This window comes from Harmonia axyridis, chromosome 1, assembly GCF_914767665.1.
Source record: "Harmonia axyridis chromosome 1, icHarAxyr1.1, whole genome shotgun sequence".
Lineage (NCBI taxonomy): Eukaryota > Metazoa > Arthropoda > Insecta > Coleoptera > Coccinellidae > Harmonia > Harmonia axyridis.
The window spans coordinates 18,256,334-18,400,512 of record NC_059501.1 but is presented as its reverse complement, the minus strand read 5'-3'; the positions used below and the strand labels follow the sequence as shown (position 1 = coordinate 18,400,512).

Here is a 144,179-nt window from a genome sequence, read left to right as displayed (position 1 = left end):
ATAACTGAAGCCCCTGTTTCGATAACACTTCCTACGAGTTTTTTTACAAATGGTTCTGTAAGTCTGCTCGCTTATACTACACATACAAGATGTTTTCAGTTCAACTCGTTCGTTGTATGAAATACGATAAAATCATAAATTTCAAAATACAGGTTGGATTAACTAATAATAATCGATAGTTGAATTGAATGCTCTTTGGAGGAACAAAAACTTTTTGCTCCAAATGTGCAGATGGACTAGCAAAAAGATATCCTCAATACTGTGATTTGTTCGGATTAATCAGCCAATGCTTCTAACAGAAATGTATATCAGTGGTGTTAACTCTTGTAACGGGTGTTTTTTTTCGAGGTATATAACTTTAACTTGGCATTACTGTTCGAGATGGCGCCCGATTTAACAGCTGTAAGTGATTTATTCTCAGTTTGGTTTGGCAATTCATCATGAATAGATTCACGCTTGAACAACGCTTGCAAAAAGTGCAATTTCATTCCGAAAATAATGGTTCTGTACGGAATACGTAATGCGCACTACGTCAATTTTATTTTGTTTAGCGATGAAGCGCACTTCTGGTTGAATGGCTACGTTAACAAACAGAACTGCCGCATTTGGAGTGAATCTAATCCTCAAGTGTATGTCGGAACACCTTTACATCCAGAAAAACTGACTGTTTGGTGCGCTTTATGAGCTGGTGGAATCATTGGCCCGTACTTCTTCGAAAACGATGATGGCCAGAACGTTACAGTCAATGGTGATCGGTATAGAGCCATGATTACTAACTTTTTCATTTCTGAATTGAACAACCATGATGTCCAGGAGCTGTGGTTTCAACAAGACGGCGTAACATGTCATACAGCTCGTGTCACAATCGATTTGTTGAAAGACACGTTTGGTGACCGCCTAATTTCACGTTTTGGGCCTGTGAATTGGCCTCCAAGATCTTGTGATTTAACACCGCTAGACTACTTTCTGTGGGGCTATGTAAAGTCGTTGGTCTATGCGGATAAGCCACAAACCCTTGACCATTTGGAAGACAACATTCGCCGTGTTATTGCCGATATACGGCCACAAATGTTGGAAAATGTCATCGAAAATTGGACGTCCATATTGTATTACATCCGAGCCAGCCGTGGCGGTCATATGCCAGAAATCATATTTAAAATGTAATGCAACAAGATTATCTTGCGGATGAATAAAAAACATGTCAATCGAATAACCCATCGTTGTTTTATTGCAATTTAAAGTTCTATAGCTCTAAAAAGAAAACAACCTTTTTTTTCTGACCTACAAAAATTGACAAAGGACCATTTCTTGAGGGAAACTATCTTACAAGAAAGTAGAACATATGGTTCTCTTCAGCATTGTCAAGTTAGAATTCTAACTTCGAACAGAAATGTATATTAGAGGTGTTTGATCTTGTACTTTCTATCCTATCAACATTGACAAAGGACCATTTATAGAGGGACACTTTCTCACAAGAAAGTATAACATATGGTACTCTTCAGAACTGTCAAGTTAGAATTGAATAATTATTTTGACAATTACTGATTTCAGTCATATACGTAACCTTCAATATCATCCAACAAGAAGGTTGAAAAGCATCAAGTTTTCCATCCACATTTCAACATGAAGATAATAATAATCCTTACATATCTATTTATATACACATATTTCATTCTATCTGATAGATATTTATGTGGATATATATTTGTACTTGTTGGGTGTGCATATATTTTGATTTTTCATACAATTGTAATATGATTTTATTTCAAGTTATGTCATGTTTTGGGTGGTTGAGATATTTTTGAGGGTTTGGTATGAGCTTAGTTAGGATGAGTTTTTTTTCTGTTTTTTTTTGTCAATGAATCAGAGGGTTAGATTGAACAGTACGCTCAATGCAGTGTGCGGGATCTCGCCCTTTCAATTATTTCTATAGTTGTAAGAGTTTTGTTATTATTTTTCATGAAATTGATTGAATAAAGACCTTTATTATTATTATTATTATATAGAATTCACCTTGAAATCGATACTTCCACCGAAAAAGTTATTAAAGTGTAAAGTATGGTAGCTTTCTTAAAAAAAAAAAAATTCACAAAATGTACCACTAAATGATACCTTACTCATCATCTCCTTAAACATCCAGATGTAGTTAATTATGTCAAAGCAAAAGTTGAGAATTCGACCCATAAAACACAATCTCATAATATTATATGAAGGTATTTAAAGATGGAATTGGAAGGATGCAAAATGAATTTATTGTCACAAATAAATAGTATTCTTTATAACAATCATAAATCCCTGTATATCTGACAGAAGTTTGGCATAATGGGGCTGAAAATTCTCTAGCAAATGGCAGGTACCGTTTTGTTGGATGAAATTGTCGATGGAATTATCTGTGCCATCGATTTCTTGCTCGAACTCCACTCCGCATCGTTCGGGCAATAGCAATCTCGTGCGGGAAGGTACAACTTTCCACTCTAAATAGAAGAATAACTAACTGTGATGTGAAAGAATGTAAATGGTCTCCACCAATGTGAAACAGATTCGAAATTGATTATTGAATATCTGTGTATAAATTTGAATTAACAAAAGAGCACAGCAAATTATCAATGTATCAGTTATTTTCTACTAGTCTAGCTCGACAATACGAGGCTTAATAGTTTGTTAATATTTGAATTAGTTTATATCAGATGCGAATATAGAAACGAAGAATAATGTTGAATAAGTTTTCGAGATCCAATATCCAATAATTACCTTCATCTATTTGATGTCAGCGTTAGTCATCAAAAGAGTTTCTCCGTCTAAAATACCGAATTGAAAAATTGTCAAAACGTAATTTTCAACTCGAACTATGCGCCCGTTATAATATAGAACGACTTCGAGCAGATTCTTTCTGAAGTTTTCGCCCACGGAACATTATGGAGTTATGAAGAGTGTTCAAGTTCTTGAAAGCGACAGTCGAAGTAATATTTCAAATATCGAGCAGAAGCGGAGTTTGGTTTAAGGGTGCAGCTGTTACTCCCCACTGAAAGGAGGCGTTTTTTTATTGTGATCCAAGTTTTTATTGAACCCTGGGAATATTGCGTTATTGAAAAGGCGAGTTGATTCGGATTTTTCGGGTAGGGTCTGGAGCCTCGATAGAAATTCTATTTTGCGATTGCGAAGAAACAACACACATTTCCGCTTAGTGTTCTCTACCGGGTTACGACAAACTTGCCGAAGTTGTATCAGATGCGGAAAGTTTGTTCTAGTGAAAGGAATACAGATCATGGGAAATAAAACTTTTTTTGTTTTGAACCAGCCACTAGGTGAACTGTAGGAGGTTTTATTCACTTTTGTATTTCGCCGAGTAGACATGATTTTTGTTTTTAAGGTATCTGGTAAACGAATATACTCGGTGGTTTAAGGAGGATAGGTACATAAATTCACGAATCTTTTTACTTCTTTCCAGCTTTCTCTAGCTGAAGTAACAAAACCAATAACAAATAAACATAGAAAAGGTGATTTCTTGGCTCGTCCCACATATTCAAATCTAGTCATGAAGGATCTTGGAAATAAGTTCAAGAGATAAACCTTTTCAAGAGGCTTGAATTACCCTGTATATCTGGCTCGGAAGACCAGAAAGCATGTTCAATACAGGATGTTTCAGTATAAAACCTTTAAGTCTACTATGGGTTTAGAGGTCACCTACATGATTTCTCTTATCACTGAGGTAAAATGAGGTTGTATGAGTTCTGAACATGTTATCATTACGCTAGAACTTCTGAACCTTTTTGTATAAGTATTTTTACTAAGTTGGCGTATGGATACACTCGAGTCGGTCAAATTATAGAATTGAAAGTAGTATTCTTCTAGGCTCGATTTATCGATAGCCGAGGGTTAGGATTCGATAACCTGGCCAAACGTCTTCTTCTGGTTGACTTCATGCAAAGTTGAAAAAAATTATACAATCTTTTATTATGTATGTAGGATCCAGTTATTGTTCCCTGTAAATAATTGAGATGTTCAACAGGATGCTTGGAGACCTATTAGTTTCTTCAAGTCTCGAGGGCATGACAGTTTCAATGAATTTACAGGAACGAATTGCTTTTGTATATAACTTAGAAAGGAAGTTTTAATTCTTCGAGATGTCGAAGACATGTCGGGTCGATTAATCGATTGTAAATCTTAGGATATTTACTAGGGTTAGGAAAGATCGAAAACGAGACGGTTTTACCAGATGTGTCACATCTGTGTATCAGGTTCTAGTCCTTCGAGAATATTCGATTTTCAGGAATCTGCGAAGAGTTTTGTGGGCGGTACGGCAAAACTCTTATTGGACTAGGGAGTGGTACTTCCCCTGATAACGGAGTGGTTCTAAGGGTGTGGTCAAGCCGGAAGAAGGGAAGTCAATATTCAGGGGAGGTCGGGGTAAAATGCGGTTAGTAGACAGAATAATTCCAGCCGGTGGAGAGTTGAAGTTTGGTCTGAGTCGAAGTAAGTTCAAGTCAAGTAAATCTAAGAAGAGTTAAGAGCAAGTTCGCTCGGTCAACTTAAGACGTACGACGTAAAGACGGTTCGCGGACTAGATTAAGACGAGTCGCGAACGAGTTAAAGACGATACGACCGAAACTACAATTATAGACGAAGACTTGTTTGTCAAAGACGTTTCGAGTAATTAACACTCTAATTGAAGACGAAATTCAGTACCCTAGTGAAAAACTTTTAATTAAGACGTAATTAAGATCTTCCCAATACTGAGTTTGTACTGCATAAGTGTGGCTTTGTAAATAGATGTAAATAATTCGAAAGAGTTTAATTATTACAAATCTGACAAAGTCACGAAGAACAAGACGAAAGGCAGGTAATTGAGTCATACCTCTAGACGATCGATTAGCCAAGCCTACATGTATAAATCTATTTATAACCAAAACATGGACTGGAACAATGACAGTGCAATTGGTAGCTACAAAAATATTTCATTATCATATTGCTACTAGCTAACACTGAAATCTAAACTTGACCAGAAGAGATTTATATGGAGAAAAAGCAGTAAAAAGCTAATGTAGGGTAGTGAGAAGGTGAGGCACAGGCAAAATACCGCCTTCTTCTAAACATATTTGGTATTTCATAGGTGGAGTTTTGGTCATAGTTTTGGACATAGAATATACCATCGAAAATTTTCAACCTAATTTCGTGAAACCCTGTATATATACCCATTCAGAGTTCTGAACTCTTCAATGGCGAAATAATGAATAAGTTGGTCAGATCAAGTTTCTACTGTGCCGTTTCGATTTTTATCAATTTTAGAACTCATATCGAATAATGCTCGATCAGCACCATCAGTTCTAACGTTAACAGCAACCTATTTTATTTGTTTACTACTTCTAATATTTTCAGAAAAGCAACACCCAAACCCATAGCTCTATGACCAGAATAGGATCATCACAGAGCTAATAAAATTGCAATTACCACGCTAATATCTCCATATAGGGCAAGAAGTCTAATGGGACCTGCAAAGCGTCCACTGATCCCAAGCAAGGTAAAGACTAGCCAACTAGGGCAAATCGCTTTAAAATTGCTCCCAGCAGCAGTTGTACGGAGTTTTCGAATACTAATGGAATAACAATTGCGGATATCCACCCTGAATACCCAGGACGTGATCTGCCCTCCTCTGAATAGGAGGAAACCATAAGGGTTTCGATTTATTGGGCTATTTCGATAGATTTCACTATACCTCTTTCAATCTTGTTTTTTATATTCAAAGCTTATAGATTTGAATGAAGAAATAAAATTAATGTGTAGATATTTCAGATAATTCCCATGGTTTTTATTAATTGAGTAACGAAAAAATTATTAATGTCATACAGAAAACTTGAAGGACCTACCTGTACTCTTCTTAAAGCACTGACCTGAAGTCAGGGGATTTTGAGAGAGATCATTATGTGCCAATTTAACCTTGTAAACTCGTCGTGCAGTTGTTTGGTCTCCGAGTTCCTATACCAAGATGCAAGGCAATGCACAATTTTTTTGATGCTAAGACGTATGAAAGAGTGAATGAAGCTGCCGAAATTAATATTTTTTTGGGATGTTTTTTATTCAGATGGAATGCAACCATATTGTATAATGATGAAGTTCAAAAATAACTCCTTCAGAATCGTAGTATAGAGCGTTTACATTTTTCGAGATGATCAGGCAATTTTGCTTAGAGATGCATTCAAGTCATTTTTTCTGTATCTTTAGGTTTGCCTTGAAATCAAACTTCTTCAATCAATTTGAAGTTTGAATATCATATGGCGCAAAGTCTGAACCTGCACTCTGTTACTCCGAAAATTTGTTATAGTTCATATTTAGGAGGAATACTTGTCTTCTTTCGTTTTTTTAAACCTGTGTTATGCGTTTTGTCTGAACTCTAAATGTCTGAACCTGAACTTTTTTCATGAAGCTCATGCAGCTTGGAATACGTACCAGAACAAATTGAGTCTGATTTTGATCCCTCCTCCAAAAACTATGAAGAAAAAATCTGTAGACGAAGCAAAATTAATATACAGATTATCTGATGTTGCGGCAGGTGATTCCAGAACAATAAAAATTGGAAAGTGCAAATTATAAAAAAAAAACACGGTATAAAATGCCAATTACTTCCTCAACGACATTTGATGAAGAGCCACAAAAAATTGTTTGAAGTAGAATTTGCGCAGGAAGCAACACCTTCTGGATCAAGTATAGTATTTGTGGTAGTAACAAAATAAAACGTTGGATCCAAGATTGTCAAAATAGTTTTTGGTCGGCATCTCCTTTTTTTTTTTGTTTAATAATAATAATAATTTGTTGTACCTACTTACTATATTCTGCATAAATATTTCATTCCCATTCAAGGTATATGCAATAAATAAATTATTTTTTGAACTCTTTGAACTAGTTTGACAAACCTGTAACCATTGTCCAGTTTGATTTGATTTGAATCTTTCGTCAGAAAGATTGACTTGAGTTTGATTCAATTTCAAGTCAAACTCAAGTCAATCGCAAACATTCAAGTCAAACTCGAATTCAGAAATATTGAAGGAAAGCGATAGTGTATTAGTGTAGTACTGTAATAATTATAGAGAATTCAAAAAATGTTTAATGAGTTATATTTATGAAGAATTTAATTGAGTTAGTGGATTACATTTGTATTGTTTTTAATAGCCGAGTGCTAAATAAAGTTGATTATTATTATTATAGTGTATTAATTTTCCATTGCAATAGTGACGATTCCCTAAAACGTGTAAAAAATATAAATTTCGAAGTTGTCCTAAAAACATTGAAATATATGAAACGTTTTAAAGAAGTTGTATGGAGTAAACAATCACACAAAATTTGTACAGAATTGTACAGCTGAAATTATGGATAACAAAAATTTAGGCGCATTTTCATTCATCACCCTGTATATCCAAAACTAACAGTCTTAGGATACACAACAATCTATTTTTCTGAAAAGTCTGGATGACCTGCTGACCAGAATTACATCAATAAACTATGGCCAACCATTCATGTTACACCCTGTATAACCGGCGTATCCCATTACTGAAATAAAAGTCTGTAAAAACACGGTCTGACACAAGCAAAACCTCCGACTCGGAATATATGCGAACACCAAACTCCGTAAATATTTTTCCATATCGTGAAGTGACTCCACAGTTCACTCTATTGATTGCCCAAAGGAAATCTCCCATAAATTCGATGGCGAATAGAGGTTCAGCCCACTCCGAAATATATAATTCAGTTTTAGCCATAAGTTGCGCGAATACTTTCTGTTAACTACACAACAGTATAGTATTTGTGGTAGTAACAAAATAAAACGTTCGATCCAAGATTGTCAAAATGGTTTTTGGTCGGCAGCTCCTTCATTCTTAAAGTTGAAAAGATGAGGTTTGTTCTATTGTATTTGTTATTCTTATTAGCAATAAGGGGCTCTAGTGAGTCTAGTGTCAATGTCCGTGTTCACAGAATTCAGTTTATTTGTAAGAAGTACCTACTGAAGTGAGAACTTTACTTTTCACGGAGAATTTTGAAATCACAAGTTGGAGTTGATTGAAAAAAGTTTGAAATAATGTATTTTCTTTTCATTTTGAATTAATTTGTTGTACCTACTTACTATATTCTGCATAAATATTTCATTCCAATTCAAGGTATATGCAATAAATAAATTATTTTTTGAACTCTTTCAAACTAGTTTGACAAACCTGTAACCATTGTCCAGTTTGATTTGATTTGAATCTTTTGTCAGAAAGATTGACTTGAGTTTGATTCAATTTCAAGTCAAACTCAAGTCAATCGCAAACATTCAAGTCAAACTCGAATTCAGAAATATTGAAGGAAAGCGATAGTGTATTAGTGTAGTGTATTATTTTTCCATTGCAATAGTGACGATTCCCTAAAACGTGTAAAAATATAAATTTCGAAGTTGTCCTAAAAACATTGAAACATATGAAACGTTTTAAAGAGTTGTATGGAGTAAACAATCACACAAAATTTGTAAAGAATTGGACAGCTGAAATTATGGATAACAAAAATTTAGGCGCATTTTCATTCATCACCCTGTATATCCAAAACTAACAGTCTTAGGATACACAACAATCTTTTTTTCTGAAAAGTCTGGATGACCTGCTGACCAGAATTACATCAATAAACTATGGCCAACCATTCATGTTACACCCTGTATAACCAACGTATCCCATTACTGAAATAAAAGTCTGTAAAAACACGGCCTGACACAAAACCTCCGACTCGGAATATATGCGAACACCAAACTCCGTAAATATTTTTCCATATCGTGAAGTCACTCCACAGTTCACTCTATTGATTGCCCAAAGAAAATCTCCCATAAATTCGATGGCGAATAGAGGTTCAGCCCACTCCGAAATATATAATTCAGTTTTAGCCATAAGTTGCGCGAATACTTTCTGTTAACTACACAACATCGGCCATATATGGTCGCATAAATCACCGCAACTGAGCCAGTCGGTGACAAGAGCAGATTTCTGGGATACGAACTACCCAACTACATGTGATGCGATAAAATCCCACTGAAGGAGAAGGAATAATATAGAGACCTACAGTTTTTGTTGCTCGTCGGAATCCAGATTCCAGGGATTGAAATTTATAAAGAGCTTGCTGGGCGGGTCCCCGGAGAACTATTGGGAGGTTCGATTTCGTCTCCAGCGTCCTATGCCATTCCTATTTTTCGATGTTCCATTTGTGATTTAAAGGCGCATGAGGAAGTCAATTTCAATAAGATAATTTGATCAGTGGTGTGATGTTTGGAGCTCAACGGTGAAGGGGAACTGCTGCTCGAACAAAACTAATTGAACAGTTTCAGAGATGTAGAATTTTTTTTGCATAGATAGAATTTCACATTTCGAAATGCAAAGTAGGGATTTTAATTTTAGCCATCACCTTCATATGTTAAATATGGACAAATGTTTCAAGGTCACATACACGAGAAAGTCAACTCCTCTATCGTATGGCTATCATATTGCTGAGAGATTTCTCAGCAATAAAGATGAAATATGTGACCTCAGAGTTTTATTTGACCCCTCATTCAGCTTTATCCCGCATAAAGATCAGCTTTAGGCTTTGTTTTTAGATGCAGCAGTGAGTTCGGGGATTGGTCGTTATTGAGGAATCTCTATGTCGCGCTGGTTGTCAGTAAGTTGGAGTATGCTCACTTGGTGTGGTTCCCTATTTATGACTGTCATCTGTCGCGATTGGAGCGTGTTCATAGGAGATTTTTTAAATACGTGTTTCAAGAGAACAGGGCGGTATCCTGAGCATGGTACAGACCTTTCTGATGTTATGGAAGAGTTGAGGCTATCCTCGTTACTTGATAGACATGAAGAACAATGTCCAGGTTTGCCCGTGGATTGTTAGCCAACAGGATAGATTCACCATATCTTCTGTCCAAGATGTGTTTCAATGTACCGAGACTAGCAGCGAGGTCGACACCAGTTTTCTATCTGCCTACGGCTCGGACTAATATTTATGAACGATCTCCAGTTAACCGCATTTGTAAAAGTGCTGATAAACTAAGAATTAATGTTTTTGGTTGAGTTTCGGTGTGTGAATTTTCAGGTGTGTAATGCATCATGTTGATGTGTTGAATTATTTTTATGTATTCTGCAGTGTATTGTATATTATTTTTACCCTGTAATTGGAATATTCCTGTTGGGTGATAAAGATATGTTATTATTATTATTATTATAACAGAAACACTTCTACCCCCCATTCGGACTGACATTTTGTAACATCGAATACTTCCTGCTTTCGCTAAACTGTCAATTTCGCACTGAGGGAGTTAGTTCCCCGATGATTTGTAAGGATGCAATAAAGATGTCTGAAACACTGGTGAGGTCACTTACTCTTGAAAACCCTTAAGATTGAAGTGGAGACTTTTGTGGGGACCTGCATTCTTGGATTTTGATGGTATTATTCCCTTTTCACTAGATTTCCGCATCGTTTCTTATGGTGGCTATAAGTAATCTTTCTGTCAATGTTAAATCATCAATAAACAACTTTTGAAAAAACAAGAAAAAATGTTTCATTAATGCCATTGATTGGTTAATTTTTTGTGTTGCGCCACCTTAGAGTAGAAAAGTGACAAGGGGCCCATACAGAGCCGAAACACCAGAATTATTTTAAACAAAATCTTATCTGTGACCACACCATTATAATTAGATATCTTAGAAGTAATGCATTCAAAACGTTGTCACAGTAATGTGATCTAAAAAAAAAGTTAATAATCTAACGGTACTGCATTACCTGGCTTGTTATGGAGCAGTTATAACTATGTAAGTAGTTTTATCGGGAACCTATCGTCCAAAAATAATCGTTATTCTCTCGTCTAACGGTTTGGCGATAAGAATTGGCTAATACTCTTGCAACTCCTTTCAGCTTTTCAGATATAGTATATCCAAAGTCACTTGAACTAGTCCATGAAAACGCTTGGCCAGATTTCCTTTCGAAGTGGAAATACCAGGGTATATTTGAAAGTATTGTTAGGCAATCAATTCACAGGTCCCAAAGGAATTTCTGGAAACTTCGACAACCCTTGTATAATCGAAATATTCTAACTTCCTCCAAGTGACTTCGGATATGCTATACCTGTATAATATGTAATATCGTCGAATTTTGCCACATGAAAGTACGCTTCATACACCCGGAAAGGCCATATGTGCACGAGAAGGAGTCAATGGACAGTATTTTGAGGGTTTAACGTAAATTAAGAAACTAAATCTTTACCATGTCTTGTGTTGAAGATATACTTTCGTAGATCTTTGTATTCGTCTAGGACGACTTCCTATTGCCAGTTGGGATGAAAACTGGCTTTCAATTGGGGAAAACCTTACAATTTAGGTATAAGAACATGTTATATTGCCTGAAAAGAAATTTCATTTTCTTTCAATACATCTTATAATATGCAGGTCATTCGATTCGAAAAAACACGCTTTTTATCATCTTACTATGTCTCGTTGTATGTGATCTCGAACAACACTGTATGATTAGGGACCTGCATTATTACACGGTAAAGATACTTGGGGTATTGGTAATAAATAACTAAAATTTTAGCTTTCTAGGATTCCAAGTATCGAAGTTCATTTGGAGTAATGTTTCACATAAAAAAGAAGTGAATCAATCAATTGTTGGTGACAGGGACAAGATAGTCAATACATTAATAATCAAGAGGCTACGGCAAACCAAAAAAATAATCATATACAGGCTGTGTACAGCACCGAAAATATTTAAGATCGATAGAGCAGTGGGTCCTACCCAAGAAAGCAAATTATTAAAATGGTACATCTCGTTCTCTATAAAAGTCTAGGGTACCATCGACTTTGGCCCACCCTGTATAGTATTTTTGCGATTTGTCTTCAAACTATTTAAGTGTTTCATGACCACTGATGAATTAATCAGTATGTAAATCAGTGTTTTCTGCCATATACACCTTACCCCTCCGTAGCGGATCATGGTGTCGTATAACGATTGGGTTTATGTCCCGATCTGCCGAGAGTTGCGGAGCGTGCGGCGCCATCTCTGGAGCTAGTAAAGATTAACCACAGTTTGAGTCTAATAATTTCTCACCAACAAAGAAAAAGAACTGTATCATTCAAAAAAATTTTCTTTCGTTTCAGTCGAAACTAGTCATCAATCAGTAGACGATGACAGGAAATCTGGACCACATTTTCGAAATATTGAAAAATATTAGTGCTAAATTATTGCATTAGCCACAAAATGATCATTTCAATTGAATTCGGTTCAGTTATTGATTCCCTGAATACGTTTCTCAAGCATATAAGTTTCATATTTGAATGGAGCTCTTTCATCTGGGTAACTCAGCAAAATATCAAGTATGCTGATAAATAGTCGATTTACTTGTCAACTTATTTCCCCATTCAAACTCACAATAATGTTTAATACTTCATGAAATATATATTTGGGTTTGGTTGTGAGAAATATACAGCATAATACTCAAGCATATACATACAAATTTTCCACATCTAAATAGATATCACTCAGTTCATATTGTGCGCTTTTTTCACAATCTGACCTTATGTGGTTTGTTTTATACTTTATGGTTGACTACCCATTTCAGGATAGATAGAGCTTGATTCCATGCCTACTGGCGCCATTGTGTTGAAGTCATCACTTCCGTTCGGTGATTTTGGATCCTCTAAGATGGACGTTTCTTGTGTTGGAGAAGTTTGACTTTCTTCTTCGTTCTCTCTCGTTCCCTCTTCGATTCTTTCAAGATTTTCTATTGGATTCACTACTGAGTATGTTGTAGTCTCCTGGGATTCTATTCTGACAGGCACTGAATTTTCGATATTTGTCTTCAAATCTTTCGAATCATCTGAATGTTTTTCAATACTAATCTCAGCGGATGATTCAATACTGGAGGAATCGTTTTTCAGGTTCGGATCTTCAGAGGAATTTAGTGGAGGTTTGATCTTTTCAATTTCAGATAACTGAATTGAATGCCTGAAAATCGAATACTGAATATTAATCGGAGATATTTTTCGAATCATAATAATGGAAAAGTTTTGAAGAATTAGGAAAACGAAAACCTGAAAAGTACAGCGTTCAATCAGAGTTCCGAAACCTAGTGCAATTATTCCCACAGGGTAAATCAGCTATAATAAAGAATTGAAAAAAAAAGACTTAAATATTTGGCATGAATACATTGACAGCTTTTTTGCATAGGTACGTTATTCTACTTCTTTCTTGGAAGTTATGATCAAATAAGAAAGTGATATTATAACACACAGCAGAAACGTTTTGCTGTGTGTTTGGTTGAATTGGTCGGAAATTATCCACTATAAGCAGCTACCCTACAGCACAACTGTCAACAATTGGACTGTTTGAAGAAATCAATAGCCTAGAAGTTTCAGCATTGGCCAATAGGAGAGGAATTTTGTTCCATCAGGAAAACGCCAGGCCACACACATCAAAAATAACTCGCCAGGAGCTCCGAGAGTTTGGTTGGAAGGTTCTTATACATCCATCTCATAGTCCGGTCCTGGCACCAAGTGATAACCATCTGTTTCTGTCTTAATTTTTGCCTATATGGATGAGGTCTTTTATGGAAGAGACATAATGAAATTACTTTCAAAATGGCAACTACTTATTGAACAAAACGGAGCATATTTGACCTGAATCGGATCATTTCAACTATGGTAATCAAAGCCTAGTTTTTATGCAAAAATTATGGATTTTACTGCGCCAATTGAATATATCTACCAAGTTTTATGAAAGCCGGATGAGATTATTAGAAGTTAAGGCTATTTCAGTGATGTGCAGACACACTACACCAAAGTTCAGAATGGTCTAAATGCATTATATTTGCGGACATTTCAATAATGAAAAGCAAAAAAGTTTTTTAACCTGAAAAATGATCCCCTTCGATGGGATAGGAATCAAAATATAATCAACAATAACCAGTACTCACTTCAGCAGTTTCTGCTTGAGATCATTCAAAAGCAATTCATTCCCATCACTAGATAATTTTAATGTTCTACTCGTTTCTTCACATTCATATCTCTTCACTTTCTCATCCATGAACTGATTACCTAATTCAGTCAATTGCTTTCTGAAATCTCCCAACCTGGAGTTCGCAATTTTCAGCATTTCTTTGTACAGCTTATTCATTTTTATCTCATTCTCGACGACAACAAGAAGTTCCTTATTCGCAGTTCTTAGATTTGAATTCTCATTATTTTGAAGTGCGTAATTTTTTTTAATGATGTCGATACTTTCCTGAAAATAATGATGAAATGAACTTTCTTAAGATTGGATAGAAATTACAAAATGGTAATTTGAAGTACTTTTTCATAATATTCATACGTGGATGATTTGATGAAAATATTTCTTACCTCATAATGAGTTCCAAGCTGCACCAATTTGTTTTGCAGGTTTTCTATTGATATGTCTCTTATGACTTGCTCAATATCGCTTCGGTTACAAATATCCTCATTCTCAAGACTCCAAAGATTTTGTTGCTTCAAGGTATTGAAGTTGGAAATAATGAGTGCTTCTACAGAACATGACAATTTACCTGAAGTTTTCAAAGTCCTTAAAATAGTAAGGATAAGATATAGAGTTTCCACACATATCTTCTGACTTGTTTTGATTTGTTCATTCAATTTTTCTTTGAGTTCCTTCAGACTCTTATTTTCCTCTTTCAACCGATTTATTTCACCTGAAAAACAAGAAAAAGTACTTCGGTCACCTACTTACGAAGAAATTAGCAATTCAATTCCTTTTTCATACTCGATTACCTTTCAATTCAGATTGCTTCTCATTGGACTCCAGAAGTTTGTGTTTCTCCTCTCGGAGTTGATTCATTAAAACGTCCAATTTCTTGGACAATGATTCTCTTTCATTATGAAGTACGTTGTCTGAATCTCTCATTTCTTTTTCGAATTGTCTTCTCAAAGACTCTATCCTTCGCTCTATCGGATGTTTCTTCTGATATTTCTCTAAATTATCGAAGTTTTCATGTTCACTACTTTGTATCGGTTTTTCAACTTGGAATTTATTTACTGGTTCAGATTCACCTGGTTTTATATTCAGATGGATTTGTTCTCCATCTCCTTCTTGATGACTGGAAGATGTCTGTACATTCTGTTTGGTTCCATCTTGAAATCTTTGTGGAAATGCATTGGATTTTTTGTGTCCCATCTTCTCATCTTTGAAACTCTCTATTTCGGTTTTATGTATTTGTGTATCTAATTTTTCTGAAACTGGTGTCAGTGCTGATATTAATTTTGTCAGATTGGTTCCTTCTTCCTTCAACTTTGATAAGAATTCATTTAATTTTATAGCTTTTATTTCTTTCAGTTCATTCTTTGCTGTATTAAACTGAGTTTGAAGCATTGAAGTATTTTTTTCTAGAACAAGCATTTTATTATAATCATTCTGGGTTTTCAATAATTGAGTCTCTTTATTTTTCATTTCATTCTCCATCACATTCAATTTCGTTATCAATTTTAACTTATCGTCACGCAAGTTTGAAATCGTCACATCCATTTTTTGGTCTTTTATTGCCTTTAATTCCGCCAGAGTATTTTTAAGTTCTGCTTCCAGTGCATTTTCCTCATGATGTGGTTTATTCCCATTCATCACAGAATCTTTTGTGACTTGAGATTCTTTCAGTTGTTTCGTAAGATTGTTATTAGTTGTCTGCAATTCTTGATTTTTCGCTTTACATTGTGCGAGTTCATCTCTGCAATCTTTAATTTCTTTTGTTTGTATGTTTGTCTGCGGAAGATTGATATTCAATAATTGCTTATTCAAATTTTGAATCTGAGATTTAATCAAAGCGTTTTCCACTTCTAACTCATTGAGCTTTTCTTTTTCTATTTCTATTTGTTTTAAGAGTCTATCATTTTCTTTTTTGAGTGTGTCGGTATCCTCATTTGTATCCTGCGATATATTAGTTTTGACCAATGATTCATATAATTGGGATTTTAAGGATTGTATTTGGGATTGTAGGGCTGCTTTTTCTGTCTGTTTTATTTGTTGGTCTTCAAATGTTGCTGTTTTCATACTCTTAGTTAGTAATTTGGCTTCTAATAGTTCTTTATGAATCGAAGCAAGTTTACTTTCCATTTCAACCTTTTCCTGATGATGCTTCTCAACATTATTTTTGAGCACCTCATCCAGTTTTAAGGATTTTGCTTTAGCATCTGTTAGTTCTTTCTGAACTAATGACAGTTGCGTCTGAAGTTCTGTGTATTTTTTCTTCATGGTATCTAATGCTGATTTGGGTACATCTTCGGAGTCTGATTCTGTATTTGGATAAATGCTCTTATAATTGTTGAATTCTTCTAAAAGACTTGAATACTTCTGTTCAAGATTATTCTTTTCAGTCTTACAAATTTTTTGTTCTTTCTCATGTTTCTCTAATCCTTTTAGTTTTTCGGTTAATGTTGCGATTTCAGCATTTTTCTCATTCAGAACTTTTTCTAAAGTATCGTTGTTGTCTTTCTCTGATTTCAAGGCGATTTCATTGGCATTTATAGACTTTTTGAGTTGGTTGTTCACTTCATGTTCATCTTTGTATTGTTTTTCTGAAACTCTCAAAATATTTCTGATTTCTTGGATTTCTTCAGTTGAAGCCTTTTTTAAAGTTGCTTTCTGATTCCTAAGTTGTTGAATTTCCAATTGAAGACTTGCGATTGTCTGGTCACACAGCTTTATCGCAGTATTGGCTCTCTCATCTGAAAATTGTGGTGAATATACATATAGATAGTCATACAAAGTATATCTAACAGGGCAAGGTATAAAAAATGTTTCGAGTAAAAATTAGTCTGTTTAGTTTTATTGTGTTTTGATTTTCATTCTTTCATTTTGTTAAGACGTATAATAACTACTAATACCGATTCAGTGTTATTGCTTGGCTTTGCAGCAGAGTTGTTTTGGAGTTACAAGTCGGTGAATATTTTATTTTTTCATAAAATATATTTTCCTTTCATAAGCCATTCTATCCCTATATAATTGATGTTTTGAGATGAGAGTGGAACGAAAGGGGAGAGAACTGACGTGAAGTGGAAATCAAAATTTCAAACGGTCATATTCAAGGAAGCTTTTACCGCATGATTTTTTTTTTGCAATTGAAAAAATTGAATTGCAAAGATCTTGATCTCTGGTTGGACATTAAAATACTCAAAAAATCTTCAACTTTACTTTGGACGATGAGTGTAAGTATGTGCAAAAATCATACTCTTCACGATTCTTTTCTGAAATGATGCTTTTTGTATCCTCACCAGTGAAATACGTTGGTGTTAACTTAATACCCACTGGAACTTCTGCATCAATGCTTACTTCAATAGTGATGCTATCATTCTTGATAAATCCATTCGCTGGATTGAGTACAGTGTCCCATAATATGAAGTTGTCATGGCCCCAACTGGTAGAAGCTTCACTATCAAAAACGAAAAATTTCGTTGTTCTTACGGTTTTCGGCCTGGTACCATCAAGTTTGTACAGCCTAACAGAAGCCCGGCATGACCAGGGGTTTGTTGTAATTGCAGCAGCGCAGCCAACATAGATGGATAAATATTTCTTCTTATCGCGAAAACCTGGTTCTATGAAGATTTTCCAAGGCAAATTTTGGATCCAGCAAGCTGGTGATTGGGTGATTTTCTGCGGAATATTTCTTTTGTAATGAAGTTTTAAATCATTTAAACTAATGGATAGATCAAATGTTTCAAACAAAGTCTGAGATCAATGGACTTTTTGATATGCGAAACTGATTCAATACATTCACAGTACATACAAGAACTTAAGGTTAAGGTGATTTTTCTCAGTAATGGAATCGTTCGAATAAAAATATTGTGAAATTATCAACTTACGTTTTGAAATCTACAGAATTCGAATACCTATTAATTAAGAGGCACTGACGATGAGTCAGGTATTTTTAGGTGCTCGTTTCACAAGTTGAATACCGTAAATATAAAAATGTGATTCAGATTTTCATATTTTTCATATAATACCCATATAATACTCAAGAATATTGAAGAAAAATTGAAAATATTTCCGTTTCAACATATCTGAGCTACATAGTACTTATAGATTATGCTAATAAATTGAATAACATTTCCAGAAAAATGCAGAATTGTTAGTTGCTATAAGTATATCTCCTAATTTACTTATCTCCTTGAAAATAATAAGTTGTTCTATAAATTGTTTTGTTGCCTTGTTTTCACCTAATATATCAACTTCGTTGACCAGAAAGGTCTAATATTCATAAAATATTCAGAAATATACGGATTAATCGATATTTTCCCAAATTATAAAAATGAAATAATTAATTGAAAAATTTGAAAACTCTTTAATTTACATTCACAGTTTATCTAGTTCTGACAAATTAACATAGGGCAAGGACAAATTGTCTCTAAGTTTCGAAGAAGGCTGACGTTTGGTGGAAATCTTCAGAGGGGGAGCATTTTTATTTTAAAAGATCGAATCATTAGTTTCGGAAATGATCGTTATATCCCAATGTAATTTTTTTATGAATTCTCACACGCAAAACCGTTTAAAAAATTGTTTGATGACATTTTAGGTATATGTGAAGAAAAATAAAATTTATTATGCATCAAATTAGGTATATGTGATGAAAAATGAAAAAACTTCTCACTCACACGAATTTGACTGAATTTGGTGAATGTGTGATTGAAGGTCGCTGATATCACATGAAAATTTGGATCCATTTTTTAAACTTACTGAACAACACTTCTTTTCACAACTGCATAATTCAAAGAGACAGAAACGGGAATAACAAAAATTTATCTTTTCGATATTTTTCCAATGTTATCTTGGAGTTTTTCATGTTTTAATCATTGAAGTGATTGTATATCGAATTATTATCATTGGCGTTTTTTGTTTAGACAACAAAGGTAGTGCGGAATATAGGTATTTTCAATATATTGTGGCGGAAGTTAATATGATAACTTCCAGTTAACAAGAATGAAATATGATTAAGTTACATTTTTTTTTGCCCATCATACATAACGATAAACATGTTGAATGGTCTAGAGGAAAGAATTGGCTACATTTCGAAAAACTATAATAAGGATGTTTCCTACGATTCCTCTCAGATTCAGATTTTCTCACGTTCTAACCACATCATGCTCAAAATTACCTCACATTTGAAAATCTGAACAATGAAGTGTATTAATTCAGATTTACAATTTTCATTCAGCATAGGTAGAAGTTCTGCTGAAGTTGCACGTCGAAACCAGTTGACTCTGGCAGAAAGCAATTTCTACGCGTTTCCACACAACATTCATACACACTTTGAGTTTCAGCTCTAATCAAGGATAAGTATACGCGGTGCCATACATATATACATTAGATTCAGGGGATTAGACGGTAGCCCGCATTCACAATACCAATTCAAACGTAGTGGTTAGCGGGCTTTAGGAAATCGTCTTGGCTGTGAATTTTCTTGGTGGGTAGAAATTCCGGTTATGAGCATCCCGCTGTTTCTTTCTTGATTGAAATTTGTTCACGTTGTGACAGGAGTCGGAGCTATAATTAAATTATACCTACGCATATTACTTGAAGTTTTGTTTACATTCGGTTCCTCGATGCCAGATTGCTTGTTATTGTTTTGGTTTCACGACGGTATAACATATGCCATTATATGCTAAGTTATACATTCAAGCAACTGAGAGGGAACTTTAGCTTATGCCTTATGCTTTAATTTGAACAGCAGCTTCACGAATATTTGTATAAAAATTTCGAAAAGAAACCTCTAGTCGGAAATTGCCTATAAACAAATCGTTACTGTTAAGTGCAAAAAATGACTCTTTCAGTTTTTGAGTGAAAAACATTCCTTTTTTTCCTCTATTTTAAATTCATACCGCCATATCGAATAGATAAATGAAATTCTGTGGAATTACGTTGGGTCGGTATATATTTACTCAGAAAAAGCAGGACAATTTACAGAATACAGACCAATGGAACAATATGCCAGTCGTTTCAAAACTTTCAAGAGGAAAACATGACCATCATTCGAGTAAAACAAAATTAAATCACAATCGTTCATTATATTATTATCCCAGGTATGACTGATTGGCATATAGATAATCCGGTTTGCTCTTATTATTATTATATTATTTGAACTGGGGTCGTTGTGGCTCGGTAAGCCTTCTGGGAACTGCGACCATGTAGATCTTTTGTTCTCTACCCTACTCATTCAGGGAAACCCAAGGAGGTCGTCAATGGCGTTGATAAAACTGACCTCCACCTTAGGGGCCTTGGCCGTTACCTCTCGGTATCTAGGACCGGCTTCCCCATATTAATGGTTCTTAGGCCAGCCAGCTCTGGACACTTGCATACCATGTGTTCAGCTGTTTCTGCTTTTGATCCACAAAGTCTGCAAATCTCATCTGCTGACTGTCCCGGTGCAATTATATCTGTCCTGACAGTGCCCTGTCCGCAGACGCACCATCACCAGAAGCTCGGCTCGTGACAGCTTCAAGAACTTACTGGCGTAGGTAGGTGAAATCATCACGAATTTATCGGCCTGAGTAAGTCCAGGAGTGTTTGTCCAGTGGGTTATCCTGTTATTTCACTCCCATTGCTGAACCGCTGTCCAGCAGGTGTTAACTTTAAGCACTTTTTGCGAGTTCATCGGTTTTTTCGTCTCCTTCAACACCACAGTGCTCTGGTATTGATAGTAGAGTCACTTTATTGCCTCTTGCCAGTTGCCTTATGGTGTTACGGCACTCCTAGGTCAACACAGATCCCTGGCAGTACGATTCTCAGCGTGGTTTGGCTGTCCGTGGTGATGTATACATGTTTTTCTACTTAATTGTTTTGCTCTTGATATCAACGTATTCATACCAGCCTCAAATAGAAAAAACCGACATAAGGATTATCTGAAAAAAAAAAGGAGTCGATCCTTGCAGGAATCAGCTACTTTCAATAAATATTTTCAACTCAAACAATCTCACTTTTTCCACATCGGAAAAATGAAATACGATGGAATATTAAAATCATATTTTAAAATGGACAAGGTTAATGAAAATTTCTTTTATTTTTATTCAACTTATTGTTATGTTATTCATTTGAAAGCAATGAATTATGTTTTCATCGAAAACATTATCTTTTTTTTCTACCTTGAACAGGTGTCTAAAGAAGATACCAATTTCATACAAATGCAAATATTAAAGTGATTTTAAAGTCATACTGGCATAAATGCATTTTCTTCTGATTCAAGCTATTTTCAATTCATTTACCTACAACCTAAAACCACTACTTCAGTGAGCAGCAGTCGTCTAAATGATATTCAAGTATAAGGTGACATTGAGGTGATCCAAACGGATGTTAAAAGGGAATTATCACATGCGAAAACTTCAAAGTACTCTGGTGAGAAAAATGCATTTTGCAGATATGTCAATTTGATTTTACAGCGACGAAATATAGGTAAACTGGCATTTAATATCCGTACATACCGTGAAAAATGTAAGTGTCTTGGTCTTTGCGTACGATAGTTTTGATGTTTACTATCGAATCAGCCATTGTTCAAATCCCATCGTGTGAGCATTTCCAGCTCAATATTCAAAAATTACAGATATCGTGATAAAATCAAAGAGCTCGAAAATTCACTAGAAAGAAAAAAAAACAAAAAAATTCCGAATAAAACCCAATACTATCAAAGTTTCAAGATCCCCTTTAGTAAACGTACAATGAAATATAAAATATCGGCTGAGATGTAGAGTTCCCACCTCGGCAAAAAATTCAATATGGTGAAAAGTTCGGAAGGAAAGTTCGTCGACTGCGTATGTCTTTGGAAAAATAACGGACATCGCGTTGAATACATCAGACCCAGGAAAATTAGTTTATAGACGTTTAGGTGCCCTAACAAGTGTGCATTAGACGTAGGGTTCTTTCCGTGGTTTCTAGAATGGGGTTAGTTAAGACCTTCTAGTCCTATCCCTGCTGGAACTCATTACCGAAAGCCGGAATTTGATTGTGGAGATGCGAAAGTTACAGTGGACGAAGGCATGTGGTGAAGAGGGGTATATCAGTCATGAAAAATTTAGTCCCCTAACAAAACCATAGAACATTTCGAATTAATCCTAAAATAAATTGAACTCTATTTCCACTTTTGAAGAAAAACTTTGACCTTAGTGAAATCAGGAAAATTTTTAGTATGAATCAGTATTGAAAATTGTGCCGTTTATGAGATATACAGGGTGGCCATTTGAAAACGAAACAGACGAGATTACAGACGAAATAAAGTTTTTCGATAGAAATGCTCGGACAGGTCGATTTCTGTTTCGAGGGGGACAACTTAAGATGTAGGTTACGGACGCATAGCGCTTCAACCCTTGCTGCTACATCCCCCACCCCCAATTTTTGAATAGGGAAGATGGGGTGAGTGATACCTCAATTTAAAGGTATTTTTATACTGATTTAAGCACAGTAATTGTTTTTTCATTTTATGCATTAGTTCTCGAAATATTCATGCGTTAGTTAGTTAGGAAGGAAGCCACAGTCATGGTTGTTTTGAAGCTCAAAATGTCGATTACTACAAGTGCCATGAAAACACCACTTCATTTTCCAATACTTAGTTAAGAATATTTCGAGAACTAATGCATAAAATGAAAAAACAATTACTGTGCTGAAATCAGTATGAAAATACCTTTCAAATGAGGTATCACTCACCCCATCTTCCCTATTCAAAATTTGGGGGTAAGGGTTGTAGTAGCAAGGGTTGAAGCGCTATGCGTCCGTAACCTACATCTTAAGTTGTCCCCCTCGAAACAGAAATCGACCTGTCCGAGCATTTCTATCGAAAAACTTTATTTCGTCTGTAATCTCGTCTGTTTCGTTTTCAAATGGCCACCCTGTATGATGTTTCATTCATTTCATCTAAAACTTTCAACCAGTTCAAGTTTTGCACGATTTAAAAAAGTTTCTTGAGAATTTCAAGTACCTATTTTTGCTAGGGAAATGAAAAATATTCAATTCTAGTTTATGATCAGTAGCTAAGGCCCGGATACAGAAAATTATATTTTAGAGGTTAAATAATATTGACATTAATTTATAGGAAAATACGATTATATATAATATATTGGAAATAGTGCTACACCTATTTAGCTGTGAAATATAAGTACCTACTATTCACAAATGATTGTGAATACGAACATATTGATCCCTTAATAATGAATTGATCCATTACATTATAGATTAAATGAATAAATCTTGAATAAACAGATCTTGAAGATAGTCCTGAATACTTAATTTCGCAAAAAAAAAACAGATTATGATCAGTCTGTCAAGCGCAGGGTCACTATGAAATTCAGGAAGTGCAGATATAGTTTTCTCAGGTTGAGATAGTTTTTTCTGTTAGCATTCAATATTTATTTTCCAATTTTGAAGTTAAATAAATAATATAAATATTGATATTAAACTAGCATTTTCACACTAATCTTCATAAAATGAATTTGGATCAATATAGGATCGAATCCTTCAAATATTAAATTGTTTATTTATTTTGATTATTAACTCATCACAATTCTTTTGGTGATCTTTTTTCAGGGTTTGAATTCATTTTTGAGGCTGCCGACGCAACATATCAATGTTTCAAGCAGAAGTTTGGTGTACACTTTTGCTTCCGCCGTTTTTGGAACAGATGTCATACATTGGGCTTAGGTATTTGTAAACATTACACCATCGCTTCGAAGTAATTCTCGATTAAACATGTCAGCTCACGAGCCAAATTCTCGTCATTCGCGGAAGGTTTCCATTTTCTGCTTTAATATGAGGAAAACTGCGGCTGAGGCTCATCGAATGCTCTGATATACTTATGATGAGGCTGCTATCAGTGAAAGAACGTGCTGAGAGTGGTTAAAATGCTTCAAGAACAGTGATTTTGACGTCGAAAACCAGCATGGCGGTGGAAGAGAGAGGGTTTGCGAAGATGCAGAGTTGGAGGCATTACTTGATCAAGACTAGTGTGAAACACAACAAGAATTGGCAGGATCGTTGGGAGTGACCCAAGAAGCTATTTCAAAACTCCTGGAAGTCATGGGAATGATTCAGAAACAAGGAAATTGGGTGCCGTACGAGTTGAATCCGAGAGATGGTGAACGGCGTTTGTTTGCTTGTGAACAGCTATTTACTTGCAAGGCAAATACGAAAGGGATTTCTGCATCCTATTGGGACCGGAGACGAAAAGTGAATTCATTACGATGATCCCAAGCGCAGAAAATCATGGGGATATCCCGGACATACTTCCTCTTCGACAGCCAAGCCGAATATTCACGGTTCTAAGGTCATGCCCAGTATTTGATGGCACCAGCTTGGCGTAGTGTATTTTGAGTTGTTTGACCCGACTCGACTGAAAAAATCAAAGGCGATCGTTATGGAAGGTAAATAATGCGTTTGAGCCTAGCATTGAAAGACAAACGGCCGCAATACAACGAGAGACATGATAAAGTGATTTTACAGCATGACAATGCTCGAACCCATGTTCAAGACATACTTGGAAACGTTGAATTAGGAAGTCCTACTCCACCCGCCGTATTCTCCAAACGTTCCTCTCTCGGACTATCACTTGTTTCGATCGATGGCACACGGTCTGGCTGACCAAGGCTTATGAAGAAGAAAAAAATGGGATTGATTCGTGGATCGCTTCAAAAGATGACCAGTTCATTCAACGCGGGTTTCGTACGCTACCCGAAAGATGGGAGAAAGTGGCGGCCAGCGGAAAGTTGTACGCCTATGTACATTATATGATGGGAACCAAAAAGACAATCAATGAATTTTTTCGAATTCCTTACTTATACACCATAAATCAGTTAATGCTGAAAGCTCCCTAAATGTGACACCGCAAAGTTATCTTCGCTCTAACAATCTCTTATATTTCCTAAATCCTAAATCAACATTCACGTACAGTTGCCCGAGTCGACTGTTGACGATATTCAGGTCTTGTTCTCGTCCCGAGAAAATTATTTCGGAATTGTTACATGATATTGAAAAAACTCAGCGTTCTGTCTCTCCGAATTCGCTATTCCCCATTTTGATTCCCTGACTGAGGGGTTGATACCGGAGAGGGTCTGTATTTGAACGTGAGTTGGGATGTTTGAATGAAAAAATATGTGCTCTCATAAACTTTGGGACTTGGGAATTGTCCTTGGTACGTGAGGTAACATTTTGAGACGATCTTTCAGAGGTGAGAGAATTGGCACAGAATGTTCAAGTTTTGTGATTGTTGGTTTGAATTCTCACTTTTAACGGGAGAGGTGAATAAATGAGAACATATAAAGTTGGCTCTTAAAAATCCGGTGTGATATTGGAGCTTATGAATATTCAAAAGTGCAATCAATTTTGAAAGCATTACTTCTCTCAACTCTTCTTTATGTTTGTGTTAATAACATGGATAGCTTAAGGGTTCAAAATCCAATAAAAATAATAAGACAGTCCCAATGAGAACTGTGATCCCTTTCTGGTCAAGAAACCGATACTATTTGAAACATTTCTTGTAATCTATGAGTCGAACCTTACCGCTTGAGGACATTTGGAAAATTACCATCAAATACTCTTCAACCGCTAATAATAATAAAATATCCAAATTTGAAAACTATAAACAATAACATAATAGCGATCACTCCCAAATACATCTAATGCCATATTCGAAAGCAATAGGTGACTTTGAAAAACTAGAGATTTGGATTGAATGAATTTCAAGTATTGATTCGAAAAAAAGATGAATTAGGTATACCAATTTCGCCAAATTTGTGTGCATATAAAACAATTTCAAACATAGTTGGAAATATCATGTTAATCAAACGATAGGAAATTCAAAAAGAATATCAAAAAATAGAACCTATTATTTTAGTTACATCAGATCCGAAAATATTATCGAAACAAATTTCTGGTATCACAAAACCGTCTGAGTTGAGATTTCAGAAAAAAATCCCGAAAAAAAATTACCCGATATTTTCGATACAATATATCCGACTATTTGGATGTTTACGTTAAATAATTTCTTAAAATATTCATTCAAATATTTAATGAATTATGTTCTTGCTTGATGGTTATTCATTATATTTTATCTAATGTTCATGCCAAATTTCGAGAGAACAGTATCATCAGGTCTTTTCATCTACACATTTTTAAAATTCAAATTGAGACTTAACTAATTCGGGAATAATCAAATTCAAATTGGGACAACATTAATTTATGTGAATTCATTGTATGAAATTTTCATTCACTTTTTTCAGACAAAAGTAAATAGCGAGAGACTGCATAACATAAGCTTGATTCGAAAATATGCCCTATTTAAAAAAATGGAGAATCATTATTTCACTTCTTGTATAAGTGAAAAATATTCAATAATGTAATTTTCAAAATATTCTGGATCTCTCACTTTGATATAGAGTATTTCTTTCTTTCCTTTTGAAATACATACTAAGATGTGTTTTGGGAATTTCATAGAAGAAATTTTTAAGTAATAAATGTCGTCCCATTTGAAATTGATTATTACTAAATTGAATTTGTTAGTTTCCAATTTGATTTGTTTAAGTCTCAAATGAGACACAAACACCGTTATTGAACAAAATCAAATTGGGAATTAACAAATTCAATTTGGGAATAATCAATTTCAAATGCAACGACCTATATTTCTATAATTGAGTTGCTTTTTTCTATGAAATTCACACAACAACAACACACATCTTAGTATGTATTTCAAAAGGAAAGGAACTTCAAATTTGAATTTGAGAAGGTATAATGATAATAATAATAATAAAGTTTATTTCATAAATAAACACTTTACATCACGAATGAACATGAGGTATGACCTAGCTGTATATGATACTAACTTAATTGAGATTTCTGAAATAAATGTTCCATAAGATAATTCAAAACATTCATAAGCACAATGTGAAAAGTTATTTCACATCCGATGTTTATAACTAATTGTATTATACTGTCCCAATCAGGTAATTATTAAAGTCGTCATCGTTGTATAATCTGTCATAAATTGGTGAGTGCATTTCTTTATTCGATTTCAAAAATTCTGGCCAGTTAGTTGAATAAACCGACAACAATGATATAAAATGAGTCATATTTCATATGTCGAAGTTGTAATAACCTCACTCTAATCCACCGAATCCTTCAACGAATATTTAGTCATTGATGTTGTCCTCATCAGAAAGAAAAATTTACTCAAAATCAACTGAGAACTCACTCCGAAAAACGATTGTAAAGATTATGTGGAATAGAGTGCGATTGCCACAGCTTCCATTGAATGCTATGTCCGCTTGATCCCATTTTTATTTTTGTGGTCTTACTCTCCAAAAGCGCAACCGGTGCTGTGCTTTCCTCTAATTTCTGAAATCACTTTTTAAATCATATCCGACTTATAAGGAAACCAATCATTAACGAAAACATACTTCAGCTAACTGTCAAGAGCTCTAGCAATAAAATCACAGGAACGAACATAGACCCAAAATAAACGAACTTTATTTCGTCGGAAATCAAAACATGTAAACATAAATTCGATTAATCCACAGCTGCGGCCACGCTCCTCATTGTTTGTATTTTCGGGACGATATAGGAAGGACTTGTCTGACTGTTTACATTGTTTGGATACAAGATATGGTTCTTCATCATTCATCGAGAATATCCAAGATCGGTTCCACCTGATGTGGAAATATCGCATCTGATTCTATTTTCAAGGGTGTCTTAACGCCATTCTCCTCGAATGGACTTCAACAAACATGTCGCCGAAGGAAGAATTGGTGTCGACAGACTATCTGCACAGCTGTCTGGTAATCGATACTAAACTTGTTGAAATGAATAGGTTTGTTTGACATTCCGATGCATTTTCGTCGTCTTGGAAGACAGAACTAATTACTTGTTTAAGGAGGTAGGCATAAAGTGAAATGACGATGAATACAAGTGATTTTTAGTTAATCTCATTCTGTCATATACTTATATTTTCAATTATACTGACATGTTGTGTTCAGTGAGTATATTATATTCTGAAAAGAAAATTCAACAGAAATGAGAACTTAGTTCCAGTGAATAATTTATGAAATTTTTTCGAGAAAAAAAATTTCCTTAGGCAAATCAAATATTTGTAATGTTCCTACGTTTTAGTTCGAGTGAAACCAAACCATCAATTTATAATTTATTTTTAAGTGATTCAAGTCTAGAATACGATATACTCCTGAAGGTTTCTAGAAAATATGATAATTTATGTCCCTTTTGTAATTTCCATAAATAACAAGATGTAAAGAATACGTAGTGTCGACACTTTTACAATTTTTGTCGAAAAGCGGAGTCATCTAAGTGATTATTTTACTCTGTAAATGGAAGTGACGCTAGAATCGAGTTTTCCATTCTAAAAAAAAATCTAAAAGTGTTAAATCAGAAGATATCGGGGGCCAATTATACTCACCTCTTGGGGAAATAACTGAGTCAGGAAACTTTTCTTGAAAAATTGCAATAATTTCGTAGCTTATATGGCACGTGTCGCCGTCTTGTTCAACATAAACGTTAAGTCTTAGGTCTTTATGCAATAAAGAAAATAGTACGGTGTACTGTCGTTTGTGGAAAACCTGATATCCAATTTCAGGGAGCAATCGACAAACCTGGGTTTTTGTCAGTACTACGCGCTACATTAGCAATATTCTCAGTTGTTTTTGAGCGACGCACACGGTTTCGATTCTTAACATCACTAACTTGTCCAAAAAGCCCAAATTTTTTCATCAGTTTCACTATTGCTGGCCGTGAAAGTGATTCACGACGACCCAAAAGTGTTTTAGTTTTGTCAACAGTTTTGCTAACACTTATTCAATTAAGGTAAACTAGCGTAAAATTATCATTTAGCAACTCGAAACTACGAGCAGAATCTCAATTTTATCACATGATCGGAGCCTTAGAAAATTGAAGAATAATATCGGAAGAGAAATATCCAATATTTCAGTAACAACAAATCCGACCAGGATGAGATATCGCGTGTATATAAAGAATAATAATTTCAATCTTCGTGCAAAATATGGACGCCAGAATTATAGAAAATTCGTGTCGAACACCCTAATATTTCAGTTTCAGACATCATGAGAATTTCAAACTCGAAATTTGGAAAAAACCGTAAAAATTGAATTTCTACACAAAAACCGTATTTTCTCCTGAAATATCCGTCATAGCGCCCTCAAACAAAAACATAAATGAAGGCATCGATATCGAAAATTATAATGAACATAAAATATAGGTTTAAAAAATTCACGATAATGGGAAAGCAAATAGTTGATTTTCTGAAGATGCCAAATTCCATGAATATTCTGGACATAGCTCCCGCAGATCGTCTGCAACCTTACAAATTCAACACCTTCGTTTGATTTCAAAAACTGTTACTATTAATATAAATGAAAAAATATAGATATATTACGTATTTCCTATTCATGAGTGAAAGTATGGAATGAAATCGATGTCAAGTGAAACTTTTGACGTTTATGGTGAGCTTGCAATTTTTAGTACGAACTCAGAAAATGTCAACGTTTGATAATTATTTTGTTGTCGATAATGCAGATTTATTTGAATTTACCGAGGAAGTCGTACCAAAGTATAGTATTCTATTCGAACATAATTAATATAATTCACTTGGATTCACCCTTGTGAATAATAGTAATCATTATGTGCTCATCGAATAATATACTATTTTTCTATCGAACCGCAACCATGTTACATCCAGTCATGCATCTTGGGACGGTTTTCTTCAATGCCCTTCCAAACCGGGAACTGCAATCTTCGTCACGCTATGTGAAAAGCAACTCCTGCATTCGACCATCCCGACCCTCAAATATCCTACCCGAATAATATGGAAAATGTGTCCTCATCCCTCTGATATCCCTACCACTAATTGAAGCCAGTCAAGAGGTGTATAAACACCAAATCCTACTCCACATAATCCGCTGTCAACTACATCTTGATATCCCCAAACCATTCCCCTCCAACTCCCGTAACCCCTGGGCGTGACGGCTTATCCCGCATATTCGGCAATAAGGCCCACTTTATACGCGCCGTCCTGGACACGTGCTACAGACCGGCCTTCGCATGCCAGGACTCTCGAGAGGCATACCGCCTGTTCGTTGTGTTCGCCCACGTGCTGCCTCATGTTTTGCGGCGCACATAAATGAAAATAATACGGGGCAGGTTTGCGGAAGGGGTGGGGGAAATTTGGTAGGAGGCAATTTGGATTTGATACAAGGTGACGATAATTCTTCACTGATTGTTATCAGAATTTTTGTCCAGAAGCCGTGCCAAAAACCGTTGTACATAGATTACATACCACGTTGATCAATAAGTCCTGGGACTCCCCACAGATGGCACCGCCAGTGCTATACCACTCGTTAGTACCAAGCTCCAAAAGATGTGTGTGAAAATTTCGGAACAGAAAGTAAGTCTGGATCGAGGTATCGGAGGTTTTGGATTGTTTTTCGAAAAATAGATTAGAACGAGTTTCGTGCATTAACAAAACAATGTTTTTGATAGGAAAAACAACTGTGTAAGCAAAGCAATTGCTTGATATTTCAGACATTGCTCCTTCGACAACAACTTTTTAAAAACCACCTACTTCGGTAGGTATTGTAAAAATTATCAAAAAAGTCCACGAATTGGTTTTGAGCGAGAGTAAATGGAGTTGAAGACATCAGAAGGTAGTGAATTCACTATTTTGCGAGAACATTGGTCCATGGGAAAATTTCAATCGAAGAGGGTGCAGAAATTAATTCTTAACCGCCGTAGTGTGCTCTCTGATAACGCAGCAAATTTTTGATGCGCTCCAGCTAATCCTCATATCAATATGTTATCATCGTATATTCCTCACCTTCAAATGGTCTCATCTTCCGTCATTGTGTTAGAAACGTTTTGCAGGAAAATAATTGCGGACTGTGAGACCAAACTACGGTGTTTGTGTACTCATATTGTGTTTTCTCTACATTTGGAGAGCAATTTTTGGACTCCGGAGTTTATAGTTTGTCCGTTTTAAACTCTCATTATAAGTGAAATACCTTCCACATCCAAAAAAAAATTCATTTGGTGATCCAGACTCTGAAAGTATCTTACTCCAATGAGTAGAAGAAACAAGTTATGATATTTTTGGAGAGATGTTGGAGAAAATGTCGATGTGTAAAAAGAAAAACAAGCTAAACTTGCCCATCCAGAACCAAGGGTAAACATAAAAGTTATTGACCATCCAGCTTTTTCTCTAGATTTTGCCCCTTGTGACTATGGAATCTAGCAGACCTCAAAAGAGGTCTCCAGGCAAAGAAATTTGACGAAGAAATATTCTGGTTACTGGGAACTGTTCAGCATTTCTTCTGAAACGCAAATGAACATTCCATGAATATCACAATACTGCTTTGATCACCCGTGATAAGCTTTCGTATTAGTATTTGATCAAGTCAGTGATCACACGCATTTTATTGGCTGATCCAAAATGTGGTCCCAAGTGAACAAGACGTCGTTTAACAGAGAGTCCTTCGAGAAACTCGAGAGAAAATTGGTTTGTGGGCTCAAAGTGTAAACAACTCAATCTCAAGAAGGGTATTTAAATAGTAAAACCTGAACCTGCCAAAACATAACGAAGTGTCTTCAAAGAATTATTTCCTCTCAGTCAACAAAGGTCCAAAGAAAAACCGGTATTTAAAAAACCATGAACAGAAAGAAGCCCTCAACTCGATCACGCTTCCACAAGTAACGTCAATCGACGCTCTTTAGGGAAGCTATAACCAAGTAGCAGTTGAATCCTCTCCATCACCTCAATAAAAATAACGGTTCATTCAAAATTCCAAATCGACACATCGAAACTGTTATGTTATTAGGAAAACAGCGATGAATGTTGGGCATGACGATTACATCCTCCATTTCCACAGCTCAAATAGCAATATTTAGTGCAAACGGCAAAGTGGAGTTGACTAAAACAACCCAATCACCTCCAGAACCAGTGAACTGTTTGCAGAACACACGATAATCCGTATGTACGACGGCCTAACATCGATAGCGATGTTGTGTGCGTGGCGAACAGAAACAAGATATCACGGGGGAGTCAGAGTTGGCTTTGAGAGGCGACACGTCCCTGTTTTATGACGCTATGTATATGACGGGGGCTAAGAGCGTTCCTATATTACAGACTCGATATGAGTAGGATATACGATTATAATCTCAGCCATCGACGAATATTAATCAGTTATGTTCGATATAGATTCTGTGTGGTGCTCACGTTGGCCCGATCGATATTTTGGTACGTGCCGTGATATCGATGAAAATGTGATTAGGCGTTTTTAAATACAGTTTGTATTCAAATGAGTCTACTTGATCAAGGCAGTCTAATATAATTATTAAAATTGTGCCAAAACCTTCACTATTTGATAATCTCTTTGATATATACTTTTTTGTCAAGAAATACAATTCCAACTGATAAAATACCAAAACCACCCAGAAGAAAAATTAATTATCCAAAACTGTACAATATGAGTAAACGGTTAATAAATTGAATGAGCATAATTATATTAACATAGAGACAAATGTATGTTTCGAAATTATTGTATTTTGAAACAATTTTTCCCTATCAGTGTTTTGTATATAATAATAATAATGATGTTTATTTCGGTAGATAAACAAAATACATCACTGAGGTAGAAAACATTATTACCTGTATGTGATATGAAATACAATATAAATTCTCAAATTAGTTCCATGCAGAAATTATTGGGTGAAAAAAATTAAAAAATTTCATTCATTAACAAAATCAAAAAAATAACCACTTATATTGTCTAGGAAGGCAGAGTTTCAAAGAAAAGATAAATGATAACTAAAGGACACAAAACTCAGAACAAAAAACAGAAACAGGGCGAAAGTTTTTGCACTTATTAAATTTGTTTGATATATTATTCTATATTCACTCTCGACATCCACATTATGAGGTAAGAATGCGTGTCATAAATGTCATTTTGGGGTGTAGTTTGTCTCAATTCAATTCGAAGTCATTCTTAATCGTGTTATATAGTGTCTTAATCGGTTCTGAAGTTTCTGTCACAGTTGAGGGTAGGTATTTGCCATAATTCATGTCCTGATAGTTTTTCAATTATTATTTATTGTATTATTGATTATTTCCCTAGTATATTTTACTGAAATTAAAAACTTTTTACTTGTATATTCATTTCTCCAATTTACATTTGAGGACACTGTTGGCTATTTGGTGAGATGTGATAAGATTTACAGACATTGCAATCTCAACAGGTAGTCATAGATTTTCTCTCGTACTCTTCTGTGAAATGAATATACAATGTTTCATATATTTTGTCAGTTGAAATAGTATTTCCAGACAATATAAATATATCAAAAAAATATACAGATAGTGAAGATTTTGGCTCAACGATGTCATAATTTCGATATTTAGATTTCATATTTATTCTTGTTTTTCTTTTTCAATTCGTCATAAGAACCTCGGTTTTCTTGATTGAACCTCGAAATTAAAGCATGTTCAAATTTTAAGATAGGTTTCTATGTTTAACTATTTGTTTCTTCGAAGAGAAAAAAAATCTTACCAAATAAAAAGTTTATGAAACAGTTAATCCTTACCAATTTTATGTCAAATAGATAGATAGATAGATAGAAGGGTGATTTATTCGTCATTCACTCAATACAAGAGTCTTGACACGTCATAACATTATAGTTAATATATCGGAGCTCTTGATGATTCGTTTCTCATTGTGGTTTTGTGGGCTTCAAGGGTTCTTTGTAGTTTGGCGAGTTGTTTCCGAGCAAAGTACGAGGTACGTTGGTTGACTCGTCAGTTAAGCCATCCAGAGATCTCTGCCTAAAACACACCCTCTCACACCATCGTGGAGAAGTGACTCTGTTGCAATACGAATAATACGATGACCTTTAAATCTGACGTGAACAGCCATAGCACCATATGCGAGCAGACAGAGTCTACAGTAATAAGACCCAAGTGTGCTTAATTGGATATAGGTCAGGGGTTCTTGAATATAAAATTAGATGTCGGATACTCTAGTAGTCATCACCTGAAGGATTCATGTGGAAGACTACTCTGATAATAATTCTTCATGCTATATCATAATACCAATTATCTGAGCATGAAAAAAAAATTCATTAATAATACTATAGTTGCAATAACCGCCTCATCAACTGAGAATATCCTCGCATATTAGAAATCGCATAAGATTCTCGGTACATTCCTAACCACTGTAAGATACTACATTCGATATTATACTTTTGTTGTTATTTCATTATTTTACAATTTACAACCCTCTTACTTTTGTCATTCAATAATATTGCCCCGTGAAAAGAAAACTATTGAACAATAACTCTTTCATTGAGATTAATATAGCATTGATTCTGATGCCACCATACTTCCCTAACAACTACTTGTTAACACAGATCCTACATATTGTCCTATGTTCTATCCGATCCGAACGTACCCTCGTTAGTTCACACATCCACCAATCCCCATCAATTAAGAGTGCACATATTGTTACAGCATCAGATCTCCTAGGAACGAGCTGGATGCAAGCAGAATCCTTTCGGAGATACCTGGTTCCCTCGTTAACGTTATCCTCTGTCCGGCAACTATCTCAAACTCCTAGCAAATATGATTAACAGTAGCAAGAGTGAACACCTCCAAGAGGAATCTGGGACTATTCAATTATTCTGCCGTAACTTCCTCGACAGAAATGGAGCCGAAGTTTGAGCTTCTATCGGAACACCCTTTTGTGCGTACATCAACAGCATCGTCGTTAACTCTCGCGTATTATAGAGCGCGAAACGCCTGGAATATCATGAATGTGCCTCCGATCTCGATAGGTTGTTAGTGAAAAAGTTCGTGTACAGTCTTGCAGTCATTCACGGGAGTTGGAGGGTGCTTCACAGCTCGTTCGTCTGCACAACGTCCTTCAACTGTTGAATGGCGCTCCACCGAATTTGATGAATTGGATGGCTGGGGGGGTCTTCGTATTTATCTGGATTAATTCTGACCTCGATATTTCCTGTGATGTGTCTCCGGTTGGGTGTTCTGTAATGCTACGGTGATCGATAGGTAATTAGTGGGTTTTTCAATAGACAGTTTTCTTCTTCGTTCTCTTGCATTGTATTGAGGATTATGGTGGATGAAATCGTTCAGATATACACACATTGGGAAAGTCTAGGAATCTTTGTACTAACTCATACAAGCCACAAAAGAAATTTTGTAATGCTCGAAATGTACTTTTAACGTTTCATCGATGAAAGAAATTGACAAACACGATAAACGGATTCAACACAACCGAGTCAAATAAACAGACTTACAGTGTTCTTCAATAATGGTTTCATTGGAAATACACACATATAAGAAGAAAAAAATCCAAATTTATCGATTATTTATTTTTGATAAATTATAGTTATTCCTCAATTGAATTCAAATTCAATGGTTCACGTATTACCACCTCTTCCTTCAATCAACTGCCCAATAAGCCTAGGGTTCCCAGGAATCAAGGCATTAATGAAATTTTCAGTCATATCGTTCCATTCTTCCTGAAGGGCTTAACTCAATTCCTGAAAATTTCAAAGTGGATTGTGGCAATTGGATATTTCTCTCCCTAAGTTAACCCATACTTGCTCAATTGGATTCATGTCTGGTGAGTTTGCTGGTCAATTCATTCTCTGGATGTTGTTCTCTTGAAGAATATTTTGAACACTTCGTGTTCGGTGTGGTGGAGCGTTATAATCCTGATACATTAAATTATCTCTAAATTCGTTAGGCAGAGGAACAATGATTGGGTTAAGGATGTTTTCTACGTAGATGGCACCAGTCATTGTTCGTCCAATGATAATAAGAGTGGTACGAAGACCAAACATTATACCCCTCAGCTCATTATTGATCCGCCTTGAAAAGGCACAACTTCCTCTGGCGAAATTGAGTCGCTCCAGTCTGCCTGTACCTCTCGAAACCCTTTCTCGTTGACTATCACCTTGTAAACCGAATCGTGACTCGTCTGAAAAAAGTACGTTGCGCCATTGTGATGAAAACAAGTCTGGTGGTGTTCTGCCCATTGCCGACGGGTAGCTCTATGTCCAGGTGATAGCCAAGGTACTCTTGAATTTTTTTTTGCCATTGAATTTGAGGAATGGAACTCTCTCCCCATGTTACTGGTTGAGCCTACCCGTATATAGGTCCTCAATTAATGACATCGAAGGGCTGTTACATATACTGTTCGATTCGTTCGAGTAAAATTTGCGATATAATAGGCTTCCTTGCAGATTTTACTCAGGGTCGACCTGGCATCGGTCTCCGGGCAATGCTGCCAGTTTCCAGGAAAAGGGCCACTATACGCCTGACTGAATATTCAAACGTTGCGCAATCTGGTGGTTCAACAAAGCTTTTTGATTTAGGGTTACTGTTCTTAACCGGTCAAGAAAGACCGGCTGAGAAATCGGATGTCCTAGCATTTTAAACGGAATGTTCTTAATAATTCAACTCTCGTTATCTGCTGAAAACTGATCAACTTCGAATACAACGGAACAAGAAACATTTCTGCAGCTTCATTGTTTTCATTTACGTGAAAGGAAAGTGAAGATTCCATACTCAAAAAATTGTCATGTTACATTCAACAAGTTGAGAGTTGATAGGGGGGGGGGGCAAGATTTTTGACGAGATGAATCGAGCAGTAGGCCTTCTTCAAGCTGGCCTGCGACAAGTCAAAGTAGCTGAGAGTGTTTCCTAAAGTGTCATAAGTCGTTATGGAAGCATTTCACGGAAAGTAGAAGTCCAGCTGAACGTGTGGACGGTCTTCAACGGCATGTCAGGACAGATTTTTATTGCTAAGTGTTAGAAGGCACCCTACAATTACAGCACTTGAGAAAAAATCTTTTCCACGAAGCCAATCTCCATAGTCGACGACCAATTAAATGTAGAAGGAGTAGACTGAGTCGTAAATAATCAATAATAATAATCAAAATTGGGATGTAGATGAATCCAGTTTTTGATTTCCTTCAGATTCTCGACAGAGGTGACTGTGAAGGCGAACGTTTAAAAAATGTTCAGTATTATTAAATGAATGTTCGTAACGAGTGTAGAATTATTATCTTCGACAATCGGACCTTGAGAAGATATTGCTACAAAAACGGAAGAAATACACTGTTTGCGTACTACTTTTTTTTATGAAATAACTATTCACCATCGTAGAAAAATTATGGAGTGCAACATGTGAGAAAACTACATTTCTTACTTGTGTGGTGTCAGTAGATACTATCCAAGGGTGAGCGTTCCAACCTCAGGAGTCAACCAGATTACATCAGATTACAAACTATTCAGGAATAGAATAAAGAATTTATTAATAATGTTAGAGTCATATAGTCTGGCAGAATATTTCGAAGGGGCGGTATAAGGGCCTGTAAATATATGACGTCATTTCACTTAAATTTTTCTTTGTATAAATAACATTGTATTTGTTTATTTGAAATAAAGAAGCATTATCTATCTATCTATCTATCATAGAGTTTCTACTCATGAGAAATTCAGAGATTCATCTCTGGTTATCATGCCTCTGAAAATTCTCAACAGAATCTTCACATTCCTGTCTATCCATTGTTGAATGATTCATTAAACTACTTCTTGCTGTACTATATGAGGGTATTGATATTCACAAAGCTATCGATTAACTCAACTTGACCTAGTCACTCATTTCTCTCTGCTCCCTATGTCCTGAATTCAATAGAACCTGTTATTGGCATTTGTCAATTCAGCGTAGTTCAATGAAGGTTCGTTTGAAAGGATTTTTTTGTTTTTTTTTTCATAAATAACTTTGAGTGTAATTTTCATAGTGGAGTTTTCGAAATGATTCAAGAAATATCAGAACCTCATGAAAATGACTTTGTTCAAGTTTTGGAAAGTGAGAAACTCAAAATTCGACTGCATGACAAAATGGTACAAGAATTAAAGCACTCCAGTTCTTTGCACGAGCGCTCAAAATCGAATAGAACCTCCTAATAAGCTTCCCATGAAATCAAAATCCCGCTTCAAAGAACCCAGCATCCTCCCACTCCTCACATAATTCCCTATCATAACCAAAAACCGTAATTCAATGGCAACACCGCCGAGCTCGTGGCTCTGGCACACTGCTCACTCTTTCAAATTTGCTGGAAATCCATTAGAATTCCAATTATTGAACTTCGGGAGGAGTTCTCCATTCGGATTAATACTTTCGGGAGGCGGCGGAAGGAGACGGCGGCTTCCTCTTTTCACGACAAGAGAGGCGGAAACACCACAATTATTTTGGCCGGGCGATAAAACGGTTTCCGAAGGAGAGGAAGAGGTGAAGGAACTGTGGCGGATTGATATTTAGAGCCTGGATCTGCGGGAGCTGGAGGTGAGGGAAAAATTCAATTAAAACGGTAATTTTGACTGTAAGGAATTCATTGCGGAGTCTAGACACACATTTTAGATCGACAGTGTGGTTGGTTTGTGGATCATTTCTGTTCTGGATGAACAAGTAACTGATCTTGATGGTCTATTAGATGTTTTGTTGAAAAGTTACTGGTTTAAATTTCGTTTATTCGTTAATTTGTTTACTGTTTCGGTCATTTTTTCCGTAAGAGGAAACATAGGGACATTCAATTTTACAGAATTAATTGAAAAAACACCTTGCTAAGTAATATTTTAACAAGTAGCATTAGTGATGGTATCACCAAAAATCCGAGTCGATTTCTGCACAGGGCAGCCGCCAGGACCGGCAAACCGGACATTTTGCCGGGGCGCCAAATTTTAGGAGTGCAGTTAGTTAATGAAACAAGACATATTTTCTAACACAAAAATGTTTCCTCACTGAAAATACCTCTCTTTCTAGTAAAATAATAAAATTACCAACGGCGAATTTTTTTTCAAATCGAATAGAAGCTCTCAACTATTACCTATAGTTATGAATATACAAATAGGTACTAAAATGCTCCTTTAAGACCTACGTCGTCTTTTTACTTCAAATTTATAGAGCGTCGTACTTTTAAGTATGCAGGACGTTTTTTGATGAAATCGATAAAACGTTCTTTGATAAATTTCATGAGGTGATTTTAAGTTGAAAATACGATTTCTTGTGAAATTGAAATGATGCCTGAGGAGAATTCAAAGAAAATTCAGATAAATTAGGCAAAGCAGGGCAACGAAATTTTATTTTGCCGTGGCGCCAAAATGTCTGGTGGCTGCCCTGTTTCTGCACCTGCCCGAATGCTTCTTTCTTGAAAAATATAACTTTGCATTGTGTTCTCCCGATTTTTTCCACAGAAACAAATGAATGCTCAAATGATATTTGACAAGATTATATAACTCCTGTTTTGATGAACCAAAAAAATACTGAAATTTCCCATAGTTACGGAGTATGGATAAAAGGATATAGGTACCCTTGACAACGTGGTGTAATCTATTTGGTGTTTCGCCTCCTGTCATATTGGGATCATTCCATAGTAACATTCTTGGACGTTCGCTCAGTCAGTCAAGCTCAGATAAATGTCATTGAATTATCAAAATGCAGTTCTTTGGTTATAGTTATTGAAAGTATTCGTTATATAATCGTAACGAATACCAACTCGAGCATAGACAATATATTTCGATTATACGACCTTTTCACTCGACGTAGTTCGTGAAACACCACACGAGCTGCGCTCTCGTGATGTTTAGCGATCTACGTCTCGTGAATCGGTGTATAATCGAATATTGTGTATGCTCTTGTGATATTATAACTGATTATTTCATGGGACCATAATTACTTGTTCTCAAAGGTATTGTAATTTGTGGTGACAAGAGTGCTTCAAATTTTATCTATAATTTTTTCTATTCCACGAAAACTTGTTTATTTGGCAAAAATATGAATTCGGTTTGTTTGAATGTTTAGCCTGAAATAAATAAGTTGAGTGATGACAATGAAAAATTATCTGATAAAGTTTGAAGAACGAGTTGTATTCGGAATGTTTTTTTTTTCAACAATTTAAATATTCTCTTGGGTGATGACACTGAATCAGTTTGTGTTCATTTTTCGATGAATCTCAAAGCATTTCAAGATGCCAACAATGACAAATTAAACAAGGTATTATCGATTCATTATCGAAACAAACCGATTGATAAAATCACGAGTTCGTTAGGACGAGTGATTTTATCTGTATTCGGTTCGTTTGAATGTTTTTGCCAAAAAACAAGTTTGAGTGAAGAAAATAAAATATTATCTGATAAAATTTGAAGAACAAGTTGTATTTGAGAAGATTATTTTTTCAACGAATTGAATGTTCAATATTTTATTGAGTGATGGCACTGAATCGGTTTGTGTTCATTTCTCAATAAAGCACTTTAAGCTGTCAATAATGACGAATTTAAAGTGACATTTTAACGTATCAATGTAAAAAAAGTATTATCGATGAAGAGGTAGTATTATCAGTATAGTCCCGAATGTTTGGCTGGAATAATGCATTGCTATTAGTTGAAAACACCTAAATATCAGATTTTGACATGTAAAAAAAAATAATCAGTAAAATCCCGATTGATTGGCTAGAAATATGCATTGCTATTAGTTGAAACCACCAAAATGTCAGATTTTGACATGTGAATAAAAAAAACACCTGAAGCACATGTGCAAATAGTCAAATACCCGGATATTTTCACGCAGCATTTGATATTAAAAAATATTGATTCGTTGTTAAATGATTTGTATCATATGCGTCAATATGATTGGTTGAAATTTTACGAGGGAAAAAGTCATTAATATTAACCACCTGACATCCAATGCCAATTTTAATAGATAGTTGTTCATTTCCGTATTGAAATAGCTATTTATGCCATCGTTAACGAAATGCCTAAACTATTAGGTAATAGCAGCTTTATTAAATAACGATATGAGTGTAGAAGAGTTGAAGGATGATTGATAAACTCCACAGAAATATTTCGTGTTTTTGTTATGATGTAGATTTTTATCGAAATAATTACGAAAGTCATCCTTGATTCAATTTTAGGGAAAATATGACATACTTGAACTCAGACTTTCAAAACATATGAATCTTTATATCCAAATTATGCGAAAGAATTCAAAAATAGATGAACCCTACTGATTATTCTCGACATAGGGAAGCCGTGAATTTTGGATCGAAAAAGATTGTCATGGTTCATAGAGGTTAATGAGTAAAATAGACATTTAATTTTTATGGTTTGAAATGTGAAATTTAACAACAGGAAATTGAACTGAAATGAAGATAATCCCTTCGTCCACCGAACGCTCTTGATTTAGCTTCGAAATCTGTATTTGTGTTTTAATTTTTGTCTGTCTTTCTGTCCGAAACGACTTTATTTATTATTTATATGTTTTTTTCAATTTTGAAAACCTTGAAGTTTTTAGTAAATTTTTATTGTCAACCCCTTTCTTTTTATCACGGAAATATTGAATAATTATTTCGATATTGATCTTGAATTTTCTCTGATGCTGGTGCATAGATCAACATTAAAAACCGCAAGAAATCGTCATTTCAAAAATACAACATTTCCTCTCTAATGAATTAATAATTGTTGAAATTGAGTTGAATTCCGATCGATCATATTCACGAAAACCCTAGATGGATTGCGCCCATTATTGATGCATTCGAAATTAAAACATTCCCTGAAAATTTCAAGTTACCGTATGAGAGTTATCGTGTTCACGGACGGCCGTATAGCTTTTCGAAGGATTCGTCATCAGTTAGTGTATCCTTATGGTTTGAGACCATTCTTGGCTCAAAATTTGAAAATTACAGACATTATTATTATTATTAAAAAATATATAGTCTAAAACTGTAGAGAAAAAGGAAAAAATTGAAATAAGTGAAATGAGTTAAGTTTGTTAATTATCACCAGGAATTTACACAAGGCTACAAAAATCATATAATCAACAAGCAAAAACTTAATGTACACACTTCAATTTGTTGTCCGGGTGTTAAATCTATTCTTGAACTATTGACAGATACTGCTTCTACAATTTCGATGGGCAGGCTGTTCCAACGGTTTAACACCCGATTACAAAGGAAATTCTCACGGCACCTCGTTCTAAATACTTCTCTATTTAGCTTGTATCCATGTCCACGAAGTTGATTCCAATTCAACTCGTACAGGTGGGACATATCGACGCCGAAAAAGCCGTGCAATGCTCGATATGTAACTATCAGGTCTTCCCTCAAACAACGATTAGCAAAGCATCATTTGTAGCCGTTCATGATAACAAAGGCCATTCACTTCAAAGGGAATGCATGTGACACGACGCTGTAAGTTCTCTAGTAATGCAGCATCACCCGCCTACCACAAAAGCCAAACCGAAGTGGCAAATTCAAGTATTGGTCGAACATAACACTCATATATTAGGGAGATAGCAGTCCCATTATTGCCACAAAAACGTTCTGGACAACATATATAAGACGTTTGACTTTTTTTGTGATGTGCATTACATGTTCAGTTCACAAAAGATCACTTGAAATCACCACACCCAGGTTCACATGAGATGAACATCTAACAATTTCAACGCCGTTAATGTAATACGTCAAACCTGGATAGTTTTTACCCAACTGTAGAATTCGACACTTCGAGTTCAGAGGAATCAACCATTTGTCGCACCAAACGATCCTGTCTAAGTCTTTCTGTAGGGTTTTATAGTTGTTGAGAGGACAATGGAAAAATTTAATAGCAGCGGCAAATGCTAGCCGCACTGTCCGATTCGAATTCACTCACATACACCAACAATACCATCGGTCCAGAAACTGAGCCCTGAGGAATGCCACTGAGCACGTATCTTGGTTTCGATATGGCAGCACCAAACTTCACCACGAACGATCTATCAGTTAAGAGGCTTTCAATCCACTACAACAGCAATCCTCGAATTCTAAAGTGCACTAGCTTGTACAAAAGTCTATCGAAGGCCCTCGCGAAATCCATAATATATCGTGATATCGACAGCATACCATAGGTGTATGATACTGAGAACATTTTTGATATCGGTAGACTAAGAGAATCGAAACATTCTCTGAGTAACCTGGCAGAAGAACCATCCGGACCAGATGACGATGAAATATTCAGAGACCGTAGCTTCCTTTCAACCATTAAGAAATTGATGTCAAAAGAAGCCAGAGAAAAATGGCTTCAAAGAGAAGGAGTTAAAGGTAGAGGTGTACCGGGCTTGGTTTTGAATGCCATCGAAAAGGTATTAGTCAGAATTTCAGCTGAACACTTAAGGTCGATTCATGTTGACATGATCTACACCTAATTGGTATGTACATAAAGGATCAAAAAAGAAATAATTATTATTATTATCATATTATCCGACACATATCTATTGTTTCAGACACCAAGCGAATCGATTTTCGTAACTGAGAGTGCGTTCATATACTCATTCAAGGAGCGTTTCAGTGTGATTCAGGCATTGGATAAATTGAGGTGCGAAAAAATGTTGAAGCTTTCACGTAAAAAACTATGTGCTATTGCATTATTACTGTATGAAGATGAAACAAGAGAAAAGTCAGTGAGAAGATTCATTGTACACCCAATATTCAAAAACAGAATCATCTTGTTTCAATTTGTCGGCAATTGCCATCCAAATTTTTTCCTTTTCATTAGTATCATGATACAAACTTTGATTTAGAATTCAGATTATATAGAATTTCATGCTCACGCACTAAATATATAAATTTTTATCCATTACCAACGAAAATTACCTGTTCCAGTAATAAGTGCAACTGTCTGCTAATTCACAGTATCCGTTCAGACACGTTCCGACACGTTCATACAGACTCCGCCCATACGACATCAGACAAAATATTCTCTCGAGGAATACAGAACGGAACGGATAGCAAATGACACGATCGGTGACGGACAATGTGATTTACTTCATATGAAACGCATCAAATGATATTTGTCGTAAACGATTCGCTTGGTGTCTGAAGTGATACGTCTCGGATAATATGAATCGATCTTTATGGTCATCTGCAACTACTCCATCCTTGTACTTAAGAAGAGGCAGAGAATATACGCTATTGAAAAAGCGTCGTGGAACGTCGTTGTAACGGAATGATAGAGGATTATTTACAGGAAACAAGCGCTGAAAATTAACGTAGTATCAAGTATCTCCAGAATATCTTAAAATGAACGAATGGCCTGGATTTGCTTGAGATCAAAGTTAATTCACCAGAGAAAAGATGAAAAATAATATTTTCTTTGTGAGATGAAAATGAGCATATCTGGCTACAATTAGCAATCACAATTGCTCGTTCATGAAAGAAGCTTTTACCTGATCATACGTTTCCAATAAGTCATATTTTTCCTGGGAAGATGCTCAGATTTATCCTTTGAATATTTTGAGTATTTTCATTTTCAAGTTCTGTTTCAAAAAAATCAACTCAAAGCGTTTTAACTTTTGATTATTAGTATCCTCAGTTTCTTTAACATTATCGTCATCAAAACGGCAAAATAGTTCATATAAAAAACTGTGGTTCTAAAACAGCACCTTGTGGTACCCCATGAATAACAATTTCAAACACTGTTTCATAACACTCCTTAATTTCTGCTTTTATTGGCAGAAATACTCCACTTAAGCGTTAAGACGCACTCGAGCTATCAGGGCTATCTGGTGTCGGGAAAAAAAGCGAAACGATATCGAAATTAAGGGATGATATCCATCCGACAACATCCCCGTCACATCAAGTTATCGCATAATCCTTTCTATTAATTAGGTACCATCAATCCATATCAGTGTAAAAACGCAACACCTACACTTGATCTCGCAACGTTCCACAGTTGCGCAATGTTGTAATTGATAGTTGTAATTTATTTCAACTTCAATCGATCATAATCACGGAGCCCCTAGATGGTTTTCGCCCATTACTGCTATCTTCGATATTACTTAAATACTTCCCTGGAAGAAAATTTCAAGTATACAGGTGTTTCAGTTCAGGAGTTATCGGGTTCACGGACGGCCGTACTGCTTTGAGTTTGCTGACGCATTCGTCATCAGTGAGTGTATCCTTATTTTTTGAGACCATTCTTGGCTCAAAATTTAATGGAATGGTAGAGCGTTGTTTACAGGGAATGAGCGATCAAGAAGTAACATGGTATCAAGTTCTCAAAATGAACAGACGGTCTGGAGCTGCTTGAGAGAGAGCAAAGTTAATTCACCGGAGAAAACTTGAAAAAAGAAATTTTATTTCCTTCGTGAAATGAAAAATACCATATGCGGCTAATAATCTCAACTCGCAATTGCTCGTTTATAAGAGAAACTATAACCTTATCATACTTTTCCAATAACTCATAATTTCTCTGGAAAGACGATCAGTGTTATTCTTTGAATACTTGGTATATTGTGATTTTCTAGTCATGTTTCTGAAAAATCAACTCAAAGCTGAGATTACTAGAATCCTCAGTTTTTTTTTCAAAATAATCGTCATCAAAAAGCCGATGAACACAATTGAAAATTCCATTGATATAGTTCGTATAAGAAAAATAATCCGGGTTCTTAAACAGCACCTTGTGGTACCCCATGAATGAAAATTTTAGCACACTGTTTCATAAAGCTCTAAATTATGGGCTGAAGCGAAATACTCCACTTACGCGTTAAGACGCACTCGAGCTATCAGGGCTATCTGGTGTCGGGAAAAAAAGCGATACGATATCGAAATTAAGGGATGATATCCACTCGACAACATCCCCGTCACATCAAGTTATCGCATAATCCTTCCTATTAATTACCATCAATCCATATCAGTGTAAAAACGCAACACCTACACTTGATCTCGCAACGTTCCACGGTTGCGCAATGTCCGTGTCCAAGATCTCTTCCGAAATTATCCAGTATTCTTCCCAAGACACCCCTAAAGTTCGCAGCGCCGTTCCGAGCGCGACGCAGAGTGCGCCCCGACGCCGTGACGTTGACGAATATGTTGCGAGTTTATCTGTTTCCCTGAACTCATCCGCGCGATAAGGCTCTATGTCGGACCGCGTTCAGTTGATGTTTATTTCTATGCGTGATCATTGAAACTGTTATGTTAGTTTATGGAAGTGATGTGATACTGTTACCATGATCTGGATTCGATGGGCAGCGCGACTCTGTGTCTTTTTCTTCTTTTTGATGAAAGGTACTTGATGGTTTTTATTTTGCTTGTTTTTGGGTTTTGGTGGAAGTGTTGGAAGATTTCATTGAAGTGAATTGAGGAGGGGAAATGTTAAATATATGAAAAGTTTTGAACTATTCTCTCGGAAGGGAAACTCGATAATTTCGTTAGAAAAGAACTACTTTTGTTGTACGAAATATATGACATCAACAAATAAATGTGATGTTGATAAGATCGACGATAGGCCAAAGGAGAGCGAATAGGATAAGGTTAAATGTTTCAGACATGAAAATCTCGAATCAGCGAAAAAGAGAATATCTCTCTCCTCGGATTACTGAATGATCTCAGGAGGTTCTGCCCTCCCATTCCTTCATGTACCCCTTGAAGACCACACAGTCGTATATTGGCTTATATGAGTTGTGATTTATGATGATGCTCTGATGACAGTTCTCTGCAGCAGTTCTAATTATACCTACTCTGCTCATGAAGTTTTGTACTAACGCTTAAGTGGTTATTTTTCTCAAATAGTTCCAATTTCAAATTTGTATGATCTGTTGTTACGGAAATATTAGGCATTTATTTTTCGATATTCTGTTTGAATGTTTCATGGTTTCCGTGTGGCGACCAACACGAAAGTTGGCATAAAGTTTGAAATGGTTTTTATATATCAACAAGCAAAATTTTCACATGGTCGGATCTGTTGTCAAAGAAGTTTCAGTTTTTTTTCGATACGCAACTTGAATTTTTTTATTATTTTGACGAGAAATTTAAACAACTCTTGAAATTTTGATTTTATCTATAGGTCTCATAACAAATGTTATGTCTCATAACAAATCAAACTTATTTAGTGGTTTTAGCTTCTCTCGCAGCTTTGCGTTCAGCAGCATGTTTCAACTGTTGTTTGGTTCTTAAATTATGTTTTTTGGAGAACTTCTCATTTTTCAAGAATTTGGCATCCATCCCTAACGTTGACTCATGTCTATATTGTTTAGGTTTCTTGATACCATTTCTATGAGCCTTTTTGTTTTGATTGTGATTGGTATGATTTCTAGACTTTGCCATTTTTTGTTGGTCTTGATTTTCGAAGATGAAAAACTAACTTCAACGCTGATTATTTCCAAAGAAAATAGGTAAACTCGAACTATAAATTCGATCGGATTAATTTCATTTCAAATATTGAGTGTTTTCTCCAATTCTCCTTTCATTTCCCCTGTTTATGGTAACGCGACATACATAAAATTTTCTAAATCTTAGGACCGCTATCTCCATCGTATTCGTAATTTTTATAAACCTAACAGCGGCAAACGAAATTTGAACCTAACCTAAAAATTCATAAATTCAAGGTTATTCTGGTCGACAGAGTTAGTGTTTACGAACGGTCGACCGGACATACAGAATCAACTTTCACCATTGTTTGCTCATGAAAATCTTCTATTTGAGACCAGCCCTTTTGATTCGAAAAACATCTTCGGGAAACGTACGCTAAAAATCATCAACTTCACTACATTTTCAAAATATCGAACTGGATACATCTTCAACTGAAAATATTGGTTTCAAAGCAATAAAATCACAAAAAGTTGTTATTTTACTCGAGAAATATCAAACATTCTTAAGGACTTCGTTTTTATTCGTTGATGTATTCCTTTCATATTTTGAAGTTTAGAATTTTTATTCACAGTTAAAAAAAGATGATAAAGGAGAATAATATCAACAAGTTGGAGCTATTCTCCTGATTTATTTACTCCCGAAAAAAGAGCATATATTCCGCGTTACTCTCTATGAATCGGCACTCAAAAGAGAAGGGCAGTTCTGCCATGGATATTTCGATAAATCAGAGGATATCATATTGAATGAAATACCATTTTCATATCATCGAGATATTTATAACTGGTGTTTTCATTCCGTTTTATGTTGATACCATTCAGATCGATATCATCATTTTGAGTAACAGAAAAGTTGTTGGAATGTTTCATTACCCATGGCGACACAAATGGAAATTGCGTAAATATTTCCCCCACTTATCCGCATTTCAAATGGATGTCCAGTTTCCGTTGTAATCGAATTATATTGATAGAAATTGTCTCGTTAAATATAAAATTCATTTTTGTATTAATTGTTTTCTTAGAAGCAAAATATAATTGAAGAGTGAAAACTTAAATTTCGATAACAGTATGTTGTCTCCAATTATTTTCAAAATTAATTCAGGTTTAAAAGTTTAATCACTAAAAATTACAGCAGTTCATAAAACCAGCTTTCACTCAATCAGATTTGTAGTATTTCGATTGAAAGCATTCAGCGTATCGTGTCAATTCTTTTTCTTATCTCCAGATTCGTGAAATAAGACTCTTTCACGAAATAATAGGCACGCAGGACAAGAGTGCAGAAGGACTAATTATCATTTTCTGATATCAGAACCTAATTTATAATGTCACCAATTATCTATAGTTATCGACCATGAACTGTAGCGAAGCTTCACAGTGACATAATAGATTCACTCAAATACAGAAGTAGGTACTGAGAACTTCATTATTCACTCAAACATCTGTGGAGGGTAGATCTACAACCCTTATTTTATATTCCATCGGTAGTTGTGAAAGGCTTCGAATGTTATGACGAAATGATATGAATTGAAAAAAGGTTTTATTGCCTCTTGAAATTTTATCGTAGAACTCATAGAAAGTCTATAATAAAAATGAAATAAGTCATATCCCATATGGCGATATTGTGAAACTGTAATAGATATAGGTGCTACGCCTTCATCATCATTATATGTTATATTTAGCGATTTCTACTGCCGAGAAAAAATTGAGCTTCTATATTTGAAAAAAACCTGAAAATTTCAATTTTTTCATAGTTATCTTATTTTGGAAAAATCGAATGAATTCAACATCAAGTCATCATTTGTAAAGCAACATTACTCTTTAATGTTGGACATACCTCCATAGGAATTTTTCATCTTATTTTGAGAAATGAAAACTTTGTATAGTCATGTAGACGATATAAATAATTTTTTTTGCTTCATTTCGCTTAGTCTATAGTCCTATATTTTTTCAAAAAATAAGCGTAATTTTGAGTAATATTCCATTGAATGTGTTGAGTTGTGTGTTCTTTGATTTACTCTTTTTTGATAACACTCCTTATATTTGGTATTCAAATTATAGTGTGAATATATGAAAAAATAAATTTGAAAATGATGAAGAACCTACGAGGTTCGCGATTTTTTTTCTTGGTTGCCATAAAACAATTGTATTATTTGGATGTAGGTAGGTAGGTACTCGATTTCCTAAAGATTTCCGTCGAAAGAACAACATTTTTAAATCAAGCAATACAATTTTTTTTATAATTTTTCGAATCATCGAATAAAATTAAGTGTAATTTCATTGAAACACTTTGATCAAAATGAAGACAGAGTCAATCTGAGCAAATCACTATATTAATTCAAAATAATTTCAAATGCAAAAAGATTGAACAAATAATAAATGTTATGTGAACTACCATTTATATGCAGTATATTCTCAAAAGGTTAAGAATTTCGATGAGGAAGAAGAATTGCTGTCATCTCTCGCAAAATCACATCATGAAACCTAGTGCCGAATCAAATTGAATTGTATCGAAAACACGCTACCTACTCTACAATATAGTCCTGATAATGAAAAATAGTCTGTGTACCTGTCAGAGAATAAATTCCATATATTTCTTATAATAAACGTCAAGGGCATATCCCTCATTTCTTCCGGGAACACTGAGGCAATATGCACGGAAAATGTTTCGAGTGCAGAAGTCGTGACTTCAATTCGCTATTCTCGATATAGAACATGATTGTAGTTCTGTGTAATATACTAGACAAAGTTATTTAAAAAAGTTAATTTCATTCTCTTTGATTGACAATGATTCCAATTCTTCTTGTTGTTATCTTTGTCTTATCATTCTGTGTTCATAGATTTGTTTCAAATCTTCAGTTTGAAACACGAGGCTTTGAAATTCTAGGTGATATGGAAAACTTTCTTATTTCATTATCCATATTCTGGGCAATAGATATTATGATATCAAAAAAACTGAATAAAAATTGTTGAGAAATAAGAATTTATTGCAGAGAATTTATTTCATTCCAAATAGAAAGCTCGATAGAAAGTATCTCATATTAAAATGATTCAAAACAAATATCAGACGAAGTTGCCGTTCTATTTTCAGAAAAATGAATTTTACCATTTTCTTTCCGGCGTCGATTTTCAATTAAAAATATTTTTTTTCTTGCTACATTAATAACATGTTCATGAATATATCTTTCGCTACTTCTGAATTCTGAATCACATTGAATTTTTTCATTGGGCTCGTTCTTAATTATCCAATCTGTAAATTTGAGATTCAATTAAGGAAATTCAGCATAAGGTGAAGGAGTGTACTTCGCAGCCTACCCAATCTTCCATTTTCTGAGTAAAATGAAGTCCTTAATGATTTCGATTTCAACCAATCGGCAAACAAATGGAATCGCAACCGGAGGTTCTCACTCAGTTCCGGCTGTGGAGGAAATTTATTCAGTATGCACAGATGAAATATCAGAAGGTTTGAGATCAGTCTTGTCCTGTCCACAAAATTTTTCTTTAGGCCTTGCCGTACCAACAAAAATTGCTCATGCTGTTAATGACTTAATTTATTCTTTAAGGCATCTATGATCGACGTCTGCCATACCTACTTATTACCAATTATTTCATATTCGTACTTACTGGATTTAGGATATTATTGAGATTACGCTAATGCAATTCTGCACATGGGGTGTGAATTTGTGTCGTTTCATAGTGTAGAAATGAATCAGTAAACTGAATCAATAAAATCCACGAGCAGATGAGGTGTATAAATCATTCCGATACTTTTATAAGCTTTAATTTAATTGGCAATGTTTGTTTGTATCTATGTATGTATGTTCGGGTCAAATCTTCAAACTGAAATAATGGTTCAACGTCTGTGAATTAATATAAGAAAATAACATCACGGCTTGCGGACAATATTTCCATTCTGGAAAAAGTATCTCTTCGAACGGGACTCGAACCCGCAACCTCCGAATCACTGAACCGACGCTCTCACCAATCGAGCCACCGAGGAAGCGGTGGAGATTGCAGTGGCGAATCCGCTTCCAGAATAGGAAAAAAAAATGTCTGCAAGCCATGATGTCATTTTTTTATCTTGCAATTGAGTTTTGATGCAATTATTATGTATTTAGCGAAAACACTTCATAAAAAAACTATTACTGAATTTATTTGCGCGACCACGATAAATCTTGGGTGTCACATTTCGTCTTTGAAATATTTGTTGGATATTTGTAGACAGTTGAAATAAAAAGGGAAATGCGGCTCAATCCTAGAAAACTGGACATTCGTTAATTTCAAGACACTCGTTATATTTTGTAAGTTTCAGCAGATTCTTCAGTACAAGGGGATCCTGATATTTCCAGTAGGGGAGGGTTGATACATTTCCTATAAAATTATTAATAAAAAATTTGTGTTTAACATTTACCACTCCATTTATGTCAGAGTGAAATTTAAGGACTTCGCTTGTTCATTTAGCAATATTCAATTACTGAAAATAGAAATTTCAACCTTGATTATGAGTTCTTGAAATTGTTGGTGCACAGTGTCTCAAACCTCCCTATACATGAGAGGCTTGATACACTAAAAGGGAGGTTTGAAACAATAAGAAATAAGGTACAAGCAATAATAAGAAATTAATATTCCATTATCATAACACTTCCTAATTCCTACATAATTCGCAAGTAAATATTTTCATTTTACTACCTACTGACACTCGCACAGGCTGAATAGCACTCTATTCTCTGATTAAGATGACGATCCAGCTTGCATCTACTGCAATTCATCATTTCTGGAGTTTTTCAGAAGATGAATTTTTTTAATTTTCGCCCTCAGGATCCAAGTCATGAAATACACTTTTTTTTTGCATTTCTGTTTAAAACAACTTCTAGGAGTTGATACAGAAACATCCTTTGATGAAGTTCAAAGATTCAATTTAACGATGGAAGGGGATTCAAAAAAGACTCAACAAATCTACACTCTACTTCAATCAGTAAGAACTAAACGAAACACTTGAATCCAAATTGGAAGAATAGAACCTTCTTTAGCCAGTTAGTAATGAAACATTTCCAACAGGAGAATAAAACTATGGAAGATTGAAATCACTATTGAGGACGATGGAACATTCGCATGATGGCCAACTACTGTTGGAGCCTTAAGCGAATCTGCCTTACTAAACTCCATAACAAGTGACCTATGTATGTGAATTTGAAAATGAATACTTAAACGCATGAGTTTTTTCTTCAAAATGCCAATAGTGATAGTTGTGAATAGAAATGTTGAATCATATATCAAAATATAGATCTGATAGATAACATCTGAGGCTATTTCGTATTCTGCAGCCAAAAAATGATAAGGAACAGTTGAAAACTGGCGGAAATCACAATGTTGTTTCTTCAAAAACTTCAAACTGACATTGTCACATACGTATATTTGTATAAACAGCAAAAATATCAGTGAAATATATATGCCAACAAAACTGAAATTCTCGAAAATCAATTTTCCCAAAACTCCGGAAAAACATTTCAGATGGAAAGCAGTATTCGACAAATTTTCCTCTCAGTATTTTTCAACCCCCACACGCCTTTTCCTTCCGAATTAATATCCCGATAATGTCTCAATGCCAGAGCTCCATTTTTCCCCGTTTTCCCTTCTCGTCTTCCCGAAAATAAGTCCTGGATGTCGGATACCTTATTCCTCCCCCCTTCATCCTTACGAATCCCTTCCGGGAATTTATGACAAGCTGGAAGAAACTTCCCAACTCGGAACCAGCGGGTCAGATCTCGTTCCCGAATTCATAATCAGTTTGGACGATTTGTCATCTACAGATTTATGAGCTTGCCCGATTTGTCAATGTGCCCTCAGCACCGCTCAGTGTTTGACACTTACAAGTTCGATGGGGTGGAGGGAGTCTTGGGATCGGTTAAATTATCGGGAAACATTTAATTAGAATATCAATATTGAAAATTTAATTGAATTTGTCGATGTCTTTTCAATCTTGAAAAATTTGAGAAGAGGTAAGGATGTGGCCCAACTGCCCAAAGGGGGAGTCTGTTGGGGAAGGAATTGGGTATTTCTCGGAAATATAGATTCAGTGTAGATATCCAATTCTCCTCATCCTTTATCTACGACACTGTATTATTTTGGCTGGAGACCCTTACCTTATTCGAACATTATCTCGACTTCAATATATTGAATCAATGAATGTAATAATGCTAGAGTTATAAGTAAAAAACTATTTTTTTTTCAAACTCAAAAACCTTGTATCTCGAAAACGAAGCTTGTCAGGATATATGTTGGTAAGATTTTTTTTTCAAAAAAAAAGTTGTATCTGACGCTTAAGTTATTGAACTAAAATCTGGACCATCTCGTATAAAAACTTTGTGGAATAGGATTTATTGGAAGGTTGATTAAAATAATGGAGAATTGAATGGCTTGAAGAACTTGCTTCATCCCGACCAATCTGTGGTATTAAAACACTCGGAGTATATAATCAGGAATTCTTTCCAAATATTTATTAAATTCTGGAAATATTAGCAACTCTACCTGTTAGAACATGTACTTCGGAAATATGTTTTTCCTCTCTTAAACGCCTCTAAACATATTTGAGAAACTTTACAGTTCAGGAGAGACTGAATGGATTGGCACTCATGTAGATTCACGGAGAAATGAATATTGAAAATAGGAACGTCTTCAAAAAAATTTAGAAGCCTGAAAATCATTGTGTTTGGATCGAACTATGTATTATTTATATAAATTTTTATATTTTTATGATTCCATTGAATTTTTCACTTGTTTACAATGAATATACCGCAAGCAGTGTCAAATATTATCCCATGAATAAATCTGCAAAAAGGTTGTTCATACCAATTTATTCAATACTTATGATAGGTCTGTTATTTATATTGAATTATTACTGACTTGACAAAGTCAGTCATGTGATCTTTCCTTTTTGAATTGTTCTAATATAAATAAATTGGTATTATTATCATATTACACTTTAGTTTTGAGATATTGTGCGTAATTCAAAAAGAACCAAATTAACCACTATAATTCTTTGGCTAGTCTTTCTAGAGTCAAGTTACTAGGTGCGCCCTCACCCAAGGGTTTGGTGTTTCGTCCCGAGATCGCTGGTGGACTCATCGGTTAGGGAATCCAGCGATCTCTGCCTAAGACACAACCTCCCACTCAATCATGGAGAGGCGACTCTGTCGCAACGCTTAATCCCTATAAATATGCCGGGGTCAAAGTATTTGTGGCGCCAAAACCCATAGCGCCATCTGTAAACAGACAGAGTCACTACAGTTTATTGTTTTCCCTTTAATCACAGAAAAGTTATTCCTATAGTTATATCGCCGTTCCGGTGAAACAATGACGTAACTGAAGTTTAATGAATTTTTCAGGAGAGAGGAAAAACTGATTTGAAATTATTAGATGTAGGTTTTGAAGAAGTGAATTCATTTCATTTGCAACGATTTTATGAGAACTAAGAGTTGATCATGGATACATTCAATTGATGTAAATTTGAATTGAGCATTGTAATAACTTAATGTTGATTTTGTAATTATGTCATTGTTTCACCAAAAATGTTGAATCAAAATGCAGCGTTTTTGTCAATATTTTTAATGGGTGAGAATCAATAGTAGGTACATTTAAATGATATGAGTTATAAAACAGAATCATAAAAATACTTATAAAACTCGGGAATTATTCTGTTGTCAACTAAACTCTTCAGATCTCTTTTTTTATTTTCTGTTATTGTAATTTTTTGTGTGTAAGCAGGTTTTGTTTTAATTTCTTTGATAGGCCGTAATTCGGAAACACGTCTCTTCTTTGGTCTGAATATTATTCTATCCCATTCCTTTTGGTTGAAACTTACTTTGTAACGAATAACGTCGCTTCCTTTCTGAAATTCAAGTTGTCTTACGTCACTTATTTTAAATTCTTTCCCATCGACGTTTTTCGATAAATTCGGAGCGATTTCTCCATATAAATCTTTTAAATCAAAGAAATTATTGAAATTCATTTCCTTCACAACAAGAGGATTGCCTCTTTTTTTTGAATTTCTTATTAGTGAAATATATTGGTCGGGCACGTAAATTGGCCCTGAGTTTTTAGCCCTTTTCAAATTTTTCTCCACAATACTATGTACAGCATCACCCTCGTTCTGAGTGTGCCCGCGAACAAGATATTTATGCGTAATTGTATTAATATTATACGCGTCCACTGCATATAAATAAGCTGCGATCATATATCTGAAATCAGATAGAAAAGTATATTTAATTTAAGGATAATAGGGTATTTCATGAAATACCTATTCTTTTGCTGGCCTCCACAGTTGTCAGAATAAAACACTATGTCGACACCAGGGTTCGATTTTGCAAGTTCTTCAAGATATAACATTATGCAGGTACCAATTTCGTTAACTCCCCTGTGGCCTAAACCTTCATGCCAAAAATAGCAGAGAGATTTATCCCTTCCAATTTCGGTTACCTGTAATATCAATTTGATTGAAAAACTTCAAATCAACAACCTACAACATTACCAAAAATGTTTTTTTTACTTACAGTAAAATTGTAGCAATTCAATCGACTTTTATAAAAAAATGCTGATGATTGCCCAGTTGGGACAGGTAATACAGCCTGCAGATCGTATACGGCTAACACAACTTCATTATTTTTGGCTCTTTCCTTGTCCTTGTCCTTTTCTTCTCTACTTAATTTTTTTTCTTGTAGATGTTCATTATATTTATTCTCCAAGGCTTCTTTATCATCACCAACTGAATTCTTGAAGGACTCGCAAAAATCACACTGATCCTTTTTAGGTATAAAGAATCCTATATTGTATTCAGTATTAAATATTCTCGCATACATATCATAGCTGGCAGTTGTTTCTCGGGTAGAAGATCTTTCACTTACATAGTGCCTATGTAATTCAGCAATCGAAAGACCACCGTCAATGAATTCTCTTGTAGTATCCTTTCGGACATAGTGACTCTCAACCCTTGGAATGGCATTAATATGGTCTCGTACCGACTTCACTATTTCTTCATCCGCCTTTTTATGTTTGCCGTGCTTTCCTCGCTTATCTTCAGCTACAATTCCAGTACCTGATAATTTCGACTCAATGACTGTTCGGAGTTTTCTCTCAGTTATTCCAAGGGTACGGATTAAAAATAATTTGCATACGCGAATTTTCCCTCCATTAACGACAAGATAAAATGCACTGTTTGGTTTACGGGGCACTCCAGAGGTGACTCGCCTATATTTAAGTTGAAGTTGTTCAATACACGAACCCAAGAAATCTCGTTGTCTCTGTAATGAACCCATTCCCCAATACTCCCTGAAAATCTGAGCTCTTGCATTCTCGGAAAATTTCTTTGAACATGCTAAAACGCATTTATCTGGACAAGGTGGTGCCATCTCCTTTGCCGGCATCAGTTTTCCTGTTCTGGACTTATAGCTCTTTCCACTATTCTTTAAGCTTTTGGCTTTTACGCTTGCCCAATTTTCGGTTCTGCGTAACCTCTTTTTACCTTTTTTACGTTGTGGGGAATTTTCTTTGCATTCTATAGCCTCTGAAATTTTGGGCAACTCTTGGACAATTGTTTCAGTTTCTGCGTCTATAGAGTTTAACGAACTGCCTAACGAATCGTTGTCACTTGCAGGCTCGTAATTGTCACTCGAACCTGCAGAAAAATCGCTTCTTGAACTTGTCTCCTCACGGTACAAATTTTCTTTAGTTCTAGTTATTCTAAGTTTGATTGAGCCTTCATTTTCTATGACATAGTTATTAGAAATATCAAGTAACGTATTTTCTTCAGGATTTGAAGTGGAGCATCCAGGCAGTGCAGAAATAACTCTTGAATTAGCTTCATTTTGATCTCCAAAAAGAGCGAGATTAACTATCTTTTCGGCTCTTGAATTCATATTAAGTACCTGGTTCAAGACTTGTATCTTCTTAAAGTTTCTGTAAAAAAGTCAAACATAAAGTAACAGTGGAATTTTTAATTATTCGAACAAAAGGAACGCTGTAGCCTTATTTTTATTACAAAAATCTTTTTGACATAAGATCAATCAACGACATTATTTCGAAGGAATAACGTCAAAAAATACATTTATGACATACCAAAACATATGAATTTGGATCAATATTGCCACAAAGAACAGTTGTGACATAAAAACTAAAAAAAAATAAAATAAAAATGACACAATGTACACTTACGTCGTTGTTCTCCTGAACTGGTGCACACAAATTTCAACTATTACGTTTAACTATGCAATTACGTCGTTTTACCACTAAAACAGTAACTCCTCCCGGGAAGTCTAACACGCAACTGACCTATGTGTCGTTATTTTCCAAGATAAAGGGGTGAAACTTCAATAATGTAACAATGACGTATTTGCCATCTTGCGGCCGTTGACGGTTGTACACTTACGTCGTTCTTTTTCCGTATAGATGCATCAATTTAGGACCTAATAGTGCTGTTGAGTCAAAATGTCAAAAATTTGCAGTTACGTCATTGTTTCACCGGAACGGCGATATGTACATGCAAGATGTAGACATAAAAACTCATAGAATAATAATATCAATACTAAATTAACTGATGTCCTCAATATCATAATTTCATATTATTGATGTCACCAGAAATGAAAACTGTGCGATTTAAGATCTTGATATTTTGAATAACCTTCATCCAAAATGTAAAATCTGAAGATACTTTGGTGTAGCTGAACAATTGCTATTAAATGATAAGAAAGTGAAAAGAAGAACTGGCGTTTAATTTCTATAATCTTAACTGTCAACAGGGAAAAAAAGAGGTCAATAGTTATTTATGCAACAAGTGCAAAAAGTAAATGTGTATTGCACTCGACGTGAAATTGTCAACACGTCGAGTGCAATAAACAATTTTTGCATGAGTTGCATACAACATTTTTTCTACGTTCATGCAAAAAGCAAAAAATGATTTATTGTTACCATGAGGTGTGGTCATAGTACAGACAGTTTGCTCTATGGAGGATCAGTTTTGATTAAAGAGTTATTCTCGGGAAGGCATTGTTTCTTTATCTCTGGCTGCTAACATTAATACAAAATAATATAAAATATGTAACTGTTTAAAACGTATTGCCAATCTCACAGCATATCTGATAAATATGTAGAGGGTTTGAACGTTTATATTTGTCATGATGACAGCACGTTGAAGTAGAATGACAGATGAGTGCAATAAAGAACTTCTTTTTCCACTAAATATAGTTCAATAAAGTTTTGCTTTTTGCATGAATGAAGAAAAAAATATTTCTGTTTCCTCTCCAGAGTTATGTTATTGGAAGTAATGAATCAAAATAGTATTTTCTTTCGGGATGTTGATATGGCTCTATAGTCTTTTTTACCATTAGGTAGATTTCACTAGTGATTCTGATTTTCATATTTGAACTATTTTAAGGTTACCTATGTAGGTATTTTCGTCAATATGTTTGGCTAAATTGATCTTTTGGACTTTTATCTCAAAAGTTGTATGTTGCCCAATTCATACTCCGTTTAGGTATATCAAATAATAACAAAATTGAACAACAAATTTTTATTTTATCTGCGATCTGAAATATGGATGAAGAGCAAATGAGAATTCTTGTCAAAACAACATTTCCTGATCAAAATAAAAACATGTAATTATCTAACAAGAAGCAATCACGGTTGATTAGACATCATTAGATATTGATTAATGGATTGTTAATTATTATCGGAATTGATAAATTGGTATCTGATAATTCTCCGAATATAACGAAAGTTGTATCAAACCTTGTTTTTTTCTTCGAGAGAAAATAAAGATCAAAAAGTAGCTAAATAATTATCGAAGTAAACGACAGTTTTTGTGTAGGAGTTAATATCCAAAGTATGAATTTTTGAAAATGTTGTGTCATCTTTGGATTGACAGGATACTGAAGAGAATTTCTCTACCAGCGACTGTTTCATTTTAGTCCAACTCATTCGTTTTATTCGTGTTGTAATAAAAACATTCACATGGTTCATTAGAAAAAATTATTGATTTTTTTGCACGATATATTCTTTGATTTTTTCAAAAACGCGCGCAACGTTGATGTTTAATCAAAAGTTGAGACTTCATCCCGGAATTACGCGATCATATTTCGGACAATTATCATTTTTTGTCTCTAACCAATTTCTTGAAATATGCTAAGTGAAATTTTTCTTTGATACCTTTACATTTATTGATTTGCACGACTTCATCAAATGTTGAGCAATTTGTCTCGCCCGATTTTGTATAGGTCCAAAAAAGACATATATTCATTATTTCTATACGCTTGGTTCCATTCAAACAACTCGCAAAAAAATTATAAATGTGGATAATGATCTGTATGTGGAAAGTCTTTTTTGGCTAACAACCGTGAGAAGACAAATTTTCCATTAGTTTATTTCAAATAAAGTATCATTCATAAGTACCGGAATATAAATCAAACTCAATATGAGAATTCCTCGTATTTTTAGATATCGATCTGAAATAATTCGAATAGATTATTGGAATCAAATATCTCTTCGTTGAAACCTGTAAATTGAACTGATTCTTTTCACAATTCACCTCAATACTTGTTCATGAAGTCTTGAATTGAACTGAATCTTTTACAATTCACCATTCTTGTTCAGAAAATCTTGCCTTGACAAATAAATAAATTGGCAACAGTTAGCTCTGCTAGTCCTTACATTGAAGAACCATCAGAGAATCCAATAAGAAAATGAACCCTTTAGGACTTCTCAACAGATTCTTCAATGTTCCTCTTCAGAAAACAATTTTATTTGCAGTCGGGGTTAAGTATCACGCCGTTCAACTCGGATTTCATCTAAAGCGAATAGAAAAATATGAAAAGAGCCAATAAACTTTTCACAACAGTGATCTCCACGTCGGAAGAAGTTTGTATCAAGTAATTATTTCCAAACTCGAACGTCGCCTGCTTCTAGAAACTAGAAATTCTTTTTTTTTATTTGTATAGCTGAAGGAGCCTTCATCTTGTATAGAACTCATTTCTTTCAGGACTCTGTACGTATTATGCTCTTGTAAAATTGTTTTAACGACTTTATTATGAAAGTTTCATGATGAAATTATAGACAGAAATGTTTGCAACATAATGTTTTAGATATCAGTCAAAATTTTGAGATCCTCTTTTTCTGAAATTTTGGGGTTCTTCATGATGAAGATTGTGACAATTTGTCTTTCTTTTGGTGATTTTGACATAGTTGCATTCGATATAACTATTTTATGATCATTATGAGAAATTTCTCTATCAATGATAAAAACACAGATACCTATTCAATAGAATTAAAACAAATATTTAATCACACACAAATATAAATTCCATAATGAATCAATAGGATTGTATTTATTTGAGGGAACACATTTAACAATTATCAGAGAAATTCAGACGAATTCTTCACTACGAAAGAATATGGGTCTATGGGTTTCAATAGCAAGGACAATTTTTGTGCTGTAAATTCAAAAAATTTTTCCTCGTTTCAGTAAATGGAGATCGTAAAGTGTCCTTATTTTCATCCGCAGCTCAAATCGTGCTACAACATGTTCCCATCAAAAATAAATTGACAGTTGCCCCGTTTTGCATAATCCCCATCTTATTTCCCTTCCTCAGTTACCTGCAAGAAAATATAGTCAATTTGCATATTTCTGCCACGAGCAGATCTTCATCTGGAAAACGCTTTTCATTAGAGCGGTCGAATCAAATTCGATGAAAAATTCATGTAAAAGTATGCAGATTGATGCTGGGACTACTATATAATTTCTTATTTTCCATCAAAATCACATTCTGAATGGGAGAATCTATTTTTCCGCCCATGATTTGTTTTTATGTTCTCCTTCCACGAAATCGGTCTCAAGCAATTTGATTTGATATACTGATTTTGGATCGAATTCAATTCTGTCTGTTGAGATTTGAACTCCCCAACAAAAAATTCCGGCGAATAGGATCAGATCTTGAACAACCCGTATCTAACTGATCACCTTTTAACAAAATGGCATTATATTGGCGTACAACTCTGCTTCTGCCTCTTTTTTCGAAAATTCATGAAATAAAGTAAGTTAAAATGAAAGAATATTATTGACCATTCTCCTTCAATCTTACCGATGAAATTCACACAGATAATTAAATGAGAGGATTGTCGTATGAGAACAGATTTGAATAGCTATTTTTCAGCCAAATTTCATTCATTTTTATGAATGAACTTAATCAGGGCTTCAATTACGGCATCAACAGTGCATAAAACGAAAAAATTATATACATACATGGACACTATTCAACAGGTTTAAGTTCATCAATTTCTCAAAAATTTCAAGACGCAAAAACTACTAACTACGCAGATAGATGGAGAAGCCCATAGAACGAATAATGAGGAGAATATTTCCAATGAATCAATTCTCAATTTGAATAGAATTAGAATACTCACATTCTTCCTTAAATTATCCGACAATTTCAATATTCGGTACAGAAATAATTTCTAATGTAATCTGTCACTCTGTCCATAAACTCTGAAGTCTTCTTATCGCCTCCAATGTCCGCAGTATGTATTTTATCTCGACTGAGAGTTTTTCTGATGGCGCAGTCTATGGCAGTGGCGTCCCTATTTATTTTTAGATAAACTAACATATCCCTGAGGGCGTTCAACATTGCTACTGGGTTCACAACGTTCTTACCAACCAATTCTTTTGCAAGAGATCCAACTGCAGGCTCAAAAACCGCATAGTAATCACTAAAGCTTTTTTTCGAGAATAGGCCGGCTCCTCCTAAAACAGAGAACAATATGTTACTCTGTAGCACATTTAATGATTAATAAGCAAATCTCTTCTGATTTATTTTTAGAATTTTAGAAGTATGTATTGAATGTTTGTGTAAAATTCCCAAGAAAACCAAAAAAATATCTGGAAATAATAAATCAAAAAATATTAAAACTCACCTAGTAAACCACAAGCTATGTTAGTAGCTGCGCATCCATACAAGTTCGGCAGCATAACGAAATCCAGAATTTGGGGTCTTTTCAAGAGGCTCTCTATAAAATGGGATAACCTCATTGTATCAAATCTCAAATCCTTAAAATCCCTGGCTTGTTCCTTGATGGTGTCGATAAAGAGACCATCAGATAATGGATAAACATCTCTCTTGTGCACTATTGTCACCTTATGCCTATGACATGCCCGAGCATAATGTAGAGCCCATTTTGCATATCTTTCAGTCTTTTTCTTAGTGATGAATTTAAGTGATTCGACATTGCCTTTAACTGTCTCATGTTCCAGCAAAAAATATTCGCCTTCTGTGTTTTGCCTTGCTAGGATGAGGTCGAGATTCGGATTCAAACATTTAACCCCTGAGTAGGGTTTACAGTGAACTATAGAGACGTAAAGGTCAAGCTCTGATTTTATGGTCAGATTGAATTGACTCTTCGCTGCTCCTTGATCTTCTGTCTCGATACAACCCTTAAGAGCTACGCGATTTCTGCGTATGGATGTTTTGATGTGGTGGAGATCTTTATCACAGTCTGTTGCACATTTAGGAGCAGCTATTTCTTCGAATGTTATTGGGGTACGACCTTCATCAACCACATCTTTCACACATTTCATGAGTTCTCCCCCTACTCCGTTACCAACGAGAAGGGACACCATGTATCTGCCTCCATAAAGGGGTGGTGGGAGAAACTCGACTTTTTGAGGTACGGGAGTTTTATAATGTGCAGCTTCTGAAATAACATTGAGGACTTTGGTCATCGAACGTGAATGTGGTGTCGAGAATATGCATCTTTTCAATGTGCCCAACATGACAGAACAACGGAACGGAATGTCAGTGTATATCATATGATATGGACATAGAATAGATAAGTAGTAATTTATATCGTGAAAGATTTTACAATTTGAGTGTTCTGGACTGAATTGAATTTTCATTTCTCGTAGGTTTGTTAGCCTTAAGTTTTTATTCTTTTATTTTGAAATAGATTTTTGAAAGGATCTATAGAACAGCTAAGAATAGGGATAGGTTTGCCAGAGTGATCACTGACCTCCACAAGCGGAGAAAGCACTGGAAAAAAAGAAGACGGGTAGTCTCAACCGGAACCATAAGCAGACATTTCTATCTCCCGAATTCAAGGGCAAGAAGAGATTTTAGAGAACGTCGGCTATCACCTGTACATAGAGATACCGGTCGGCAATGGACAGAACACCAAGACTGTCTGTTATCATAATGACGCAAAGTCCTTTTTTAGGTCGAGTCACGATTCGGTTTACAAAGAGATAGTCGACAAGAAAGGTTTTGGAGAGGTCCAGGTAGACTTGAAAGACTCAATTTCGCCCGGAAAATTGTGCCCTTTCATGGCGGATCAGTAATGCTTTGGGGTATCATCTTTAGTCTCCGTACACCACCTATTATCGTTGAACGAACAAAAACTGGTGCCATCTACATAGAAAACGTTATTGAACTTTTCATTGCTCCTCTGTACAGCGAATTTGGGTTACTTAATTTATTAGGATGATAACGCCCACCACACCACACACGAAGGATTCAAAACATTTTTCAAGAAAACTATATTCAGGTAATGAACTGGGCCAGCAAACTCACTAGACATGAACCCAATTGAGCGGATTACCTAGGAAGACAAATATCCAATCGCCAAAAACCACCGTCAACTTTTCAGGAATGAAGTTTAGCCTTCAGGAAGAATGGAATAATAAGCCTGAAAATTTCATTGATGACTTGATTCGTGGGATGCCTAGGTGTATTGGGCAATTTTTCGAAAGAAGAGGTGTTATCACGGACTAGTCAATTTGGATTCAGTTATGGATTAACTATAATTGATCAAAAATGAATAATCGCTAAATTCCAATTTTTTCTCATTTTATCTATTTTTTCTCATCCTATTTTAAGTAAAGAGTACCAAACAAAGATATTCTATCAAATATATTGCAGTTGACATAGAAGGAAATATTCATTTCTAGAACAGAATTTCTTGATTGATTTATTTCTTGAGAAACATAAGGGGGCCAAGACTTTTGACGATGTGTGTGTGTGCATGGTTTCAATCCCTGATCGATTGGCTTTTTGTCTAGGAAGCCTCTTTCTAGTAAAGAGGACTCTAATGTATGTTTCATATTGTTGTGAAGAAAAAGCCTTTCTGTTAAATTTTTATGTAATCGATAATGGATTTTCAAAAGATCAATTTTAATGCTCTTTTCGTTACCGATTATCCCATTTCTTTTTTCTTACGTGTTACTTGAAATCTTGATTAGTTCTGATGAATTAATTTTAAATTTGGGCCATTATGGGTTCAGGTGAAGGAATTGACATGACATTTTCCATAAAGCTTGAAATTGTTGTTATTCATAGACACGCATAATTTCAATGTAATTGAATTTGTTGTCACTGAAATATGAGGTCGGCTTTGAATATTTTGTTCGAAGGGTTAGAGTAGTGTTGGATTACATGTATCGCTTTCTTGAAGGTGACTATGTCGTATTTTGACAAAAAAAAATTATCGTTTTTACTGGTTAAGGCTGAGACTCCTAATGTTCCTAATGATAACACATCATATAGATTCGGAAGATTCGTGTAATTGAATTAGTTGTGAAATACCTAAACTACAATCTAATAATAACAGCAGCTGACTTAGTCAGAAATATCACAACCGCGACTCCTCATGATTGTCATTATACTTCACAGGTGCAGCGTTAGCGACAAATACTCAGTTGGTTATTTTAGGCCCACTTTGAAATAATTTATTCGTTTCCAGATGTACCGAGAGACAACGGTACCTTCTAAAAATGTACAGCTCTCTACATTAATACCTTTCATGTTTTATAAATAAAACACTTTGTCATGTTCGGCTAATAAGTCTGCTCATTCAGATCTTCACCGGATTTTAATGAGGATGGGAAGAGGTTTCGGAGAATACGAGTTCTCATGGAAACAATGAATAACCGTTATATTTCCGGAATGAAGAACAAAAATGTTTGATTCGAAATCGAAGTGGAATCGTAAGAACATTGATTGATATGTTATATGGAATTAATATATCGGGTGTCGAATTGAAAACGTTTGCTCTGAGTTAATCGTAAAGAACTCAAATGATTAACTATAATTTGAATTCCGTTTTCTCATGTAATGTAGAAGGAAACACACTATAGAGGGTGATTCACCACCCACGACGGCCTATTAGAAAATTTGCATGTTGAGGTACATTGATCTTTCCCCCTCAAATATTCTCAGATCTCTATAAATCAAGGTCATACCAGAAACAGACTATTACCTACATCCTTATTTCAGTGTATTATTGCATCATCATTAGATAGATTTTTTTATGACAATTTCAACATCGTTTTTTGACTTGGGTAAAAAGTAAGATTTTTATGAAAAAAATGGTTGCGAATCTCATTTTTTCATTATTTCTGCAGAAGTTTTATTCGAGAAATCCTTCTTCATTTTCGATTTTGCTTCTTTTTTGGTGGTATCCATTTCAGCTTCCTCTTGAGACCAGCCTTATAGTTCCAAAGGGATTTTTTACCAATCTTACGCTCTTGGTCAATCGAAACAGTGCATACATGAAGTTCGTACTCGACAATGTCTATGATTTAATCGAAAATTCTGACAAAATTCTTTGACATCGAAATTACCGGAACGATATCGATGTAACCAAAATTGCGCGGGATTGGCTGTTAAATTATCAGGACCTTAAATACTTTTCACATTTTTACACACCTGGTTGGCACTTTCGCCTTTATCGAAGAAAGCCTCTAAAATACAACATATTTTCTCTTTGCTAGAGTCCATCTTTGACGCGCACTTTCTCTAAACTGAGTCAACTAATCACAAAATTGTCCCCAAAAATTTTTGTAGTAAGAAACCTCGTCTTTTCTACGCTTTCTTATGGAACCCAATCGGACTCATCCAACGCGATATACAGATAACAAAAGCCATCTATTGGAAAAATAATTGTTTTTTTACAACACTTTATAATTTGATTAAGGTATGGCATCTCTCTTGATTTTTGCAATACTTATATTTGTCGGTAATTCTCTGGTTTCTGGCCTTCGTTGGCGTTTCGTAGGCAAGGAACACTGAATTACCTGAATTACTGTTGATTCCGTTAATGGTATCAATACGAAATGTCGTTATATTCCAAGAAAGCACAACATTCAAATTGGTTGAAAACATCTCGCTTTATTTCTTTCACGAATCGTTCAATTTCATACGTTTTTTAATACCTCAGAAGAATAACTCAGACCAAAAAAAAAGGTGGTGCTCTTCACCACAAATAACAAATATCATATCTGAGTTTTTTGCCTTGTTTGAACTCACAAAAACTTCAATCACCCGAAGGCAATACGCAATAACTGTATAAAACTGACTCCAAACCCCGCAGGAAAATATCAAATTTGAATTCATTCTGCTAGTTCAAATATTATTGTTGACCTTGCTACAGATTCTTCATTCAATTTTGATGTTCTCCACTTTTTTAGAACCGAGCTTCGAAAAGTTCGGTATCAAAGGTGAGCAATTGAAAATACGAAAGCATTATAACCCTTTGGATTCTATTCGAAATTTCTGTTCTATATATTTTTGAACGTTATGTTAAATTATGGAAAGTTCCTTGAGTGTTTTCAGAATTTTATTATCAGCGTTATTGAAAAAAACTGGTTTGAATTTCGTAAATATTATACAATGTTTTCCAAGAGAAATATCGATCTATAACACTTCACTCGATAAGTTCCGAACCTTACCTGTAAAAGCATATTTTCACTTGAAGAATCCACTCTATTCCTCAATATAGTCAAATTGAGCAGCTATACATGTACTTCAACGCTATTCTACCGTTTATGTAAAAAGATTCGGCATTGCTTTCGCAATGGGCTTCATCCTCGACAGTCACTTGTTCCTTAGACATAAGTTTCTTCTTCTGCCTTGTAGTACACTCCAGCTCTGCAAAAAGTCCAGCAGTCACTAGAGGCCAGATCTGGAGAATAAGTGCAATTCGTTTAGTTTGACAATGGCTTTCATCGGTTTTTCACAAGGAGCATGTCTCTTTTTTGCATTAATTTGATGTTTTTCTTCATTCTTGCACTTCGATCCAATAACGTTATATTATATAGATTGGCGCTCTCTTTGAGTGTAGGTAGTGATAAATCTATGTTTCATCCACTGTCACATATCAACGCTGAAAATCCTGTTTTTCCGCTTAAACAACTCCAAACACAGGTAAGAATTGACAATGTGTTGTTGCTTTCGATGAGCGGAGAGCCAGCACGGCACACTTTTCGAGCGAGCTTTCTCATGGACAAATGTTTACGCCTTTTGATATCTGTAACTCCATCGCTTTTGACACGCATCTTTTGAAGCTGTATACCTACGAGAAAAAAGAAAGTATCGGATGTTTTTTTTTCGAGGTATATAACTTTGAGTTGACATTTTTGTTCAAGATGGCTAACGATTTAACAGCTGTCAAGTGATTTATTCTCAATTTGGTTTGGCAATTCATCATGAATAGACTCATGCCTGAACCACGCTTGCAAATAGTGCAATTGAGATTGCCGTTGTTCCCGATTTTCATAAGCGAATTTTGTTTAGCGATGAAGCGCACTTCTGGTTGAATGGCTACGTCAACAAACAAAACTGCCGCATTTGGAGTGAAGCTAATCCTCAAGTGTATGTCGAAACACCGTTACATTCAGAAAAACTGACTGTTTGATGCGCTTTATGGGCTGGTGATTCCACCAGTTCATAAATGGTGATCGGTATAGAGCCATGATTACTAACTTTTTCATTCCTGAATTGCACAACCTTGATGTCCAGGAGCTGTGGTTCCAACAAGACGGCGCAACATGTCACACAGCTCGTGCCACAATCGATTTATTGAAATACACATTTGGTGACCGCCTAATTTCACGTTTTAGACCTGTGAATTGACCTCCAAGATCTTGTGATTTAACACGGCTAGACTACTTTCTGTGGGGCTATGTAAAGTCATTGGTCTATGCGGATAAGCCACAAACCCTTGACCATTTGGAAGACAACATTTGAAGTGTTATTGCCGATATACGGCCACAAAAGTCATCGAAAATTGAACGTCCAGATTGGACTACATCCGAGCCAGCCGTGGCGGTCATATGCCAGAAATCATACAGGGTGGCCATTTGAAAACGAAACAGACGAGATTACAGACGAAATAAAGTTTTTCGATAGAAATGCTCGGACAGGTCGATTTCTGTTTCGAGGGGGACAACTTAAGATGTGGGTTACGGACGCATAGCGCTTCAACCCTTGCTACTACAACCCTCACCCCCAAATTTTGAATAGGGAAGATGGGGTGAGTGATACCTCATTTGAAAGGTATTTTTATACTGATTTCAGCACATTAATTGTTTTTTCATTTTATGCATTAGTTCTCGAAATATTCTTAACTAAGTATTTGAAAATGAAGTAGTGTTTTCATGGCACTTGTAGTGTTTTGTGAAAAATCGACATTTTGAGCTTCAAAGCAACCATGACTGTGGCTTCCTTCCTAACTAACTAACGCATGAATATTTCGAGAGCTAATGCATAAAATGAAAATACAATTACTGTGCTGAAATCAGTATAAAAATACCTTTAAATTGAGGTATCACTCACCCCATCTTCCCTATTCAAAAATTGGGGGTGGGGGTTGTAGCAGCAAGGGTTGAAGCGCTATGCGTCCGTAACCTACATCTTAAGTTGTCCCCCTCGAAACAGAAATCGACCTGTCCGAGCATTTCTATCGAAAAACTTTATTTCGTCTGTAATCTCGTCTGTTTCGTTTTCATATGGCCACCCTGTATTTAAAATGTAATGCCACAAGATTATCTTGCGGATAAATAAAATTCATGTCAATCTAATAATTTATGGTTGTTTTATTGCAATTCAAAGTTCTATTGCTCTAAAAAAAAAACCCTTCAGTATGGCATTGGCGGTGTCATCTGAGCGCCAGGTGAGGGAGTTAAAGAGTGACGTGGTGAATAAACTACAATAGCAATAACGAATGAGTTACAACAGTTCATCATTTCCTCTTTTTTCGAAGAATATGAATGAAAAAATTATGCTTCATTAAATGAAGAAAAGATAATCTCCCTGCACATTCACGAAAATTCATTAAATTTTTACTACGATATTAATACAATGAGAATCTTGAGATGAAAATATCGGATCTAGTTTGAATGTCACACCATTAATTTGGGAGTTCGACAAATTTCAAATTTCAAAGATAAATTTGTCAAATATAAGAAAAGATAAACGACAGATCTAATCGAGTTGAGATTTTACTTGTATATGTAAAATAGCAATCCATACGTCGGGCAAAATTTAGAAACCTTTGGACCTTGGAGACCACATCTACCAATATAAAGTTCTTTGGTATCCAAACGTAGAATTGGCGCTTAAATGCTCTTTATTTTTTTGTCCTATCGATGAATTATATTATCGCGGATCAATGGAGTATATTGAACAATTTTTATCAAATTTCAAGCACAAATAATGGGGGAATACCTACATAATCTAGTGAATCCGTGAAAACTTTAGGGTTGATAATAAATCTTTTATTGGAAAATTTCGTAAATATATCATTGAAAATAATCAACTAAATCACGTTTTGCATATTATGCTTAAATTGAGGTACGCTGGATAGATGTCTTGTTTCATTCAATATCGTCTACTTATTCCATAACATAAATATTTCAGGAGGAGTTAAAATTCCGTTTTTCTCCAACTTCATTATCAGCAATAACAAACCCAAAAGCATAAAAATGTTCTCCATATTTTTCCTACTAACCGAATCACCTCTATCAATCATCTCCGCTACACGAAATTTCTCCCTAATGACGATGCGCATAATTCCCCAACAATTCCTTTTCCTTTTCTCTCCACACCTCTCAACGAACCGAAAACACGAAATGTCATCCGATATTCAGATTTTCATCCGACATTTTCACATTTCTACCGCCTTTTCATGTGCAAAACTCCCATTTTCAAACATCTCCCGCATGAATTAAAAGAGAATTCCAAAGCTTTCCACCCTCTTCATTGAATAAAAGCGAAACTTTCAGAAATCAGGTTGAACATGGCTTGTTTAACGAGATTAAAAAATAAAAGCGAAAAATTCTTGCGCGAATTAATTCACTCAATTAATTCAGCTTTTTACGAATTCAAATTTATGCGTTCAAGGCAACATGAGGCGGCGACATTTTCTGCTCGAAGGGAAGAAGTGGCCGTTTTTTCGTGTGGTGTGATTTTTTTTATTATGACAGCGGTAGACAGAGACGTGAAAATAAACGAGGAAAGAGCGGACGTTGAATCATGAGGTTTTGAGCGCTCATTCGTTCACCCGTAAATTGTGCTCTTGACGACTACATACGGTTCTGTGATCCCCAAGGGAGCAATTAGTCCATAAATTGAAGAGCGCTTAGAACCTCCTTATTGCAAGTTATTATAGGGTTTTCCAATTTTGATGCTCACTCAAAGTATATCGGTTACTACAAGACTTAGAGAAAAAACCTTCAGGGGTCCAAAGTTCTGTTTTTACAAATGGAAACACTAGATTTCTGTGCCATTTTTTGAGAGCTTAATTTTACTGATGTCAAGTTTTCATCTAAGAGTCTCGATATTTTCATTGCTTCTTCTGTTGATGAGTACAGAAGAATAGATCTTCCTATAGCAAGAGCAGTCTCCTTCCGTCAACAGTTGACACTATAGGAATATTGAGACTCTCAGATGAAAAAACATTCTTGACCATTTTCTTTAATTAATATTGACTATACCATGTTGTGCATTTTGAGAATAGTAAAAATTTAGCATTCAAAAAGAACGCAGAAATCTAGTGTTTCCATCTAAAAAAATATAATTTAGGTCATAGCTTTGTAATTAAAAATCCTGCACGCCACTAGATTCTACGTAAAAAAGCGCCAATATAATGTTTTGATTTCTGAGTCCTGTCATCAATATAAGCGAAGATTTTTCCAAATTTCGCTTATAACTCGAAAACAAAAGGAGGATGGCAAATTGATTACAACTCTTGTTTATTTCTCAGAAAAGGAGAACGATAATGGGGTGTCAGATTTTGTCTATCCCCTCTGTTTTCAAAATTGTAGTGCTAATACTTCTAAATTTGCCCACCATATACTGGATGTCCCAAATTCTATGGTCACTGAGAGAATCTCAAGAAATATAAGACCCAAAGGAAAAAAATTGGAGAGGACACCGATCTCTTCATTCGAAATAATTGGATATCGATAAGCGTAGATATCGTGATTCGTTCTCGAGTTACAGGGCGTTTCCGAAAAATGACTGTTTTGAATATTTCGGAATATCTTGATTTCTCTTCGCCATATTCGAAAAATGAAATATTAAGAAACACCAACTCTCCCCTAATCTCTCAAAACAGGATGCACAGCTTGGATTGATATTCAAGCTATTTGGCTCAAGCTCAAGTAGCTTGAGCTGGACTTGAAATCAACTCAAGTTCAAGTCAAGTAGTAGTTTTGAGTACCTTATTAATAATTACTTGACTTGACATTGAAAACTACTACTTGACTTGAACATAACTTGATTACAAGTCAAGCTCAAGCTACTTGAGCTTGAGTTTGAGCCAAGTTGCTTGAATATCGAGCCATGCCATGAATCCCTACTTTTAAACGATAATTAATTCCGAGATTGATTCCTATGATCTGTTATGAGTAACATAATAAACATGAACATTATTGAAGAAAAATCACAGAATTTTTCGAAAATAGCGAACAGAAACCAGGATGAAGCAAAATATTTGAAACGGTCATTTTTCATGAACAGTATCTCGAGAATGAATCGGGATACTCATCTATAATATGCTTTCTGATATATTACATCAATTCGAAAAAAGAAATCGGTAGTCCTTGAAGGTGTTTTTCCTCTGATTCTTAAATTTCTCGAGATGATTTTGTTTAGCATTCAATATGGGATAAACTATATATTATTTTGTAGTTTGAACAAAGTTGTGCCAAAAAGTTTAAAGACACACGTTATGTAATGGGACAAAATCCATTGTATCTTTCATGTTTCAGGTCTGTTTTTTTGAAGTACCGTAAATAACAGTCCTTTCTGTGAAACTATTCCATACCATTTTTCCAAACAAGCTAACAAACAAATAATCATAAATCTGTATCATCCATTTGCACTTTCTTTTTATCAGTGATCTCCCTAAACATCTCCCATTCTCCTCGTAACTAAATCAGCTGGCGTGAGTGCAGAAGCCAAAAAAACAGCCGCTTGTGTCTCTCATTGTTTCACACAGGAGTCGATTCACAGTCTTCACATTAACAATGCCGGGAATGGCCCAGAGACGACGAGATAAGTAGTCAGGAAGTGTTTGTCCGAATCCAGCTCTTTGGATGCTGGCCCCTCCGACAGATTGCAGCGGCCACAAAAAGCTGCGGTCCTATTTATTTGGCCGTCGAGAAAGTATATGTATCGAGAGTTTTGACAAAAAAGGAGATGCCGCACATAACTCCTGTTTCTTTAGAGGTGGGTGGGAACTTTACGGATTTATGTCTGGTTTCGGAGTGCCTTTCAGGTTAATCCTGTTCTTCCAGTGGGGGTTGAAGATAAATTCTTACAGCGTTTTGCCGTACTGGGCTTCCTTTATGAATGACTTAGAAGGAAAAATTACGTAGTGAACGTTATCATTCTTACAATTTTGCCGCCTGTTTTTGAGCGCATCGAACATATTGCTCATTGATTTCATTTGAATACCTGCATTTTGAGCCGGAATTTTCTCAAACAGTAAAGTTAGACTCATTGATAACAAATTCGTCCTCAATCACTATTCTGCCTGTCTGTTCGTAAACACTAGTGAATGAAACATATCAATGTGATATTTTGAATGTAGATTCTCGAATGACGCAGTTGAGTTCGTTGACTGTTAATATTCGAGTCAAAATCCGACAAGGCGTTGCGTAAATATGGCCGTATGAAATTTCTGAAGATAAAGACAAAGAATATTGACGAAAAATTAACCAATAATTCCGTGACCAACCACTCAACCGATGGATTTGAGATTCTTAGTGTGAACTCATAATAATTTCAACCTCTGTGCAAAATTTCAAATTTATCCTATAAAGTACAAAATTCAAGAGGAATATCGAAAAAAACCTGATAATAAATCCTGGTGGGTTGAGATTTTGCGTGTAACAAGGTGACCGTCACAATTCAACAGTAAATTCAGACATATATTCCTTTCATCAAATACAGAGTGACCAGGAGAAACATTAACATTTTACGAATCAATGGTAATACAATATCAATTTTTCAAGATAATATTTAGTTATTCATGTTACATAGTTACGGCTGAACGCCATTTACTTCAAAAAGAAAAAAATATGTCAGGAAAGTCACATTATTCTTCCTCAGACAATTTTCTGTCCACGAACCTCCTCCAGACTCGTATTGTCAATTCAGTGATCAACGCCACCTCTGAATAACTGCTGCCAAGTCATCTAAAGGTCGGGGTTTATGTCGATGAACTTGCTCTTTTAATTGTTCCCAAATAAAGATTACACATGTTGAGTTCAGGAGATCAAGAAGGAGCGCATAACGCATATCCAAATCTTGAAATTCTGGCAGTGTGAGCAGTAGCTCTACCTTGCTGGAACTATACATTGCCTTCAACTTCAGCCTGTGAAGTTGTTGAAAAAAAAACTTGTTAATCATATATCCACGTACATGTTTGAAGTCACATAAGTCACATAATGCATATGTCGCCAACGAAGTAAGACGCGTTTAGAGTTACTCCCAGATAAAATTATATTAAGGGTTGAAATTATTGGTTAAAAGTGAGCTTTCGTGAGTGCCCTATATTACTTTTCGAACAACATGGGGAAAACAACACGATCAAATAATGCCGGATCTTCCCAGGAAACAAATACTGTGGATTTCAGTGTAGAACTGCTAAGGTTGGAAAAAGATATGAAAGGAAACGTACGTGAGTTGAAAAATCTAATTATGTCCAACACTAACAATGATACATCCAGTGAAAATCCAAAAGACAAATCGATGAAAAATATATTAGAAAAGATTTCAGCATTCGAAATAAATACACTAAATTCCATCGATAACTTACGTTCGGAAATTGCTAAACTGCAACATCAGTCTGAAATGTGTGAGAAGAGGATGGATGATCAAAAGCAGGTTGAACTCTTAAATGGTCTTGTTATCAGCGGTATCGCAGAAGAACCCGAAACAAACAACTTATGCGAATTCGTGGCTGATTATATCAATAATAAAATGCCAAATATCTCAATCACTGCAATTGATATCAATTACTGTTTTCGGTTGGGAAAAAAAGAAAACCGCAAATCAACGAGACCGCGTCCTTTATCGATCATGTTTGTGAATAGATGGATGCGTAATAAAGTATTTAATGCAAAGAAGTGCCTTAAGGGAACTCCTGTGGTTATAAATGAATGGTTAACTTCAGCTAGAATGGAAATCTACAAAAAAACTGGTGAAAAAGTTGGCTTTAAATCTACTTGGACAAGAAATGGACAAATTTATGCTATCATGTCGGGTCAGAAACGTAAAATAAACTCTGAAAATGACCTAAAAACTTAATATCTTATGGACTCGTTGATATAAAATTGGTTTGGGAATTAACTTTATGTATGAATTATTTGTTTTCTTGATCTACTCTTTTGTAATACCACAGCTTTTTCAGTTTGCATTTTTTTTTTCAAAATTCTTTATTTTAGTTTTCAAATTTAATTTTTTTTTGTGTGTTTTTTTCTTTCAGAATTTACCCTATTATAACACCAGAATACAGTTTCGTCTATAGACGAGATAGTTAATTGCTCATCGCATTTTTTCAATTTCATTTTTATTATAAGTGATTTATTTATTTATGATGTTTATAGGTATATGATTTTCCGTTGAAATGTAAACGTATCCTCCAGAATGTTAACTTCCAGTCTCAAATGTGCCCATCTCAATGTTAGATCCTTAGTTGCTCATTTGGATGATTTCAAAAACATTTTATTAGCTAATGATTTTGACATTGTGTGCGTCGGTGAAACTTGGTTGTGTTCCAATATAACAAATAATGATCTTGCTATTGTTGGATATAGTTTTGTGCGCCGGGATAGAGTGGGTCGTGGAGGCGGAGTTGGTATTTTCGTGAAGAGTCATTTCGCTTTTAAAGTTCTGCCAAGTGGTACAGATATAGAGCAGTTGTGGATTGAGTTGAAGTTGCCTGGGACTAATATCGCTATTTGTTCAACTTATAGACCACCTACCTTCAACTACAAACTTTTTTTGGATGCATTCGAAACTGAATTATCGCAGGTTATACCGTTGGTGGATGGTGTTGTTTGTTTTGGCGATTTCAATATTGATTTGCTCGAAATCAATAATTCTGATACAATGTTCGTCATCAATTTTTTTGAGGGTCTTGGCCTTAAACAGTTGGTCGATGAGCCGACGCGAATAACAATTAAGTCTGCCACACTGTTAGACTATATACTTGTTGACTCGGTTGATATGGTTTCGTCCATAAGAGTAGAGTCAGTTGATTTTTCGGATCACGAGCTGATTTCTTGCAGTCTAAAGCTGAAGGTGAACAAACCTAATCCAAGGTTGGTTACATCGCGGGATTTTAAGGGTTTGAATGTCTCTCAGTTTGACTGTGACTTGCGCAGGGCCCCCGCAAGGGACATCAACGCCCGCGTGCGGAACATATTTTGGCGCCCCTTAAAGAGGGGAGGTGGAGAAAAGCACTGCTGGATAATCGGAAATTTTTTTTTTAAGTTTTATTGAGAATTTAGTGTAGAATGGTTGAAAATCTATCAGCAACCTTCATTGCCTCAAGAACTTTATGGTGTTAGTTGTAACATAATACATTCCAAATTTCATTCGAAATTCAAGCTGTATTCTTCTATAAATTATTCATAAAGGCATAAACATTTAATTAGGATCAATCCAGAAATTGAATGGATGTTTTTCTAGATTTGGCTGCTGAAAATTCTTTTATATTATCAATCAATCAATTTTATCGAGTATCTCTTGCTCTATATCTAAGATTGCCAATCCAGAAAATCTTTCTCATGACATGGTAGCCTTCAAATAGTTTTTAATTATTTTTAATTTAGTGAATGATCTCTCACCAGAAGCAACAGACACAGGTAAAGTGAGAAGGATTCTTGAGGCAATACTAAGATTCGGTAGAGAAGAAGTTATTATTTTCAAAAATATATTGTAGAATTTCAAGAGGATTTTCGCTTCAGATAATGAAAAATTCTTAAGGCTTTTATCTCGTTGAATAAATCATTTTCTTTCACGTCAGCCTCTTTTTTTCTCTTTTTGTTGAAGAGCATGACAGCATTTTAATAGATATTTGTCATTTAATTTAAGAATATCACAAATAAAACAAAAAACGTTATCGTAATCAGATATCATATCAAACCTACTAATTAAGGAACTTAGTGTTTGATCAATTATTTTCAAAAAGAAATTTATTTTAAAAGCGATTTTTGGATCTTGAGGTGCCTCATCCGTCTGTTCATAATCGAACAATTTTGGTTTATACTTTCGTCTTACAGTATATCATGGAGAAAAACCTTGATCTATCTCAAGAGCAGCCGCTAGTTTTCCAGCTTCCGCAAGTTTTTCCTCGAGAACATTATCATCCCTATAATTTTTGAAATGATCAACTTAATTCTTCAAATAGTTTTGGCACACTTTCATGTCAATCGCTACACTTTGCATCATTTTGCTAACAATATTAATCTGCAGTGAAACATCATAAGAAATCATTATACTTCAAATAAATTTTAAAGAATGAATATTTAATAAAAGAGAACTTGCTTTATGTCTAGTTTCTATGTTAAAAGTATCATTTTCTGCTATTTCTAAAAGGCTATCACATATTTGAATAAAATGAAACTTTAGCATCAATTCTACTTGACCATCTAGTATCACTCAGGGGTTTTAGATGTAACTGAGGATCATGCTTTTTTATAACATTACAATCTTTTTGTGGATGAAGAGAAATATATATAAAGTTCTTGTACAATATCAAAAGAGTCCAGTGTTTCATTTGAAACCTTAGCAGCATCATTTTCAGTTAAATACAAGCTGTGTGCAACACATGGCGCAATAAATGACCTAGGATTAGCATCGAGTATGCGTTTTTGTAAACCAATATCTGGCTATTTCGTACCTATTGCGACGTTCGGAAACTTGTATAAATTGCAAGAAAGAAGTATTATTTCTTTTGTTTTATTACGGTTTATTTGTTTTCGTTATCATGTAAAATGGTTGTACCGTTGAAATAAATAAATAAATGAAATTTGAAAGAATCTTTTTCGAAAATCTTTGGTCCATCGGTTCTACATGCGGTCTATAAGAGATTTTGGCGCCCTTTTAGAGTGGCGCCCGCGTGCGGTGCACGCGTTGCACGCGCGGTTGCGGGGGCCCTGGACTTGCGATCTATTCCATGGCGCAATATCTATGACATAAATAATGTAGATGATAAAGTCGACTTTTTCTGTGGCAACATTGTTGCTCTTTTAGATTTACATGCGCCATATAAAACGTATCGCACAACCAAACCATATGCTCCTTGGTTCACGGAGTACCTTCGAGCTTTGAAGAAGGATAGAGATAAAGCTCTGTCTAAATTTAAAAAGTGTAGGACTGAACGTGATTGGAATCACTATAAACTGCTCCGCAATCTTTTCACTGTCACTGTAAGAAAAGAAAAGAAAGCATTCTATGACAATAAACTGAAAGACAAGAAGGGAAAGGAGTTGTGGAGGAATCTGAAATCTTTGAATGTCAAAACAAGTATAGGCTATACAGGTAATTTACCGGACCACTTGTCCGATGTTAATTTAATTAATTCTCATTTCGTCAATTCAATACCAAAGTTGAAAACAAACAAGGATCAAACATCTTATTATGAGAACAATCGATTTGGAGAGGCGGATTTCACTTTTCATAACGTTTCGGAGATAGAAATTTTGAAAGTTATTGCTGATATCAAAAGTAACGCAACAGGCTTGGACGGTATAAATATATTAACCTTGAATCTCTGCTTGCCATTCTTGTTGCCTTACATAACTCATATGTTCAATTACTCCATTTCGAATTCCGTGTTTCCGATGTAGTGTCATCCCACTACCCAAAAATCAGAATCCTTCAAGTTTTAATGATTTGAGACCAATAAGTATCTTACCGACCCTTTCAAAGGTGCTTGAGAGAGTACTTGAGAGCCAACTTCGTGAATATGTAGAAAGTAAAAATATTTTACCAAGTTGTCAGTCGGGTTTCAGACGAGGTTATGGATGTAGCTCAGCCCTTCTTTCGATGACAGATTATATTTTGACGGCAACTGATAGGGGTAAGCTCACAATATTGTTGTTACTCGATTATTCTAGAGCATTTGATACGTTGAGTCATGATGTCTTGAGGTCCGTGTTGCGCTATATTGGTTTGTCGCAGTTGGCGCTCAATATGATAACAGCTTTTTTAACGGGTAGGTCACAGTCAGTGGTGTTTGACGGAAGGCAGTCGTTGTTTTTAAGTGTGCTGACTGGTGTGCCACAGGGATCGGTTCTCTCCCCTCTTCTTTTCACCATTTATACATCCAGGTTTCCGGCCGCATTTCAGTCGTGTACCCAGCACTAATATGCCGATGATACTCAGCTTTACCTATCATTTTTCTTGGAGGAGTGCACACAGGCTGTATCTGCTTTGAATTATGATTTAGGTAATCTGACACAGTTCTCTATCGATCATTCCCTCAAACTAAACCCTCAGAAAACTAATGCCATTCTCTTTGGAAGGCCAAAGGATAGAGACTTTTTCATGCAAAGGCACAGTCAACTTCTGAAGATGGACAACTGCAGTATAAATTTTCAGAGTGTAGTTAAAAGCCTTGGCCTCTTTATTGATAACGACTTGCGATTCTCACATCATGTGAGTCATATTCTGAGGAGATCGTACACCAGCCTGAAACTCATTTTTCGGAATAGACATTTTCTTGATGTAGGAACGAAGGCCCTGCTCTGCGATAGTTTGGTCCTTTCACATCCCAATTATTGTGACGTAGTCTATGGGCTTTGCATCACAGTATCGGATGCTGGTAGAATTCAAAAATTACAAAACTCATGTTTGAGATTGATATACGGCATCCGAAAATTCGATCGCATCAGTCATAAGTTAGAGGAGATATCTTGGCTGAACATGGCTCAGAGACGTCGGCTTCATTCTGCTTGCCAGTTTTTTTCTGTAGTCGCCCACAGATCACCACCATATTTGTATAACAAGATAAGGTTCCGATGTGACGTACACAATGTCAATGTCCGCTTCAGGGGAAGGCTCACAATACCATCTCATTCAAAAGAGCTGTTTAAACGCTCATTCTCGTATAATGTCGCAAAATGTTTGAACGACTTCCCCTTAGACTACACGAGCATTGATTCATCTTACCCTAAAAAAAAATTCAGAAAGATGGTGCTGGAAATTCTGAGTGGATACGTAGGTGGAAATAAAGTTTGAAAACTTCGTACAATTTGTTAATATTTCAGGGATATGGGTATAATTCTGCACTTAAAATTTTTTTTTCTTTTCGTTCCGTTTTCTCTTTCCACCTTTCAGGTTATTTTTTTTTTATTTATTTTTGGCGTCATATTTTGGAATTATTGCGATTAAATTATTGAGTTCTTGTAGGGTTAGTTGAACAGACGTTCGGGGTATGAAATACTCCGAACGAACTGAACCTCGCCCTCTATGGATGTTGGAACAATTGTATTTAAATTTTCATTCAATAAAGACCTTTATTATTATTATTATTATTATTACTATCACCACTACTTCACCCTCTTCATTATGTTGCTCGTTGTTTGAAAATCTTTAACTCAATTCCTGGTACGTTGACTAGGAACTGCTCCATGCCGGCAAATGTCGAAATGAACGCAAAATGCTGCTTGAGCTGTTAACACTGAGTCATCGTTTCTAACATACATATCGTATGTATACACGAGTTGCTCGATCGAACACTGCTTCATTGTGACTGAAAACCATTATGGCGTTCTTTGGAAGGCGAGCGAACCCTCTTTCCAAGCCATGACTCACTATTTCTGAGTAGCGTCACATCCAAAATGTAAATGGTTGTCATGGTCAGCTTTTAACACACTTTTTTCTTTTAATTTCTGAAAAGGTATTCTACAAACCAGAGAATCATAGTCGATTTCCGTTACGTACTAAAATGTAATGTCAGGTCAGATAATGATTGGAAGATTGTGGGATTTTTACAATCGACCTCAAGGTAAAGAACAGAGATTTGCAGATATTGAATTGGAAATCCATCATAGACATAAACGCTGTTCTGCATTTGAAATAAAACTATAATTGAGATCTATTTTCAGATATCAAAAGTCCCATGCGATATTAATCGATTAATTTATATATCATTGAATATGAAAATTAAATTAATTTGTCATGAAATTATAATCACATGTCCTACATGTATGATAAAAATCTATTATGAGACTGAAGGTAAACCTGAATTTCTAGCACGCAAACGCCTTATGGGTCCACTAGTAGAATATCAAATTTATCGAATTCTCTCCACAGAATCCAATGCATAGCCAATATAATCATCAGTACCTAACACTTTGACTACAATTCATTGAAATCCGACTGGTAAATGAATAAATCCCTTTCCTTTCAGATGTGATGAGTGTTGCAAATACGAACAGTGTGAAATTGACAATAGAACCTGCAATAGTGAAGCGCTACCAGTCTGCCACCCTATATTGTGCGTATGACATAGATGAATCGTCCCTATACGCAGCAAAATGGTATAGAGGACAGCACGAGTTCTACAGATTCGTGCCAAAAGAGTCACCGAAAACGAAGGTGTTTCCTTATCCTGGAATAGTTGTAGATGTAAGTATTCTTTCCTAAGTATTGTTTCCTTACCACGATACGAAATATCTTTACGTCATATCACAAAAAAAGTTTCTATGAACATGTGTCCCGAGTGGCTTCGTTTCTGAAAAGTTGAAGTGAAAAAAACCATATTTATAAAAATTCATGAATATTCTCAAACCGAGTTTGATGAAATTTGGTTATGAAATGTGAAATTATAAGGTCAAAATTGTTTATTTCGTGACTTTGGTGATCATTTTATGTTATTCAAAAATAGTTTTTGGCGAACACCCTTGTTTATATTGGACAAACAGAAAGATCTTTCAAAAAAACGATAAATTAACACCAAAAAAGTTATGAATCTGACAGGTCGTTTTCAAACTATGCAAATCATTTGAAAGAATGGGACCATTCCTTCAATGATAAGTCAAAGAAGATTCAATCTCGTCAAACTGAAGATTACAATTCAGATAAGTAATAGTGAAATGAAATTTTTTTTTTGCGAAAATATTCGATATGGAATTCCATTCATCTGTTTTCACTGAAATTTTATTTGTATAAGAAAGACATCGGCGAGGTGAGATAAACAAAAACTCCATTTTCTCCAATTTCTATATGGGAAAAAAATTTCTAATTTTTTTTATATGAGAGCCCTATGTGAAACGAAGAAAATGAACAACAAACACAGAAGTTTCGTCCAGTGTCAAGTACACGTCATTCTATATTATCATAACATGTGAAAGACCATGAAGTTTAAACTTTTTTAGATTGTAATGAGGGTTTTTTTCGGGGAATATAACTTTGAGTTGGCATTACTGTTCAAGATGGCGACCGATTTAACAGCTGTCAAGTGATTTATTCTCAGTTTGGTTTGGAAATTCATCATGAATAGACTCACGCCTGAACAACGCTTGCAAATAGTGCAATTTCATTTCGAAAATAATGTTTCTGTGCGAAATACGTATCGCGCACTACGTCCATTTTATTTTGTTTAGCGATGAAGCGCACTACTGGTTGAATGGCTACGTCAACAAACGAAACTGCCGCATTTGGAGTGAAGCTAATCCTCAAGTGTATGTCGAAACACCGTTACATCCAGAAAAACTGACTGTTTGGTGCCCTTTATGGGCTGGTGGAATCATTGGTCCGTACTTCTTCGAAAACGTTGATGGCCAGAACGTTACAGTCAATAGTGATCGGTATAGAGTCATGATCACTAACTTTTTCATTCCTGAATTGAACAACCATGATGTCCAGGAGCTGTGGTTCCAACAAGACGGCGCAACATGTCACACAGCTCGTGCCATAATCGATTTATTGAAAGACACGTTTGGTGACCGCCTAATTTCACGTTTAAGACCTGTGAATTGGCCTCCAAGATCTTATGATTTAACACCGCTAGACTACTTTCTGTGGGGCTATGTAGAGTCATTGGTCTATGCCACAAACCATTGAACATTTGGAAGACAACATTCGCCGTCTTATTGCCGATATACGGTCACAAATGTTGGAAAAAGTCATCGAAAATTGGACGTCCAGTGTGGACTACATCCGTGCCAGCCGTGGCGATTATATGCCAGAAATCATATTTAAAATGTAATGACACAAGATTATCTTACGGATAAATAAAATTTATGTCAATCGAATAATCCATCGTTGTTTTATTGCAATTTAAAGTTCTATAACTCTAAAAAAAACCCTTTATTGAGTATATCACAGCAGAATTCTCATGAAAAAATTACTCTTATACGAATTTAAACAAGCGTGCAAATTTTCTATTTCCATAATTTCGGATTTTATTCAATTCAAATCCACTGGAATACATGTAATATATGTATTGAATTTATAAATTCGATATTCGATTCATAATGATTAATAAATTTATCCAAATCAATTCATACGTACTATTCAAATGAATGTGAATAATTTCAATTCGCCATCAAGAGATTTAGTAAACATAGTCAATCGACCCCAATTGGCTTTATGGATTCATTGATGAAAAAAATTTGTATCGCGAATCTGCCATTATATTTTCTGATCGAATATCTGAAACAATGAATCGTTTATTTTATACTCAGCTATTCGATGAATTTGATGGAACCGGAAAATATTCCCGGGAAATTCAATAATTGACATCATTCGCTTCAAAAAATGTAACCGAATATAAGCTGAATAGGTGCTATGTGAGTTTGTGGGCGCCTGTCATTATTAGTTGCGTATAATTTCAATTGGTCATTTTGAAAAAATCACTCCTGCACTTGAAGGTCCTGCCAGTTAGGTGTAAAATAATGAGTTAGAGATATGTTGTCAGAAATAGTTATTGACCACAAGTTTTATTTTATATAGTTATTTGTTGCAAGAGGGAAAAAGTATCACAATTTAGCTGGTATCGCATCGTTAAAATAATATCCAAGATTTAAAGATTTTAGCTTTCGGTTAAAATATCAAATAATATTTTTTCCGTGAATAATACACATTTTTTTTCTGTGACGAGAAAAACGGTGATCTAATATTGATAAATCATATCTTCATAATATATCAAAGTCAGAAAATAATCGATGTGAAAAATTAAGTTTTATAATGAGAAGATGTTGTACGACAATAAGGCTAAAAAATATTTGAAGTAAACAGTCATATCTGTTAATTTAACTTTGTATTTCGATTAAAAATTTGCGCTATCGGTTTTATAAGGTGTTTGAATCAGTAGTATATTTTTTCAACTGATAAATGCTATTTCCTCTACAGGTCATTTTTTTCTGAGTTCGCCTGCTACACTTTTGATCGAATCTGAAGGAGACTTGATGACACTTAAGAAACATTGCGGTTGAAAGTCATCGAAAGTTTCTGAAGGGTGTGTTGATGATTCGGTTGCACACAGAACAGAAATACCCAATAGAGTGTTTAAAACGTTTTGTAGCCTTGAAATGACAATCGATTTGCAACATCAAGTACATTGGAAGGAGTTGTGTCCATAACAGAAAAAAGTAAAATTTCAATTTTTCAATTTGAAATCTGAAAATTCGGAATATGATATTGTTCCTATTGAGCTGAAATATTTCAGAAGCTTCGATTCATCAGGTTATGCAAGAAATAAAAAAAAATCAGACAACCTTTTGTTTTCATTTTATGTCTCAGATATTATCACGATTCTCATTCTCAATCACTCCTTCCTCAAATTGTTGTGTAAGTCCTAATGGTTTTCAAAATATTAAAAGAAAATGAATAAAAGAGAGAATTCACACAGAATGATGTAGGATTATCGTGCATCTCTTGAATTTGAGAAATATGAACTATGGATGTTTCAAATATTGTATTTGTATTTGTATTGTATATTTTATAACTTTGCGTTCGATTCTACGGACTAAAACAAGGGTAGTATTTATGCTGTCAAATTCAATAATTCAGAGTTTTTCGAAATTATATGCATTCATATTAAACGTACGATCAATTTTTATCAAATCTGTTTTTTGGCTACCTTTCAGGCCAATACGCTTTGGGCATAAAAAATAAATATTCAATGATTTCACGAAAGCAGGCGGAATAGTATTACTGAGTCATGATTTTATTGAAAAAAAGACCGATTTATCGGTGAAGAAGTGAAAGTAAAATTTCTGTTCAGTTCTAATGGATATCTTGCCTTTTTCGATGAATAATGGAAAATTCAGTTATATGTGAGATCTAAACTAGTGAACTAAGAGTTTCCTGGAAGTATATTCACTTTGAATCTCTGTTTACACATATTACGATAAGGTACATTATAAATTCATCACAATTAAAAAAATAGTGTAAACATGTTTTCTTAAAACCTTCAAAACCATCATAGAAAGACACGCTGGATCTAAAGCACCATAGTTGAATATACAGCATTAGATACAGCGAAAGGTCTTTCTAGACTTCTTTCAAATTCAAAATAATTGTTTTGGAGTATCATGTAAGAAATCAGTATTTTTTCTGGTATTCGAGATGCCCATTGCAGATTTTCTCGAGATGAATGAACTGAACATTTTAAAAATTTCCTGGTTTCTTTCGCTGCGGTCTAGTAGGAAAACATCTTCAAATTTCGTAAATTCTCATGGATTTAAACAAATAGCGTACGTGTCGGCTGGAAGTGCTCAATGAAAACGTTCTTTCCATTACCTCAGCGTCGTTTTATGACTTTCATAAAACAACAAGCCCAGAGCGAATTAATTAGCAACATAATGGATTGTTGATCCTAGGAGCGAAGAATGGACTAATGAATTTTCAGCAGGCTATGTTTTCAGAATTATGTTCTATAATTTCTCGGAATTCATTATATTAATCTCGAATTCCGAATTGGAATTTGCTCCAGAACCGTTCTGAACGTGGTCCATGAGACGAAATGATTAATCACGGAGATTCTGAAATAATTATTCCTGCATCTTCGGCCTCCCCTCAGTGTGCTAGTAGGGTCGCGATATTTTTGATATTTTCACAAATGATCTCGTCGTATTGCAGTGGGAACATCTTAATATAATTGTATACAGGAAAACGCACAAGAAAAGTGACTTCCTGTCAAATTGGCTGAATTTTTGATGTGTTATAGTCCAAGTAATTCGAAACAAAAAGTTCGATAAAGCCAAAAAGTTTTCTATTGGCTAGTCTAACGTTAGAAGCGCCCTCAGAGTAATAAACATAGATAGAACGAGCATGAATGTCATTTTCAGTAGGCAAAATGAAAGCATATCAATGATACGATATTTCACTCAATTCGCGAGTTTCTCCACATACTTCTTATGTCCCATAGTGGATCAAAGTTTCATATCAACTCTAAATATATTGAGATGAACACCTAAATATATCAGAAATTCAGAAAACAAACTTCAAGTGCGCAGAACGTCGTGAAACAACGGATGACAATAGGAGAGCAAAAGTTGCCAAACCTTGGATTTCAGCAGGCAGATAGAGAAAATAATAAATATTCTGCGTATTAATAAAATAGAACAAAATAATTTCCACTGGATTATCCAATTGTTAGCAACAATTGTTTCGCTACACTGTGGCTTCACCAGGCTACATTTTTGACCGATAAGAGTACAGACAAAAATTCAACAATTGGCAGAAAAATATTCAATATATCATAAAATTCGAAATTATATTGGACTGTTTGGCGCCTGGGATTTCCAAACTATCGGAAGAAATTCCATAAGAAGATGAGTTAACATCTATTAGTTCGTTCAAAAGAATGTTCTGACTATTATACCTGTTTATTTCTAGGGATTCTAAAAGTGTCCATCTCATGCTTTTATTTTCTGAATGGAGGATTTCAAAGTTGTGATTGAAGGTGTGATTTAATTCTTTAAAATGATTTGTATGAGTTGACAACCAGCTATCAGATGTATAACTCTTCTGGTGTTCGTTTATCCTCTTCTTGAAAGATCTTTCTGTCTGTCCAATATAAACCATAGGGTAATAATTACAGGTTAACTTGTAGACACCGGATTTTTTTTTTCTCGGTTTTATCTTTTAAAATCCGGTGTCTACAAGTTAACCTGTAATGATTGCCAGAAGAGTTATACATCTGATAGTTCGTTCTCAACTTATGCGAATCATTTGAAACAATTGAATCACACCTTCAATCACAACTTTGAAATCCTCCATTCAGAAAATAAGAGCATAAGATTGACACTTTTAGAATCCTAGAAATAAACAGGTATAATAGTCAAAATATTCTTTTGAACGAACAAACAGATGTTAACTCATCTCCTTTATTGAATTTCTTCCGATAGTTCAGAAATCCCAAGCGGCAAACTCTCCAATATCATTTCAAATTTTACGATACCCTATAGAATATTTTTCTGCCAAATGTTGAATTTTTGTTCCTATATAAGTTTCCGAAAAAGTCTGTTCTCTTATCAGTCTAAAATTGTTGCTAACAATTAGATAATGGTTGACTCAAAGGTCTAATGATGAATCCATGTTTCTATCACTGACTGATATCGAAGCTACAAACTCTGTTCATTCTGCTTAAGCAGCTTCTATCCGCGTTCAGAATCGACGATGCATTTAGTAAGCGGTGAGTAAGTGCGGCACCCATTCCGAGCAAAGCATTCTCAAAGAATTAATGTTCACGCAAAATCGTGAATACACTGCCTTCTTAAATCTTACTACAACTGCACGGCTATCTATGGCATTTTCAATTTACGATTGCTCAAAACCACCTCTCTGTTTCGAAAATTTGACATGCATCTTTTGAAGCTTGGTAGGTACTTACGAGAAAAAAAGGTGTATAGAACTGTGGTGCCATTAGTGACCTATTGATTGAAGTGGTATAAACGTCTTTAGCACTGTCATGGATATTTTTAAATATTTCCAGTTAGAAATGAGATAGTTGTATGGAAATACTCATGTGTTACAACTCATACGACGCTATTCACTGATATACAGTCAATACGAAGCCTGCATATCTTCAGGGCTATGATTGAAAGAACAAACTTCAATAACTTTTTCAATTAGCAACCTCATATTTAGTTACTGAACTAATGTCGAGACCATTCCAGAAATGGACAAATGACTCTTATTTCCACAGTTATATGACGAATGTCCCGGTGAATTATAAATGATCCTGGAGACGAAGCTGATGGTTGGGTATATCAACTCTAAGAGTTATGTCGTAATATCAAAAATACATTATTTATTAGATGGGACAGGTAACTTATCCTCAAGACGGGAAAAACATCAATTTGATGTATGATCCTTTAGGCAGGCAGGTGTTAGCTCACCCAAATCTTTGGAGATGAGATAAATGTTGATAAGAAAATATTTATTGAAGAACTATACAGGGTGGCCATTTGAAAACGAAACAGACGAGATTACATACGAAATAAAGTTTTTCGATAGAAATGCTCGGACAGGTCGATTTCTGTTTCGTGGGGGACAACTTAAGATGTAGGTTACGGACGCATAGCGCTTCAACCCTTGCTGCTACAACCCCCACCCCCAATTTTTGAATAGGGAAGATGGGGTGAGTGATACCTCAATTTAAAGGTATTTTTATACTGATTTCAGCACAGTAATTGTTTTTTCATTTTATGCATTAGTTCTCGAAATATTCATGCGTTAGTTAGTTAGGAAGGAAGCCACAGTCATGGTTGTTTTGAAGCTCAAAATGTCGATTACTACAAGTGCCATGAAAACACCACTTCATTTTCAAATACTTAGTTAAGAATATTTCGAGAACTAATGCATAAAATGAAAAAACAATTACTGTGCTGAAATCAGTATAAAAATACCTTTCAAATGAGGTATCACTCACCCCATCTTCCCTATTCAAAATTTGGGGGTGAGGGTTGTAGTAGCAAGGGTTGAAGCGCTATGCGTCCGTAACCTACATCTTAAGTTGTCCCCCTCGAAACAGAAATCGACCTGTCCGAGCATTTCTATCGAAAAACTTTATTTCGTCTGTAATCTCGTCTGTTTCGTTTTCAAATGGCCACCCTGTATATCTAATTGTTAGGCTTTTATGATAAATTATTCTATTGACCTAACTTTTATTTTAGGATCCTGACATTCACGTAGTTTGTATATATCAATTAAGGAAATACAAAAAAAAAAGAAGTTCAATTTCAAGTATGTAATAATATCATACGATATTAATTATCTATCTGGTTACTCCATCAGCGAAAATGCCATCAACATAACCATTGTCAAACAGAAGACTTTCACGATATTACGTAGGAATCATAATCGAAAGTAATCCAAGGAGAATGCATGTCATCAAGGGAGAGTAGCGATATACCGGTTTCACCCTTGTTAGGGATCATCAGTACCGCATAACTCAACCCAACATGACAATGGTTATGTTGATGGCATTTTTGCTGACACATAAACCAGATAGATAATCAATATCGTATGATATTTTTACACACTTGAAATTGTAGTTCTTTTTTTTTTGTATTTTCTTCATTCATTACCAAGTATCAGCCATTTTATTTATTATATCTCAATTAATTCGAGAGGAAGGATCAGGAAAAGCACCGACTTCTGTATAAATTATGAAATTGTTTATATATATATCTATACTAAAATCTTCAATTTGGCTATTACTATCGTCACTGAGAATAAAAATTTATTTCGACTTTCTGATTGAATTTTGAAGTTTCGATCAGGCAATCAACAATTTTAAGGCATATTTCACATGACTATAATAGAAATTATGTTCTGAGTTGGGAAAACCAAAAATACTTGTACTTCTATACTTCATCGAGTTATGGTCTAGCTATTGAAAATTTGTTTTCATTTGTTGCAGGAACACAGATCTAACAGTACACAAGTAGTCCTGACAGATATAGATTTCAACATTGCAGGAAGTTTCACATGTGAAATAACCAAAGATTTAACATTTTCAACGTTATCTGACACACAAACTATGTCAGTAGTTAGTAAGTATTTTTCTTCTCTTTTCAGAATTTTAGTCAGAAATGGTGAATGATAATTGTAAAAATAAGTTTGAAGTATAGATTTCGATTTCTATTGAAATGACATAAAAATAATTGCAAAGACTGAATTTATTAAAGTTTATTATTTTTAATTTGAAGTAAAGAGCATTGTAAAGATGGCCAGAGCTAACGTTGTCAATTGTTGAGAATATTGTTCAGCTATTTATCTGATTCTTATACATTCAATCTTTCAACAATATTTCAGGTTCTCTAATAAATACTCATGAATCTTCTGAACTACAAACCCACAAAAGAGATTGAGAGAAGGGACAAACGCACCTGAAGAAAATGGAGATATGTACTCGAATAATCATTCGAAAAAATTCTCAATTCTGTTACCATACTATATTATGAATATATAATTTTTGAATACTAATTCATGTTTTGCTGTCATTATTTTGATATCCTTTTCAAAAAATGAGAAAAGTTGTTCGTCATAAGACCGATTTCTTCTTCTTGATTCCTTCAATTCACCAATAACCAGTCTTTCGATTTTGAAGAACTGTTCACATTTTTCATGAAAAAATCTCAATAATACCGTGTAAAAACCTAATTTCAGATAATCAAAGAAAGGAAACTTTCGTATAATTTGTTAATATAATGTGGTCATGTGTCTCAGATTTATGCCATCAGACAAGGTATCTCAAAAGCCATTGTTGCTTATCATCAAAAATACGTTGATGAAGCCTCCAAGAAGGAATTGAAACACATTCTCATTCAATACGATAGCACATTATTAGTTGCTGATCCTAGGAGATGCGAACCCAAGACATTCGGTGGTCCATGTGCTCGTGCCCGCTATCAAAAATCTTATCGTTGAGATTTACATTCATGTTCTATTTCGATGAAATAAAATTATAATAATAATGTTAGCTCTACAACATGAATTTATTTATACAATATTTATACAATACAATTAATTTGCATGAATTACATGAATCATACAATTTTCTTTAACATTAGTAAAAAAATATGCATTCATATGTTTGTTCATTCAGTAATTAAATTACCAAACCAACTCTGCCAATGGATGTAGCATGATGGTTCCTTGTCCTTCTTCCTAAACATTCACCATAACTAATTATGAAATTGTAATAAAGTGTTTTTAATGAGAGGTTTCATTTATATAGCTCAGTATCTAGACAACTGTCCCTCTTGAAGCTGTCATCTTTTGATATTTGACAATTGAAACACCGTCATTACCAAAAATGGAGAGAGACACGCTTCAGATGAGTATTGAAATTGTTAAAATTCACTACAAAAATGGTGAAAATTTTGCAGTTTCAGATCGTGAAACTAAAGCACTTTTGAGAAATTGTGAAACACATATTTGGCCATCAATGGTGAAACTGGTGGAAAAATTTAAGCTGTTGGGACAAGTTTGTGATGTGAAGAATCGAAACCGTGTGCGTCGCACAAGAACAACTGAAAATATTGCTGCTGCATTCCGTAGTGTTAACGAAAACTCAGGTCTGTCGGTTCCTCATCGATCCTGGCAATTAAGCATTCCACAAACTGAAAATTGTCAAAGTTCAGTTAACACAAAAACTCAAGCAAGTCCATCATCAGGAACGTCGTATTTTCGTATTTTTCATTTTTATCTGAAAACAATTTTCAGTGATGAGGCTAATTTTCAACTCGCAGGTTACGTTAATGAACAGAATTGCCACATATGGGAATCGGAAAACCCAATTAGGATTGTTGACTAGCCTCAACGTATCCTCTGTTTGGTGAGGTTTTTGGGTTGGTGGTGTGATTGGACCATACTTATTCGAAAATGCAGTTAATGCAACTGTTGCGGTGAATGGATTGCGCTACCGAGCTTTGATTGATCAACGATGATTTAACACTTTAAAACAATAAGGTTCATGCGATACAAATGATTCAAGACTTTGAAGATGGAATTCTTGAAGTTATCGAGGACATACAGCAGCAAATGTGCGAATTGGTCATGAAACATTTCAGGAAGAAGATTTGATGCCTCAACAGCATTTGCTTGATATCGTTTTCCATCGTTTTTAGCATATCTTCTTCTTTACAATGAATTCCATTAAATCCCCTCAAAATATATTTTTTTTCAATATCAAAATGAAACCTCTTATTGAAAGCCCCTCTATACTTACTGTAATCTTCCTTAACTTCAAATAAACCTACATATGAGCAAACCAGATCGTATTTTCGAAAAACCAAAATTCTTAAGAAATATGTAACATCCTTACTCGAATAATAACACCTACCAAATTTCTTCAAAATGATACTCTTGGTGGAACTTATCAAACGATCCGAATTGCCATACCAATTTTCATGATTATCGGATGGGTTTAGAACGTAAGAAATTTCACCTTTGAGCATGATCGAAGAGTACTATTCCCCAGGAAATGCTGAATTTCATATGAAAAAATTGACATAATGAATACAATAAATAACGAAATGAATTCGAAAACATGACATCTAATAACCTGAAAAAGGTTGTCATAAGATGCCGAACAAATAACTTATTCAAAGAATAAGACAAAGTTTACTCTATCAAAATCGATCAAAAATCTTTTCAAATCGATTTTCAACAATGAAAACCAAAAAGTAAATAATATCAAGTTTCATTCGAAGGTTATCCGCTAGTTTAATGGCGATCGGTAGGATATAGGACTATATATAACAGTTTGAGGAGCAGCCACTGAAGTAACAGAATGGATGGAGTTGAATTGAACTGAAGTACTATCTTTACCCTAAAAGCTATCTGTTATCTTTCCATTTGTCCCTTGCACCAGTTCGGAATGAATCAAAACAAACCCGTTGCAGCGAAGAAAGAAAATCACATCACCACAATCCCTCAAAATAATCGCCAATATAAATCGCCCAGCTAGCTTCGCTCGTTGTGGTTTATAAGCAATATATCATCGTTTTATTGGAGATAAATTGGAAATTTTTCACGCTCCGGATAATGTAATGGGTACTTACGGACAACTGACATCGTCTCTGGATGTGCGATAAAGCCTAGAATATGTATCCTAAACCACGTTTCACTGAGGTACCTAGCAAAGTGACATTTTTCGATAAGTTTTCTAAGAGGAAATATTAGTAGGAGATTGGAACTAGAGGGAATTAATAATAACTTCTTGCATTGATAACTTCAAAATTGGTTGAAAGAATTGGAGTCTATTTCAATAATGAAAAGGCGTTCTTAGCCAATTTTTAAGGTTCTCTCTCTGAAAGGATTGCGGTGTTTCATCCCAGGACCACTGATGGAAAAATCAGTATGACAAAACAGTGGTCCTTAATCTTAATAATTCATTTCCGCTTATATATTAAGGGATAAATATATATATTCTTTTGAGAAAGAGCAATACAAAATGTTAATTTCAAACAATCAAGCATATGTGTCGATGAATCTCAGTATTAGCAGAGGAAATGTAACGGGGCATCATACATTTCAACGTATGATACAAGAGAACAGATAAAAACCTCAGCAAAAACTCTGTCTCCCCGTATCGGTGTAGTGACTGGTTTGTGTAAACGTTTACAGAATAAGCTGACATAATTTATATTGAAGGACTTCCTCTTCAACCAAAACAAAATTTCCTTTATCCTCTCTTTTCGGTTGACGACTCTATAATTTCCAATTGGATCCTAAAACAAAAAGAAAAGAAGCAGAAAGGAGTACTAAATATTAGTTTTCATTATATCGATTTGAAGTTAACTACCCATTCTAAAAAAGAATCTGAAACTGAATGGATAGCTTGGAAACCATCATGAAATTTATAAATCGGACAATCATTCACCAAGTGGTCAATGGTCTCTTCTACACCACACTCACATAGTGGGCTATCAATAGAACGCCATTTGAAGAGGGTACTATTACAACGACCATGACCAGTTCTAAGTCTATTCAAAATACACCAAATTTTCCTAGGAAGATTGAAACCTGTTAAAATTTAAATTTTTTTTCGGTGAAACAAAGAAAGAATATCAAGGAGTGAATGATTGAAATTTGGAAAAAAAAAACGAAGGGTTTACATTTTTTTTTTCAATGAATTTGTTAATAAGGTGTTTGTCCGCCGCGATTATCTATTAACACGTCGCGGCATTGATGCAGTAAGATGGTCTGTTTCTTCTTGAGGGATACTATCCCAAGCCACCTGTACTTCATGACAACCTGATGACATTCCATACTCCAATGTTGACGTTATCTGCACCACTGTAATCATTGTCGGCGATGCTCAACCGTAAGAGGTAACACAAGATGGAGTCGATAGTGCTGCAGTCCGAAAGACCCTAAAGAGTGGTAAACCATTCGGAAAGTTAAAGAATGGCTTTGTTCTTCTAACCACTCATCAGCCGAAGATCGAGTTGTCGCAAATCGGCCTCTAATGGCCATAAGTCTTAAACGTCGCTCTTGAACTTCATTTGTGCCCCTTCGACGTCCGGTGACTATTCTTCTTGGATTTTGGGCATTATCAAACCACGCATGACAACACCTCATAACAGTAGTTGGATTTCTGTTCGTTGGGTTAGCGATTTCTCGAAAAGACAACCCCGCCTCCTGTGGGTCAATAATTCGACCTCTTTCAAATTCACCTAGCTGGCGATATATTCCGAGTACACGTGCTAAAGGCATTTTAACAACAACTAAATATCGACTTTGGATCTCTTCGAACAGCTGGTTTGTTGTGAAATTCAAAAAACTTGCAAAAAACAACTATAATATTCAAGTTACAAAAATTGTTTACATGTAAAAACCTTCACGATTTTTTTCTCCAAATTCAATCATTTACTCCTTTGCTATATTATCTTTGTTTTACCAGAAAAAAATTTATATTCAAACAGTTCCTGGGTGTTACAGTTTCTTTGTCAGTTAGTATGTTTATTGATTATACAACAATTGGGTCATCAAATTAGTCAAATGCGTCAAAATGTATTTTGACGAAACACTTGTTGTGTAATGAATAAATATAAGCGGAAATGAAGTGTTTAACTCAACTATAATAATATTAAGATGAATGTCCGTCAAGTGGAGACCTGAAAAGTTAAGAACAGTGGTCCTTGCCATAGGCACCTTCCATCTCTATAGTGGAGCGTGGTGACTTGGCCTTAGAACGGTTAGATTTATTTCCAAGCAATTTAGTTCTTCCGAAAATTGCACAACCTTTGACTCACCGGCTAGCAAAAGCCACTACTCAATTAATTCGACTCAGTGCGCTATATGCATAAAGGTACATTATATTGTACCCCACGACAACAAGATTATGATTGAGATGAGAAACATAGGTCAGGTAGGTATCAATTAACTTTGGGACATTTGGCAATTTTTGATTTATGATTAAAACCTGTTTATGCTAAAACCAAAAAATTTGAAATGATAGAGGAATGATAAGGAAATCAATCATGCTATAGCTCAAAAATCAAGAAGAAAAAACACAACGTTGTTAGATTTGCATGAAAGCTAGAAATATATCTAGGAAATAAGAATATACAAGTGTAATGATTCAAGACTGGGCATCCACCATTTTCAAATGACAAAAGAAAATTTTCCTGAATTCATTAGAATTCTTCGAAAGCGTCTACATCACTAGAAATAAACATTTATTTTTTCTGTATTAACGAAATTTTATATAGAATAGATAAACGCTCGAGAGACAAAGTTTAGCCACATGCTACTCTTACACTTAACCTACTAGAAGTTTATATTTTGAATTAACCGAAGGGCAAAATTAAATTTTTCTTATTCCTAAAGATTTTGCTTCGTTCTATGTGTTCGCAAATTCTAGTTGAAGCCTCAATTTTTACAAATCTTCTCCAATTCTGTATTATTTGATCAAAGTTTGGTAGTGAATGAATAAACGGTGCTTACTGCATATTATTTGCAATGTAAAATTTTTCAAACTTCAATATCTCGCATTCCGTTTATTCAATTCAGATGAAATTTTATATGAGTATTCGGGTTACATATTGAGGGATATCACAGAAATTTCAGCTCTTCTGGATGCACAATGCGCTGTAACCCTGCACAAACTTGATGTTCCGGAGACCTCAACACTTCACGTTACACTTATTCGATGTTGATTAAATTTTTTATCTGAATTCAGAGTCATATTGAGTCATATTGCGAAACGTAATTCAGCGATGGAAGAAGAGAAAATCAAACCTGCCACACCGATTGTATTTTTATTTTTATCAGTAATACTGTTTTAGGCCAAATGATTCAGTGAAATCTCTTTTTGATATTTATTTAGGTGATGGTTATGTGACCTACTACAAACGGTTATGAAGTTTACGCGTGTTAAATGAAGCGTATTTGTTCGACTGACATTAGGTTAATAATAAAATCAAATTTCTTTTTTTGGCATATTCGCGTTTTCAAGCCTAACTATAAAATAAAATATAAATCTCACGCATATGACTGGGTTACTTTCGAAAAACTAACGTTCTTGAAAAGGATACCACAGCGTGGTTGACGAACGGAAAGGATGAAAATCAAGGTCATAGTATCTGAAATAAAATGCCATTTCAGTTATAAAGAAACATTACACCATGTCATGCTTACATATTTTAACAGGTTAAAATGGCTCGATTATCGCAGTACCTCGAATTTTTCGAAAAATATTGATATAGGATTGCATGCTATTCGAAGAGGCTAAATAATCTCAAAATGAGTTGAAAATCTGAACTGGTAGCATTATGTTTTCTGTTTTGCGTATGTGCATATTGATGAATTTTCCGGCTTACAACCGAAAATATTTACTCGCCAAACAAAGGTGGTGCAATTTTTCTTCAGAAGTTTGGATTGGTCGAAGTATTTATTTTGAATACTAGGTTCGGCAAAAAGTGATTTCATCTTCCAAGCTTGAGCAGTTGAGTTAGAATTAAAGGTTACAGGTTACTGTAGCACAATTCAGGATACCTTAGAAAAAACAAAACTCAAGAAAAAATGTAGATTTATACAACAGTTCGAAAATCATTACAGAGTGTGCATTTTCCTTGAAAAAATACAATATCTTCTGAAAAATAGATGATTTCGATTTCTTTATATTGTTCTGATGATTATTAGGACTGAGCCTGATACCCAATTCCGGAATAACAGTGACTTCGGGGACACCATGTAGTACGAGCTTTTTTATTGTAATTTAGTTGTCAAAAAGGATAACCCCCATGTGAGCGATTGCCAATCTTTGTACGGTTTCCGAAGTTGCACATTCACTTAATCCTCTTTCTCTTTACGAATCATATAAGTAGAGGGCAGAACTCCACGACGTTGAATCTTTTGTTTTTCAGAATTATAGTTTAATTCGTAGTCATTCGTAACGATTTTTCGTAAGTTTGTTTTTTTCACGAATATTTTCAAATTATATCAGTGCTTTGTACATTGAACATATCATCAATTATGTGATTATGTTGAAACCCCATTAAAATCGGTTATTGTAAGAGAAGATCTGTCATTTCATTTTGAACTGAGCAGCTATTAACTCAATTAATATGAATCGTTCGAATATCACGCAACATAACATCCATACAACTCTAATGGAAAAAAAATAATTTCCGTTGATGGTATCTATCCCAGAACCTCCATCTGCGCCACCCAATCTCCTCTCGCCTCAGAACTACCCCTCCAAAATTCCCTCAACACCTATTCCTAGATGGGGCCATCAGCTGCTCATAATGATATTTCTCTCTACCGTCCTGCGGTCTTAATTTTAACATTTTCTTCCAGGACTGCCGGAATTTCCGCCGACTATAAGTGTCGAGGGCGAGCCGCTGGATTGCGGACATACCCTGAGGGCCAATTGTACTTCACAACCCGCCCGACCTCCTGCCAGACTCACCTTCCTCCTCAACGATCTAGTGGTAAGTGTAATTCTGCTATCAGCGGGTACGCTGAAACTTTCCTGCCTCGGATATAACGGTTATTGTTATGGGAGTTTGATGGTTTTTTTCGCTGTGATCGCACCTGGGAAGGGCAACTAAGTCGGGAAGGTAGGATTCGGCTTGTTAGTGGAAATGGACGCCATCTATTGCTGTCTTGAGTTCTTGTGTTAGTTGAGAATGCGGGGTGTTTGATCTATGTATTGAGAACTATCCAATGGGCACAGGTACGTGGATACAATATTCAGAAATGGTTGGGTAACAAACCGTTCAATATTAGTGAAAATGTCGTTGGAAATAACGTTTATTTGTTCGAGGTATTATAACAATATTGAAAGTTGCTTCAAACGTAGAAATACGATTTTATTTTGATATCAACATAAACGTTGATTGAATATATAATCAGTTGTTTATTCAATTAAGTATTCTACACTACAAAAACTAGATATGTATATAAATTATTCTGTTTATATTCGTTTTATTCAAAATATAATGTTTGGCGAGACGAACTCGACACATCGCTTTGAAGGAATTGTGTTGATTTATCCTGAGATCACTGATAGAATCGTCAATTTGGGACGAATAAACCTTCCATTTCTATAGCGAAGGACTTTTCCTGGAGGAATTTAACTTGAAGATAATCGGTCACACATACAATTCTCACTCGCATTCAGTGCTGCTTGGCTTCAGTATTCTAACGTGAACTGACAATTTCACCGTGTTATGGGTAACTTTGCTGGACTAGTAAAGAGTCACTACAAATGTACATATATTATAGTTAACAATCGTTCAAATAAATTTGTGAATGTTTGGACATCAAAGATGAATATAGAAAAATATAATTCTTGGACTTCCATGTTACTCAAAATAGTTTTTTGTATAAAAGGTCTTCTGTCTTTTACAGACCTAACAGAAATTCAAATTTTGTACAGGGTTATTCACGTAAGTTTTCGTATGTTTTGTCTACAGACGAGAGGTAAATTCTTTAGTACTTCGAGTGAATATTCTTGAAATAAATCTTAGTAGATTCGAATTGATTGGAATTTCAGAATAACCTATTAACCAATCCCATACCATCCAGATTTTAACCTTGAACTCTTACTAGAAATGTGTTCCTCACATAATAAGTGGATTTGAAGAATCCCACTAATCATTTATTCCAGTTCAATCGAGAGTAATTATTTTGTAGAATTTAACGTTTTCCAAACTTTTCATTAATTATTCTACCTACTCATGGTTCAGTAAAAAATTCGCTTCAATTTATTGAACACAATCAAATGGAACTTGCGCGCTTTATCAGCAATGCTGTATTCAAATTAAAATTGGCAATCTTAATATACGGAAACGTAAAAATCCCAATATTCAAATGAAAATTGGAAGAAAACAAATTTAAATTTAAACCTTGATCATCCAATATTGTATGATGTATTTTGAGCAGAATCAATATATTTTCAGGTTCACAATCTACAATTCAGAAATTGGACATTATTAATTAATCACTATAAGAAAAATACGGGAAACGAATTTAAGTGAGTCTATCAAGAATTCAGCAATTTCTTGAGTAATTTCCCTGAAAGATTTTCGGCTAACTACAATAATGAAATACAAACTCGAAATCTTACTGGATTGAAATATGACTGGCGCATTCACCATTTTGTTTCGTTTACCTCATTGTTTGAATTCGGTTGATAAAAATTGAACAATGTACCTACATTGATATTACCCTACATACTTCAATTGAATTTTCTTATTAATTCGAGACCAATTGACGGTTCCATATGAGATGTCAATATATGATTCTTTCATTTGTTTTTGAGTTATATCCCGAGCCTCTTAGCCCTGTATGAGACCCCTCAGAGCTAGTACAAAGTAGAAGATCTGGTTATATTCTGTGTACACTCTGTAAATGTGTTCCATCACCATTTCAGGCACAGCATTGTTGATTGTTCATTCACAACGAGTGTTTTTTTAAAAAATAAATAAATATCAATTTGATCTTGTGAGACGGAGAATTTCACCAAACTGCACTGAAGACACAATATCTTCTAGGAAAGAAAAACAGAGGTACGAGTTAGCACCTTACTATTGAAAGTAAATATTTTCAATGTTCATTACATTTGATCAAAGAAAAGAAAAGTCATTCAACCTTTGAATGATTGTTGTCCTGTGACTGATTGAAAACAATACAATATTTGAGAAAGTAACAGATCAAATTTTGACCTTCCATTAGTAAGTTATTGAACAGAATTTGATGTTCACTACACCCAGAAGCCCTTCGTGATTTATAGCAAATAAATATTTCCCGAGTTATTTTTTATTATTCCATCGTCTTTCGATGTTTTAGATTTGAAAAAACCGCAAAAAAAAAATCAAAATTTTCTAACAATCAATGTAGAAAATTACATTCGTAATAATATTTTCATTGGATTTCTCACGTTGAATGAATATCAATTTTAGAATTCATCGAAAGTAATGTTTTACATTCAGTATGCAGTACAATTTTGATAACTATTCGAGACCTCATGTATTGAATTTTCAGTTTTCAGTTTAACCTCTCACACCTGTTGGACGACGGTTGAAAAATATGGGACACGCAGTACAAGTTCATATAGCTCAGGTTTTGAACAGAATATTCCAGGTTTCATCTGAAAGGATTATGGTTGATAATAGTATTGATAAACGTACTCTGACAAATCGGCAAAATTTTAATTAACACTCTATCGACAATTATTACGAATTTCCGAACTGGAAACCAGCAATCAAATAGGTGAATCCCACGCATTCTTCGTCCAATATCACCTACGATTATAGTTTTATTACATAGACCTCTAAAAGTGACAACCTATATGTTATATCGAACTTCCAATATCCAAATGTGCTGAGAACGTGATGATTAAATTCCGAATATAACTCAAACATCACGTGATCTCAATATGTAATACAGGTCCGGCATAAAGGCCTGTTTAAACCGTCAACTGTTTTCAAGCTGTCAGGGAAAATTGAAAAATGACGTAAAATGATAATTTCTCATAACTTCTTTTTTGCTGGTGCTATAAACATAAAACAGAATTCTTTACAGGTACTTTTTTCCGTAGAATATATTGACCTCATCCATTCTTTTTCATTCCAATCACTTTCGGAGTTATAATACAAACTTATGTTTTTCTGGATGTAAACCGAACAAGTTTCTGTACCAAATAAAATCGCTCATTTTCTCTTCTCAAAAATATGTAGCATGATATATAAGTTTTTTATAAATCTTTAAAAATCATCAAAAATTTCAGTTTCACACGGAAAATTAACAAAGTGTCTATCTATGATAACCTATGAACTTCAGATATTCCGTAACCACCAAAAGTCTCTGGATTTAACACCGTGAACTATTTGAGATACATTAAATGTTATAAACTTATATATTATATTGAAATACCACCATAGAATTCTTGACTGAATACGGACCATAACTCAAACATCACGTGATCTCACTATAGACATCTGGAGTGACAGGGGGGGCATCCCTAATTTGCCAGCATGACAAAGAAATCATTCTCACTTTCAGGCCTTCAGTTAGGAACCTTCACGAAAGAATGCAAATGTGACTTGGGATAAATCTTCGACGACATAAATAATTAATCGATAAATCTTAGAAATCTTGAGGTACGAATCCCAATCGACCCAATTTGGAGTGATATATTGTTTCGCATCAGGAAGGTCAAGGGCTGATCTCCCCACCTAGCCCCTCTGACGAGGGTTGACATCCCTAAAAACGTTCGCAGAATACCGATGGATCCTGAGTAATCGGCAGATGCGATGGGGATGAAAAAATTTGTCCATCCGCCTTTCGACAGTATATTAGAATGTGGAAGCATATGTATGGGATGAGAGGAGACTTCTGGTTTGGGGAAAAAATAGGTTGCAGAGGTTTTTGTGTTTCCCGGAAAGCAAATAAATGGATATTCCGTGGTTTTTTTCTATAAAATTGATGTTCTCGGTGGATTGAAAACCTTGAATAACTAAAATTGATTCAGTTTGATTTCTCGACAATTTGCTGATCATAAAAAAAGAACAAACACCTATGCCAAATATTAATTCGACACTTTGCTTACCCACCATCTGGAAGCAGGGTAGGATTTTTCCTGTTTTCAAAAAAGGTGATAAAAACTCAATTGAAAATTATAGACCAATTGTTATTTTAAGCAACTTCAGCAAGCTTTTTGAAAGTGTTATTCATATTCTCTATTCGCATGTCAGTTGGTCAGATTGTTGATAATCAGCACACATTCATTAAAGGTCGATCCACGGTGACCAATTCAACTTGTACCATACAGTATTCTGCTATCGCCTTAAATGAGTTCTTCCAGGTAAATGTCTATTATATGAATTTCTAAAGCATTCGGTGATGATGATATTCGGTAGGATGGACCATGGTGTCCTCCTTGAAAAATTGTCATCATTTGGATTGACTCTCAATTTCAATCATTTTCTAGAGTCGTACCTTACCAACTGGACGCTGTGGGTTCAGTACTTCGGATTCACTTCAGTGGAGTTTGTGGCATCATCTGGTGTTCCTCAGGTGTCAGTGTTGGGTCCCCTTTTACAAGTCATCTTCATCAATGACATTTGCCGTTTCTTAATTTCATTCACTCGAAGGATGGTACCAATTGACTCTCAATATAATATTGGTGGTCACATTCTTTCCAGGGTGGATGAGTACAAAGATTTGGGTGTTGTATTTGATTCGAGATTGACTTTCATGTGCGTCAGGTTATGTATGGTGGATTTAAGGCGCTTGGCTTTCTGATAAAGAGTTCTAATTGGTTAATCGATTCGGGAACGCTCTAATGAGAATTTTTCAACACAAACGGACAGGGTCAAATGAACCTGCTCAATGACCAAGACAATGAGATTGAAAATCAACCTGTACACTATAAAAGCTGTTGCAAATTTGTTTGAGCTGCCTTTGGTTAACTGAAAAACAAAAACGTTTTTACGAAAATTGCAACGCTCTATCCCAGGCATTCACATGTCAAAAACCCTTAATAGTACGTACTCTTTGTTTTCTTCTGCATTCGTTCTCACCGAGTTTATTTTCGTACCATGGGCAGAAATTAACAACTCGTGAATTTTATTCATGTTCATCTCATAAGCAAAAACTATTTGTCTCAATTTTTTCTGTTTGTTTTCAGGTGGCGAGGAGTGACCCTTTGACTACACGACAGACCCAAGAAATGGCGTGGAGTGATCTGTCCCTCGAGATCGTTCTATCGGACATCCATTTTTCTATGGGGAAGTTGATACTGCAGTGCCAGGCAAAAATAGATGATATATATGAAGAGAATGCTAGGCTGGAATTAAACACGGTAAAGAGTCCCGTCCATGAGAGAGGTAATAATTACTTTTTTCTACACTCCACCACAAAATGACGAAAATTTTAGTATTTGCCAACTATGTTACTATCTATTTAAGAATTGTACGACGTAAAACTGTGCGATATACTTTACCGTCAACAAAGAGCACGATCAACATTTTATACGGTAGCATCTGTAAAGTCAATCGCACGGCGAATAACCAATAAGATGAAACCTTTATTAGTTGCCTAGGGAACGAATTTCAAACAGCTCGCATAGCCGATAACTTTTTGACGTTTCATAATTGTGTCTCGATTCACCACCAGTTTTTGGATTTTTTATGGAAATGAATGCGGTCGTAGCAAAAGTATAGTACTTGCACAACTTGATTTGTGAGACAGCTACGCACTTCTAGAATTATGCAGGTTAAGTTCTTCTAGTAGTGCGTAATATGTTTCTTACAACTGTTGTTATGTCATATGCTATTTTAAGCTAAGAATACGAAGTAAACAAATGATTGATTTGTTGTTTGGTTTTTCCTCTCAATGATTTTTGAATTCTTGCTTTCTCAACTTGACGAATTTTCATCAATAGAAAATAGCATTAAAGGCCTTGATTGCCTGCAGAAGTCTGGCTGGTGAGACTTGAGGTTGTTACACGACTGAGATGGATATACTCCTTGATTTTGAGACTGATGACAACTTATGGAGCAGTAGTCTGGCATGCCAAAGCAACTTAAAATAGCTCGAGTTTCGAAGGAAAGTCAATGAAATAGCATAACAAGGTCGGTTCAATCTGGATTCTCGGCCACTGCAATATCAAAGGAAATGAAGAGGACAATTTACAGTGACACAGAACCTCTCTGTGGTAAAGGTGACTCTACCTACAAGTAAGAGTTTCAGGAAAAGGAGAAATCCGAAAATCTTCCTGATTTGGATTCTCTCAAAAAATTTCTTTCAAACTTTGATACTGCGAGATCTAGTAGTAGTATCTGGATCTTAGCAAGAATATCTTATACCTCACTGGATTTCTTACCAAGCATTGCTAACTCAGGAAACACCTCATGAGAATTAGTTGAAGAATTAGTAGCGAATGACGATCACATGATGGCGAAATGATTCACCATCGCTATCCAAAACGCAAAAAATGCTTTGGAGGAGAGACTTGTACAAATGATGAAGTCTCAGATTACATGATTCTAATCATGTTGAATACCGAGTTCTTGTTTTTGCGAAAAAAAATCTTTTTTGAATGTGAATTATCGAAGCACAATTCCCTGTGGTCAAAAGAGTTAATTGAAAACCTAGGTAGAACGTAGGTTCTTTCATTTGAAACTCCAATGTTGGAAGCAGCATTTTGACCCATTGTATCTCATTTCTTGACCAAAGTCATTAACATCCTTAGAAAAATTCTTGTTATTGGGTTCCGAAATTTCTTTGCGACCCTAGATCCATCGTTTTCGTACAGCTCCATGGATAGGACAATCCTCTTAGTGCTCTTAGAATCTTCAAAAAGAGTCTTGAATTCTTCAAGGAGGGTTTTAAGATATGCTACTTCATTTTAAGGATTCTGTTTTCAGTTGTATTGGAAGTTTCTTCTACCTACTGCTTTCCATCCGATGTTTTGGTAGTTTTTCTGCTTGCAGCTTTACTCAAACACTATAGGTTGAAGAGCCCTTCATATTTTGTGCATTTTACATATTCCATCACTTTCTTAGTAAAATAATTTCACTAATTTTCGCAATTTTTGTCTATAATAGTGGCAACTCCGCAGCGATCTTCATCGACGACATCATGCGCTCGAATGAATCTGAATTCCACAAATTCTCAATTCCATGAAAACCCTACCCAGGCCACCTTTTCTTCTTTCCAAACACCCTTTCCGAGTGCACCTTCCAATCGACATGAGACATATTGCAAGAGACGGATAAAATCCAACTGAATTCTGCACGCATCATTGACCGCTTTGGCAGGACCCTACGACACATATTTTTCTATGGAAAATATCATTCGTTAGCAAGTCATCCGGATAAACGCTGGGAGCAGCTGACCCGAAAAATCGTCGAAACTCGATAAAAATCCCCCACCATCGATATAACATGCCGGAGGCGAAATCAGAGCGGGGAGATTTGCCGGGCCGTGATGATGCAAAAGAGGCAGGAATCATTTGTGTAAAGTCGGCCAAAAGGGCCCGGACCCCTTTCAAACACCGAACCCGCGCAACCTTGGAGCCTCCAACATCACTTTCGTCCCTGTTTTCGGCTTCGAACAGACGGTAGATCGGTGAATGTGTGTTAACGTTTAACCCCACGTATAGGTGTGTTATATTTTTGAGCACTGGTTTCCTGAACAGAGCGCTTTATCATTTCGGTACAATGTCTGAAATTTGCCTGTTGGAAATTGTTTCAAACGATAAGTCACTGATGACGAATTGTCATAATCTGTTCTGAACGTTATAATAATAATAATGATTTATTAGATGCCCTCAAAATTTTACAGGAAGTGTCAAAGAATTGTATGATAATCTACATCATAATATAAAAAAGTGTATAAATCAGACAATAGCTAACAAATAAATATTTCTAAAATTTACAACAATCTTCTTCTGGCCGTAAACATGACTTATGAAAAAGGAACTTGAAAGGACAAGGCAGAAGCCTAATGTAATATAATATTTTGTAGAATATGACCTTTCGAACAAGAAAGTCCATGGGTCCTATTCCATCTAATGACTAGTTTTCGAGGTACACGGTGTTGAAGTTCGAACATGGCATTTCTTCGAAGTTACACAAAGTTGTCATTTTTTATATTTATATTGAATTACCATATTATCCATATGGTGATGATTTTAGACTGGTTTTCAAGAAAAAATATTGTTATATACGTGGCGAATAAAACATTATTCAAAATAAAATCCGTTTTGTTCATAATTTACTGTAATTAATAAAGTCGTCTGTGAAAATTTTTAATTTTTTGCCATTATTCTTAGTTCGAGTGCACTATTATAACGTCAAACAGTATTGGCTTTACTCTGACCAGTTTTGAGGAGCGACCACAAAAGTTGTGAAGTATGAAATTTTCATAAAAGGTATCGGTAAGACACGTTGGCGTTTACTAATCGTTATTTTGTCATTTTACAATGAAAGACATCGTACAGGATGTCCTCAATTCGATGTTTCTTGTTGATATTTCTCAGGATCGCTTTTTATTGGTGTACAACTTCACTTCCGCCGTATAGCAATAGATGGCTGTAGCGGTAAGTGGTAGTCGAAGTAGTGTCATCGAATATCGAAGATCATCGGAGATATCATACACTTAGCTAAGCTATTCGTACTCATAAGGCCATCGAAATATTAGTCGATTTGTGTCTGCATCATAGAGTTAACCTCGATTAATCATGTCAGCCAAATTCTCGTCATTTGCGGAAGGTTTTGATTTTCTGCTTCAAAATGAAGAAATCTGCGGCTGAGGCTCATCGAATGCTTTCAAATACCTATATGGGGCAGCTTCAAGAACGGTGATTTTTAGGTCGAAGATCAGCACGGGGGTGGAAGAGAGAAGGTTTTCGAAGATGCAGAATTGGAGACATTACTTCTCAAGCGCAACAAAATTAGCAAGTCCATTGGGAGCGATGCAACAAGTCATTTCAAAATGCCTGAAAGTCATGGAAATGATTCAGAAACAAGGAAGTTGACTGCTATACTTCGTTTACTTGTGAACAGCTGCTTGCAAGATGAATACGGAAGGAATTTTGAGCGGAGACAAAAAATGGGTTCGTTACGATAATCCCAAGCGCTAAAATTATAGACATATCTCGGTCATGCTTCCACTTCGACGACCAAACCGATTATTCACGGTTTCAAGATCATACTCAGAATTTGGTGGAACAAGCTCGGCATAGTGTGTTGCTGAAACTGACTGAAACAATCACAGGCGATCGTTATCGAACGCAATTAATGCGTTTGAGTCGAGCATTGAAAGACAAACGGCCGCAATAACACGAGAGACATAATGAAGTATGACAATACTCGACTCCATATTCCGAAAGTAGTCAAGACATACTAGGAAACGTTGAAATGGGAAGTCCTACCCCACCCTGCGTATTCTCCAGACGTTGCTCCCTCGGACTATCAATTGTTCCGATCAATGGCACAGGGCCTGGCTGGCCAGAACTTCCGGTCTTATGAAGAAGTAAAAAATTGGATCGATTCGTGGATCGCTTCAAAAGATGACAAGTTTTTCCTACGCGAGATGCGTACGCTGCCCGAAATATTCGAGAAAGAAGTTGCCAGTGATGGACAATACTTCGAATCGTAAATGTATAACCAGTTTTTTATAATAAAGCCTCAAATTTCAGAAAAAAAACGGCTGAAGCAAAGTAGTACGGCTATGTATATTATTTGAAATTTACGTAATAAGGATCCTATATCCATATCTATCAGTTATTATGGTACAATTATAATACACGACGTCGCGTCGAGAAGATTTTTACATAGAGAAAGTTTATACTACATAAATGAATGAATCCACATTTAGCAGGGGATTGGTTCTTCTCAATAAACTATCTGAAAATATATATCGAATATTGCCATAAATATAAAGAATTCAAAAAGTGTTATATTTATGAAGAATTAAAATAAGTTAGTTGATAATATTTATATTGTTTTCAATAGCCGAGTGCTAAATAAAGCTTATTTATTTATTTTTTGCCACTGTGTTGTGTAATAATTTGTTATATGAAATTGAATTGAATTCCTTGATCCACGAGAGCACCGAACCCACGCAACTTATCGACCTTTTTTCCGCTCGAACAGGAGGAATACCGGCAATTGTGTGTTAACGTTTAGCCCCACGTATATGTGCGTTATATTTTCTAATACTGCTCGTTCTGTACCTCATACGATCCTGGGAAGAACGGTATCTTTTTTTATTCAATATCCCGCTTTATTTGATTGTACGCCGCTTTCCCGTGGCGGCTTTTGTGTAGTCATAAGCTCTGTTTTGTTTTATGGGTTTTTTTCCACGCTAATACGATTTTCAAAGCTTTAGTATAATGGTCATTCCATATACATTTTTTCGTAATGTTTACCGTTGAATTCAATTTAATTTTTTGTTGCTATTAAGACCCACGAAAATTGTGCATGGATGTCAGTTATCTGTGTTTTATCCTGGAAAAGACTTTGTTATGAGGAATATACTTTGAGAAAATACGAACGTCAACACATTGCATCTCAAATCAAAGAGTTTGCAGATTTATATTCTGCCCCTCTTCATTCTTGAAATTAAATTTGATAATTAAGAATAAATAAACAATTATTATTTTTCCTGTGAATAATTCCGTATATGATTATGGCTCAGGAAGACTCTGCTTTGTCGTCGAAAACTGTAGCTATCGATTGTGGAAATTTCAATCAGATATCCATAATTTCAAGTGAGGATTGTTTTTCAATTTTTTTGGAAGAAAACCTATTGCTCAAAAATATCATAAAACTCCCTGTATCTCGATTACGCTTTGAAAATATGTTCTATGTCATGAGACAGAAATGATTCTTCTGATATCATATCCACGACTATAAAAAATCTCGTGAATAATTGTGCAGGTTATGGTGTAACATAGATATACATAATATTAAACCCGTACATTGCATATATTATTTCACTCCAGAATCCTCGCAACGAAATCTAATTCACTCCTATTTTATTCCTGGACAAGTTTCCACTTCAAAAAATCTAATCTCCTCCTTTATTTCCATAAATAATCAACACAATAGGTTCTCGCTATCCTCGCAAAACTATTCTAATATTGCAGTTACGACACAGTGAAACAAGCTGAAAGGCGCCGGGACGCTGTCCGAAGCGTCTATTCAAGCCCGAGTATAACAATTCGATTGTACCCTTTGAATATTCTCAACCATTTTTTTTTTGTTTCAGTGAGCGCTTCAGATTCGTCGCCAGAGTTTGACAAGAGAATGTTTGTATTTAGATTTTTTATGATAGTTTTAAGTTTGAAATATTTGAGTTAGATTAGGAGTCAAAAGAATGCTTGATGATGACTGAAATCAGAATTCATTCAATCTCGAAAATTGAAATGAAAAAACTATTATTTAATTTTTGAATTGTAATACTGCTTGAAAGTAGCAGAATGTTATATTTTGGAATCTCGAAGATGGATTATTGACACAAAAACAAAGATCACGTTGTCATTCAAAAAACGATTGGAAATATAATGAAATTCATTCAAAACATTAAACTATAAGGATTATTATGGAAATAAGAGCAAGCAGCTCGAAAAACAATCAAAATAGCTGATCAGAAATAATAATCCTTTCGAAAATTATCTATAGTCCTTACAACTGTCACAATATCAATTAGAATATCGATTGTAAATCACTTTGAATCTCTCGAATTCGAGATGTGAAAGTTCCTTTAGGTCCTCCAACAAAACTTTGTATTTATTCTGCTGCAGACATAGCCTTCAATATGAAAATTGACAGTTATTTGCCTTAAGAGGGAATACCACCACGTGGTTGCTCAGTTCGAAACAAAATCAGAGATCTTTCTTCTCACGAATCACCGATTTTAGGTGCTTTCCAGATAATTTTCTTGAACAATAATCTATACGGAAGAAAGTTAATATTTTTAATTTGCAAATAGAAGATACGTTGGTTACTTTTCGTTTTTTGCGAAAAAAATTGATGATATGTACATTGTACGAAGCACTGATATATAAGTTTGGTGTTTTATTGAGTTTAAGGTCTGAAGATGATATATTCGAGGAAAAAACTACCAGAAATCATTACAAAAGAGGTAAAATCATAATTTCGTGAAAGTCGTCGTACAGTGCTGCCCTCTGCTCATTCTCTTAAAAAAAAAAAGAAGATGAAGTGAATGTACAACTTCCTACAAGTTGGTCATCTCAGGAGCAACACATGAGAAATGAATGGATACGAAAGTTTGATTGGTATGCGAAAAACCACGTGGTGGTAATCTCCCTAAAAAAAGTATAGCTTTGAAAAGTGTGATTTCATTTTGAACGGAATCATTTTGCTATAATTTATATTATTTAACTTGAAGGGAAGTGTACTCGATTGAGTGTGCAAAGACCATTATTTGGAAAAGAAATTTCTTTGGAACAAGCATGATAACATAATTTTGAAATTTAAACTTGTTCAGAGTTAGGTTATACAACCAACCGCAAATGGGAAAAACACCATTTTGAAGGTCAATCCTCGAAACGTAGGGTTGATATGAATTCATATCTTTCTGTTTTATCAGATTGATTGGGTATCAGAATCAAGTGCTCCAGTATTCATAATATTGTTGGAGTTATACCTCAACTTATTAAGGGATACCACGCAGAGATAACTCCCTTTTTGAAGTGTATCAATTAGTTCAGTTGAACAGAAAATCAACTTCAAACTTCGGGATCACTGCATCCTCATCGCACATCAATAACTTTCGAGTATTCGAATCGATCTCTCTTCCTAAACCATCAGCAAAATCTATAGCACCTTCGGAAACCTGGCTTCCGATACCTATAAAATTTAACGGCTAGCGAATTTCAAGTTATATCATATTCTCAAATGGGCGAAGTCAATATCTCAATCCAAAATTTATTACTGGGTCGTTTTTATATATCAATCATTTGGTGTGGAGTCTTCCATATAAAATATACGTTTGGGAGGTATGATATCGGTAGGAACCAGTGAAGATTGGATGGAGTCTGCAACCTTGAATTTTGGCGCAGCTCAATCGTGAACTGGAAGGATGAGAATGAGACTTTGATGGGAAAACTTGTATATGAAAATTTATTTCGTCATCCAGGATTTCGGAGATAGTTAGTTTCTTTCCCGATGACAGATCTGCAGCATCAGTCATGTCGAGTTGGCAGTTGTTTATTGCGTTTTATAAACCTTTTTGACGATGAGATGGTGTTGATAAATGAATATTTGTCAACGTTAACCATAGTGCTGGAAGGAGAGAGAAAAGTAATGGAAGTTGGGGTGATATGATTGATATAGTTCCGTTCCTTAGATGTCTTGTTTTTTATCTTCCAGAATTCGTTTCTGACGGAGACTAGACTGAACTATACAGGGCGGTTCTGCTAGTTTTATTGGAGATCTGAATTTGTAATGTGAGTCAATGACAGGAAAAGACACAAAATGATTCTGAATGATCCATATCATAAAGGTTGGGCCTTATTAGTTTCATTATTATGCATGTAGCTATTAAAGAGCTCTTTTCAATGTAACGACAGATAAACTCATCAAGAGATCCACACTGATCTAAATATTTCTGTGGCGAAAAAAGTTTTTTGACGATGAAGAACCGATAAATAATGAACGTTGCATTTCCAGATATCAGTACACCTCCGATACACCTGAGTCAAACAAGATCAGGGGTGCAATTGATGAAATGATGCTCAACACTAGATGCATAGAGTATTTCGAATAACAAATGCTTGTCTTGATATCTTTTCGCAAAACCAGCATGAAACCAACCCAAATTATTATACAATTATTCACCACATTGTGTACTTATACTTGTACTTTTGAGTATTTTGGAAATTTGAGATTAAGTCCTCCTAACCAAACATTCACAAGTTTTGTATTGCCAATGACTTCACTTGTTGCAAACCGATCAAACCTGAGTCAAGAATAGATACATGAATGTTGAACATCCAGAAATTATTTTTATACACACCAAAAATTCATCAGGTCCTACATTGGACCAGAAGGGGGGAATCTGTAAATATTTTGTACCACGTCACACAATAAGTCTCAGTCCTTAATACCAGTAATACAAATTGTTCTCATAAATTTGCAAACATTGTCACTTTCTAGATTGATGGATGAAGTCCAAAGCTCCAACTTTTTTTTCGATATCTTTTCTGCAGAAGGCGCCTTTTGGCGCAATCACGTCTTTATCACAACATTTCTTGCCCTGCAGAAGCAAGACCAATGTTGTCAAAGCGTCTGAATAGCACTTATCAAGCCATTGCTTTGCTTGCTTAGTATTTTTTCTCTTCAGAAACAATGTTTTATTGAAACGTTTTATACAATTGTCTCCGGATTGAATAGAGAAAAAACCAAATTGTGTTATGGGAAAAAAGATACGTGGTAGGTACATTTTTCTCTTCAAAAATATGCGACATCATGCTAAAAGTCTATCTAATGGGGGAAATGAACATTTTTATTGAAAAATATGGGCTTTCTTCGGCAAACAACAACTTAGAAATATGAAAACGAAAAGTTTCAGACTTCTCGAAAGAACATAGTAAGGTTTTTTATTGAAACAAAACTAAATTAAAATTTCAAAATTTTACATTCGTTGATAACCCAATAGGACTATCTGAAGCATTTTTTTAGAAGAAAACATCGAAATGATAAGGAACACTAGGTAATTAACTAGAATGGGCAATCCGAAATCTATTTCAAAGACAGAATTCAACTTCTGAAATACAACTTAAAATGCAAGTCGTGAAAATAATTTCTTTGAAATTAAATAACTCAATAATATACATCAAATACTTATCAGAAGACCGATGGTCCAATAAAAAAATCATTAAAGCAGAAAAAGTCGTAAAAAATATTCTTATTGACATTGTGGCAGTTAAACCTTCACACAACATGAGGGAAAGATATGAATGAGACTATAAGTCCAATAAAATTGTAGATGTATTATGCCTATGGCAACAAATAAAATCGATTTATTGACTGTACAAAATGTCCCCAACGCAGGATAATAAAAACTAATATATTAGGTGATTTATACTATAGCGATTTATATATGATATTTAGGAAATATGATTGAAATTCATTTCAAATTTAATTTCCAATTGTTCGAATAATCCGACAACTCTCAATGTCGGGGATGAATTTTGCACCAATCCTCATCAAGTATTCTGAATCGAATTAATAAAGAAAATATTGAAACATGGACATATAATTTTATACATTTCTGTGAGGAATAGATTCTATGTGGAAAATCGATATATGTAATATATTTAATCCTAGAATTTTATACAACTAACCCCTCATATAATACCAACATTGATTAGAACGACAATCACTTCCGCTTTTTATGCATATTTTCACCGATGTCAAGTCATGCTACACGTAGTTCATCCATTGTATATAAAAATATCTACAGAAATAAGGAATATCAGAATGAAAGATGATTATTTTATTTTGATAACGAAAATGCTGTATGTATCTCTTTTCCACATTTGGGTGTCAATGTTTGATTATTTTGTCATGGAAAAGGGGCGAAATGAAAAATATGAAAAATAACAAAGAAGCTAACAACATAGGAATAGTGAAAATAATTATTCGGAACAACCTACAAAATTTAAACGACTACATTCAAGAGAACCATAATTGATTCTATTGTCAATACAAATTTTTATAATGTTACTATGTTGTACACACACTGATGATCTCAGATTTTATAGGATGTTTCATATTCCATTTCAATATACATCACGAAATATTTATTTGTGTATTTAAATAACTTAGACATTTTCATTCACTTATTTCTTCAAATACACGATATCTAGAATTTTACTTTTCAAAATATCTACATCTGGATATCATTTCAATTGCGAATTTGTTCTTATTGTTGAATGGTTTGTGAGAAACTGCTAGTTGAATGATTTGAACGAAAATTCTTATGTTGTCGGCTAATGTAAAGGATGTCCCATTCTTGATGATAACTCTCACAATTGAAGGAGAAATATGAAGTTCACAGTTACTATAGAGGCACAAAATTATTGAGAGAATTTTGGCATTCAAAGTAATCACTGGCAATGTGAACCTAGCTACCAGTCCAAGCACTCTGGTATCTATAGTAACTGTGGTAGCGAGCACCTGTCAGCTATGCTCTCGTTGTCAGTTAAATTTAGTAAACTAGAGATGAAAAAAAATAAGCCTTTCATCCACCGATGGTCCAAAACTCACTGTAAGAGCGGCCACAAACTGACATGCAGGCATGAAATGAAAGTATGACGGTTGGTTCAATTTCTTGTAGTTTTTTCCAACAGAACCTCATATGCACTTTCTTTCATTTTTCTATTCATATAAAAATCTTTTGTTTATGTTGCCACAGGCAAGTATGAAGTATGAATTCAAGATTGTCGAACATGTCAGCCAGTTCATGACCGCCTCAATATCTGTTAATACCTCTCTTTGTTACTTTACATTTTGAAAAAACAATATATCCATTGAGAATCGAATATGACTCCTTCAATTTCTAAAGGATGGTACACCCTCTAGGTATCGAATGTACATTCTTTCACAAACCATGTCGAAAAATCAGATAGTTGTACGAAAGTATCCTGTGATAATAAAATGAATTACCGTTGATGCTGCAATCTCATTCTTGACCTTAACCAACCACTCAGAGTTTTGAATAACAGATGGATCATCGCATTTCGCTTCGTCGAATTCAAATAACGAGCAATATGAACCCTTAAAGCGGAAATGGGGTGTTTTCCAAGAGTTTACCAGCGTATGCTGGATTGCGCGAAGCCTCTGATATTCTCCGCATAATTCAGTTCGAGTGCATTCTTTGAGTAAATAAACCAGTGCGCCCGGAGGATCAAAGTCTGAGGAATTCTAGAGAAAAATTTCATACGGTGATGAGATATCGCTGAATAACTCTCGACATCTCGAGATCCTACAAGAAGAATTTGTCGAGTAGAATTTGGAAACATTAAATTTATGCTCTGGCTGGTGCCGTATCAGCACAAAGTATACAACATTCAAAATACTCTTCTTGGGAGTTCATAGCGTACATCCATTAATTTTTTATTTGAACTCGAATAAAAAATTTACTAATTAAAACTGTAGAGGTACTCCTTGATGGTTGAAAAATTGATGAATACCGAGTTATGCGGATATTGTCTTACAACAGAATATTTTTTGTCAACTCACAATTTTTCATTTATTCTTAGAAACTTATCGGAAATAAAATCCTCAAAAAAACTCATCATTAATACAATTCAATATCAGACAAACATTTTGTTTCAATATAAGCTTTTGCATTTTGTTGGCCACCTTCCTATCAAGTCCACATGTTTCTGATGATCCCACTTCATTTTATAAAGCAATGAGCCCAAAATTTGGAATTGAAACTGTCCACATGTTTCAGAAAGTACTTTTTATCAATTCCATAATCAGCCTCTCATGAAATCCTTACATAGGAACCCTCTTACGATCTGAATAAATTCCATAGTAAAGTAAAAACCAAAATACGCCATGTACGCCACCTAAAAAACTGAAAAATTTTTCATATTGCTGGAAAGCTCAAGGTGAATAAAGAGAGTAACAATAAAAGAGCGAGATTTAAAGGCTTGATGAATCATTGTTTCCGTATTGAAGAATTTTAGTTGTAATTGACGCAAGTTCTAATTGCATACTTCAACGCTTCGTGTTCATTGCTATTAACCAAATAGACCATAATTCAAGGTCTAAAGATGTCCAATAGAATAAGCCTTATTTTGTTACCAATCTGGAGTCAACACTATCAAGAAAAGAACAATAGTTGAAAATAATAAGTACTATACTTGAATAATAATTCATTCTGATGTTTTTTTTGGGTCCGATGAAATTATAATATAAGGATGAACATTCATCAGAGTAATATTTTGTAAACTAAGATGTACGTTTGAATGCAATGGGGTAAGTAGAATTTTTATTCATATCTTTATTCAGTTCAAAGTTTATTCACACTATTCACTAATCACTCCTGAATTGCTTGACGCAATGTCAATTCAAACCTATGTCTGACATAGAAGTGTTTCGATAGATTACGCTAAATTTTTTGACTTAATTTTTCTCATGTTTCCAAATTTATAATTTATGAATATTTTTCGAGTCAATTTTACATTTGGTTGTTGTCGAGATATTGATGTTGGACTATATGTATGTTAGATAGTTATTTGAGCTGTTTCCATCATATGTGCGGTAAGTTGTTACCGACGTTTCGGCAAGGATTCGCCTGCCATCTTTAGGATGGTGGTCCTAAGCAGAACGGAGCATTTGGTTGTGAGAAGAACCATTTGACAAACTAGGTCTCTCTCGACTTGTACGCACCTTTTTTTGAGTTCCCGTTCAGGGTAGAATAATATTCACGTCCTTATCAGTTATAAAGAGGATGAAGGATAATAGGAATAGGACAGCATTTCAAAAAACAACTTCTTAATTAAGCGACGTTTCGTCTGTATATTCAGACTTCCTCACAGCTAAAAATATGAATAATCAAAAAACAATAAATGACATCAAGCACACAAGAGAGACTCACCCAAAACTATTCTTTGTGGGCTAAACAAATCATAGAATTTACAGAATATGAGTGAAATCTAGTAATCTATATGAATCTATATGCTTAATATAAGTTACAGCTTACTTCGCTATGCGCAGTTGGGATGCACAGTAGTCGATGGATGCGCAGATGGTATGGAGTTATCCGAGTTCCCACTACTTTCTGATGTGGTGGTGTCGAGAGGTTGTTAGTTACACTAACCCGAACTGGAGTCAACATCCTCAGATTGGATCTTTTAATTGGTGCCAGACCTCCTTCATTTCTAGAGACGGCATACTAATGGGAAGAGTTAGCCATGAAGGCTGCTCCTTTCAGTTTCCTTCATTTCGATATTTTTTCCTTTGATATTATGGAATCTTTATCCCATTTGACCTTCATCCCAAGCCTGTTGGGCTTGCCTGGATTTATCATTTGGCTTCCATTTGGAGATTAGCACTTTCAAATATCCTAGAAGGCAATAAACGTTATCTTCATAGGTCATAGGATATGACTGATTTATGAATATTAAAACTAACGTAAAATATTTAACGTGATATTTCTGAAGGATAATATATTTTTCTCCTCTAGCATTGAAGTTTTTATCGTCCTCCCGCCCTGAGGAGACTGTCCTTTTCACTCCCTGGTCACTACTGTGAGTGTGTCCAAATCACGTACCAATACATAGTACCTAACTATTGAAATCCGATATTCGATATTCAGTGAAAATTCGAGGACCTCATCTATAACAAATATTGTTTCAGTGTTGGTTGGCTTGATACGGCGCTCCTAATAATTGGACCGATTCCACGAGCTGCTAGATGTGGAATAACTTTTCATTGCACGGCGGCAAACAAACAACGCTTAGTTACTGAGTTGCTGAGTTTCACCGAATATCACTCAATCGCGATTCAGCAATCATCAGTTAATTCGAGGAAAAAATAATTGGAATTGTTTGTTTGATCGGGATATGGTAATGGTCGTTGCAAACTTCGGCGAGATATGAAAATATTTATTCCTTCTGATTTCATTATCATTATTAAACATTGAAAGTGAATTTTTCATTCGTCATATAAGTGGAAGAGAATATGAAAGAAAATTGGTCTGATGCTATCTTGAGCTCAGAAAGACAATATCCAATTTTTTTGACAACATTTGCAGGTGTTAAGCTAATGCATCTCACTTTTGAAATTGGGACACATAAGTGTCCCTTGAGAGATTCTAGAAGGTAGCAAAATCGAATTCTTCTAAAGATTCTCTCCAGAATATAATCCAGAAAAACTATAAGCAACTTGTGAACTAGGAAAAGTATCGAAATCATTATTTAAGAATGAAATAGAATAGGTCATATTAGAATTGATTTGCAGATGAAAGGTATTTGCTAACTACGGTATGAAACTTCGGAGGGGTATTCATTAGATAGTTCAACAAAGTAACATGACATATATCAGGAGTTGTTTCTTGTTTGAGTAGTTTTTATTGAATATCATAAATATTCTTGAAAGAATAGGTATGGTTATTTGAAGTAATGGGGCGCTTATCTTACCCGAACAGAATTGAAATTATTAGGTTCAGTGGCGTCCCGGTGTGCATAGAAGGCAACATTATTGAGGAAAAATTATCTGAGGAATCGTTCATTTCGATACCCTCGAGGAAAAGTGTTAACCGTAGACACGTATTTCTGGCTTTGGGCCCTCATCAGTACTGTGAAAAAGTGTTAGGATGAACAACACTTGGAAAAAAACAACAAACAAACGGAGTTAACAACAAGAGCCAGACACTCAATTGTGTTTTCCGTAGGCAGAACCAATGGGTTTTCGGACACAAAGCAATTTCAAAAATCACAACTGTGTTGCTCCGTTACTAGGGATATGAAGTACTCTATAAACAAATGTAAAAGAAATTTTACGTTCTGGTATTTGCGGAAAGTTCAGTATTTTTGTGTACGAGGCGAATACAAAATGTACGGAGAAGAATTAACACACGAAGAACAAAGTCTATTCTCAAATGTAGAGGCAGAAAGTTGATCATTGCGCCTCAAAAAGGAAGATGTATGAGAAAGAATGTCGGTCCTTTGAAAAGTGGGAAAGCTTCTGAAATATCATTAGCTTGAGTGGAAAAGTGCTTTTGGAGTATTTTTCCAAGAAAGTTTAAGAAAGCGAAGATCGTCATGATGGTAAATTTAATTGAATGAAAAAATGAACATTTTATCTACCCTTGCTTTTAACATGTTACTTCACCTAACCTTGCGGTTGAAATGATACTTTATCTACCCGAAAGAGTTGCTTTAACAACACTGCAACATTAGCTATAAAAAAATTGATTCAAATCAGCGCGCAAATGCTTCGCCTTCTCTTGGATGCTCGTCGTATTTTTATAACATCTTTGTCATCACAGAGAGTTACTTTGTGACGTATCCCCCTTCATGTTATGGATGACTGTACGTCGCCACCCTTGCCGGCTGTTAAATTCGCGTGTTGCGGTTTCCAATTTCAGGTTCGTTAGCTTGGGGATCATATCCGTTCATTTGGTCGGTGGGTTCCCGCTGCTTCCTTTCCCTATTGGCTTTTCCCCGGCTACCAACCTTGAGTATTACTTCTGTTGATAACTAGTCTGACCATAGAATTTCATTATACAGACAATGTAATGCTCAGTTTAACTGTGCAGTTGCTTGAACACAAATTTGAGTGGAAGAACAGATAAATGAACTGGAGGTGGACGATACACTTCAATTTTACTTTTACTTCAGGTTTTCAGGTCACTCTGTCCGAACTGATAGCTTCATCTTCATGTTGGGAATGAACTTAAAGAATAAGTTTTGACTCCCTGATGACGAATCCGTTTGAAAATTTTATTTATATCCGTCCTTCCAATGCTTGAGAGATGGAAAATTTTCAAGGTAGGTAGTTTCGGACCTCGAATACCAGGTTCCAATTGGGCATAGGTACTTTGATATGAAGTTGTGAAATGGTTGGGTTACAAAACGTTCATCTTTCATCCTAAGATCACTGCTCAAATTGTCAGTTTGCACCAAATATACCTTCCATTTCTATAGTGGAGGACTTTGCCGGAAGTGAATAAACTTGTAGCTTACAGCACGCAGTGTATATAAGAGGGTCAACCTCGCTTGGCGCTGTTGTAGTATTCTAACGTGAATTGACAATTTCAGCGTGTTATGGGTGACTTTGCTGGACAAGCAGAGAGCCAATACAAATTTATATAATAATATAGTAAAGAACCGTTTGAGTAGATGTGCGGATTTCAAGGCTTATATCAGGAGATGCAATGAGATTAACAGATTGAACTCTCTCCAGTTATAGACAACAATACGAATATCAAAAATTGAGCCCAAGCAGTTTTATAAAAATCCTTTCTACTTTATACATTTCAATAATTCAGCATTCATCTGTTTTCCACTTCCAGTCATTGTATAGAGTGTTATATTCTCAGTAGTACGGTTTCAGAAGAACAAGTTCATTAGAACATGAAACATTGAAAAATAAGTATTGTTTCAGGGATTTAACGGTTGATATATGAAAACAAACAGATAAACACACGGGCAAATGTAAAAATTCAATTGGTTTTTTTTTCAACCACATTTTTTTATGTTAAGATTCTCTATTATACCTTTAGTATATACATTCAATGAGAATTGCTACAACTCCTTTTCAGACGTGGGTTGATTAGATCATAAATGAGTTCTGTCTGCGATCTTATGACTTTTTATGTCAAGCATCTCTGTGATGATTTTTCATTTCGCTAACAAGCAGCTTATAGGTTCATGAAGATATCAGCAAATACAGAGCAGGATGGTATTGGAGAAAAAAAATCAAAAAGTATGTCAAAAACAGTTTCTCAACGGATCATCCATACAAAATTAAGAACTAAGTAAATACGTACGAAGTCATCAGAGGTGCTTATTCCTAAAGGAGATTAGATGGTTCTGAATTATAGAAATTAGGCATCATAACAAATTTTGTTTTGGTATCTAGAAGGAACTATTGTTCATGAATTATGCAAGGATAATCATACTGGCTTTGGATCTCGATCACCGATCAAATTGAAATGAAAATATTCTGTATAATACAGTTTGTACATTTCAACTGTTAAAACCAGAATATAATAATAGTTTTCCAAGAACTCACTCCTTTCATTATGATGAATTACAGATCGTCTACAAAAACAAGTGATAAACCTCGTAAACTTCCATTAATTCATATTTACCCCTTCGTTACAACTGCCCAACCCTTTGGAGGTTTCACTTTTGACGGATGTTCAAGATACACATTTACTTCGTTACAGTCGTAGCATGCGAAGCCTAAATTAGTAAATAACATTTGGAAGCAATTAGGGCCCCAGATAATATCGACCGTAATGCACATTTTATAATGAACAGGTGCGGCGAATAGGATATAACTGCAGTGGTGCGCCAACAATTTTTTTATTTTTCTCCGCTGCGCTGGAAAAAAAACTGTAGACAGCTATTTTCGTATTATAAAGATATTTAATAAGGTATGTAGGATAGTTAGTTTTAATTGCTTTCAAAGATATGAACTTGAGGAACTTTAGATTTTCCACTAGAATATTATTGATATCCTAGCTATAGGACCAATCCTTCTCCAACTACACTAGTGGCTATGATAAATATGAAGGATGAAAGAAGCGCTCAATGATATTTTCATATTCTTTAGGGTGAACATTTCATTGTGATTTCTTATGTTGAAGAGATTGTTACATTTAATGGAAATCTTTGACGCCTTCAGAAAGCATGAATAGGTGAATATGCTCCTTTCTGATATCGAAGGTCGTCAGTTGGTGATTCTTATTTACGTTTTAAATGTTGTGAATGATGTTAATAGTAAATTTATAATTATTGATGAAGAAGCTCTGAATGCTACTCTTTTGGTATTAGAATATTCGGCGTTGCGTCTGCAAGACGTGATCTCGGGATAAAACACCGCAATCCCCAATAATATGGCGCACCTTCTTAATTGGCTTGATAACATCTCGCCAATGTGGTGACACCAACGGTGACATGGGGTGAAAAGCTGCGACTACGTTGAAAGCGAGGAAGAGATCACTGCCTCGCTCAACGTCACAGCCACTGGCGTGTTGATCACACACAAGCGACCAACATTTGCAGCGCAGAGCATGAATCAAAACCCCCACGTGTTGCGTCTTGGCAGCAACAGCGCCGATGTCACGTTAAGCCTTGCTTTTCAACCCTCTCAACTAGCTTGCGCTCCCTCTCTCTCGGCGTAGTCGGTACTGGCGGGGGAGTTTGTAGTGACTTTGTCTGTGCTTACCCAAGAGATGTTGTTAGGGGCAGTCTTACCTCTACGTTGGAGATGGAATGTGTATTAGGCAGATATCACTGAGTTCCCTAACTGGTGATTCCATCACTAATCTCGGGATGATGAAACATCGAAATTCCCTGAAAAAAAGCATACGTGTCTGATTCGTTCGATTAGACGATATAGATACATACACAATGATGTATGAAAAACGTGATTTTGATGAATCGTTTTCAGCAAAAACCATCTGGACTTCTTCTTGTGGGGACACTACTAACGAATTGTAAGTAATTTGAACATTTGATTTAAAAATGTCGATTTGATTGAATTTTTTCGACTGTGAGCATGATAAAACAATTTGATTTTTTTAAGAATGTGCATTTTTCAAGATTTTTGTATTCGTAAAGAAGGCTAAAATAAAATGAGTTGGTGCATTTTAAAAATAACCAGAATATTCGAAGTGGCTCATTTGAGCTGAAAAATCGTATTTTGGCAAAAACGGTTCATCAAAATTACGTTTTTCATACACCATTGTAGAGATGCTTCCAAGACCTTTTAAATGAAGTATCCCTCAACTTCTCTTCCCTATTCAATTTTAAGGATTCAAACGTTGCTCGTTCAATCCCCAAATATACATTGAAAGATGTCCCGCAAACAAAATCATTCGACTCATTTCGGAAAATTTTTCCAATCACTTTGGTATAAGTAATATACGGGGTGGCTCGTCTAAAATGGAACACCCTTTATGTAATCTCATTGCTACATGTTGGATGAAAATATGAAGTGACACAGATGAATATCAATCTCTCGAATTTATTATCAACATTAAAAAACAACTACACACCTAACTCCCTATAATATCCATCCAACGATCACATTTCATATCTGCTGTGAAACTCCTAATTCCCCCTCTCCCCACACGAGCATGAAATATTAAGCTACGCCCAACATCGTGCGTTCCAACATCAGTAAACATCCTCACCCAGCCATAACTCCCGCTGATCTTGATGCCATATCCAGATATGTTTAGATGCCTTTTATTTATTATGCTGTAATTTACAAGGGAAAAACAAAAGAGTTCAGATGCGCTTTTTTCCACTTGAAGGAAGGAGGGGTATCAAACATTATTGGGTTCGGATTTCAGGAGAAAAGGGTCTGGAGAGATTAATGGGTTCTTTTGCTTTTTATATACTTTTATATGAACGGAGTATCCTTTTTGTTTACGAAAACCAGGGAGAAGCTCTGGACACTCTGGAATCCCCTAATGAAGTTGAAGTAAGTTATGGCGCAGTTATTCAACATGCCATATTTTTTCGGTTCATTATTTGAATATAGGGTAAGGGAAATTTTGTTAATGGATCAATAGGCTAGAAATGAAAAGGGAATTGTTAACTTTCATTGATTGAATCTTGGAGAGTGGGATTGGAAGTTGGGAATATTTTCCCTACTCTGACAATAAAGACGTTGGCAATTCTTTTTTCTTTTGAATTTGAAGTGGTGACTTATTCCTTCAACGAAAATAAGAATTTTCAAGGAATCCATCAAAAACATATTTAGGCAATTTATTATTGGAGAATCTCAACATATCCATCGATATTCCGAGGAGTATTCATTCATGACTGACAATGTGTAATAGAGAGGAAGAGATCTAATTATTAGTACCTAAATAAAAGCCCTTTAAGTTTTTTGTAAAGATTTTCCAGACAACTGCGCAGCTTCTCTTTGTGGAAGTTTTCCCGGTTGGTTGAAGAGATTTTCAGGGGTTGAGTTCAAAGCAAGGTTGAAAGCAATTTTATTCGAACAATTCATTGGATGAATTTTGTGATATCAAGATGTTGCAGAATCGAACTCTTTTATTTTCAAATTGTTCTTGCTCTATGTGTGACATATTTGTCATTTTATTATGTTGATATATTTATCATTCAATTTAAACATTATGTGTTTGTTTTGTCGAATAAATTGTAAACTTTGACTTGTGTTGCATTGACACTAATAAATTATCTCTCTTTATCTTTTAACTATATATTTCGAAGCTTATACACGCATCTTTTGAAGCTTGCTACCAATGAGAAAAAAAAATGTGTATTGCTCTGGAGATGACATCTATCTGCCAGGTCTGGGACTAATAGAGTGATGTCTTTTGCATAGGTTAAATTCTCGAAATAAGAGGATTTACCTATGCTATTTTATTTATGAAGCATTAAATTCGAGCTCCTTCGATATTGATCGATCAGTGTACCTATCCCATATTACAGTAGTCAAATTTTCGATGTTTAATTTTTCTGAGTAGATTGAAATGAACACTATAACTTAATTTTTCCGCCAAAATATTTTTTTCAATACAAATACTTTTACTTCCACTTTAAGAAAGATCATAATGTGAAAGTTTGGATATTGATCTAGTAATGCTTGGACTATGCAGTACCTAGCATGAAAATAACAACTGAAAGAGATCTAAAGCACATAAATTCTTAGATGGTAGAGCAAGAACAAAGTTTAAATAGGCTGTGATAATCATGAATATCAAAATTGATTAATATTCACACATTGATTCATAAATACGAAGTAATTTTTTTTGCGAGGGGCAGCCCTTAAAACCTTGAACAGCGGAGTTGAGGGTTCTTTAAGGTTGCGCGACAAATTCCGAACTTCAATGCGTTTAGTACCATGAGAATGTCATTCGCAAAATATAGGAGATAGGTATCGAGAACTAGATTGCATATAAGTTTCATAATATTCTTATTGTGCTAGATTTTATGATGAAATCACTTCCATTTTTAATTTCGATACATTTTCACTATCGATACATTTTCGACTCGCCAGGAATTTCTTACTTCAGCGAAGAAATCAAAATAAGTAACAAACAAAGTCTAACGTAAAATTTTTCTATTTCATAAAGTTGTCGGATCCCACTTTCTTATTCTGTTCTAGAGGCAGCACGGAGCTGATTGAAAATAAAATGAGAGCGTGATATATACGTCATAGTGAGATGTGAAATACAGGCAGAAATTCTCTCCCAGATCAACAGTTCTATTCAAATCCGCTTTGAGACGCATATTCTTTGAGGTTCCAAAATCGAATCTCTAGAGAGATTGTTTCCTTCTGTGAATCGATGTATCATACAACTTTGATGGAATCAGATCGAAAAACTCGAATATTTATTCATTCATTTTTTTCTTGTAAAGGAGGTTGGCGCTGACATGATTGGAGCACTAGACTAGATGTTTCTTTATCAATGTTTTCTATCTCGACTTTGCTAGGCATCTGTGTAACCTTCAAAAACTAAGAGATTCTAGGTTTGAGGACAACCGGTTATTTTTTGTGTTTTTACATAGTGGATATCAGCGATCTGATTGGATGAAATTTCCTACTCTTAGATCGGAGAAATCCAGCTTCAACTTACAATCTACCATCAAAAAACACTTGGAGATGCTTACCGTAGTGGAGAGCCAAATCTAGGAATCCTTACGAAAGATAATGAATATGATCTGGAACGAGAATATGACATATTAATCAATCGAAAAAAATCATGGTAATCTGAAAGACCAATAATTAACCAGCCATGATTCTTGAGTCAGTGCCTAGATCAAGTGAGCAAAATCAAATACTTGGCTTGTTAGACTACTGACAGTCTAGACCCAGACATCGAAAGATGTAGAGTAGGTTAGATCAGCGTTAGTTCGATAAAGTCGAAAATGCAAGCCAGACGTCTGAAAAAGGAAGTAGTGTTTATGGTCCTGGTTTCGTCGATTTCGTTCCGGTAATTTCGATGTCAAAGATGCACCAAGAACAGAAAGGCCTATTGTCGAAAATGGATATTGTCGAATCCGATCGTCCTGTAAGAACTGTTTCGATTGGCCTAGAACTAAAGACTGCACAAAAAATTGTTTGGAACCGTTCAGACTGGTCTCGAGATGAAGCTCGATTTATGAGTACCACACGAGTTAACGCAAACAAAACCTCATAGACCGAATTTCCATCTGCGAATTACTGCTGAAACGCAACGAAACCTACCCATTCCAGAAGCGGTTGATGGACACTTACGACAACGTCAAGCGAAAACGGTCAGAAACGCATTGAGCTGGTGTGGAAACGGTAGCTAAGATAGGATTGACGACCAAAAAGGTTTAACTGTTTGTTTGGTGGGATTGGCAGGAAATTGTCTAATACGAGTTGCTCCCCTACGGCACAATTGTCAACAATTGGACCTTCTGAAGAAAGTAATAGCCCATAAGCGGCCAGCTTTGGCCAAAAGGAGAGACATGGTGTTGCATCAGGACAATGTTAGGCCACAAACATATAGATAGTGGCCAGAAGCTCCGGGATCTTGGTTGGTAGTTTTTTATGCATTCACCTTTTAGTCCCAACTAGGCATCGAGCCATCTGTTTCTATCCATGGCGAACAATTTTGCTGGTGACAAATTCGCTCCAACAGAGACTTGTGCAAATCGACTGTCTCAATTTTTGCTAATAGGGACGAGTGCTCCTATGAGAGAGGCATAACGATAATACTTTCAAAATGGCAACAAGTTATCGAATAAAACAACGCATTTTTGTCTTTAATCGGATCATTTCACTATGGAAATTAAAGCTTTGTTTTCCATGCAAAAATAATGAATTTATTTTTAATACTACCACCTTGTATGAATGCTTAATAATTTCACGTGGATCGCAAAAAACCGACAACTTTGGCGCATGAATGAGCACTCAAAAGTTATTCACCTCAACCAATGTTTTTCATGAATTTTTTCATTAGTTTCCCCATTAGTAAATCAGAAGATGAGGTGAATATCAATTAGTATTTCAGAATATATCACACTGATCTTCATTCCAAAGCGACTTGTATGTACAAGCATACAGAAACTTGATTACAGGCGGTAAACTACAACCATACACAAGCCCTTCGAACATCCAACTCATCAGCTGAAAATCCCAAAGGATGCAGCATCTATAAACCAATTACGTTTGACATGTGACGACGAGGTATTCATTTCGAAAACGCCAGTTAACCTTGCGTTAGCGACCCGGCAGTCAGTCAGCTTTGTAAATCTATGGCTTGTTTTTAACGCGATTCTCGAATTATCCAAATACGTATACGCATTTAGCATCAGTCTGTTCGGCATAATGAAATTGCAAATCAATGCCAGCCATCTGTCCCTGTATCAGAATTTACAGGGCGATGTAACGAACACGTAGGAATTTAAAATTATACCGATTTGGTTTATTTGCATCTCGATATATCCAATGGACATTTCGTTTTGATGATAATCCCTATAAAACATTGATTACGTAGATAGGTGTCCTGAAATTTTGGTGCTAGCGATTTTTCGACTGTGTAAAATCCGACATAGAGTCTTCTGATTTTGTCAGATCAGATCTATCTATTGAGATATAACACATTCAACAATATTTTTCCATTCAATTCGCCAGTTGAAAAAAAAACATTCATTTAAGTATTAATTAATTGAAACACATAGATTCAAATATTCATTACAAAGTATAAATTCATTACCTACTTCACTTGTTATTTGAAAATTTCCTTTTATATAACTTTCTAGCATGGAGTTTAATGAGTTTGTTTCGCTGAAGGCTCCAATAGTGGTCAGCTATCATGAGGATATCCCATCTTCCTTCCTATCGATATTACAATTTTACTGGAAAACGATCTAGGTGGCTGGTGGCTGTGGAGTTAGTGAACTTTCTTTCTCATGTTACAACCGAGGAGTTTGAAATTAGAAAGCATAGTTTCCACTAACTCAACGTAATTCTCTGTTTTATGAATCAAATCGGATCAATTTCTGTTAATTCATTGTTTATTTTTAGCTATATTGTCTCAAAGAGGTCAAACACTATGATATTCTGTAAACTATACATATATGTATAGGTCATCTTTTAACTTTTCAGGTCAATACAAGTTGCCCAAGAGTGAAGAACATCTGTTCTTCGCTTTTCGCTTTTGAATAATGTGGATATAACAAATTTAATATTTGGTTGATTGGTTTGGTATGACAACTTTGTTGTCTTTTTGCAGATACTGACAACCATCAAGATTATTTGGCAATTTGTCAATAAAAACATATTAAAATTGTAGCATTGTGCGAGTGAGCGCCACATTTGTCATGAGCCGACTTGTGCTAGTAAACTAAAACCAACTAATGCCAACGTTTCGCGGATATATTTCCACTTCTTCAGGGCAAAGTGGAAATATATCCGCGAAACGTTGGCATAAGTTGGTTTTAGTTTTAGATAACCCATTTTCCTAAAATCCTGTGAAAATCAAGTACAATATGAACTCACAAGGAAATGAATCTTCAGACCAGATATGTTGAATGTTAGATTTCAGTCCAATTTCTCAGGACTTCCAAATATTGTCCATGTCCACAGAAGTCAGGAAATATTATATATTCTCAAAATGAGAACTATCATGATAACAATTACGAAAAATCATTTATATCAACATAAAAAGAAATTTTCGAATATGCTTACAATTTCTACAAATTTTACTAGCACAAGTCGGCTCATGACAAATGTTGCAAATATGTAATAATGTCTTCCTTCTGATTTCGTCAGAGCAAGTGTAACATTATATATTTTTAAAATTTGTCTCATCAACATGTTATCCATCACAATTATCGTAAGTAATTGCACAAGTGCATCAAAATTACCGATAATTTTGCATGACAGCGTATTGTCATGAGAACTGCATGAGTTCACCTTCGGTGTCTTTCTCCAAAAATGAAAATATTTCCCGAATAAACTGTTACGTTACTTGTCAAACTGATTTAGAATGGAATTGCCATAGATTCGAACTGTGTAAGATGCATAGAAACTATGCATCTATGAACAGAACAATTATCACAGTGCTGTTTCGATTCCTACAATGCAATTATCGCTGTAATTTTCGATGATTGTTCTCCATACACATAGAATTTTTGACAGGAGGGAAATATTCGTAGGTAATTGCACAAGTGCATCAAAATTACCGATAATTTTGCATGACAGCGTGTTGTCATAAAAACTGCATGAGTTCATTTTCATTTTTGGAGAAAGAGCCCGACACCGAAGGTGGAGGGCTCTTTCTCCAAAAATGAAAATGACCGAATGCAGTTTTTCAAGGAAAACACGCTGGAATGCGAAATTATCCGGTCATTTTGATGCACGAGTGTAATTCGGGGGAATATTTCCCGAATAAACTGTTACATTACCTGTCAAACTGATTTAGAATGGAATTTCCATAGATTCGAACTGTGTAAGATGCATAGAAACTAAGCATCTATGAACAGAACAATTATCGCAGTGCAGTTTCGCTTCCTACAATGCAATTATCGCTGTAATTTTCGATAATTGTTCTCCAGATACATAGAATTTTTGACAGGAGGGAAATATTCCCCATAAGTTCATCACTTTCTTCATCTGCTCATTGGAGTGCGATACTTTCAAGTCTGGATCATCAAACTGAACTCTTTCGTATGTGGAGAGTATTCACTCAATGTAGGAATCAAGACGGACAAACTATAATTTCCCAAGTCCAAAAATTGCTCTCCGAATAGAGAGAAAACACAATTTGACTACAGACACAAACACCGTAGTCCGATCTCAGACAGCTTCACAATTTCAGAACTTATTTTATTGCAAACCGTTACTAGCAGAATTGTCTCCTTGCACTCACTCACAGAAGATGAGACCATGATTACACATTGAAATGGTTGGACAACATATAATTTTCTGCGGTCTGATACACTGCACTACAGCGGTTAAGGGTTCAACTTTATTTTTCTATTTGCATTTTAAGCACTGCGAGATTCCTGTGAAAATACTCCATGATCGATGGATAAAATAGCATTATTTGAGTAGGAAATGGGTTATCCAACTGAACAGCTAGCTCTCATGCTAATAGAACAACAAGTATATATGTAGGCTTGGTTAATCGATCGTCTAGACTCTAGAGGTAAGATTCGATTACCTGGCCTTTCATCTTCTTCTCCGTGACTTTGTTCGGGTTTGTAATAATTAAACTCTTTCCAATTATTTACATCTATTTACAAAGCCACACTTATACAGTACAAGCTCAGTATTGAGAAGATCCTAATTACGTCTTAACTACAAGTTTCTCACTACGGTACTGAATTCCGTCTTTAACTCGTTTGTTGATTACTCGAAACGTCTTCGTTTATCACGTCTTCGTCGTAACTCAAGTTTTCGGTCGTCTCGTCTCTAACTTGTTCGCGACTCGTCTTAATCTAGTCCGCGAACCGTCTTTACGTCGTACGTCTTAAGTTGACCGACCGAACCTCACTCGTCTTCGACTTAACTTGAACTCTACCCGTCTTCGGCTTAATTTGAACTGCCTCTCTGCCGATTGGAACTTACCCTGTCTCGAATATCGACCTTCCTTCTTTGGGCTTGACCACACCCTTAGGGAAAGTACCATCCCCTAGTCCAATAACAGTTTTGCCGTACCGACCACAAAGCTCTTCGCGGATTCCTGGAAATCGAATATTCTCGAAGGACCAGAACCTGATACACAGATGTGACACATCTGGTACGACCGAATTGTCTTCGAACGTTCCCAACCCCCAGTATATCTCTTCAAGATTTACAACTCCATGACCTATCTTCGACACCCCGAAGAATTACACATCCTTTTCACATTATATGTACAATAGCAATTCGTTCCCTGTAAATTCATTGAAACTGTCATGACCTCGAAACTAGAAGAAACTAATAGGTCTCCAAGCATCCTGTTGACCATCTCAATTATTTACAGGGAACAATAACTGGATTCTACATATATCAGGGAACGTCAGTGAATAATCAGAGAGATCAAAGTAGGCTGCACGCATCACCCCACGAAATGAAGTTATAATCCGGAATTCATCTCTAGGTTCATAATTACGAAATATTATAAATAATTCATTTTGATATTCTCGAAAAGCTCATAATAAATTTCCCAAATCCAATTTGGTTAATGCGAAACGCCGTTATGCAGATTACTCCGTTGTATATTATCATTTCGGAAGTGGCCAAACATGACTTGTTTTAACTGGAATCCAAGGGAGCGCGCTACTGTCCACGTCACATTGTGCTTTGCCGGACCAGATAAGCTGGCAATTAGATCAAATTACCAGTCAGTTAGTGTCATAAAACCTACTAAATGTCAGTTGGACTGGAGCACAGAAGAAAAGTCAGAAATTCTTCCTGGATATATAGAAGTAGATGACTTAAAATCCATGATATAATACCCCTAATTATTTGGTTGTTTGGTTTTTGCTTTGAAAAACTTGTTTTTATTCTTTTTCGCTACTAGTCACCTACTCGTTTTGTTCCAAAACATTTCCGATCGATTGTATATTTTGATGAATAGTACATATGTACATTTTCTTTTTTTCAATGTTATCCTATTTTCTTTTGGCTCCATGAGTATATTCTTTGGTACCTGCAGAGCTCAATAAATAAAAAAATATAAATCATTAGCAGAAAAAGTTGAAAATTAGTAGGTTTCTACTGATGGAGACTTCAGCAGTGATATGTTTGAAGCTAACTGATTCAAAGAAAGAAAAAATTAAAATAATCACTACATCATTCATAAATAATTTTTTTCAACATGATTGATACTAACTGATAAGACTGATACTCACAATCTTAACTAGACAATCCCGATTTTTTATCAAACAATGTCGATCTGTGACCAAATATCTCTTTCCATCTTCACCTACCTCATTGCAGCCGCTAGCTAACTCGGGAGAGATCTGAAAGGGCGCCACCGATTCAATAATAAGATCAGCGACTTCCTCAGGAGGTGAGCTGGGTGAATCGGAACCTGAAATGCTACAAGGGGGAAAAGGATGAAGATCACTCAAACTCTCTCTCTCTCTCTATCTCTCTCTGAAAGTATAATTATACAGGGTGGCCATTTGAAAACGAAACAGACGAGATTACAGACGAAATAAAGTTTTTCGATAGAAATGCTCGGACAGATCGATTTCTGTTTCGAGGGGGACAACTTAAGATGTAGGTTACAGACGCATAGCGCTTCAACCCTTGCTACTACAACCCTCACCCCCGAATTTTGAATAGGGAAGATGGGGTGAGTGATACCTCATTTGAAAGGTATTTTCATACTGATTTCAGCACAGTAATTGTTTTTTCATTTTATGCATTAGTTCTCGAAATATTCTTAACTAAGTATTTGAAAATGAAGTGGTGTTTTCATGGCACTTGTAGTGTTTTGTGAAAAATCGACATTTTGAGCTTCAAAACAACCATGACTGTGGCTTCCTTCCTAACTAACTAACGCATGAATATTTCGAGAACTAATGCATAAAATGAAAAAACAATTACTGTACTGAAATCAGTATAAAAATACCTTTAAATTGAAGTATCACTCACCCCATCTTCCCTATTCAAAAATTGGGGATCTTAAGTTGTCCCCCTCGAAACAGAAATCGACCTGTCCGAGCATTTCTATCGAAAAACTTTATTTCGTCTGTAATCTCGTCTGTTTCGTTTTCAAATGGCCACCCTGTATAACAAACCAACAAATATATACAGAAATGCAAAATAACAATGAATAAAGCATGAAAATATTATAGTTCCTCACTGTGGTAACCTCTGTGAATAGTGGAATATCTGAATTATTGAAAAATGATAGTGTAAAACTGATACTAATAATAATAATTCCACCAGATCTGATCGAATTGTACAAATGTTCATATCAATGAATAGTATGATAGAATTTATAGTTCTGGAATCAGAAATTACTCACAGTTTTGTTAACTAACTATAATTTGAACTAGTGGTCTTCCCATATATGAAATAATACCTAAACAACTCGGGGGTCCAATTACAAATTAATCCTGTATTCGAAAACTCTGCTGATGTAACTCTTCTACTCTCAATGATCTTCTATTCAGGGGAAAAACTCTGCGCACTGTACTGCACCATATGACCAATGGGTCATTCACTTTCTCTCACTTCCCGAACTTGAAAACTCCCCAAAAATGTTTATTCAATACTGGATTCTCATGTATTCTATGGCCAAACTCCATACAATAACAATCCAACACGTCATTTACGACTTAACCCAGTCTAAAAACGCCGCAAAAACATAAAAACAATAGAAGAGGTCAGAGGAAGAAGCCAGGAGCTCACGTGATAATAGTTATCGTCGCCAAATATTCGCAACTGCGATGAGAATAATACCTCCCCAGGATCATTCCTTAATACTTAATTATATTTTTCACAATTAATTGTTTGTTTACATTTGATACTGAAAGTGTGAAAGTTTTTTCATTACTTACCGCCACTTGTTCTTTCTTGAGTTATATCAATTCAAAGAAAAATTGCAATTATAGTGCTTATCATAACCGCTCATCAACAAGGAGTTTTTTTGAAGAATTTATTATGGTAAAGATTCCCAGTTTAAAGAAAAAGGTTAAATTTGAGGAAGAAATTCTTGATTTTATTTTTAATGTCATAGAATATTTCGTTTTTTTTTTCAGGTCAGTTATACATGCACGATGAAATTATTAACTATTTCATCTGTATTATACCTCACTACATTTTCAATTATGTTCTGGAATTAACGGAATGCCAGATAATATATATGTTTCATACAAAATTCCCTTCGTTTTTCATTCCGATACTTCTATCTCAATTCAAATATCATAATCAGGTGGTCCTGTAATATTATTCAATCGAAATATATTTCAATCAAGAGCTGCCAATCGCATTCACTCTTCAATCTAGCATAGTTATTAACTGTCATTTAGATACACGAGTTATGAAATGAGAGTTACTGATCCAATTGTCCACTCTACCATTTTACAATTTTTTCATAATCGGAACGCATTTGTAATAAAATTTATATTCGACATTCTAGACTTGATTGGTTTTGATTTTAATCTGAATTTCGAACAATATTCAATGAATAATGAGTATCAACTGTCCATAATATTTGAAACAATTTGAAAGTGAATATTGTACTAGAATTTCATATGGTAGGATAATATACCTATTATTGTGTAGGTATTGATGCTCTGTTTTCATTCTCTGTATTGATAAGTGAATATCTTTTTATATTTTTTTACGTTATGTGAAATTCCAATTCAAATATCTTCATTTTTAGTAATAAAATAAACTATTCCTCTCAAAAAATTTCAACCAAACACGTAATGTTGTTCTAATGAGAGTTCTAGATAATAAGCATATTTTTTATTTTATGTATTTAGAATCTTGGAGAAACAAACAGGTGTGGAACCAAGAAACGGAATTCACAATAGAGAACATTAAAAAACAAAATCATGTCAATCAGAAAAAGGTATAACAGGTAGTAACTTGAAAAGCAACATTACATTACATCTAACCTAAGTAGCAAACATAACTCCGATCAAGAATTATACAAGGTATTACAATAGTGCGTTAGGCTTCCATTGCTGCCAAACCAGACATTTTAGAAATTTAGTTGAAAAGCATTAACTTTGTTTTTCCAATTCTGCATCTCCAGAAATTATTTTCTAATATACAAGGTGTTCCCAAATAAAATTATTCAAGAAATGAGTGATTTTTTAAATAGGACACCCCTTATATTTTTGAATATTTCGGATGCTCTTCAAAACATCTATCATGACGCAAAATATTAGGCATATTTTTCCAACAGTACGGATCTTATTCAGAAAAAACTGCAAAATTTCTACGAAACAGTAGTTCGGTAAAAACCCTCTACCGATTTCCAGAAGTGATAGAAACATGAAATTGATTAGAATTTCTTTTACCTTAAGAATTTGCCTAGTCATCGTTCCTAAATGATCAGCCTTTTTCATACAGGGTGTCCGTTATCAATGTCCAAATATGAAGAATTTAAAATTGTTTTTTCTCGATTTTTTCAAATGTCACATCCTGTATTTTTTCTCATGATGATGTACAAAGTTTTTTCTGAAAAAGATCCGTACCGTTAGAAAAATATCCCTAATATCATGTTAGATTTATTGAAGAGCATTCAAAATATGCGGAAATACGAGTATAAGGGGTGTTCCATTTAATTGAATAATTTGTTGTTTAATTTTATTTGGAACACCCTGTATATTAGAAAAAAATTTTCTGAGATGCAGCATTGAAAGTACAAAGGGAATGTTTTTCAACTAAATTCCTAAAACGTCTGGTTTGGCAGCTATGGAGGCCTAACGCACTATTGCAGGACCCTGTATAGAGGCTATAGAGCACACTCAAACACAATGATAGATTCAAACAGTTGAGACGGCAATAGTGAAAGGTACAAACTGACTCATGAAAAGTATAAAAAAAAGGAATTACAAATAAGAACTTACAGAGACAAAGGAAAACTGAAATTCAAGCAATTGTGTTCAATTGGCACAAATTTTTTATATTTTAATTTTTGTGGCGAGAGGTGAAATGTGTCAACCAAGTGTTGCAATTCATTGGGGAATCATTAAGCCTGAATTCAACATCAAATAACTAACTCATGTTGCCTTAGATTGTATTTCAGGATGTTGATTTTTATCCTCTCAAGAAAATCAGCAGCCTGCAGGATGACACAACAATTACATTGTTATTATTATTATTTCCTCATAAATGCTAATTCTACGATAATAGTATGGTCCTTGCTTTATAATACAACAAAACATAATATGCCTTCCAAGGCACCTCTTATCGTGAACCTTGAGACATCTCAAACTCCACTATAAATGCACAACCATAGCTTCCCAACAACTCTCAACACGATTCCTTCGTCTGATTGTATAGGAAACAACATTGCCCCCAGTTATGCATGTACGATCTCAGAGGAAGTCATCGAAGTATCAAAGTGGAAGAGGGAAAATAAGAGGATTGAATCAATCGAAAATGTTAACCCTATCAATGTTTATTGCAGAGCGTACCCCTAGTGAGTCGGAGATACGTTGCCATCAGGGCATATTATGGGAATTCTGCTCACGTAGCAAGGCGTGTTCAATTTTGTTAGAAAGATGACGGGATGTTGTTTTATTATAGATATCCGCATCGGGACTTAAGGATAATGCCGGGATCAGACGACTTTTTGCTCTTTTATATGGTAGTATTTTTGGTCCGCTCGTTAATACCAGGAACAATCCGATTACCAGTCGACTTTGCGGAGTTCCGTATGGCAAGAAATTTCTTGAATGTCGAGAAGAAGATCCAATTTTAGGAAAATACCCCCAATATTTTACGGTGAGAAGCTGACTAAGGAAAGGTAAGATTTCACTCCAATATTTCTTTCATTGGTCAAAAATGCACCATTCTGGCGTTGTAGATATGTAAAACCATACATGGAGGTCTCCTTGATATAATAAAAAAAAATTTCGATATTGAAATTAGATTGCCTTCATCAGGTAGATTCATCTGACCTTTAAATTTCATTTATTGTTTAGAGTCAACATCAACAAAATCATAAAATTGAATTCTCCGAAATTAATATTTCAATTGTAAATGTTGATTTGCATATTCATTTCACAGAAGAGTAAGAGAGAAGACCTTTAACTTTACCTGTTTATAATATCAGAGAATTTCAAATCACTTTTCATTCTAGATGTATTTTCAGCACTATATCTTCGAGTGTGTCGGAGGTGGAACAAATCAATAATTTTCAATTTTCAGAAAAATATAAACTATTTATTTGACAGGGTTGAAGGTCAGGTTGTTGGAACAAAAACCACCTCTCAGACCATTGCCGACATGTTTCGATTTCATTCTAAAATCTTGTTCAGGGCTCTATAATAAATTACAAGATTTTTTAAAACACTAATAAATAATAGATGGCCATGCAATTATTTTCCCTTTTTAATGTGAAATTATCTAGTACCTGTATGCTGAGCTGAATTATTTTAAATGTTTCTCTCACTATTAGTTTTTAATTTTTTTTTTTTTTTTTGCATTGTATTGTTCAGATATTTATGTAATTATTTATTCAATTGTTGTACAATTGTAATGTCTCCTTGTATATTCCAACATAGTTTATTTATTAGTGTAATCTTGTAATTTATTAAAGAGCCCTGAAAAAGATTTTAGAATAAAATCGAAACATGTCGGCAATGTTCTCAGAGGTGGTTTTTGTTCCAACAACCTGACCTTCAACCCTGTCAAGTAAATAGTTCATCAGTAAAAAAGGTCTCGGACCAAAAAATCAGAAAAATATAAGCTACTAAAATATTACAGGCAGCAAGAAGCTATTTTACCACCGTATTTTACCACTAACAAAAATATACTCCACCATATTTATGGCCAAAATATTCCTAGTTATGAGCTTGATTGCAATTAGAGGCAAGAGTGGAAATTAACACATATAGTATGTTAAAAACGTTTCTTAAAAAAAATAATCTTAGATACAAGTCAATCAATTCAATTAGTGAATTCAGTAATTTTGTTGAACTATACAAAAGGAAAATGAAGAACTGATGAGGAAAAATTGTATTAGTGAATAAAAAATTCCGAAATGTACGTCTGTCTTTATGGTAATTGTGTTATGCGATTAGTTAACCATTTACTTAATTTGTACAGTTTTATTTAATGCGTATTTTCTTTTGGTAAGTTATCAATTCTGTAATTTTTTTAATTGAAATTGTATTCCAAGACAAAAATAAACCAAATTTATCATTAATATATATCATTGTGAAACAGAGATAAAGTTGTCTTCTTGGATTATTTTTGTATTGCTTTTTTAATATTTTCGCATAGAAATTTCGATATGATTCTTTTTTATCCTTCAATTAATTGTGCTATTTTCAATTGTCATCATTTACTGTGGTATATAATGCAAAATATAACATTTTTTACTCCTTTCTGGTTCTTTTTTTTTTGTTTTCAGATTTATTCGGTGAAAACGAAAGATGAAATGATTTCGTTTGGAGGAAGAAGGAGAGGAAATAAATATGTCAGCTCATTTTGTGAACAAATTTACAAACCAATTACTACAACTATACGGAGAGATAGAGTTTCTGCTGAGATTTTTATCTGTTTTTATCTATTTGAGATAAATGATGCCCCGTTCACATTTCCTCTGCTTATACTGGGATTCATGGACACATACTTCATTGTTTTATCTTAACAATTTTTGTCATTACTCTTTTTCAATACATATATTGAGTTTATGCATTGACTACTAATGTATGTGAGTGACTAAAAAAATTATTTTAATCTGCTTTGTTATTATGTTCCCCATATTCATGAATAGCGAAGAGACATGACAGTTTTTCAATAATTGATGTTACAATTATAATATTTCTTCATTCAGAATTTCCAAATTATCAGTTCACAGTATTTCGTGTGAATTAGTTACGTATAGTTCAATTCCTTGCATAGATGACTAGAATTATCGAGTAAAAGAAAGAGCGAGCGCAAACGCTGAGTCCAAATATGCCAAGAAGCCACCACCTTCACGCGATTTCCTCCAAACAACCCGCCTGATGCTGCCGAACTCGCAAAGTATCTAAATTATTATATTACAGGGGTGTACTAACGACCTCATCTCAGACCAATATAACCAAATTTTGTTGACTCTCACATTTCGCAGCCAGCTCAATTTAGCGTTCTCTGTCGTCGCGATAGCTGGGAAAATGCTTCCTCAGCGTCTTTCCCGGCCGACGCGACGCTCCTCCCGCAAGTTTTATACAGTGATTATCACGTGACTAACAGTCATTGCTATATGGTTATCACGTCCATTAAAGTTAACATGATTTCGGGTTGGAGCTTCTTACCTGCGGTTTGTGGAATCAATTCGTAGAATAGATGGCGTTGTAAATCATGGAAGATTTCTACATCTTCGGAGTGAGAAATATACTCTATCTAGCTACTCAGTATTCAAATATATCAAGTACCTTCATGGAAATAGATAGTTGTACATCGTATTTGCAGCTTACCAAGGTCGAGTAAATTGAGACAGATGTACCCATGATTACATATTGAGATCCAACTTGTTGAATATTATGTGAATATTCGATGCAGCGTTGATAGGAAGAAAATTTCATGCATTTGTTTTAACTAACATCTGCAAACTCATCATAATTGGAGTCGGCTCTACGATCATAATCATGTAGGATGTTTGGGAAATATAATTTCTCAGGGAGTACTACTATAACTCAATTAATATGCAATATGTTGCGTAATGAATGCATTGAATTTTCTGGAGGAAACGGAAGAACCCATATAAGGGGTGTTTTTTTTGAGGTACATAACTTTAAGTTGGCATTACTGTTCAACATGGCGACCGATTCAACAGATGTCGAGTGATTTATTCTCAGTTTCGTTTGGCAATTCATCATGAATAGACTCACGCCTGAAAACGCTCGCAAATAGTGCAATTTCATTTCGAAAATAATGGTTCTGTGCGGAATACGTATCGCGCGATGAAGCGCACTTCTGGTTGAATGGCTACGTCAACAAACAAAACTGCCGCATTTGGAGTAAGGCTTATCCTAAAGTGTATGTCGAAACACCGTCACATCCAGAAAAACTGACTGTTTGGTGCGCTTTATGGGCTGGTGGAATCATTGGTCCCTACTTCTTCAAAAACGATGATGGCCAGAACGTTACAATCAATGGTGATCGGTATAGAGCCATGATTACTAACTTCTTCATTCCTGAATTGAACAACCATGATATCCAGGAGCTGTGGTTCTAACAAGACTGCGCAACATGTCACACAGCTCGTGCAACAATCGATTAATTGAAAGACACGTTTGGTGACCACCTAATTTCACGTTTTGGACCTGTGAATTGGCCTCCAAGATCTTGTGATTTAACACCGCTAGACTACTTTCTGTGGAACTATGTAAAGTCATTGGTCTATGCGATTGAGCCACAAACCCTTGACCATTTGGAAGACAACATTCGCCGTGTTATTGCCGATATTCGGCCACAAATGTTGGAAAAAGTCATCGAAAATGGGACGTCCAGATTGGACTACATCCGAGCCAGCCGTGGCGGTCATATGCCAGAAACCATATTCAGAATGTAATGCTACAAGATTATCTTGCGGATAAATGAAATTCATGTCTATCGAATAATCCATCGTTGTTTCATTGCAATTTAAAGTTCTATAGCTCTAAAACAAAACACTCTTTATTTAAAAATATTCACATAAATGGGGTGGGATGGAAATGTGGAAGGGATCTTGACTTTCAATATTGTTTTCATAATGTAAAATGAATTGCAGAAATTCGTTGTATTTTCTGATTACTAACAGGTTATCACCATCTTATTTCACCGACTCCAGAGGCCGTTAGCTAGCTTGGAAAATATACAAAAGGGCGCCACCGAATCATTAGGAAGTCAGGTAGGCTTTGGTGTATCGGAACCTGAAATGCTACAAGGGTGCAGAAGGACGGAATATACTTTATAATTATTCAATTTATCCACAAATTAATGCAGTGCAGAATAACAATGAATATGGCAGGAAAATATTATGAGTTTCAAGGTTGTTACCTCGGTGGACAGTGAAATACCTAAATCATTTAAAGATTATAATGTGTTACTAAGTACCCAATAATCCGTTCGAATCTGATCGAATCATACAGATGTTCGTACACAGAATTTGTATTCGAGAATTTATAGTCAATTCCTAATAGATCAGGAATTACTTACAGTTCTCGCCAACTAACTCAAATTTGGAATTGTTGTTTCCTATGTATGAAATAACATTTGAAACACCTTGGTGGTCCAACTCCAACATTTATTCCTTGACTGGAAGACTCTTCGGATGTTGCTCCTCCAATACTTAATAATCTTCTGTTCTGGGAAAAAATCTTCACACTTCAACTGTACAGAAAAATTGCAGGAAATGCTTCATCAGATGAAAATGGTTTTGTTGTTCCATCATGTGAACTCTAATGAAGAAAAACAAAACCGTGTATGGTTGAGTGAAACCTCAGTGAAAAATAGACCCATAATATGTTATTTACAAAGAAAAATGAAACGCGAAGTATGTCAATAAATGGATTTGAATGTTCGAGTAAGTATGGAATTTAGAAGAGAAGCAAGCATTATACCTACCATTTATCAGGTTATGAAAAAGTCATTTGGAACGTGAGTGCAAAATAGGGAATTATGAATACAATGTACCGGGTTTTTCACCATAATTTGACCCCCCCTTTAACTTTGTTACTAGAAGAGGTAGCAAAAAATGTTTTCTACAAAAGTTTCACGAAATCGACCAGTGTTTTTCAAAATGATTTCACAAAACGAAATATTTCCAACGAGAGAACTCAAAAGAAGGCATTTTGAGTTATCGCAGCCTACCACTTGAAAACTGATTACTGAGCATACCAGGTGGTTCTCAAAATTTGAAACTCTGTGGTATTCAGAATAAGACAGATAGACCAAACATATGTTATATATTCAAAATCAGGGAAAGAAGAGCTAGTCAAATATAAAAAAAATACAGGGTGTTCCATTTGAAAAAATGAAGTTGCAATCCATATGTTGCCCACTCTGTATATATTTTGTTATGTGAAATCATTTTAAAAAACACTAGTCGATTTCGTGAAAGTTTTGTAGAAAACATTTTTTTGTTCCTCTTTTAGTAACAAAGTTAATGGGGGGTCAAATTATCATGAAAAACACGGTACAATGTACAAATGGAACGTACCTTGCAGTTGTAGTTGTCAATCATCACCAAACCGAAAGGAATCACGTTCGAACAGCGGTCTATCGACCTGGCATCTAATAAGTGAAATAGGGGAGTAGAAAGCATCGAAATTAATATCATGGGCAACTGTCAATTTGCAGTTCTATAAACGCAATCAACCGTTACATATGACGTGAGTTTACAGACTAATTAATTTGCAATCAGACCCAGTTTCGGTATATCGTCTGAATTAATACAACATTGATGGAACTTTCGGTCCGTTAGGTTGTGCAGACTCGGCAACGCATCGAGGTTATGGATTGATTAAACAGTAATCAGGTTATGTTTTTTTTTCATCTGAAAATAGTGGTTGAAATGAAGAGATGAGTTTATCAGCTCATGTGGCAGGGGAGGTTGATTACAAGCCAATGAAAACAAAACTGATTTCGCAGATGAATTCATATAATATTTCTAAATTTAATTTTCAGAAACGATATGGGTAAATAAAATGGGTATACATATTGCGATAACAAGATGTAAGAACACTATTTAATCAAAGTATTGAATAAAAACTGAAATCAAATTGGCAGCCTAGACTTTAAGACTCACCCTTAAATATTTTTTTCTAATTGGTTCTTTGGTAAATAGTAACAAAAGTCAATCTAATTGATATAATAGGAGAGCTCGAATTATATTTCGCTGTACTTGATGTTTATAAAACAGAGTTGCTTCCTGTGTGGGTAGAAAATTCCTGGACTAAGATTTGGCAAAATTAGACTATAGCAGTGCCAAACAAGAATTGCAGAGTAATTGATGAATACAAATGAATATAAAACTACGTTTCTGTGAATAATGGTCCAAGCGAAATCAAATATTAGAAATTCATCAATTATGAGTTGTCTTTTATTGCGAAATATAATATATAGATCGAGCTAAAAGGTTGATTTTAAATAAGATATCTGGCATATGACCGCCATGGCTGGCTCGGATGTAGTTCAATCTGGACGTCCAATTTTCGATGACTTTTTCCAACATTTGTGACCGTATATCGGCAATAACACGGCGAATGTTGTCTTCCAAATGGCCAAAGGTTTGTGGCTTATCCGCATAGACCAATGACTTTACATAACCCCACAGAAAGTATTCTAGCGGTGTTAAATCACAAGATCTTGGAGGCCAATTCAGAGGTCCAAAACGTGAAATTAGGCGGTCACCAAACGTGTCTTTCAATGAATCGATTGTGGCACGAGCTGTGTGACATGTTGCGCCGTCTTGTTGGAACCACAGCTCCTGGACATCATGGTTGTTCAATTCAGAAATGAAAAAGTTAGTAATTATGGCACTCAACCGATCATCATTGACTGTAACGTTCTGGCCATCATCGTTTTTGAAGAAGTACGGAGCAATTATTCCACCAGCCCATAAAGCGCACCAAATACTGAGTTTTTCTGGATGTAACGGTGTTTGGACAAACACTTGAGGATTATCTTCACTCCAAATGCGGAAGTTTTGTTTGTTGACGTAGCCATTCAACCAGAAGTGCGCTTCATCGCTAAACAAAATAAAATGGACGTAGTGCGCGATACGTATTCCGCACAGAACCGTTATTTTCGAAATGAAATTGCACTATTTGAAAGCGTTGTTTAGGCGTGAGTCTATTTATGATGAATTGCCAAACCAAACTGAGAATAAATCACTTGACAGCTGTTAAATCGGTTGCCATCTTGAACAGTAATGCCAACTTAAAGTTATATACCTCGAAAAAAAAACACCCGTTATTATGAAATCATGAAATTCAATCCACTTTCAAGGATGATCCTTCAAACATATGAAGAAGACGATTTTCGACAAGGAGGACGGTCTGCCCTGCCCTTATCAGAATTGAGGATCATTCCGTAAAATATAATGAATGTAGATGAACATGCGGTGATCCTTACTAAAGGCTAAGATATACAGAGGAGATACCACCCAGCAAAAATGGAGAAACAAGAAGTGCCATAAAAAATTTCGCTGGCTATTGAGCAAAACAAGTTCATGACTGGAACCTATCTGTTTCATTAAATTCCATGCAAAATAATGAATTCATTCATTTTCATAGTATAGTACCATTTTTCGCTTTGTTTTTGATACTTCTTCTTTCACTCCACTTGAGGCTCCAGATATGTCCAACGTCCTCATATAAGATCACTCTTTGAAAACAAGAAATCAAATTCATTACATACTCGTTTTTACGGTTGTACTGAAATATTATTTCAATTTTTGTGTAAAATCTCGAAAATTTTTGCGCTTCTGCACAAATGGGTTAAGATAAAGATCAAATTTGATCTGTGAAACTGAAAATTTTTGATCGTCAATAAACTAAAATATCAACCTTCAAAGTTCCTCAACCTATGTCAAATTAGGTAGCATTTATGAAGAATATTATGTTTACTCTGCATAATGAATATCAACAGTGAGTTGCAAAATGGCGAATGCGTCAGGTTCATACGATTTGTAGTTTGAATTAAAATTATCTTGTTTCAACTACAGAAAAGACAGTAAAATCATGAGTTCGACTGAAGAAAAATTCTTTCCTCCTCTTCGAAATACAAAACCTTGAATGATGTCTACTATATTATACATGAAATGATTAAACATCCTGTACTTCAAATACCCTCCGAAATCCAAATATCAGTTTGGTCCACCACACAAAACCTGATTTATAGGTCATTCAACCATCCCGTTACCATGTCATAATAAGGTCATTATTTCGCTTCTGATAGTTGTTCATAAACAACCCCATGAGCACACTGAAGCTGTTCGTAGCGCAAGCTGTAATCTATGGGACCAATTGCACTATTGCAGACAATAGAAACCGCAGTATGAAACCTTTTATCAACATATGGTCTGCTTTAGGATGCAATTCTGCTACGTGATACGTCTCGGTGAGCAATTCGCCATGCACTATGCTTCTATTTCTCATTTCATTTAATCCAGAAAACATATTGGAGGCTCACGCCGAATTCACATTTTATGGGATACTCTAGCCGAGAATAATATCGCACCTGCAATATGAAAGTTTACGGATTTTGGAATATACAGGTTTTTGTCCATTCTTAGAGTGAATTTATCCAGCAACAAATAACAAATTAGCAAATAAGAATTAGTAGCTATAAGTTTG

At 35.1% G+C, this 144,179-nt stretch overlaps 4 protein-coding genes across 4 annotated transcripts; 1 reads left to right on the top strand and 3 right to left on the bottom strand.

Annotated features, from left to right (window-relative positions):
- Positions 1-12,418: 12,418 nt before the first annotated feature.
- On the bottom strand, positions 12,419-19,397 carry LOC123670602 (putative leucine-rich repeat-containing protein DDB_G0290503). The gene is made up of 6 exons (XM_045604114.1): positions 18,657-19,397; positions 17,280-17,658; positions 14,790-16,733; positions 14,385-14,710; positions 13,961-14,268; positions 12,419-12,993 (listed from the first exon to the last, which is right to left on the bottom strand). Exons 1-6 carry the CDS (start codon positions 18,723-18,725, stop codon positions 12,585-12,587), a joined length of 3,435 nt encoding a protein of 1,144 aa, XP_045460070.1. The 5' UTR covers positions 18,726-19,397; the 3' UTR covers positions 12,419-12,584.
- Positions 19,398-45,883: 26,486 nt separating this feature from the next.
- LOC123678582 lies at positions 45,884-110,470 on the top strand. The gene is made up of 6 exons (XM_045615707.1): positions 45,884-46,158; positions 80,973-81,190; positions 89,439-89,571; positions 97,334-97,467; positions 102,672-102,870; positions 108,764-110,470. Exons 1-6 carry the CDS (start codon positions 46,101-46,103, stop codon positions 108,853-108,855), a joined length of 834 nt encoding a protein of 277 aa, XP_045471663.1. The 5' UTR covers positions 45,884-46,100; the 3' UTR covers positions 108,856-110,470.
- On the bottom strand, positions 54,814-57,770 carry LOC123678572. The gene is made up of 4 exons (XM_045615685.1): positions 57,441-57,770; positions 55,784-57,185; positions 55,531-55,709; positions 54,814-55,471 (listed from the first exon to the last, which is right to left on the bottom strand). Exons 2-4 carry the CDS (start codon positions 57,143-57,145, stop codon positions 54,883-54,885), a joined length of 2,130 nt encoding a protein of 709 aa, XP_045471641.1. The 5' UTR covers positions 57,146-57,185; positions 57,441-57,770; the 3' UTR covers positions 54,814-54,882.
- On the bottom strand, positions 60,586-63,072 carry LOC123678578 (isocitrate dehydrogenase [NAD] subunit gamma, mitochondrial-like). Its single transcript, XM_045615692.1, has 3 exons — positions 62,187-63,072; positions 61,680-62,016; positions 60,586-60,872 (listed from the first exon to the last, which is right to left on the bottom strand). Exons 1-2 carry the CDS (start codon positions 63,040-63,042, stop codon positions 61,706-61,708), a joined length of 1,167 nt encoding a protein of 388 aa, XP_045471648.1. The 5' UTR covers positions 63,043-63,072; the 3' UTR covers positions 60,586-60,872; positions 61,680-61,705.
- Positions 110,471-144,179: the final 33,709 nt, after the last annotated feature.

What these genes read in the sequence shown, in the direction of transcription:
- LOC123678572 (XM_045615685.1), bottom strand. Translation starts at nt 57,145, where the DNA reads ATGAATTCAAGAGCCGAAAAGATAGTTAATCTCGCTCTTTTTGGAGAT. An exon ending in TGAATTGCTACAATTTTACT is followed by an intron (nt 55,710 to 55,783) that starts GTAAGTAAAAAA and finishes TTGATATTACAG; the next exon opens with GTAACCGAAATTGGAAGGGA. An exon ending in GGAGGCCAGCAAAAGAATAG is followed by an intron (nt 55,472 to 55,530) that starts GTATTTCATGAA and finishes ATCTGATTTCAG; the next exon opens with ATATATGATCGCAGCTTATT.
- LOC123678578 (XM_045615692.1), bottom strand. Translation starts at nt 63,042, where the DNA reads ATGTTGGGCACATTGAAAAGATGCATATTCTCGACACCACATTCACGT. An exon ending in CATAGCTTGTGGTTTACTAG is followed by an intron (nt 62,017 to 62,186) that starts GTGAGTTTTAAT and finishes TCTCTGTTTTAG; the next exon opens with GAGGAGCCGGCCTATTCTCG.
- LOC123670602 (XM_045604114.1), bottom strand. Translation starts at nt 18,725, where the DNA reads ATGGATCCAAATTTTCATGTGATATCAGCGACCTTCAATCACACATTC. An exon ending in AACACCAACGTATTTCACTG is followed by an intron (nt 16,734 to 17,279) that starts GTGAGGATACAA and finishes CACAATTTTCAG; the next exon opens with ATGAGAGAGCCAATACTGCG. An exon ending in GAAGCAATCTGAATTGAAAG is followed by an intron (nt 14,711 to 14,789) that starts GTAATCGAGTAT and finishes CTTGTTTTTCAG; the next exon opens with GTGAAATAAATCGGTTGAAA.
- LOC123678582 (XM_045615707.1), top strand. Translation starts at nt 46,101, where the DNA reads ATGATCTGGATTCGATGGGCAGCGCGACTCTGTGTCTTTTTCTTCTTT. An exon ending in ATCCTGGAATAGTTGTAGAT is followed by an intron (nt 81,191 to 89,438) that starts GTAAGTATTCTT and finishes CATTTGTTGCAG; the next exon opens with GAACACAGATCTAACAGTAC. An exon ending in GAGTCCCGTCCATGAGAGAG is followed by an intron (nt 102,871 to 108,763) that starts GTAATAATTACT and finishes TTTTTGTTTCAG; the next exon opens with TGAGCGCTTCAGATTCGTCG.